At 36.7% G+C, this 144179-nt stretch overlaps 2 protein-coding genes and 5 pseudogenes across 2 annotated transcripts; all 7 read right to left on the bottom strand.

Annotated features, from left to right (window-relative positions):
* Positions 1-626: 626 nt before the first annotated feature.
* Positions 627-3446, bottom strand: LOC149203219 (uncharacterized). The gene is made up of 6 exons (XM_089400152.1): positions 2621-3446; positions 1585-1803; positions 1437-1502; positions 1195-1263; positions 1000-1077; positions 627-884 (listed from the first exon to the last, which is right to left on the bottom strand). The coding sequence occupies exons 1-6, from the start codon at positions 3251-3253 to the stop codon at positions 822-824; spliced, it is 1128 nt and encodes a 375-aa protein (XP_089256278.1). The 5' UTR covers positions 3254-3446; the 3' UTR covers positions 627-821.
* An 83688-nt stretch (positions 3447-87134) lies between these two features.
* LOC149203218 (uncharacterized) lies at positions 87135-89426 on the bottom strand (annotated as a pseudogene).
* A 3371-nt stretch (positions 89427-92797) lies between these two features.
* On the bottom strand, positions 92798-93256 carry LOC149203217 (uncharacterized). The gene has a single exon (XM_089401801.1). The coding sequence runs from the start codon at positions 93254-93256 to the stop codon at positions 92798-92800; it is 459 nt and encodes a 152-aa protein (XP_089257927.1).
* Positions 93257-93478: 222 nt separating this feature from the next.
* Positions 93479-95088, bottom strand: LOC149203216 (uncharacterized; annotated as a pseudogene).
* A 3372-nt stretch (positions 95089-98460) lies between these two features.
* LOC149203215 (uncharacterized) lies at positions 98461-100751 on the bottom strand (annotated as a pseudogene).
* A 3710-nt stretch (positions 100752-104461) lies between these two features.
* LOC149203214 (uncharacterized) lies at positions 104462-106415 on the bottom strand (annotated as a pseudogene).
* Positions 106416-106477: 62 nt separating this feature from the next.
* Positions 106478-112076, bottom strand: LOC149203213 (uncharacterized; annotated as a pseudogene).
* Positions 112077-144179: the final 32103 nt, after the last annotated feature.

The raw sequence follows: 144179 nt of genomic DNA, 5'->3' as shown, positions 1-144179 counted from the left end.
GGAACTCACTCTTGTACATGCCTGCAATCAGTTTTATCATGTCCAAATGAAACAAAATTCTGAACAAAGATAGAACTACTAAGCAGATACATTTAAATACGATAAAACAAATCCTACCGTAAGTTTGGAAGAGAATTCTAAAAACAAAAGAGCAAAATTCTAAACAAATTGTTTTCACATATTGTATAATATGATATATGTAAACCTCACATGACAATGGAAATAATGAAATTTCAATAGATATAACCTCAGGTATCAGAACTTCAATAAAATATCCAGCATATTTATCGAACACAAAAGAATCTGTGTAAGGACTTGGAAAGAGATATTAAAGATCACCTCATAGTGAAAATCATTATAGACATTCCAATTAGAATTTTTTGTTATTCAGATCAATTTTCAATAAGAACAGTCAACAGAAACGTTGGATTGTTACAACGTTTATCATCATAGAATGTAAACATATTCGTTTTATTGAATTGCATAGTAGAAATAAATAATTTGTTACTATCTATATTATTTGTTATATATTTAAAAAATTTGATCCTAGGTTCAGATAAATCTAATTCTAATTAACATATACTGAATCGCATTCTTAAAACGAATCGTAACAACGCTTCAAGGAATGAAGTCAATGAAATGTCCATGAATTAAATTTCCAAAAATAGCATATAATATAATGTTGTGTCAAAACAGTAAGTCAAAGCTGGAACATACTTAGATTAAAATCTTGAACATATTAAACAGAACGCCTTGCAAAGAAGTATTATAGTTCACCTCAAGGTTGAAATCATTAGAGAAATTTCAACTATAATTTTCAGTCACTGGCATCCTTTCAATATATCCTGTTTGTAGTACATCAAGCTGCCATGAATGTCCTCAACCTGCTTTACATTTGACCAGTGTTAGGAATTTCAAAATTGGATGGATCGGTAATACATATTCCAAATATTTACCTTAGAAAAACAAGGCAATCGGGCGTTGATAATTACAGCTCACCTCTTTAGCTGGGTGACCATTGACAGGAAGGTCAAAATGACAGCGAGAAAGAACAGAAGTGAGCTTCCCTGAAAGAATCTGGGGAATACAAGTTTCCATATATTGATATCAGGGTGGAAATAAGTAAATTCTAATCACAGACCTAGAGAATGTTTAATAATTTATTGATGGCCATTGTAACCTGTTATTTCTTACCTCCACTTGATTCTGCAAGGACTGCACATAGTTGATGATTGTCTCCAGCACAAGTGCTTTGCCTGTAACCTGGTAATTCACACACACCAAATGAGTATCGAAGTCAGCAACCCCATTCACCACATTAATTAGTATTTCATAAAGATTGAAACCTTCAAATCAACGAACCAAAGAAAGAATTGTAAACACTAATGTGATTTGAACATTCAATTAAACGAAACCTGGCAAGAAATTTTCTCTACCTTGTTGCAGCCTGGAACAAGGTCCTGTAAAACTCTCATTCGCTCACTTATCTTCTCCCTTCTGACCTGCATTTGATAAAGATTTAATGGAGGAAATCTATTACATTGGTATTGGACTAAGTTATTACCAGTATATCCATGTATTTACCCTTTCTGCGAGGCTATGACTGTCTGTAGCCTGACCTCTTCTTGTTCTAAGGTGGATGTAATCCTTTTGAGGCTCATCCTTTGGTTTGTCCATGACATTATTGGTAAGTAATTCAGGAGGGTCACCTCTAATAACATCTGACTTAGGGTTTGGATTCTGTTCATGATCTTTGGAAATGCCTGATCTTTGCGAAGATTTGTGTTTATGCCCTTTCGATTTCTGAAACCACATATCAAATCACATTAGAATAATATTTATCATTTATCATAAACTGAAAAAGGGATATATTTGTGATTTAGCTGGTTTTGAGTTGTTATTCTTCCCAGTTCAATGCTGTCGAGCAGCATGTTAATATTGTAAAGGAATCCTCTCGGTTTCCCTTTCAAAATTGTAAAATGGACCAATCATATTCCCCAAACCAACCCACAAACCAAAAATTTTACCAACTTAAAAAACTAAGTCACCCCAAATATTAATATGATTACTCAAGACATTGACCTGGCATGTTATATAAAATTAAATACATTATAATAATAATAAAAAATTTAATATATCCAATAATAACTCTTTATAAAAGAGTATAATATGAAAATTAAATCACATTAATTATTAAAAATATTGAGCATCCCTACCTCATTTTAAACGGGAAATGACATCTAATTTGGTTTTGGTACTTTCAAGTACTTTATAAATTTAAAATAAAATAATGGTCCACACATCATAAATTAAGATGAACCTAATTTTAATTAAATTGATATATATGTTTGTGGTTAAAGAAATTTGCAACAAGTTGGTTTTACATCCTCAAATATCTTAATATATAAGATATCATTTTCACAAAAAACTTATCAATTTAGCTACCTTATATAACTATATCATAAAATAAAATAAAATATATTCAACTCACATAAAACTATAAAATAAAATAAAATATATTCCACTCACAAAAAACTATATGATAAAATAAAATAAATAAAATATATTCAACTCACATAAAATGGAAAAATAAATCTTAATCAGACTTAGAGTCACTCACCTTGAGGGGTCCCTTCTGAGCTGAAACCTGAACATATGTCTCCATAACACTTCCATAGGCATATTGATCGGTTTTTCTTTTCTTCATCTTTGCAGGGGCTGTATGCCCTTGGCCTCTATACGTTAAGGGTTTACCAGCACACATATATTTATCTGTCAGTACGTCGTCATTCTCCACATTACCTAGCGTAAGTTTATGCAGATGACTGGCCTCATAATCCTCTCTTTCTTCGCTCACAATGCTTTTAGTCTCAGTATACACCGCCCTTTCGGCAACAGATGAACCATAGAATGCTGGAGCTATGTGCTCCTCGTTGATTATAACGGGATCGATGATCTGCTGCAACCCTATGGACTGGACGCTTGACTCATGCCAATGCAGTAGCCCATTGTAAGCAGCATGAGTAGTATTAAGAAGAGGAGGGTTCAGGTTAGTAGCCTGGGTTGTTATACTTGGGCAATAATCATAGCCGATCAGCCCATCCTCGAGAGAAAACTCGATATATTGCCGATCAGCAAGATACTTACTAATATCGTACTGATGAGATTTTTGATCCTGAAAATCAGAGATCTGGCCTCTAATCCCAACGGAGTCAGTAATAGAAGCCTCATAATGACCAGAAAAGTTTGCCATTGATCTTTAATTTCTCAAAACAAACTAATTGAAGAAAGTGAACAGTGATAAGTCTGATAACAATTTCATCAACTGCTAATAATGCTGAAGAAATCTGAAATCACAGTACTCTGCTTCAGAGTGCAGAGATCAGCGACCTGGCCATGAATGAAAGGTCGCTCCTTCTGGCAAATTCTATATTAAAGCTGAATCCACCACCGGCAACACTGGCTGTATTATTGTAGTGCTCTAAAACGACTTGTTCCTATCATTGTACTTCCGTATTTATCAAAACCTGCAACTTACTGTAACTTACAGAACCATTTGTACTGTGGCCCATTGTTCCCAGACACCAAACATAACTAGTACTAAAGGAAGTCGCTGGGAAACAACTGAAATTAATACGTCTGGTCTTCTCACTCTACCCACGTACAAATCATGACATGGATTCGAGCCCTAGAATACAAATCATGACACGGATTCGAGCCCTAGAATATATTTACTTTATGAAAAAACTAAGGTTTCTGGGCATTGCTGAGGCAATTATTAGCATAATATGCTGATCGCACAGATCTCAGTTAAAGGAAATATTGGAACTGTAAATCTGTCGAAGTACAATGTAGAGTTTACTAAGGAAAAGTAAGAATACCTAACTGGGGTTCCCACGTTTTCCCCATGGATGCTTCTGTCAAAATTTCACCGTTATTAAAAGCTTCTTTTATTCTGTTGTGATCGATCTCGTAAACTTTACTCCACTCAATTCGAAGTCATCAGAAACCTAGCTGTTATTCAAAGCGTATTTTACTCGGGATTCGCATTATCACCATCGATCTCCTCAACTACATTCTTAGGTTAAATTTGATGGATATTTAACATACTTTATTTAGCAGAAATTGTTATTATATAATATTTTTATTTAAATATATATCATTTTTCTATAATTTTAAATTTAGAGTAAGCAAAGAGATGGGAAATGATGGGGAGGATGGTGGGGTACCGTAATCGTTCAAAGCTGTTGAATTGAATTTACGACAGTGAATGATTACAATTTCTAAGTCGTGACATCTCATTTTACGCGAAGTTTCAAAATAAATATTATATTTGTCCTATATTTAAATAAATATATTCATTTCAAAGTAAACAAAGCCATGTGAGATTTCTACGTTCATGTACTTCTTCAATTGAATTGTCCACTTTTGATTATTTATTAATTTTAATAGGAATTATAAATTTTGATGAAATGTATATTGTGCCGTGTGTTTAATGCATTTGTTTTATACATTTATGATTTATAATGGAGTTTAAGTTTTTTTTTTCAAATTAATTATTGAGACTCCTAGAGAGTTATTTTATATGGATGAAGAGAAAGAAAGATACATGAGTAATACACATGTTTTATATATTTATGATTTCTAATGGAGTTTAAGTTATTTTTTATATTTTAATTAATTATTAAAACTTTTAGAGAGTTATGTTTTATGGATGAAAATCATAAAGAGGGATACATGAGTAATTTGAGGAAGCATCTTACTCTGTGACTTATTTATTATCATAATACTTAAAAAAGGCCGGACTTGGTGAATGTATATCATGAAGATCACACTTAAGAATCAATACCATTTTTCTAGAATCAATAATTTGTTAGCTAAGTGTATCATGCCAAGTAATTCACCAAGTTGAACCTCAAACTGGATACCTTAGGTATGTGTTAAGTAAGGAGAACTTCGAAGAGTGTGATGAGGACCTCAAATTAGATAACTTAAGGTATGTGTTAAGTAAGGAGAGCTTGGAAGAGTGTGATGAAGATAAGGCAAGTGCCAAGTAATTCACCAAGTTGGACCTCAAATTGGATATCCTTAGGCATGTGTTAAGTAAGGAGAACTTGGAAGAGCGTGATGTAGATACGACAAGCTATGTATGAATGGTTAGCCATTCCTTTTTGTTTATATAGTTCACAAGCTACATTTATGTGGTCGATGATTAATGTATTGGTGCCCCATTTAGATTCATTTGTAATGGAGTATTTGGATGACATTTTATATTATATATCTAACTTTGAAGAGCACATATATCACATCTCATGGGGATACTTTAAAAAGTGTTACTTGTTGGCTAACGTCATGATTTGTGAGTTTTCTATGTAGTCATTGGTGTGATTGTGATACATAATTGATTGACAAGGACTCATGATAGATCCCCTAAAGATGGAAACCATGCTCAAGTGGCTTAATGTTAGGAGCTTTTGATGTTGGGTAGCTCAGTGCCTACATAAGTACATAGCACCTTATTTAATGATAAGTATACAACTCCATGTCATAACAACTAGTTGTAAGAGTGTTAGAAATATGGTTATAATGCTAGAGGGGGGGTGACTTACTATAATGAATGATTTTAACAATTATTAACAATATACAATATTTCAAACCATTCAACAATCAGTTATGTAAACGACACATAGAAACATCAGATGTAAGTGGAAACCCATAAAGGGAGAAAACCAAAAAATTCATGTACCAATGTTATTGTAGGGTACAACCTACTATTACATTATCTTTTCTGGCTCCAACCAGAAGGAGACACCCATCCCCTAAATTTACAAGAATCCACTTGAAGGAAGCACCAACTCCCTAATCTTTACAGGCCACAACTGGAAGGAAGTACCAACTCCCCAAATTTTCGTAGGCACCAACCTGAAGGAGGAACCAACCCCGTTATGTGCAAGCACCAACCTGATTTACCTAGCAGGTCCCTCTTTCATCCATTTTTAAACGTAGACTCATAGGCACATTCTTTTCGTTTTAAAATTCAAACTTACACTACTCTCATTTCTTCAACTCTCACTTAGCTAGATGTTCAACTGTAATACAAACATGCTCAAACCAAAAACTTAGATATGCTCTTGTCTTTGTAATTCTTCGGCATAGTGTCTCACTGTTATTACCAAATTCTTCTCTTATATGAATAATCCCACATTACTACATTCACGCAAATCACACACATTGGTTCTCCACCTGTCACATCTCACACAATGGCTTTAGATCTATTATTTGTTTGCCTCATAACCCAATGTTTTTGTCCCTAACACCCTCTATTACTTATGTATTGATTTCTCGCCAGGGCATATCCCCATCTTGTGTCATTCTCTTCTTCTTTTATGGATTTGTCCCTTAGGTTACCATGGGTATAAATCCATGCTATTTTCCTTCACAACCTAAGAATATGTTAGCATTGTAGTGCTGGCATATATGTCAATAGGGATTTTGTGTTGTTTGTCATATCAATGATGTCAACATGATAATGGTAGCTCTCATAGTTTGTGGTTTGTATGCAGATCTACTAGACACTGATTTGATGTAGAGGTTAGCTTGATGCAAGGTGTTGGTTCATGGTGAAGTTGTTGGCCAAATAGGCCTCCATGTTCTTGACAAGATGCAGATGTATTTGGCATGATAATCTCCTTATGATTGTGTTCTTGATGATGCAAAGGAGTTGGAGAAGAATATACGGGAGTTGGAGATGTTGGACATGTTCTGGAAAATCTGAGCTACAAGATGGAGGTCACCTAATGTATATCATGTAGTCATGAGTTTGATTACTTGTTCTAAGTTTTGTTGATGTTGTCATGGAGTCAAATGTGTATGGAAGGATTTCATAACTTCTGAAGATTTCTCTTGAAGCTCTGCTCCAAGTGGTGGCCAAATATGAGGGAAAAGCTTGATTTTTTAAGGGCATATGCTATTTTTGCGAAGGAAATTAACATATATATTAGATTATGAGGGAAACATATGTATGCCTCCTAAGAGTGGTATTTTCCTAAATATGCGCATGCTTCAAACATTTAATTAAAAGGCCAGAAAAATGTTAACTAACTTCTAGAAGGTGGTTAAAGTGAAGAATCTTTCTCATTAAGTGAAGTTATTGGCAAGATCAAGTCAAGGAGTAAAAATGTTAGAGTACGAATAGGGGTATTTTTCTCTCAATATCTAAGTGATATTATTGTTTAATCACTTCATATAATTTATTTATTGGAGGAAGTTTTATGATGGACATGTTGTTTCTTTTGTGTGAGAGAGTTACTACAGTGTATTGGGAGCCAATGATGAGAGGAGAGAAATAATTGTGGCTAATTACTGAAGGTAACTAGCTTACTACAAAATTTTGTGTGCATGCTACAACAATTGTTTGATGAAGGTTTATGAAGACATTTATGGAGGAAATTACTTATGTCATGGAGATTTAATGTTAGCATATATTACAGAAGACAATTGTATTGCTAACATGGTGTATGCAGGAGTTTATAGAAGGGAAAATAATATTTTTATTCCTGAATTTTTATATGGTTGTGTTTGTGCATTTAGATTTGTTATGCTATTGATGGAGATGTTTTTGACAATGTGTATGCAGGTGGATTGTTGCATGGTCTTTTAGATCCATATAATGTTGTATTTTATAGTGAAGGTTTGATTTGCTAATATGGTTTTGTGTGAGAGAGACAACTTATTTGTATCATACATATTAATGTTGAGGCTTGAGTCATTGTGTTCATAATATATGTGTTGTTGATGGAGTTGTATTTAGTGCATCCATGCAGGAAGTTTTTTATGAATGGATATTCATATATATGATGATGATTGTATTGCAATAAAATTGATTGATTGTTGAGAGTTTGTTTTGCAAGTTATTGTATTTAGTGGATGAGCTTATTGTATTTTGTGAGTAGAGTGTGAAAACCAAGTGAAACAAGGTTCATTGTTTTTGTTGATTGAGTATATATGGGTCATAGTCCAAAAATATATTAAATTAGGTCCATAAGATTTGTTGAAGGTTGGGGATTTCAATGAGTGAGTAAGTGTTGGCTTGGATATTCAGGGTATAACAACATCCTTCAAGTGGTGGCCTAAGAACTTGGGAGTCATGGCTTCCATCTAGTGGTGGATGGATAGTCGAATAATGGCTGGGTGAGACATATTGGAAGTGGTGGATTCTAATAGCTCATGCCTTGCAAAATCGAGGGAGTGATGGCTTCTTGTAGTTTGTGACCATGAAAGTTCATACAGGTTTTTGTGTGGATTGAGTAGTGGCTAACATGATTAACAGGTTGTGGCTTGCATATTGGTGGTGGATAGTGAATCAAATTTAAAACATTTTTACATAATATAAGAGGCACTGAAAAAGAGTATCTACTAATGGAGGTTTTTACCCTTGCGATTTCCAACTTACATCTAGTTTCCATGTCTGATGTGCTTATTGATGTGTTGTTATTTTGTCTCTTGATGGTTTATGGTTTATGCATTGTTGATCTCATGATACATGTTTAATAATATTGTTTCTCATATGATTGTGGTTATTTGTATGCTATTAGCTACTCATATATAGTGATGTGTTGCAAATTAAGTGTATGATTTAGTTAAAGTTTAATAAAGGGTAAGAATTGTTCATAAGATACACTATTGATTCACCCGCCCTCTCAATAGTGTTCAAGGCTTCTAAAATTTGTATCAAAGTGGCACTCTTGGTTGTAGCTTGATTGCTCGAGAGTAGATTTGTAATGTATTAGCCAAAAACTATTTTTTTTTCATCTGATGTATTTTAGTACGGTGCTCAATTGAGATGGATCATTTATAATATTCTCCATAATGTGGATGTGGAGAAAATAAGCGATTTAAAATATGTTAAGGAAATATGGGACAAATTGGAGATCTTGTTTAGTTGTGGTAGTAGCAGCAACAATGGAGAACTAGATGAGATCAAGAAGAAGAAAAAGAAGAAAGTTCCTCATAAGAAATAAGATCAGCCAAAAGAGTCACATCCTCCTAGTGAAAATAGTTCAACCGATCATGAGAAAAAATAAGAAAATAAAGAATAAAAGGTACTACAACATAATGGATCCAAAGGTATTAATTTTAATGACTTGTGAGTTATAATTTGGATGGTTCTCATTCTAGTATTGTTAAGTTTCTTAGTGATGATGATGATAATAAGTTTTTTAGAGCTAAGTATGAGTTTGACATGAATGTGGTAGAGACATTATTTGATGAGGTTAGTAGATTCACCACTACATGTAGAGATCAAGAAAATCTTTTGTAGATTTTTGACGAAAAGGAGAATGGACATAAAAAGGAGATCCATAGCCTGAAGACATAGTTGTAGGAGAGAAAAACAATAAAGGATGTGTTAAAAAATAAACTAAAGGAGAAAGAAGGTCAAATTGAAGACTTGGAAGGTGAAGCAGTCTCCATGAAGAAACAATAGCTGAAGCAAGATAAGAGCACCAAGCTCTTGGATAGTGTGCTTCAAAGCCAAATATCTCATATGAATAGATCTAGTCTTAGCTTTAAAGAGTCCAGCTCACAACTAGGAAACAAAAACAATGGAATACTAAAGAAACCCATAGCAAAGAAATAAAATAACAAAGAAATTAATGAAGCAGAAAAACAATAGATAAATCAACACTAGCCAAAAGGAGAACCAAGAGGAGCTTTCACATCCGGACGATCATTCACTCATAGAGTTTATAGTGGTAGATTTCAAAGGAAGAGTTAAAACTCCTTTTCCCCCTTAATGGATGAGATCGAGTTCTTTATTTGTTATAATTTTGGACATGTGGCAGTTACATATAGAAGCAAAATGCACACATCTATGCATCAGTTTGATCAGCCGAGAAGAGGACCCACCTTCAGGTACATGAGTCCATTTAATGGTTATTATTATGCTTATAACATGTTTGGTCATAAGACTATTAATTGAATATATAACATGAAGGGATGGAGATCTCGCATGAGCAACAGAATATCAGACCCCTTAGCATCATATCTCGATCATGTAGAATGTTATGTGTGCCAAAAATTTAGGTACATGGCCAAATATTGTATTTTTTCTAGATTCTATAAGGCATTCAGTCAAAAGGAGAAACACAGTTAGAACATACATGGAATAAATATAGAGGAGAATGCTAAAGAAAATTAGTACACAAGGACCATATGGAAGGAGGAGCAACTATGAAAGTGTGTTATTGCTCTATTCTCACAAGATGATGATGTTAAGTCATACATTAATAGTGGATGTTCCCACCATATGTTAGGAGATAGGAGCAATTTTTTATCTTTTAAGATAACCAAGAGTGGCCATGTTGTTTTTGAAGGTAGTGAACTAGCGAGAGTGTTGGGAAGCACTAAGGCCAACCTTGGTGAAAAGAAGACCAATATAGATGTTGTGTGGCTCATTGAGGGTCTAAATCACAATATCTTAAGTGTTAGCCAAATGGTTTATGGACACAAGGAAGTGATCTTCAACTCCAATGGTTGTTTCATCTAGAAAGAAGGGTCAAAGGGAGTGATGGCCAAATGAGTCAACACACTAGATAATGTGTATGTGTTGTAGGGAAGAGTGAGTAGAAAGAAGATATTGAAGAAAAAATTTTCCTCATTAGATTCTAAGTAGGAGAGATCAACCATTATTGCATTTCGTTGTTGCATGACATATCTATTAGAATGTAAAGATATATACGAGGCCTTCGCGGCCTCAGGAGGAGTGCATGGAATAATATGGTAGCATGACGGACATGTGTACGATATGTAGCAGCAACAACATGCTTGATAGTGATTTTCATTGCACAAGTAGGTCCGCAGGATAAACATGTTCATTCGAGGTATAATGAGCTCAAGGGAGTTATTCATGCACTCATTTGTCTTATATCAGATTTAAGTTTTTGTCATAATGAGTTGGAAGTGATAAATCAATCTTTTATGTAACTCCTTATAATAATAGTTTTCATTGGTTGTGTCTCCATAGATTTGGTCATGCATTGGTGTGAGATTTATAGTGTCTTGTAGCATCATGCATAGGATGTAGAGTAGCTTGATTCAACCATGTATTCATTCTAGTATGCACTCATTATGTGGGATGAGTATGAATTAGAGAGGTATTTGGCATGAATTGTATTAGTAAATCTATATCATCCATATATGCTCTCATTTGAGTAAGATTAGCCTTGTAACATTGTTGCATTCATCATTTGGTTAAGCTGCTTCATTGGTCTTGGTGTAAAGCATGCATTGAGGAGAGTCCCAAGAGATGGCTCAACCATATTTGGGCTTATTAATGTCATTGTAGCCATGTAATAGGCCTATGAAGCCTTGTAATTTCGTTTCATATCAGTAGGTCATAGTCCTTACTCCATTTGGAGTAGCCTCTTGTATGTTACAAGGAGGCATTGGTGGTAGGAAATAGCATGTAAAACAACATGGAGAGATGGTAGTAACCCCATTACATGTAAATCTTGCGGTCAAAATGGTGTTGAATATTTCATGGGGGGTACATCCCTCATCCCCTCACATTGGTTTGGTTGGCATTGTTTTTCAGTGTTGGGAGAGAAATTGGAGTGTATGGAGCTCATCATGAGAGATGTGGAGATCAAATTGAGGTTCACATCAATGCCAAAGGGGGAACATGTTCAGATTGTAGTGTTGGAATTGATGTCAATCGGGAATTAGTATTGTTTTTCATATCATTGATGTAAACCTAATGATGGTAGCTCTCATGGTTTGTGGTTTGTATGTAGATCTACGAGACACTAATTTGATGCAGAGATGTTGGTTCATGTTGAAGTGGTTGGCCAAATAAACCTCCATGTTCTTGACTTGATGTAGATGTATTTGGCATGATAATGTCCTTATGATTGTGTTCTTGATGATGCAGAAGAGTTGGAGAAGGATCCATAGCTGTTGGAGATGTTTGAATATTTGTTTGAGATGGTGGAAAAGTTTTGGAAAATCTAAGCTATAAGATGAAGGTCACCTAATGTATGCCATTTAGTCATGAGTTTAATTCCTTTTTCTAAGATCTGTTCATGTTATCATGGATTCAAATGTGTGTGGAAGGTTGTGATAATGTTTGAAGATCACTCCTAAAGCTCTAATCTAAGTAGTGGCCAAATTTGAGTGAAACTATTGAAATTTTAGGGGCATACAATACTAGTGTGAAGGAAACTAGTGTATATGCTAGCCTTGTGAAGGAAGCTTGTGTATCCCTCCTAAAAGTGGTATTTCCTAAATATGTGTGCATTACAAGATTTTTTTGAGTTTTTATGATGGTTTTGCTCATGATTTTTTATTAAAAGGTTCGAAAAAGGTTATCTAATTTCCAAAAGGTGGTTAAAGTGACAAATCTTTCTCATTAAGTGAATTTAGTGGCAAGATCAAGTCAAGGCGAAAAATGGAAGAGTGTGAATATGAGTATTTGTCTCTCCATATCTGAGTGTTATTATTGTTTAATCACTTCATATATTTTAGTTATAGAAGGAAGCTTTGTGATGTAAAGCTTGGTTCTTTTGTGTGATAGAGTTAGTATAGTTTATTTAGAGCCAATGGTGAGATGAGAGAAATAGTTATGAAAGATTGTTGAAGGAGACCAACTTATTGCATAATTTTGTGTGACTACTACAACAATAGTTTGATGCAGGTTTATGAAGACATTGATGGAGGAAAATGCTACTACCATGGAGATTGAATGTTAGCATAAATTACACAACACACTTATATTGTTAACATGGTGTATGTAGGGGTGTATTGCTGGGCATATCATATTTCTATTCTAGAATTTTTATATGGATGTGTTTGTGCATTCATATTTTTTATGTTGTTGATGGAGATGTTTTTGAGAGTGTGTATGCAGGAGGATTATTGTATGATCTTGTAGATCCATATAATTTTGTATTTTGTAGTGAGGTTTTGATTTGCTAATATGGCTATGTGTGTGAGAACCATAACTTATTTGTGTGTTGCAGATTATTATTGAAGGCTCAGTAATTGTGTTCAGAATATATGTGTTACTGATGGAGTTGTGTTTAGTGAATGTATGCAGGAGGTTTGTTGTGACTACAAATTCATACAAATGATGATGATTTTATTGTGATTAGATTGGTTACTATTGAGAGATTGCGATACAAGTGATTGTATTTAGTGGATGAGATTATTATATGTTATGACTCAAGTGTGAAAATGAGATGAAACGAGGCTCACTGTTTTGTTTGATTTGAGTATATATGGGAAATACTCTTAAAATATATGAGAGGAGGTCAATGATATGTGATGAAGGTTCAGGATTTCTATGAGAAAGTGTTGTCTTATGTATTCATGGTGTAGTAGCATCGTTCAGGTGGTGGCTTGAGAACTTGGGAGTAGCGGCTTCCATCCAATGGTGTTTGGATAGTCGACCAATGGTTGGGCAATAATTATTAGGAGTGGTGGCTTTCAGTAGGTGGTTCCCTACAAAGTTGGGGGAGTGTTGGATTCCTGTAGATGGTGGCCTACAAAGTTCATACAGGTTGTTGTTTGAAGTGAGTAGTGACTCACATGATTAGAAAGATGTGGCTTCCATGTTTGTGGTGGCCAGTGAATCTAATGTAAAATCATTTTTACTTAATAGAAGAGATGATGATGAAGAATATATGTTGAGAGTGGTTTTTACCCTTGTATTTTCCACCTTACATTTGTTGTCCTTGTATGATGTGCTTATTGATGTGTTACTATGTTGTCTCTTGATGGTTTATGGTTTATGCATTGCTAATAACATGATACTTATTTATTAGTATTCTTGCTCATATGATCATGGTTATTCATATGATATTAGCTACTGATGTATTGTGATGTGTTGTAAATTAAGTGTGTGATTCAGTTAAAGTTTAATAAAGGGTAAATATTGCTCATAAGACACACTACTAATTCACCCCCCCACCCTCCTCTCAATACTGTTCGAGGCTTATAACAGAACATATACCACTTCATATTCTTTGAGTTCTTATTTTAATTCCCTCATGGCTATTTTCCTATTTTTGGCATCCTAGAAACACCAAATTTCTGACCTCTTAATTTAGTGCTTGAACACCAAATTTTCAAAAGTAGTCCCTAATGTCTAGCTCCCTTTCACAAGATATTATGGGATAGATATGAGGGAATAAGCCCTAATGGAACTTATCCCTTCATCGCTATAGATAGACTCCTTCCTATTATATCTAGTTCCCATAGTTGTTTTCTACTATACTGCACTACCGTAAGGATGGAGGGATAGATTGTTCTCTTGTGTTCATTCCTTAGCCTTTAGACTAGGGTTGTGATCGTTACCTTATTACCACCTCACTATGTTTTTTATTCCTTGAGACTTAGACTATTCTTTACATCCAACAATCTAATTGACCATAACATCACATTTCCATTAGTTCTCACTGTCAGGAAACCCTCTATCTACTAGAATACTTTACTTCTCACCATTTGACTGCTTGACGGAATGGGAGGTTGAGGATGGCCGATGCTTTTCGGGCCCACTCCATTTCCAATTCTCATTACTAGACTACTCTACCACTCATGGCTCATTTTTCACAACACTTATATGATGGGAAGTGAGTGGTGCTCATTGGTTGTTGGGTCCATTACATTTAAAAAATCAAATAACTCGGTAAATATTTGTCAAACAAACTCCTAGTTATAATCTTGAGGCCTACAACATCATTTACCACATCATTGTATGCCATGTAACTACCACCTATCATCTTATCAAGCTACCACATAATCTCTTTGCCACTTATCATACCACCTCACTACCATGTGCCACTCAGAAAAGGGTCACTTAACCACCCAAAAAGGCCAGATCCACCTACCACATGTCCTCACCTTAGATTTCCACATCATCTATTTTTCCACATGCATTCCACTATGGAATCCACATCACGAACCTATGACCTAACACCTCCAAAAATATGCCAAGGCTTTCCTGTTTCCACTCATTTATGTTTTGTGCTCAATGTTTGGGTCAGGTGGTGGAATAAGCACCTAGGCACTAGCTATCAAGATCCTTTTGGAAAAGGGTTGTGATCAAGAGAATTTCCACTGCATTGTTTCTTGCTATTTATTTTGTGTGTAGGTCAAGTATTTATGGTAGTTTGATATGCACTTGGGTGTTAACTGTCGACCCCTTGTGATCAAGCATTGTAACTATAATCTTGCCTCATCATCACTTGTTGGTCATCGTTACATTCCTCCTGAGCTTGCACTTTTAATTTTTTTCATGCCAATCTGATGATGTGGAGCCCTTTCAAAAACATCAGCCTTAGTTACCATGACTGAACTTCAAACCAATATTTCAATTTATTTCTTGGGATTTAGTCAATGTGTCATATATAATTTGAAATCTCTTTGAGAGGGTTATCTAACTAAGTAGTTTTCATTCCCTTTTGATCAAGTCACTTGTAGGAAAAATCCTTTCAAATATAGATTATCCAATTGGAAATATAGATTATATAATTGGTCTACATTTATGACTTCAACACAAACCATATACAACCAGACAACAATAAATGGCACTAGCTAACTTAAGCAACAATGACATTACTAGCATCATGAAAACAAAACAAGCTCCTCAACGGACTCCCCTTGAGCATGACATCATTGAGAACAAGAAACTTCCAACAATCTCCCCCTTTTTCATTGATGGAAACACTTTCAGACATTGTTGGTCACTGATGTTTGTGGACTGAGCTCCCCCTATCAAGTTTTTGATTCTCCCTTAGCTATGAAGATCGAATTTCTTCTCAATCTCTCCTTTTGACATTAATGTAAAAGGTGCATTCTTCTCTGTTGACTTCATTCTCCCCCTTTGACATTTCAACAAAGAGTGATATTTCAACATAATCTTACTACTTAGATGTTTTTTGCAATGTACTCGCCTTGAGACTATATTGGATCCTTCTCTTTGAGATTCTCCCCATGAGATCAATTCTTTTAAAATCTTTCATAGCCACACAATTATACCCCCCCCCCCCCCCCATTAAATATTTTTCCAATTGTTCTTCCATGCACAATTAATATTTCTTCCTTTATGTTTTTGGGGCATGCTCCCCCTATGTCTAGGCTTCATGTATACTATAACACAATCAGAAACATAATTCTTCCTCATCTGACTACTTGCTCTTCTATATGCAACATTCTCAAATTTTTATATGAATGATTTTCATGTGCTTCTTGTATTAACAAGATCTTATGTAGTGACGTGATCTTAAATCTAAGAATTGGTGTCAGGTACCACCCATAATGCACCCTTCTAACATAATCAATGATTCTAACTTGTTAATGTACTCTCGACTTGTATTTGGCTCAGAATCCTATCAAGAATTTATTTTTAACCAACCCTTTAAATTCAAAGAAAAGATAAACCACTTTACCTATCTTGGATTTTTACATAAACTCTTCACACTTCCATATTAATCTCATTCACACAGTGATACACTTGCTTCACACTAGGAAATAAGATTCTTCTTTTAACATTTTACAACTTTTGAAATGATGGGTTATCATTTTAGGATAGATTTTCCCTGTAATGTCAATTTTCCATTTAGCAATCACTTTTTAGAAATAGAATTCACACCTTCACGATTTATTGTTCTACTTGATTTTTCTTTACATGCACCTTAAACCTTTTGAATAAAGTCTCAAAAACTGAAGGGTTGGTTCATTATCCTTCTTGTTTTGGCTACCATCCTTTGTAATCTATACTATTTAGATGATCAATGGACTTTTGTGATTCTTGATTCTTCTGACTTGTTGATTCATTCAAACCATGTGTATCTTAGCTATCCTAGTTTGAATATTGAGTAGCCAATTTGTTATCTCATGTATTTCCTTGCAATTTCCATTTCCCTGATGATTGTTTTCATATGAAGTTGTACATGAATTTACTACTTCATTTACTATATTAGGCATGTATACTAATGTAAATAACTTTCTTGTTTTCTTTATTGCACCTTATGAAATGGTGTGATAGACTACAAATGGATGTTGCTCCTTTTATTGATAATGCAAAGAAAATATTTTCTTCAACCACTTGTTTCCATCCTTGCTTACCTTCAACACATATACATTATCTGGAGTTTTGATCCCTTTTGTTATTAATTCTCCTGAGCCTTCCCTCCTAATTCTATATCCTTTTAATTTGAATGTGACTTCCTGTCCTGTATTAACCCTTTGACATACATTTGAGATGTTATGCTTTAAATATTTACATGTACAACATTGGTAGCATTAGTTGTTTTATTATCAAGGCCAACTTTTCCTTTTTCTATCACTTTGGCTGATGTATCATTCTAAATAATAACTCGTGATTGAATTCCTTTATAGAGAGAAAAATGCTCTTATCTCATGTCATATGATGAGATCATTTGTTGCCTACATACCATTGAACATTTGTATTTGGAGTACACAATACTAAATCACATTTCTCTGTTTATCCTTTATTTCTTTTCCATATATTTCTATTCATATTTTTGTTAATAGCATTTGATTCTAATTTCTTTTTCTTGATCTAAGGTAGTTCTTTATGTTTGGTTTACTCTAAAGGATCAAACAACTTACTTCTACAATCTTTTCCCTTATGCCCAAAATTGTTACATATGTAGCATTTAACAAGATCCAACAAGGGGGAAAAGAAATTCTAATTCTAAAAGCATTTTTTCCATAAGCTCTGTTATTTCTTACATATCCATTTGTTGAGATATTTTCTTGCATAATGTAGACAATCCATTGCCTTGTCTCCAAAAATATTGCAAGAAAGATTGTAGCCATAGAAAAGACTTTGATACCTAGGACCATTTTGCCGTTGAGAAGAGAAAATTATTATTATTTGATGGATTTTCCTTTGAGGGGAATGAGATCTCTACTAATCATTTACTTGATATTTGTGGTTTTTCAAATTGTTGCTATGAATTTTGCATCATTGTTGTTGAGTTGTATTTCTCTATTTTTCCTGTCTTGGTTCTTTCTAATTCTTTACTTGATTATTGTGGTTTCTTTATAATTTTTCATTTCCCGTTGCTCATTTTTATCATTTCCTTTGGTTGCTTCAACATAACTATTTGATTCCTTATATCTAGTTTTCTTGGCATTTCATTCTCCTTCATATCCCAAACCATATTTTGTTTAACTACTAATAATTCCATATTGCATTCTGGTACACTTATCAAACTTCTACTATTTATTTAGCTGATCATTATATTTTCGAGATCATTTCTCAAGGAAACGATATTGGATTCTATTTTTTCACAATGACCTTGTTGTTCATCTAGAAGATTATTCACTACTTCGTTCACTCTTTTTTATTTCTTCTTGTTAGGTCTTCAAGATAATAATTATTTTTCTTATTTCTTCAAAATCTCAATCCTTCTTCTCATAAACCCGCAAGAATTCTTTTTATTTTTGATTGGTTACCATGAGCCTATTAATCTCATTTGTGGCATAGATAAGTTTTCTTCTAAATTATATCTTCTCATCAAGGTCCTCTTCTTTCTCTAAATCCAATGTCTCCATAGGAATGAGCAGAATCTCTTTTTCCATCACTACTAGAAGTGCATCTGTTATCTTATGTGGATTATACCTCATTATCATCTTCATCACTTCGAGCTTCATCCTCTGGACTCAAGTTGTTTTTTTGATGATTAGTGGTGGGCCCCAGTATTGTAGCAATAATGCTACAACTCCTGGAACTTCCTTCTTTAATGCACAAGTACTAGCTCTTGCCGCAGCTGTCACTTGGTCAGCTGGCACAAGTCCTCTAGGGGCTTAAGCAAACCTCTATGAGCTCTTAGAATAAGCTTTTTAACTGATGGATGAAAGCTAACTCAAAGGAGGCTAATCTACTTGCGGAAAGAAACTGAAAGCCAAAAAGAAACGCAAACCCTAGCAAACCCTAATTCTACCAGCTAGTCCTACTGACGCAAAGGAGAGCATGCAAACTACTGAAAGAGATTCCATTACTTCTATGAAGGTAAAATACATGTGTCTAGACTACGTCTATATGAAGAAAACATCTTTTTGTATTTTTGTTCAAGTTGTTGGAATTATCATGCATGTGCTTCTAACTGGCTTTTTACTGTGCAGGGGTAGATCAAGGGGAGAAATGCTTGGGAAAGGTTGGGAATGTTCAAAGAGGGTCTAAGGGGTCCCTAACACCCTTCCAGAGAGTTTCACAAAGTTTGGCTGCCAAGAAACCGCGTTTATGAGCTTCTACAGGAAGTCTGTAGGGGTTCTACAGGATGTTCTGGGATTTCTACAGGATGTTCTGTAATTTTTCTACAGGATGTTTAGTAATGGAATTTTGGAGCATGGATGGAGGGGAAAAGGTGGAGGAATGAGTATGGAGGTGAAATAGGGGTGTAGGGGAAGTCAAGACTTGGAGGATGGAGTTGAGGAGCAGGTGTAGATGGCTGGACTTGTTCCAAGAAGGCTGGAATAATGCTGCACAAAAGGTATGGCTATGAGGGCAGTATGGCAACGTGAGGCAAGAAACCAAGTTAGGAGATGGAGAAGATGGGTTTGAGGGAGTCTGGGTAGACAGGGAAGTGCTACAGGTGCTCTGCAATTTGTGTTTCCAATTGAACCAACAAAGACATGCAAGAAACAAAGATCTAGTTATGCTACCCTAATATGATCTAGCTAACAGTAACAAGAATGGACAACAGCTTTATTTGCAAGGAAACCATGTATATTAACTATGCAATGAAGCATTCAAAGATATGAACATGTAACCAACTTCTGCAAATGAAAACCAAACAATAATGATTGCATGGCAAAGCAATGTCAGTGTTTTTGTGGGCAGCAAAGTCATACTAGTCACAGCTCCTGATCCCACTAAGGGAGAGGTGAAACCATAGATGTTTGTTGGCCCTTTTCTTGAAGCTTTTTCTGTTAACAACCTATCAACTAAATCTGAGCATGAAAAGCCATTTTACTCATAAAAAAAACAAACTAAATAACAAAACAAGATTTAGATCTAAATAGCATATTTTATTCTAAGAATGCAGCAAAAACACATAAAGATAATCAAAGGAGGTATTGGGTGCTTGAGATGAGCCCAACCCCAAGAGATATAGCCTCCTAAGAGAGATTTAGAGCTGGTGAAAAGCTGGATTCATCTTTATTGAGCAAGAAAAGAAGAGTTACATCAAAACTGTCCACAAGGAGAACTTGAAAATGAGCTGAAAGCAAAGCTAATCTATTGCCTAAAAATCAAAATACAAACTAGCTAACTTCTGCCTACAAAATGACTAACCATTGGCTACAAAATGACTAACCACTAGCTAACCAAAATGAGGCCCTAAGCCTTCTTATTTATACAAATTGAGGACCCCAACAGTCCTCCTAAACTTTAGGGACTCGACTGCCCAAAACTTGTAGTTAACAGCAGTCCTACTTGACTTGCTTGGCTGCCCTTGTGTTAATTGATTTGGTGGCCCTTGAACTCCGAGCTGATGGTGGAGAATTCAAGGTAAGGGCCCATAAATGAAGGGGACACCTTCCTACAAATCCTCTCCCTTGTTCTCCCACGAATTTGGCTGCCAAGTGCTCATTAAAACCTTCAATTTTGTCTCCAAATTGACCAAAAAGGCTACACAAAGCACCCATTAGACTTGTTGGCATAATGACTAACCCAATTCACTCTATTAGCATAAATATAATCAAAAACATGCAATAAAGTAATGAGAATGGTGGATTAAGTCGAATTAGGAGGTTGAATGAGCCCAAATAATTATCCATTTTTGGGGCTCATCAATTAGCATAGTATGCGACCAAGCCAACTAAAGTTGATATGAAGTTATCCATATTGTGGAGTCATATATAATAAAATTCCAAATCCATACTATCATATGATACATATCTACCACCCTGAGTCAAAGATAGTATGAAAAAGTTAAAAACATGGCATTGTTACATTACAAATGAACTCCACTCTCAAGCTATTGATTTTTCTTTTCCTCCTACAAAAGGAATTTTTTATTATTGTAATTTTATCATATATAGCCACCATTTTGAATGTGATTTTTCCTTTATGAGAATAAGAACTTCAAATGTAAAAGGAATTCCAATAGACACTTGTGGAATATGGAGAGTCATACAAAAGTTCATAGGTCATAGGAAAGTGAAGAGTCACAAGGAAACTAAAAGGTCGTCCTCATTTTTTATAAATAAGGCCTCATAACTCAAGAAAAGGACTTATGCTTCTCAAGAATTAGCCTTGGCTTCTCTAGTTGTGCATAGGGGCAAAGACCATTCTTTGGAGAAGCAAGTGATAGCTTCATGTTCCACTATTGGGGCCAGTGTTTCATCATTGTAATAGTCTACATGGATATTTCATTTAATCATCAGAAGCTCTTAGAGCTGACACTCTTTCATGCATAAATTGTGAATGTTGTAAGACTATTATTTGAATATTTGCGGTATATGTTTATGTTATACATACAAAAAAGAATGAACTATTTCATTATCTTTGGATATGAATCTTGTTGGGTGGGTGTTGTTATGTCTTTTCATGATTTTTTTTATATTGTGAAATATTTTTCATGTTAATTAATGATTTTTCTTTTATTGGTCTCACGTGTCTCTCCTATGATAGTACTACTAATTTTCTATTAGAGGCCCATGTTTCATTTCTCTCTCATGGATGTTTCCTTTACACTTTACAATCAATGTCTCACAAGGCTTACACACTTTTTTCCTCAAAGATTTTCACATAATCTCTTATGTGTGTTTTGCAGCCAGAGTGCACCTCCAAGATCTTTTGCAATGGATTTCCAAGCCTAATATGGGCTCCTACTACAAATGGTGTGAGGTATGATTGAGACTTCATATCGGGGAGACCCTCTATATGCTGGTCGTATCTAGTACAATCAACGCAAGTCTATTATTAAGCCCCTTAATTTCAAAAACTCTCTAGTTGTGATTAACTGTTAGCTCATGTCCAACATCCTTAATATCCATTTCTTGCAATTGTTCTGCAATCTGTGCTATTAATAAATATGTAAATTGTTGTTGTAGCTTTTAAATCTCATATATAGATATATATATATATATATTAACATATTGTACTAACTTAACAACACTTCTTTTCTTTAATTTAACATCATTCTCTTTAAGTCTTATTTTCCCTTCTATCCATGCTTTTACATCATCATGGGAATCTTCTTGTTATCGATTTAATGTTTGTTACTGAGAATTAAGTTTATGTACATATCTTGGTTGATCATATGATATTTCTTGGGATGTATTCTCTTCATCAATAATTTCTTCTTGTTCAGGTGGTAATAGTTGGATGAGATTAGGTGGAGTGGAGATGTGCATATCATAGCTATCCACCATGCTAGGCTACTAGAGTGCTCGTATATCATGATATTCTAAAGATTTAATTTGGATTTGATAGCAATAGGACATAACAAAATTTCCAGGGGTGAGAGAGTATTGGAGATGATATAAATAAGGAAGATATTGTTGAATAGCAGTAATATTAGAAAACATAAAATAATTTGAAAGAAAAGATTCTTCAGTACTAGTAGATGAAGAAGCTAATATAGCTTTGGATATTTGGTACTAAATTTATTCTACTTTAGTTTCATAGAGATCAGGTTTTGAAAACTATTCTCTATCAAATCCATATTGGGAAACTTCTTCTCATTTAGTAGGTTCATATGTGTTGGACAAGATTTCCACGAGCTTCTATTGACATTTGGAAATGACCTTCCTTCTTACATATATAACATACATAATTCTTTGAAGGAATCTTCCTTTGTTTAAATAAGTCTTTTGGCCTAGTGGATTGTTTTTACCCTCATTGCTTTTGAAATCTGCGGGATTTTTTATAATACTTTGTAGTTTGACATGAGCAATGATGACTATGTTGGATCATATTCTTCTTTGTATTCTTTTTCCAACCAAAATTATATGTTTTTGCATAGATATCATAATTTTTTGGATTAAACCCTAGTTGATTCTTGACATTTTTCAGGATTTTCCTAGATAGACATGCTTTTTGGAGGGCTTGTAGGATAATATCATGCATACTTGCTAGTGACAAATTTTGAGTCTGTAGCTTATTAAAATCAAGATATTCATGAACAAGATCTAGGGTTATTCTAGGAATATAAGCAAGATAGTGCCTGATATATGTGTTGGAAATAATACTGAGAGGGGGGGTGAATCAGTATTATCAGATCAATAAAAAAAAATTCAATGCTCAGAAACATATACGCTACTTTAGTTAAGTGAACCAGCATGTACACACTACTGTGTTTAAAGAAACCAGCGTATAACCATAAATCTTATAATCCAGTTAGTTTATCTTCAGTTAAATGCATCAGGACATTATTCATCATATTAAGAGTAAACAGATGCAGCATAACAGAACAGATCATCACACAAAAGCCACACACATGAACACCATGATATAAGGTGGAAACCCAATGTGGGTGAAAACCACCTGCTGCAAGTCATCTCTATATTTCTTTAATAAGAACTTCAGTTTACAATCTTTTGTATTGGTGCAGCCTTATACCAGTACGCAGGCTACAACTTGCAGAAGGCTTCAACCTTCTCTCGTTCTCCAAACTTCCTTGGAAGGGAGCTCCAACCCCCTTTGCTCTTGTACTAGCTAAGATACTAGTACGTAGGTGCTGGCCTACACTCTTCTTTCCTTCAGGTACCACTTTTCATCAATTTTCAGACTGGATACTCCTGAAGCACAACATTACAATCTGAAGACCACAATTCATTCAACTTTCATAGCAGATTACAAAACAACCAACAATCACTGAACCACTGAAACCCTGTCAAACCCAGTCAGCAGAACACACAACAGACTACAGAACTCTGCAATAACAGTCAGACCCAGCTGCAACCCAAAAATCAAGCTCCAAAAGATATACGCTACTTCAATGAAGGCAACCCGTGTATACACGCGGTTTTACCGAAGACAACCTGCGTACAGATCTAAAAATATTTTTTCATAACTTGCAGCTGTACCATACATCAGTTATACCCAAAACATAACATTGCGTCAGTATGCAGATCTAGAAATATGCATAATCAAAAAGATAGTTCATTTCAAACCATTTGATCCTGATCTCTCCTTGTTGTTGGGAAAAGTATCCAATACAGAATGACCCTATCCCACTCTAAGGGTGATAGTACCTCAGCAACAATCAAGCAAAGCTATTCGAGATTACTTCTTTATGAGATGTAAAAGAGGGGAGAAATAGTGTAGGAATTTACAGGGTAAGTTCCTCAGAAAGAATACCAAGAGGACACCGCTCACAACCAGATCTCAAATCAATACACCAGTATTTTTGACGTGGTTAAAACCCTCAGAGTGCAAGGAGGGAAACAGTCCACGGCCTGTCCCAACGTGGGTACAGACAATTTATTAATCAAAGAATGAAAATTTACATAAGCTTCTCTCATGCACGGATTACCCGAACAATGACCCTCCATGCGCTTTAAATAGAACTCATGGACCAATCGGGTGTCAAGCCACGGATCAAGTGTCGATAATACCGAGGTGAGAGTGAACCGTCGGATCACTACATATCGTGACCGTCGGATTGTAAGTTACAATATGTACAACGGTAAAGAAACACACTTTACCTAACTCTATACCTAACTCTAAACTAGACCAAGTTGAACTTAACTATATCCTATGTGTCGGAATATCCTAACATCCCCCCTTAAGAACAACTTGGGATAGGATTGAAGGATTTACAAATATGACACAATAGGAGAAGGAAGGAGGCACTAGAGCCTATCCCCCCTTAGCGACAACTTCCTGAACTCCAAGCATATATCGAAGTTTAGTGAACTTCGCCTCTGTGAGAGCCTTTGTGAAGATGTCTGCAACCTGATCATCTGTTGGACAATATTGCACTTCAAGAACATGGTCATGAATGAGCTTTCTGATGAAGTGCATGTGTAGTTCGATGTGTTTGCTGCGCTGATGCTGAACTGGATCTTTGCATAGCTGAATGGCACTTTGATTATCACACCAAAGTGTGGTTGGATGCTGCTGCTCAAAGCCAAACTCTGATAGGATCTGACGAAGCCACAAGGCTTCCTTACTAGCTTCCACGGCACCACGATACTCTGCTTCTGCTGACGAAAGAGAAATGGCAGCCTGTTTCTTACAAGCCCATGTAATTGGTCCTGAACCAAGAGTGAAGACATAACCGGCAGTAGACTTCCGATCATCAGGGTCACCAGCCCAATCAGAATCAGTGAAACCAACTAACAGAGGAGCTGCTTTGGCACTGTAATGAATCCCAAACTGTACTGTACCTCGAACATAACGAAGTATTCTTTTGGCTGCTTTCCAATGACTTTCACGGGGGTTTTGCATAAAACGAGCAACAAGGCCAACAGCAAAGGAAAGATCAGGATGAGTATGGGTTAAGTACAAGAGTTTTCCTACAAGTTGACGGTATAAGGTAGCATCAACTTCAGGAGAAGTACAAGAGACTGAAAGTTTGACTCCAGACTGAAAGGGAGAAGGGGCTGGCTTACAGTCTTCCATGTGAAAATGACGAAGAATATCACAAGCATACTTGGACTGGGAAAGGGAAATACCTTCCTTGGATTGCAAGACTTGAAGACCGAGAAAATAGTGTAAGTGTCCTAAGTCTGTCATTTCAAATTTCTTTTTAAGGATAGACTTCACATGGTTTATAAGGTTGGGATCACTGCCAGTAAGGATAAGATCATCAACATAAAGAACGAGGATGATAAGAGAGTCACCCACTTTCTTGGTGTAGACAGTATTGTCAGAATGACACCTAGAAAAGCCAGATTCTAAAAGAAAGCTATCCATTTTGGCATACCAAGCCCGAGGAGCTTGCTTGAGACCATGAAGGGATTTCTTAAGTCGACACACAAGGCTGGAGTCTGTTTGTATGAAGCCAATGGGTTGTTCCATATAGATTTCTTCCTGCAAGTCCCCATGCAAGAAGGCAGATTTAACATCCATCTGATGGACTTCCCATTTTAAAGAGGCAGCAAGGGAAAGAACAAGGCGGATAGAGTTCATTTTGGCAACAGGGGCGAAGGTTTCAGTGTAGTCAATGCCTTCAACCTGTGAAAAGCCCTTAGCAACTAGACGAGCCTTATGTTTATCAACTTTCCCATCTGGTCCATACTTGGTTCTGTAAACCCATTTGCATCTAACAAGTTTGCGTCCCTTTGGTAGAGGAACAAGATCCCATGTATCATTTGTCATCAATGAATGATATTCTTCATTCATAGCTGCTTCCCAATGTGGATGGCCTGAAGCTTCTGCAAAAGTGTCAGGATCATGATTTACTGGAGCTTGAGCCAGTAAAGAAGAGGCTCTTTCAAACTGAGAACGGGTACGTCGCTGATCTGTAGGATCACCGGCAAGATCACCTGCTGCATCCCGAGTAGCACGGACCCATCTTGGAAGTTGAGGATCCTGAGAAGATGGGGGAGGATTATCATCCTCGCTTTCATCATCAGAAGAAGAAATGTTTTCAAAGATAGAAGAGATAGGAATAGGTGGCACATCCGCCGGACTAGGCTCGCAGGCCGATTTATTTTCATCAAATTTTACATCTCTTCTAATGATAACATTTTTGGACTTAAATGGAATAAGTCTATAGCCTTTTACATCTTCAGAATATCCAACAAAAGTACATTTCTCACTCTTAGGTTCTAAGGCTTTATGCTTTTCATCTGGAATATGGGCCCATGCTTCACTTCCAAACACACGAAAGTGACTTACATCTGGTTTAAGGGAACTCCAGGCTTCTTCTGGAGTGATATTCTCTAGAACCTTAGTAGGAGTGCGATTGATTATATAATTTGCACAATTAATTGCTTCGGCCCAAAAACTAAGACTGAGTCCTTTAGATTGCAGCATACAATTAGCCATTTCCTTTAAGGTGCGATTTTTCCTTTCAGCTACACCATTTTGTTGTGGAGTGTATGGAACAGTATGTTGCATTTGAATTCCATTTTCGGTGCAAAAGTTGATGAATGCATTTTTAACATATTCTCCACCATTATCAGTTCTTAGCTTAAGAATTTGATGTCCAGATTGTTTTTCAACGAATGCTTTGAAGGCCAAAAAGGTGGTAAATACTTCGCTCTTGAGTTTTAAGAAGTATACCCAAGTGCGTCTGGAGAAATCATCAATGAAAGTTAAGAAGTATTTGCAGCCAGAGAATGAAGCAACAGGAAGAGGACCACATAAATCACTGTGCACAAGCTGTAAAGGGGCTGAGGCGTGCCAAGAGGCACGTTTGTCAAAACTGTCCCGATGATGTTTTCCGAGTACACATCCGGAACAAACACCATCTTTGCAAGATACCATAGGAAGACCTGTCACCATGTTTTCTTTACATAGATGCTGAAGGGAGCGATAGTTTAAGTGACCATACCGCTCATGCCAAAGTTTGCTCACTTCATCATTATGAGCAACAAATACTGAGGGAAGATGGGATGACCCAAAGTTGTGAAACTTATACAACCTTTTGGAATCATCAGCAAGACCAGTAGCTAGAATCTGTTTAGGATCTTTTAGATCCTTGATTACAACATCATGAGGTGAAAATTCAACAATTTTACCTTCACCTGAATGAGTTATCTGATAGACAGATAGAAGGTTGCAGGATAAGTTTGGAACACATAATACATCATTGAACTGACCATTGTCTAGATGAACAGTTCCCGTCCCTACAACATTAAGAGATCTATCATCACCAACATATATATTTTTGGTGTTACAATCATTTAAAGAAGAAAACATGGCTTGGTTTTTGGCCATGTGACAAGAGGCTCCAGAATCAATGAGCCACTCATGAGAATGAGAAGAAGAAGAAGATACATTTAGTGCATAACCAGACTGAGATGATTGACGATGACATGCAGAAAATGCCGTTCCGGAAGTTGAAGTTGAAGTAGGCTCCAGATGGATGTTATGTTTCTTCATTGCGGCTTCCAAGGCTTCCATCTTCTTAAAGCATTTAGATTCTAAGTGGCCATCTCGATTACAAAAGTTACAATGTCTGTCAGTCTTCTTCCATTTGTTTTTATTGGTCTTGTCATATTGCTGAAATGATCTTTCATCTTGAGGCTGAGTTGGTTTAGGACCATTCCTTTGAGGATAAGACTTCTTAGGATTCTTTGAATTTGGTTGCTGCTGGGCGGCTAACGCTTTCGAGGAAGAGTTTCCAAGATTAAGAAGACCAAGGTGTAAGAGTTTTTCTTGTTCTCTTATTAAGGAATCACAAAAGGAGTCAAAGGAAGGGGGCTTGTAGTCTTTGCCTTGACAAATGAAAGCTTCCCTGGTAGAATGGAAAGTGGAAACAAATACAGAGTAGGCTGGTCCCAACTTAGTAAGGATGGAATAAATAAGGTTACCATCTTCTTTCTTAACTTTAACACCTTCCAAGAGATATCTAAGGGTCTTGAATTTGGACAAGAAATCTTCAATGCAAGAAAAATTATTAGGATCCAAAGTAAGCAACTCATTCTCAAGTTGATGGGCTCTAATTTCATTTTTAATCCCAAAAACTTTAGCAAGTTTTTCTAATGCTTCATGAGGAGTTTCAATTTCTGCAATGTGGAATCTAAGATCAGGAGAAACAGACATTCCTATCAAACCACGTGCTTGATCTTGTCGATTTTCCCATTTTTCGGCCTTGTCTTCATCTTTGGGTTTCTTCTCTTGGTCTGTGGCTATTCTGAAGAGACCTTTACTTCTAAGTAAATCTCCCATGTAGGCTACCCATTGGAAGTAGTTAGTGCTGTCAAGAATGACTTGGCATGGACTTTCCATTTTTTGAAAAACAACTGAAGCTGAAGATGCTGAAAGTAAGTGGTCCAATGGATAGATCTCGAAAAAATAGGCGGTTTTAAAAAAAACGGCTCTGAAAAAGGCTTCCGGATTAAGAAGTTATGGCTTTTTGAAAAAAAATTGTTGACGTTGCCGGCAAAGTGCGCGAATGTGCGGGAATGAAAAAATCCGCCCCCACAAAATGGAGACTTGAACCCAAGACCTCTACTCTCTTAAAAGGTCTTTGAACCAATTGATCTATACAAAATATTTGAGAGAGAGAGAGAGAGAGAGAGAGAGAGAGAGGGGGGGGGGGGGCCTCGATTTGCGTGCTTGCCTTGGGAAGACTCTTTTTCCCTACAAAACACAAAACACAAAACACAAAACCCAACACGAATATCCAAAGAAAAACGAACCTTACGGCTCGAAGTTAGCTTTAGCCAAAAAACTAGAAATTTAAAAAAAATCTCAAAGTTAGCTTTTAGCCGAAAAACTAAATATTTTTCTCAATGTTTCTGATTTTCCGAGATCACACTAAGGTGCAGGGAAAAGAGCATACGCATGAGAAAAATCCTTTCTTTCTGTTTCTGATTTGCCCAGATCGCACAGAGTCGCAGGGCAAAGAGCATACGCAGAAATGAAAGGTATAGATCTGGAAAAAAAAAAAAAGGCTAAATAAACCGAAACCGAAATAAGAAGAGAGAAAATGACAGTGAACTGCAAAAAAAAACATTGTATACCTCCCGATCTGAAAAATGACGCAGCTAGGGCTACCGGAAACCTTTTCGCGTGAAACGAAAGGGGTTCCTCACTGAAACAGATGCTCCGAACGCAACAGAGCAGTCCTCTCGGCCCGAAAGCAGTCAGAAACAGCAGATCTAGGAAACGACAGCCGCATGCAGTTCTACCGGCTTCAGATTTGGATTACCAACGGACGCGGCCCTCAAATAGCTCTGATACCATGTAGGAATTTACAGGGTAAGTTCCTCAGAAAGAATACCAAGAGGACACCGCTCACAACCAGATCTCAAATCAATACACCAGTATTTTTGACGTGGTTAAAACCCTCAGAGTGCAAGGAGGGAAACAGTCCACGGCCTGTCCCAACGTGGGTACAGACAATTTATTAATCAAAGAATGAAAATTTACATAAGCTTCTCTCATGCACGGATTACCCGAACAATGACCCTCCATGCGCTTTAAATAGAACTCATGGACCAATCGGGTGTCAAGCCACGGATCAAGTGTCGATAATACCGAGGTGAGAGTGAACCGTCGGATCACTACATATCGTGACCGTCGGATTGTAAGTTACAATATGTACAACGGTAAAGAAACACACTTTACCTAACTCTATACCTAACTCTAAACTAGACCAAGTTGAACTTAACTATATCCTATGTGTCGGAATATCCTAACAAATAGATCCACTAACCGATGTCTTCCGCTAATGATTGATCCAATCTTCTCTCCTTGCTGCTTGCACCCAGCTCCTTGCTCTTTCACTGGCCCAGCTACACCAAGATCCTGCAGAATGGCAAGAGAGGGAAACTACAAGAAGCATACATTCATAATTGATTCAAGGATTAGAATAAATCAAATACACAAGCATAACAATACACCATTGAGACACATGCATATAGAAGAACCTCAAATGCTTTATTAATGGAAGAAGTAAAGTTCAGGAAGTGATACAGCCATAAAAGGCCCAATCCAACATCACCTCCCAGCAGAAAGAAATCTCATCTTCACCTCCTTCAAAGCAAATCACCCAATAGTTCTATACTCAAACCAACAGCACTTCCTTACATTCACAAGATTCCAGCCTCCCTAGACCTCATGAGAGAGCTCTATATATAGGAGTTTTGGAGAAAGGATGAGTCAGCTTGAGGCTGGCATGAAGCTGACTAGTGTCCTCTCCCACTTCAGTTATTCTTCAGTTCTTGAGTCCACTTGGATGTTCTTGCTTCCACTTGGAGATCTAGACCCTCTTACTCATCACCAGTCGAATTCCTTCATCCAAGTGTCATTTTGGAAGCTTCCTGGGCATTGACACCTTGAGGAATGACTGTGCCACTTGGACAAACTCGCCCAGCGCAGGTAGCCTTCTTTGCAGTTGACATTCAGCGCATGTACACAGTGGAGCAGTTGACATTCAGCGCAGATGCTCAGTGGAGCAGTTGACATGATCCAGAATTAGCTTGTTTTTGAGTGTTTTCAGGTGGAGAACTGATATTCACTGTTGTGGTTTGCTGACCTTGTTCCTCTAGGGGTAGGAACAACATGTTTAGGGACTTTGGATCCCTTAGATTATTGACATTTCATGCTTCATGCTGTAAGGCACAAAAATGTCTATAACAGTTGCCCCCTAAAGTATGAGGTCGTTTATCGGGTGAAATGCTTTATCAGGAGGATCCGAAGTTCATTCGATCGCTGAGAGGTGACCTGTAATAAAATACAATACAATACATTATTTTTCATTCTGCTTTCATGATCTAGCTGAGGCGGGCATCCCCATGCTCAGCTTTATAAATTCATTTTGGTACATAGAACAGACGATCGTCTGATGGTAGACTGATAATTATCTGCTGAAATTATCATCCTTTGAGTAGGATGATCATCTGCTGCAATGATGTACATGTCAAATGTCTTTATATTTCCTGAATATATATTGCAGCCCGGATGGATGAAACTAGATCCGGGGTCTTCAAACTCGTTCGATCTTCACTCTAAGTACAAGTCGATCCATGTGAGAATTGCGCTGAAGTCGAACATGGAAAGACATCGCTTGTTTACCGGTCGATGATGTAAACCGTTAACAAGCGCGAGAGGAATCACCGATAATGATAATGACCCTCAAGGTACTGCAGTACAATTCACGTGGTGTGAATAAAGGACTTGGTGTCGAACACCACGCAAAATCTTCTGGTCGAAGGTCATTGATGTATACCTGTCGCCGGAAGTGAGAAACTTACCATTGAGGCATGCAAGCTTCAAAGTACTGAGGGGGGTGTTCCTAGATCAACTTCTTGGATAATGAGCTGAAGTCGACAAGAAGCAATCCGTCAAAGGAGGGCCTTAATGAATCCCACATCAGTGACACGGAACGGAGCTAATGATTTTAGTGGAGGTGGAAACAATCTGTGAAATATGATTCAGGGTGGCGATCATGGATGGATGAAGGATAATGTATGGCAGTGGATGGGACACGGTTGACTCTTTCTGAACAACATCTCTTGAACATATAACGACACTGATGCGATGGATCGGTAGCATTACCCCAAATGTGGATAGTTTGGCGAGACCATGGTGATGAGACCGGTGAATGAAACAACCCAACCCGATGTGATATGGAGGAAAAGTGTCATGTTCAAGAGCGACTTGCTACCATTAAAGCTTTGAGGTTCTCCCAATTTTTCCCCAGTCATTTCTGACCAGTACCTCTTTATTTTTGTCAAGATTGAGGAGGATAACATATGCTTGTTCTATAACCTGCCCTTCGGGCAAGCCCATCGCTACGTTTTAACGAGCCTAGCGATAGGGAAACTTGTTCTCGCCTAAAGACAAGTTTGTCGCTATTTAATCATTTTAACGAGTCTAACGACAAGGAAAACTCGATCCTTTTCATTTTTAGAGAGTCTGAAAAGGTACAGAAAGTTAACTCCCAAAATTCCTTTTTCTTCATCTAATCCCTTAAGTCCGAAAAAGTATAAAACAATACAGAAGGGATGAGTTTTCGATAACTTTAACGAGTCGAATAAGACAAGCGCTCGACCTTTTTGTGCAATAATCCCTCAGGTCCAAAAAGATTAAAATCTAGAGGAGGGATAGCTCTTCCGGTCACTTTAACGAGATGGAAGGCCAAAACTCGGCAAACTTTTCATATTTTACGAGTCAGATGAAAAGAGCTCAAAGAAGACTTGTCTTTTGAGGAACGAGTGATAAACAAGGATAGCAGCAGATTCCAGGTACAGGTTGGAATTTTCCAATCACGGCAGTGTCACAAGGATGGCTAGGTGAAATCACTCTTCGCAGCTGTTCCTCAAAATGGGTAAACAATCATATGGAGGTGAACGATCGGCCAAATGGAATGGAGGTGGCAGGTGCAAAACACGACCAAGGCTTTTTATGGCTAATAAATTTACGATCACAATGGTTATTTACCGGGATAGGTTCATTTTTTATTTAACGATCTTGAATGCACCAAAACACTACTCAATCTTATGTTTATTTTTTAATGAGCATGAACTATGTGCTAAAACTGCTCGGATCTCCCTTTTCTATTTTTTAACGAGCATAAATTCCGTGATAAAACTGCTCGATTATACCAGTCATAAGATAAGAATGTCTCCTGTGAGATAGCTATTTTTTATGGATCTTTATCTCACGAAGCTATGCTCCATATCCTTTCTTTATGCAAGTTCGGAAACAGCTAATCCAAAAAATAGATAAACAACCGCTCTTTTCTTGCACTCCAAAAGGTTTGCATGCCCCCAGGTATAAAATACAATTTCAAGGCTGCCCCTACTTATCCATCAAAACATTTGTTTTAAAGGGTGAGGCTTGCCTCTTTCTGGTTACCCAAAGATTGTTTCGTTAATCTTTCAAACAAAAAATTTCCTCGGCACTGTCTACCGAAATAGACAAGGGTGAATGACTCTTTGTCAAACACGTAACCTTGACAAAAGAATCCTATTCCAGAACAACCCCTCTTCCATCCACGGATGGGGTACGGACTAGTCATATTCTTTCGCGGAAATTCTATCTTATACCCAAGGTTTTCTCTGCCCGAAGCAGACCAGGATGCATGCCCCCTGGGTTCCAGTCCCATCTTTCTGAATCACTCGCACTCACCGGGAAGGAGGACTGGGGGTGGAGACATTTCTTGATTGAATAGACCATTCAGGGTTGGTATGTGACTATTTGCGATGCGTGATCCCGGAAATGAAAGTTGGTCTACGAGCTTGACCATCCTTCCTTCGTGTGGAAAACACATTACTCTAAAGAGTGAGGAGACTATTGCTCCCATGCAATATATATAGTCTCGTCCAAGGAGTAGGTTATAATCCAAGGGTCCTTGAACAACCATCACGTTCATTTGAACGGTCTTCCCTTTCAATGTAACAGGTACATTGGGGAGGATCCCTAATGGTCGACTGGTTCCTTTATCGAAACCCGAGAGATTTCTTATCTCAGGTAAAAGCGCCGGGGAACCCAGTGCTTTCCAAGCAATAGAGGAAAGGATACTCACAGACGCCCCTTCATCAATGATAGTTCCAGCCATTACCATTCTGTATATTTGGACGATGATTCTGAATGGTATACTGGCTGGTAACCGGGGTCTGCCTAGTTGGTTCCAATCAAAGGACACAACCAGGTTGCTTGGTGGTGGGACCGAATACACGGCTGGATACGACCCTGATGATGTTCCTTCCTGCGATAAAGGAATGGGCGCATTGCCCTGATGCTCATCAGAGTCGGTGTTGATGAAAAGAATCTGGATGGTGTCATCCTTATTCTCTTCAGTGAGGGTGTCATTTGAAGATGAATCTTCATTGACGGTGTCATTTGAAGATGAAACCTCTGAAGGCAGAACCGGGTCAACTGCCATATCGAGCTTTGGACTTTCGTCCGGTCTGGATTCAGTAGGTTCATTTTCAATGACTGACACTTCAGCTGACCACTTGAGCGGGCCAGCTGTATTCTCAACCAACGAAGGACTAGGCACGAGTTTTTTGTATCCAGGAGGAAGTCTTAACGGTGAAACCGGACGATCTTCCAAAACTCTCTTCGATTTGTCTAAGAAGGGACAACGGTGGATGGCATGGTCGTCTTCACACAGTCTACAGGGGGATCTTGCTCCCCCTCTTTGTCTTGAACCTTCACTTTCGCTGGTTGACGGTAAGCATTCAACATGGCTATCAGAGGTTGATGCTCCCGAATTGTGCAAACGAGGGGACTAGTCCCTTAGTATCCGGGGAATACAGGGACAATCTCTATGGAAGTGGTCTCCTCTACATATGACACATGGCGATTTAGGCCCGGTCTGCACTGTGTGTGGATTTTTGTCAGATGTCTTTTGCTTGCCCCCAGTTGCCTTAGGCTCCTTCTTCTTCTTCTCTTTCTTCTTCTTCTCCTTCTTCTCCATGGGAGCTTGGCTTTTGCCGGCTCTACCTTGCGAAGATGAAGGATTGGAGGAAGAGTTATAAGAAGTAGAAGGCTGGTGGGCAGCTCTAGACTGATCTAACTGTTGACTCGACTGTTCAGGAACCATGGTGTTCTGAACTACATTGGTTGAGAATAGCCAAATTGGCAGGCCAATTGTCAGTCCTGGAAGCGACAATGTGGCCATGTGGGGCGCACCAACTTCTCCCCAAGAGGAGAAAGGACTAGGATTTCCATTATGTGGAATTCCTTGGTTGGGGCATTCCATGTTCTCAACCTAAAGATCAACGTAGGAATAGGAGGTGATTATGTTCTGTTTAAAATAAATTTTATAACGACGCTTTAGACACAACTTGCTTTTTCACTTTTTAAGAGTCGAGAAAAAGCTAAAGATGACTCTAGTCTCCTTCGATGTTTTAACGAGCCCGAAGTGACAAATGCTCGGATGGACTTTTTCAGTTATAGAGTTTGAAAAAGGCCAAAAGAAACTACTCTGGAGTTCTAGGCAGAGGGTGTGCCAAACTTTTCGCAAAACCACAGAATACGTTTTACGGTACGAGTGGTCGATCTTCGTGAATGTTGTGTTCACTGCATTGCGATCAGTAGGGCGGTCGACACGGCTTCCTATGGATAAAGGCTTTATTCCTATAGGGGTCTCCCAATATATACGCGACAGTACGTGGGAGCACAAGTCCGTATTAGTGCCACCGACTCTCAGGAGGAATCACCCACCTTCTTCGAGATCGACAGTCACTACGTTTAACGACGCCGGAACACGTCTCTAGCTTAGACCTCTATGTGTTTGCATTATGTTTCAAAGCGTTGTTAGGTTCATTCAATATATTTTAAGTTGATCTTTTTAGAGTTTTCCTTTCAAGGTTCACCACGAGATGTATGATACAAATTCCTAAATGCAGTCTAAGATGAGAAGCAAGCTTTTCCAATCTTTTAACTTTGAAAATCCTAACTACTGAGGGAAAAGAAAGACATCATCTTTTCACACAGATCAAAGAGCACACACTAATGCACTTTTTCCTAAATCAACATGCAAACTTATCAAATGCAAAATGTACAATGCAGGTATTTCTTTTCTCTTTCTTAATGTTGATGTAATACAAAAAGAAAGCTGTTGTATAACTTTGAATTCAATTTCAAGTAAAAGCAAACAAGCTTGTCCAAAATCAAAAGACACCTTAAGATTTACTTGTCTCGGCACTAGAAATATATAAATTCAAACCATATGACGAAAGCAAAAGCTCAATCAGCTATGAACAGCAAACAAACTAACTCTTAAGATCAAAACGACACTTAATCACAGGTCTAGATCTAAGAGGCCACAGCAAGACTAGTTCACTTTCGTTATGGGAAACTGCAAATGATGTAAGAAATACACAAAGAACAAATACAGTTTCTTTATACAACCGAGGCGGAATAGTGGTAAGGAAAGGGGGTTTCAGATAGGCACATTGACTGACAGCAGGCTGCAAAAACAAGGATGAAAACAGGGCAATAAACAACAGGGAACCCCAGTAGCACTAGGCAAAAATGGTTCAGCGCAGGTAGTACACTGTCAGTTTGACATTTAGCGCAGGTAGCCCCTTCGGGATCTGCGCTGAAATGCAGACTGCCTTCACAGTGCCTACACTGAAGAGATAAACTTTCGTTTTTCTCAGTTTCCGGGTCACAGATTGCTAAAAAATTCACAGTTTTTGGCCAAATCAGAAGCTATCAATCGAGTACACACTAAGGGATGAAAAGGAGGATGAAAAGCTATCACTAAGAGTTGTTCAGAGTCCTTGTGGATCAGCTCTTCAAATCATAAACATGCCCAGAAACTGAGCTAGAGTAGCTGCCCTCTACTTTGCATTTGAAAGATCCAAATGCAGTTCGATTCGGTACTCCCTGTGTTTATGAAATGAACAACAAAAAACACAAACAACCAACAAGATACGATCCCCAGCAGAGTCGCCAATTTGTTGTTGGGAAAAGTATCCAATACGGAATGACCCTATCCCACTCTAAGGGTAATAGTACCTCAGCAACAATCAAGCAAAGCTATTCGAGATTACTTCTTTATGAGATGTAAAAGAGGGGAGAAAGAGATCCACTAACCGATGTCTTCCGCTAATGATTGATCCAATCTTCTCTCCTTGCTGCTTGCTCCCAGCTCCTTGCTCTTTCACTGGCCCAGCTACACCAAGATCCTGCAAAATGGTAAGAGAGGGAAACTACAAGAAGCATACATTCATAATTGATTCAAGGATTAGAATAAATCAAATACACAAGTATAACAATACACCATTGAGACACATGCATATAGAAGAACCTCAAATGCTTTATTAATGGAAGAAGTAAAGTTCAGGAAGTGATACAACCATAAAAGGCCCAATCCAGCATCACCTCCCATCAGAAAGAAATCTCCTCTTCACCTCCTTCAAAGCAAATCACCCAATAGTTCTATACTCAAACCAACAGCACTTCCTTACATTCACAAGATTCCAGCCTCCCTAGACCTCATGAGAGAGCTCTATATATAGGAGTTTTGGAGAAAGGATGAGTCAGCTTGAGGCTGGCATGAAGCTGACTAGTGTCCTCTCCCACTTCAGTTATTCTTCAGTTCTTGAGTCCACTTGGAGGTTCTTGCATCCACTTGGAGATCTAGACCCTCTTACTCATCACCAGTCGAATTCCCTGATCCAAGTGTCATTTTGGAAGCTTCCTGGGCATTGACACCTTGAGGAATGACTGTGCCACTTGGCCAAACTCGCCCAGTGCAGGTAGCCTTCTTTGCAGTTGACATTTAGCGCAGGTACACAGTGGAGCAGTTGACATTCAGCGCAGATGCTCAGTGGAGCAGTTGACATGATCCAGAATTAGCTTGTTTTTGAGTGTTTTCAGGTGGAGAACTGATATTCAGTGCTGTGGTTTGCTGACCTTGTTCCTCTAGGGGTAGGAACAACATGTTTAGGGACTTTGGATCCCTTAGATTATTGACATTTCATGCCTCATGCTGTAAGGCACAAAAATGTCTATAACACTCCTTAGATCTTGTTCTCCATCAACCGACGAGATCTCTCCTTAGCTTAGATCAAGCAATACATCATCAACCAATAACCTGCATACTGGATCTAATACTTCATCAGATATTCAAGACATTTCAGATACACTTGCCTAATGATTTCCTTCTCCTTATATAGCCTTAGGCCTTGTTCAATACCAAGGGCCAAAACCATAGAAATCCAATACCATCATCTTCAAAACTAGGGATCAACACGTCCGTCGAGACACCAAGGTCCAAAACCATAGGCACAACTTCCAAGGAATAACCGCCGTGGACCAAAGACAAGTTTTCTTCATACACGCGCTTTTACTGAAGCCAACCAGCGTGTACACGCGACTTGGTATATAACGAACCTGCGTATACGCGACTTGGTATATAGTGAACCTGCTTGTATACGCGACTTGGTATATAGTGAACCAGCGTGTATATATTTTTCTTCATACTTGTAGACTGATCATCAATTCCTTGCTGCTATCCTTCTGCACTATGATTTGTTATCAGTGTGATTTGCCATCAAGGAAAATACTTGTCTCATAATGCCAACAATCTCCCCCTTTGGACTTGATGGCAACAACACCAAATCAAATCACTCTCCCCCTTTGTCATCAAGGGCAAAGGGCTGTGCTCCCCCTGAGTACATGCTGATATCTTTGCTTGGCTATGCTGAAACATGCTCCCTCTGACTGTAGGCAAGATCTGCAAAAGATGTTCTTCAAAAGAACCAAGACTTATACACCATAAGGAACCTTCCAATCACCAAAAGACTCAATACATACATCCATACTCCCAACCAAGAGGGGATACATCAGAACCAACCAATTATATTACATCATTCATCCCGGGCATAGTGGGGAAACCAACATAGGCCGTTACATGACCTTGACACCATAAAAGAGATATCACAGAAGAAATACATGACATAGAGACAACAAATCTAGACCAAGACTTATGAAAGTCACAAGCAGCATCTGATACACATCTTTTAGATCAGCAACCAAGATTTCCTTCTGAGCTCCTTCTCCTGAAACCAACAACAGTTGTGTACTAGAACCAAAAGCATCTAAATGCCAACAATGCTTTATGAGACTTTAAGCTGTTCCCCCTGAACTTGTGCCTGCTGCACCCCCTGAACCTGTGCCTGCTGCACCCCCTGAAACTGTGCCTGAAGAATTCTGGCATACCCATCTCAGACCTTCTCCAACCAGAGTCTGCCCTTGCTGTTCAGAACTCCATATACGCGACTTCTCCTGCATAAAACAGTGTATGCACGCGGATATGCTTTCTGCAACACGCGTACACCATACATGTGACTTTCCCATCATAAATCGACGTATATACGCGGATATCCCTTACGTAACTTGCGTATACCAACTTTCCTGTAGAACAGACAAGCTTCAACAGCAGGATGAAGCATCAACTACTCCCAACTTTTGTCTGAGATATTCAAAAGTTTCCCTGGGCAGTGGTTTTGTGACAATATCAACAACTTGTTCCTTAGAAGGAACATACTCCAGCTTGACCTTCTGCTCAAGCACTTGCTCCCGAAGAAAATGGTACTTGATTGGTATGTGCTTGGTCTTTGAGTGCATGACTGTATTCTTTGAAATGCTGATTGCACTTGTATTATCACATAAGATAGAGACTGGTGGAGTGCAAGTGATTTGAAAATCCTGCAAGGTCTGCATCATCCAAAGAAGTTGTGTGCAACAAGATGCCGCAGCCACATATTCTGCTTTAGCTGTAGATAAGGCAATCGAACTCTGTTTCTTGCTGAACCAAGATACTAATATGGAACCCATGAAGAAAGCACCACCACTTGTGCTTTTCCTATCATCCACACTTCCGGCCCAATCTGCATCTGTGTAAGCATGAAGAGTGAGATCTGTATCTCTAGGATACCATAAGCCATAGTTTTGGGTCCCTTGAAGATACTTGAAGATTCTTTTGACTGCCTGAAGATGAGTTTCCTTTGGGTTGGCTTGAAATCTTCCAACAATTCCTACTGCATGCATAATATCTGGTCGGGTACCTGTCAAATAAAGCAAACTCCCAATCATGGATCTATAAGTGGGTTGGTGAACTGCTGCTGATTCGTCATTTGCACTGAGGCTGCATCCTGTAACCATGGGGGTACAAACTGGCTTTGAATCTTCCATGCCATACTTCTTCAAGATCTGCTTGAGGTACTTGGTTTGAGACAAGAAAATACCTCCTTCATTTTGTTGGATTTGCAATCCAAGAAAGTATGTCAATTCTCCAAGTAATGACATTTCAAATTCTTTCTGCATAACCAAGGCAAAGTTTTGACTCATAGTCTCTTCATTGCTGCCAAAGATAATATCATCTACATAAACAACAAGTATTAGCAATTTGTTATTTTCAACTTTTATATAGAGATTGCTATCTGCTGATCCTTTTGAAAAGCCTTGTTGGTGAAGATATTTGTCCAACCGATAGTACCAAGCCCTTGGAGCTTGTTTGAGACCATAGAGAGCCTTTTTCAATCTGCATACAAGGTTTGGATCATTCCCAAGAATGAAACCATCTGGCTGTTCAATATATACTTCTTCTTCTAAGTCTCCATTCAGAAAGGCTGATTTCACGTCCATTTGAAATACCTTGAAGTTTTGAAAGCTTGAGAGAGCAAGGAACATTCGGATGGCCTCAAGTCTTGCTACAGGAGCAAAGGTCTCTTCAAAATCTATCCCTTCTTGCTGCGCATACCCTTTACAAACAAGTCTGGCCTTGTTTCTAATTACTTCTCCATTTTCATTCAATTTATTCTTGAAGACCCATTTTGTCCCTATGACATTCTTATCTTTTGGTCTAGGAACCAGTTCCCAAGTGTTGTTCTTTTCGATCTGCTCAAGTTCTTCATCCATTGCTTTGACCCAACATTCATCTTTGCATGCCTCTTTCACATTTTGTGGTTCAGTGGAAGAGAGTAATGCCAAATAGCTTGAAGCTTCTACAATTCTTCTTCTTGTTTGTATTCCTGCTTCTTTCTGCCCCACAATCTGAGATTCTGGATGATTCTTTTGAACATATCTGGATGGAGTCTTCTCTTCTATTCTTGTCTGCTCCTCTGGTTCTTCTTGAGGTTCTTCTTCTTCTTGAGGTTCTTCTTGAGGTTCTTCTTCTTCATCATTCCGCCTTTGAGGGTAGCCTTCATCTTCTTCAATGTCTTCATGATGAACTTGCCTAGGAATATATCCCTTCTCATCAACCACTACATCAATGCTGTCAACAATTCTGCCAAGTCTTTTGTTGTAGCACTTGTATGCTTTGCTATGTGGAGAATAACCAAGAAGAATGCCTTCATCTGCTCTTGGTTCAAGTTTTCCAAGTTGCTCATCAGTATTCTTAATATAACATTTGCTCCCAAAGATTTTGAAATGCTTCACCGAAGGAGTCTCACCACTCCAGAGCTCATGAGGTGTTTGAGTGATGTTTACTCAGACATTTGTTTTGTAAAGAATAATAACTGTAGCATGTGCAAGCTCACCCCAGAAAGTTGCGGGAGTACCTGATTCATCAAGCATAGCACGAGCCATTTGTTGGATTGTTCTGTTCATTCTTTCCACAACCCCATTTTGCTGAGGATTTCTAGCTGTAGAGAATTCTCTTCTTATCCCATGTTCTTCACAGAAATCAAAAAATTCGTTTGAGGTAAACTCCCCACCTCTGTCAGATCTGAGGCACTTAATTTTTTGTCCTGATTCATTTTCAACCAAGGCTTTGAAGGATTTGAATTTTTCGAATGCTTCATCCTTGTGCTTCATAAGCCCTAACCAGACAAACCTGGAAAAATCGTCAATGAATAATATCATATCAAATATTCTTCTCCTCGAGGTGTCCTTTTCCTTAATGGACCACATACATCTGTATGGACTAGCTCAAGAGGTATGCTGGCTGATCCTTCCTTCTCTGGAAAGTTAGTTCTGGTTTGCTTTCCAAACTGACAAGATTTGCATCTAGTGTTGTCTGGAATTTTGATATCTGGAAGACCACGAACTGCCTGATATTTGCATGCTTTCCTTATTTGTGAAAAGCTTAGATGCCCCAACCTTCGATGCCATAGCCAGTGTTCATCATCCTTGCTCAAATAACATTGTTGTGGTCCTTCTTCAAATATGTATAGATTATTTGGAGTCCTTCTTCCTTTGATCACTGTTTTCCCTGTGTCAAGGTCACGAACACAACATCCATTTGATCTAAATATTACTTCTGTTCCTTGATCGCACATCTGACTGACACTCAGAAGATTATGCTTCAATCCATCAACATACAAAACATTTCCAACTTTGACCTTCTCTTTCAATGGAGCAACACCTTTTCCTTTTATGGCTGCAGAGATATTGTTTCCAAAAGAAACTTTCTTCCCTTTTTCTAATGCGGTATATGACTCAAGCTTTTCTTTGTCCCCTGTCATATGCTTCAAACATCCGCTGTCAATGTACCATAGACTTTCTTGACCTTCTGCATAAAAGGCTATCCCACATCTTTTTGGTTGCGGTTCCTTTAATCTCCATGTTCTGACATTTGAGGTTTGTTCCTTCTGAGTTGTCTTCCGGAACCTGCTCCTGCATTCAGAGTCTTCATGACCAAAGTTATTACAAATAGAGCATTCAACTTCATTTTCAAGAACCGAAAAGTTGTTATAAGTCCTTTTCATGGTTCCAGTCATTCTCCCTTGCTTTTGAGCTTCTCTAGTCATGATTGTCTTGTAGGCAACACATTGAGCTGCTTTGTGACCGAAGTTATGGCAAGAAAAGCATTGGCCATTAAAGAAACTTCTGCGATAATCAGATCTATCGTCCAACCGATTGTAGCTTCTATTCACATTCATTCTTGGAGCAAATTGGGAAGATTTTACCTGAGGCTGATTGTAGCTTTTGTTTGTCCCCGAATTTCTTGATGGTCTTTATTTGTTCTTGAGGTAAACTGTCCCTGATTCACCTGATGACTTTTATTTGGCCTTTGCTCGCTTCTCCTTGCTGCATCAAGATAGCTTTAGAGGTAGAGGCTTGAGATGTTTCTCCATTATATCCAAGACCTGTCTTGATCAAAGGAGATCGCTGCACATTGATAATCTCATCCAAGGTTTCAGATCCTTTAACAAATTTAAGATTAATCGCTTTTGTTTTCTCAATCTCCTTTCTAAGACAAACAATCTCACATTCCAATTTTTCAAGATGTTTTTCCTTTTCAGCTAGTTGACATTGTAGAGAATCAATAATAGCACTCTTCTCTTCTAAGCAAACTTTGAGATCTTTCATTTCTTCACAAAAGCCTTCTACATCTATAGCATACATATAGTCATCATCTTCAAAAGCCATTAAAAGTTTATATCTATTACCTTGTTCATCTTCATCACTATTTGAAAGACCATCACTATCTTCATGAGTGTAATAGCTTTTCTTCTTTTCATTTTGTTTCTTGTTCCATTTAACAGGTTCCTTTCCCTTGTCATTCTTATTTTTGTGAGGACATATGGCAGCATAATGACCTACTCTTCCACAAGTAAAGCATTTAAAAGGTAACTTACCTCTGAACCTTCCAGAACCCCTTTGAAGATTTCTGACAAAATTTGATTCCTCTTCTTCATCTTCTGGCACGTGACTTGCTTCATAATAATCTTCTTTGCCTGAAGCCTTGAAGGCAACTTCTCTTCTGTCAAATGGACCTCCCTTTCTCATTTCATAAGCGGTTAGAATTCCGTGAAGCTGAGACATAGTAAGAATTTGCAGATTTTCCTTCTCTTCTATGGCAGACACTTTAGATTCAAACTTGGGGGACAAAGATCTTAGAACCTTTTCAACCACAATAGCCTCTTTTATTTCTTCACCCAAGTTTTTCATGCAATTAACAATCTCATCTACCCTAAGGAAATAGTTAGCCACACTTTCATCATTATACATTCTGAGAGTCTCATACTTAATCCTGAGAGTTTGAAGTTTAGCACGCTTTACCTGTTCGTCTCCTTCATAGCTCGTGACAATTTTGTCCCATATTTCTTTTGCAGATTTATAGTGCATTACCTTCATGAATTCTGATTGAGATATACATCCCAATAGAGTATTGACTGCTTTCGCATTTGTTTCATATTTCTTTTTCTCGACTGCATCTGTAGGAGTAGCTGAAGGAAAAGTGTAGCCTGTCTCTACGATGTCCCAAACTTCTGTACCAAGAGATTGAAGATAGGAAGTAACTCTTACCTTCCAATAATTGAAGTTTGTCCCATCAAAAACCGGTGGCCTGATTGATGCTTCTCTCTCGTAGTTGCTCATGATGAACGATCTACCTTCAAGCGATCAAGCTTCTCTGAAGGACCTGCTCTGATACCAATTGTTGGAAATAATACTGAGAGGGGGGGTGAATTAGTATTATCATATCAATAAAAAAAATGTCAATGCTCAGAAACATATACGCTACTCCAGTTAAGTGAACCAGCATGTACACGCTACAGTGTCTAAAGAAACCGGCGTATAACCATAAATCTTATAATCCAGTTAGTTTATCTTCAGTTAAATGCATCAGGACATTATTCATCATATTAAGAGTAAACAGATGCAGTATAACAGAACAGATCATCACACAAAAGCCACACACATGAACACCATGATATAAGGTGGAAACCCAATGTGGGTGAAAACCACCTGCTGCAAGTTGTCTCTATCTTTCTTTAATAAGAACTTCAGTTTACAATCTTTTGTACTGGTGCAGCCTTATACCAGTACGCAGACTACAACCTGCAGAAGGCTTCAACCTTCTCTCGTTCTCCAAACTTCCTTGGAAGGGAGCTCCAACCCCCTTTGCTCTTGTACTAGCTAAGATACTAGTACGTAGGTTCTGGCCTACACTCTTCTTTCCTTCAGGTACCACTTTTCATCAATTTTCAGACTGGATACTCCTGAAGCACAACATTACAATCTAAAGACCACAATTCATTCAACTTTCATAGCAGATTACAAAACAACCAACAATCACTGAACCACTGAAACCCTGTCAAACCCAGTCACCAGAACACAGAGCAGACTACAGAACTCTGCAATAACAGTCAGACCCAGCTGCAACCCAAAAATCAAGCTCCAAAAGATATATGCTACTTCAATGAAGGCAACCCGCGTATACACGCGGTTTTACCGAAGACAACCTGCGTACAGATCTAAAAATAATTTTTCATAACTTGCAGCTGTACCAGACATCAGTTATACCCAGAACATAACATTGCGTCAGTATGCAGATCTAGAAATACGCATAATCAAAAAGATAGTTCATTTCAAACCATTTGATCCTGATCTCTCCTTAGATCTTGTTCTCCATCAACCGACGAGATCTCTCCCTAGCTCAGATCAAGCAATACATCATCAACCAATAACCTGCATACTGGATCTAATACTTCATCAGATGTTCAAGACATTTCAGATACACTTGCCTAATGATTTCCTTCTCCTTATATAGCCTTAGGCCTTGTTCAATACCAAGGGCCAAAACCATAGAAATCCAATACCATCATCTTCAAAACTAGGGATCAACACGTCTGTCGAGACACCAAGGTCCAAAACCATAGGCACAACTTCCAAGGAATAACCGCCGTGGACCAAAGATAAGTTTTCTTCATACACGCACTTTTACTGAAGCCAACCAGCGTGTACACACGACTTGGTATATAACGAACCTGCGTATACGCGACTTGGTATATAGTGAACCCGCGTGTATATATTTTTCTTCATACTTGTAGACTGATCATCAATTCCTTGCTGCTATCCTTCTGCACTATGATTTGTTATCAGTGTGATTTGCCATCAAGGACAATACTTGTCTCATAATGTCAACAATATGCAACATATTCTCGGTTAGGGGGTTGATACAAAATATTTTTCATTGTGTAATAAAATTCTAGAATTTTTCTGTGTTACACAAACAATGAGACATATATAGCTGAGCAACATGATCTGTTGGTGGAGGAGTCAAACCATAAAATTCTTTGGATAAAGCTTTAGATAGTTATTCTATAGGCCTATCAGACTCCATTATACCAATTTTATCACCATGTTTTATCTATCCCACCATATTTGGATAACTAATGTAACACCCCAAGTAATTCTAAGAGAAAATTCCTATTAAGATACTTTGTTTTTATACTAAGCCTTTTGAATAATTTCCCAAGCATTCATTCTTTAGATAATCATCAACAATTCATCTTTCAATTTGTAATTAAAATTATGAACGGAGGAGGGTCTTGATTCTCTTTACTCCAAGCAAGGGAATTTTCAGTAATAGAAGGATCATAAGGATCTTTTCCAATAGATGAGTTGTATTTAAAATTGCACCATTTTTGCATGCAAATTCATAAGGCTCTTCTCCTATATCTTTAAATAGGTTCTTAGAATTTTTACATCAAAACCATCATATCATATATTGTTTCATTTCCTACAGTACTCTTCTTCTTCTATATTAGGCTCCATCATATTGATTTTAGGAATCTTGCTTTTAAGAAAATCAAATTTCTCTTGGGTTAAGTGCAAGGAAGTCCTCACTCTATTATATGTTTGTGAATTATGGCTAATTTGTTTAAGAGCCAAACTTCTATTTTGGGAGGATGAGGGATAATGTAGTTTGATATTTTGTTCTTCAAACTCACTAAAATCTAGAGTACTGTGCTCAGATTTGTTAGGTAGATAGGTTCTTATATCTGCCAAAGATTCTAGTATAATATAGATTTTTTGGTATACTTCTTTGATAACTTGTGCCTAACTTCCTTAGATAGAACTAATTATTGGACGTAGTTTTGCCAAGTGTTATTTAGTATTGACCACATCTAGAGCTAATTCATTTAGATTTTGAATTAAACAAACATATTGATTATTAGAATAATTGTGAAGTTTGATTTCCTCTGTTGGTTCTGATTTTGAAGGCTTTCTATAATGGAGAAGTTATAAATATTCTACTACAAAACCATTATTGAATTTGGGCATGTAATTTCCATGATCAAGCTTCGTTTCATCAAATTAGACCCTTTTTTCATTGGAATTTTCTTTGGGGAGATTCGTCATTTTAATATCCTTAATAGGAATAACCATTTTCATACATTCAATGGATTGTAGTTTCATCAAAGAAAGTACTTCTAACTTTAAAATGAGGATATCTAGGTGGTTCTTCATGAGTTACCTCAAGTTCTAATCCTTCACATTCAATTTGGAACTAGAACCATGGTTTTGATTTTGCAGTTTCCTCCATATGTTGGTGCAACACAAATATGAACTCTATACCAAATTATACATGATCTTAGCAAAAACAATATAACAATATAATGAGATAATGGAATGAGCTAATAGATAGAATGATATAGAGAAAACATGCTTGTGGGACACAACAAATATGTTTAATATATATATAGATATATATGGAATATATTTGTTGTGTCCCATAAGCATGTTTTCTCTATATCATTCTATCTATTACAGAACATCAGACATCTCTTGATCCTCAAGATCCCCAAATGAGGAAAGAGAAGAACATAGACTTTTGAATATACAGGGAAACAACTTATACAAGGCTTGGACACACTAAAAGCACACAGACCCTTGAAGACTCTCTAGAATGTGATTCCTAAATTGTGAGTCTTGTCCCTTATTTATACAAACTTGGAGATCTAGTAGAAGAATTATTCTTAGTCATATTTATATTGGATTCTACGGAAAGTTGATTTGGATAGTAATAGAACATCATTCTATAGATTTAAAAAAAAAAATTACATAATTGAGTTTAGGACAACCCACGAAACGAAATATTGTACTAAAGATCTAAAAATATATTATAAAGTGGAGTTTAGGGCAACCCACAAAACTGAATCTTGTACTATAGATCTAAAAAGATATAACTCAGTGGTATTTACGATAACCCATAGAACCAATACAACACTCTTTATTGTAGTGGATGAGTGGCCCCACCATGCTTGCTTAGTCATCCTCATCAGATGAATATAGGAGAAAGTATATTGGATCATTGATATCATCTCTCTAGTGAGAAGCATACATGTTGAAGTTTATGAAAAATGGTGACATGTACATGTTCATAACATATTCATCCAAAGGGACTGTAGTTTAACCAAAAAAATAACTTCTAACTTTAAAATCGGGATACCCAGGTGATTCTTCAAAAGTTACTTCAAGGTATGATCCTTCATATTTTATTTGGAAATGGAACCATGATTCTGATTTTCCATCTTCCTCCATATCTTTGTGCAACAAATATATGTACTTGTTGTAGTACTCAACAACTCCCCATTAAATTTTATAATATTTGAACTAATAAATAATGGGGACGCTTTTGAATTTTGATAAAGTCCCTTGGTTCTAATAAAATAAGGCAATTTCTAGTTTTAGTCACCAAAACACCTTTGAATAAGAAAATATCCCTTATCAAAGCTTTCATATATGATATTAGCCTCATAAATATAATATTCAGAAATAACCTGATAGGATTTTGTTTAAAATGTATTATCGAAAGAGTTATATCAGAACATTTAAATATCGCAACATTACTTATAATAAAGTTGCGATAAAACTTTCCCTTGATTAAAACTTTATGATACTTTAAGTCTAAAGTTATATAAACATGACTTTATGGATATAATAAAGAAAATCTTGGCCCCACAAGACTACCACGTAGTATATCGAAGCTTCCATATATAGAAACTTTAAGAGCAAGTGCCACTTTAAAACCTTCGATATCTAATACCTCTGATGTCCCTCATCCTGCGATCCTCCAATGTCCCTCATCCTTCGACATTATGATATCCTTCATCCTCTAATATTTGACTCCTATCCATATCAAAACTTTTATATCAAGAGACCCTCTTTTAAAATCTTAGATATTTCATCCCCGACATAGAACCTCTAATGCCTCTTCCCACTTACAACTCATAATCGTTATATCTTTGAATAATGCCTATCAGAAGTTGAGGATATCACAAGTTTTAAAGGTGTAACACTAATATTTCCACAATGAAATCTGACGATATGCTGACATGTACGGGGCCCGTGTGAATGCATGTTTATCATTTAATGGACCAAATCAACAAATTTATGGATTTTTCAAAGTTTTAAGCAATTTAATCATTGCAGCTTGATGTCATTGGGATTGCTCATAAAGACATAAATCATTATGAAAATATTTATTTTCCCTAATGAACTCTCTAGTTAAGGAATTTCCGCTTATTATTGTGTTTTCCATTACAAGTTAGTACTGAAAAGAAAAATTCATTACAGATGTCTAGGGCAGCTAAAACAAGGAAGAAACTCACTCTTCAGCTGCAACCAGTTGCTCCACCAGAAACTACCAAAATGCCTACATTATTCTCAGATAGAATCTATTCTCCAGATGCTGGAAGCTCCTCTAGGGAAGCTATTTATAATCTTTTTGAGGATGAAGGGCCAAGAGAAACAAAGAAAGCAACTACGGCCAATGATTCTACCCCGGTCTTTGAAACTACCTACAATGATGTCACTAATTCATTCTTGCATAGGATTGTAGCCCGACCCATGATACCTCCTTATACAAATATGGTTAAATGGGTTATTGATCATATGAATATTTCACAAAGGACTTTCATGACTCATAAACAAACACTCATTGGGTCATTCACCAATAGAGATTTAAGAAAAATGTATCATATATCGCAACCTCAAAAAAATAATATGACAAGCATTTTGTACAAAAGCTCATGAAGGAGAATGAGCATTAATCAGAACCCATCGGAAACTGGAGAAGAGATCCTAACAAACATAAGTAAGAAGACAATGGTATGTATTCTGTTACTTCCCTTGTTGGTCCATACTGTCAAATAGTCGCTATCTTATGTAGAATCTATGGTTACCTTAATACAAAGAAATTATCCGACCAATGGATACCACTCATTGATGCCACCTCTAATGAATATATTATGGATTGCCACTCAAATCATGAATTATAGGAGAAAACATTATTTTTCATAGAACTTTTTCCCCCCTTTTTATATGAGCACCTATATAATGGTTGTCATCTATTTCACCTCTCATTTTACATCTATTGGATGCAGATGGACTATAGAAGACCCTACTCCTATCCATATTTATCATGATATACTATGGGAATTAAAATTTCATGCTCATTTCTATAAAATTTTCCATGGAGTAATGGTACCCATCCACCAAAGTGTTTTTGATAAGAAGGCCCCTAGGGTTTCACCTGGAGCTAACAATGAATTTCTATCAATTGGGAATTGGTTTGGAGAATAATCATTCACTTACATCTGGATCTTTGGTAATCTTGCAAATCCCCATTCTTTTCCCCTATACATCCTTGATAAAATTCTTCCCTTAGAAATAACTTACCAGACCGTAGGACATGGTCTTTTAAAGGTCCTGTGTCATGCTAAAAAAACATTGTGGCCTACTTTTCCTATTCAATGTGGTGTCTATGCTCTAGATAATTATAAACATGTTGGTATTGATATTGAAGAGATTTGGAGTTTAAACTTCCCAACTATTCTAAATAGGCAATATGATCCTAGGGAAACTGCCAAGAAGGTCATTACACAATCACGTATCAGGAAATTTATGCATGAGCCCGATAAGTTTGATGAATTATGAATAAACATATGCCTATTCAATGGTTATGAAACTGGAAGAAACATAGTTAACTCCAGAGGATATAACTCAATTTAATTAGTACAGAGATAAAAGCATAGCTCACTTGCCTATGGATTTATTGAAGTTCCCTCAAAAAAACATAGAACGGGGTAAATTCTTAGCTATTTCAACATAGGTTACTAATGTATCCCATAGAAAAGAGACAGGTACTTCCTCTTCTTCTAAGGCGGAAGAAACTCTATAAGATAAAAAAAATTTGATGCAATATAGGAACAATTTAATCTAGTTATTCAAGAAATAGGGCCTCAAGGTCTAAAGACTCCATTGCAGGAGAGAGTTTTCCGATATTGGGAAATCGAACTTAAACATCAAGAGACAACGATATTCAGTGCGAGGGATATTTCTAGTGACCTCAATGAATCTATCAGTGACAATTTGCTATAGGCCAACCTTATTCCATACTGCTCCAAGCGAACTTTGCCTGATATTAAATTATTAACCAAGACATGGTAGGAATTATCGCAGAAGAAGGCCGAAAGCATAAAAAAACCGTCAAAGTTAACTTAGAATTCCATTGAAATTTCTTAGTTGAACCTCATAGTTAGTGGTTAATGCTAAGGTGTATATCGAGCATGACCACTCATATGCTGCCAGCACTCAAGGATGTGGTATTCATTGGTCAGATGTGAATTGAACCGCGGTCTCCACCCGAATTGAAGCGTATCACAGATATCTACGAACTGCGGCAACGTATGGGAGGCCAATCATCTTCAAAGTCTTAGTTGTGTTGTTGTAACAAAATATAAAATTGTCTTATGGTTTTATTTTAAACGGTATTTGTTAAAACCTCTCTAGAATTTTATTCTTCTCTTCTATATTTGTATTTTGTTTGAAAACTATAAATACCCTTCATTTGAATGGAGAAGGGGTTTTAAATTTTGTGGAGAAAATTTTTGTTTGCACTGTTGTAATTCAAGTGATATTAATAGAAGGCTCGACTAATCTATTAACAAAGTCGTAATAGATCAGGTGCTATTATCTATTTATTTTTCCTGTGTTTTATGAGTTAAGTGGTTATTCGATTTATGTTTACTACATGCAAGAATGAAATCCATATTACATTTTTCATTATTTTCATGTACGATTGAAATCATATACTGTATGTATAAACAACGAAATCATATATATGTGATGAGTTTTATCCACAAAATTTAATTAACTATTTAATTAAATTTTAGATATCATTCACTGTTTTAACTTCATGATCATTTGATAATCTATATTGTCTTATTATTTCCGAAATTATATTTAGATCACATATACAAAATAAGATTTCTTGGGATAGATATATTAATAGCAAATTTATATATTTATTTATACTCAATTTTTTTTAATCAAAAGTTTCATATATACATACTTCATCCACTTTTATCATTTATATTAAGGGAAAATGGTCCCATAATCCCCAGTTGGAGCCACCAATCCAAATGGAAAGGATCTGCTCTAAGGTCTCGACCGTGTGGTTTTCCCCGATGTTGAGGCAAAAATTTCAAGCCTTCAACATTTTTGGTGCTAAAAGGAGGGCATTTAGACTATGAATGGAAAAATTATCCAATCCTAAATCAAAGGGTCATTCTAAGGGTCAGTATCCATTAAAATCACCACCAACTTCCAGATCACATTCTAAATCTTCTAACCTGAGATCTAAAGTTATTCAAACAACCATCAAAATTCCTAACACGCTTCCAAATTCATTTGGCCAAACTTCTATTGATGTACCTACAGAACCCCCTAAATTTTAGACTTTGATTCAAAAATATGAAGAAATTTCCATTTCTAGAGGAAACTTTGTCCCAATTGATATGTCGGAATGAAGTGTTTCTTCATCCTTACAGTCTTTTGGTGTATTAACTAGATACCAAAGTTAAAAAATTGGATTTAAACCTTTTGAATTTCCATTACCCACTCGTCGGAAAAATAAAAGTATCCCAGAGACTTAATCTTCTTCTAGCAAGGTTGCATCATCATCTGCACCTCATACTCCTCCTATTGGTCCTCCCTATTCCTCTACCCCTTTACCTTCCTCTTGTCATATTTTCATCCCATTCATCCACATTTGTTAGCTACAATCAACTGGTGCTATTATAATTAGTAGAACTACCAGAGTAGCTCCTTTAACTACCTAATCTCCATTAGCATCCACATATTCTGTAACTTCCTATGTTCCTAATATTCCCAAAATGAAAAATAGACCATGGAAACAACTCTGGGGAAGTACAATGACTCCTCCATTACACCATCTTCCCAAACATCCAAAAAGATGGCTTCCTAAGTTTAGTCTTGATTATGGTCTCCCTGGAGAGGAACATCTTCACAGTTTCATGTTAGCCATTGATCTTAATGGAGTCACAGAAGAAGATTGTGTTGTCATACTTTTCCCCTACAAATTTGAAGCATCTACAGGTTCCTAGTATTTTTCTCTTCCTACTGGGTCAATAAAAAATTAGGATATGTTCGAAGATAATTTTTTGTTAAAATTTGGCGATGACCAAATAATTGCCACTTTGATTAATGAATTGTCAAATCTTAGGGCCAACCCAAATGAAAAAATTAAAGATTTTAATTCTAGATTCAACAAATTGATGAATAAAATCACATACACTTCCAGACCAGGAACTGATGTATAGATTGAATGGTATATTTCAGCTCTTGCTTCAAATATTGCTATATTCGTAGATAGAGCTAATAAAACAATATTTCTTGATAACATGAAGGAAGCTCTATCTGTGGAAAAAATAATCCTAGCACTTAAGGAGAAAACTGCCCTTGAGAAATGAAAATAGACCAAGAAGGTCTCTTTTAAAGATTAGCGAAATAAGAAATCCCCCAAAGATCATTTCAACTTGGAAGCATTACAAAAGGTTCTAAGACACTATCTAATGAAATGGTAGAAATTAAGAAGCAAGTTGTTGAATCTTCAAAAAGTCCTTTCGACCTTTTAAAAGGAACCATCCATCACAGTCACCACCACCTACCATTATGTCAAATGAGGAATCTAATCAAGATGATGAAGAGGAAGAATCAACCTTATTTTTTGAAGAATCCCAAGAAGAAGAATTAGCAGAAGCTGATGGCTTATAGGATTGCATTCTAACCACCTCAAAAAATGGAGAAGAAGAAGAAGCCTCACTAGTAAGTACTAGAAGTAAAGGACTTGCTAATACCTCTCCAACAAATAAAAAATAGAATTCCCCTACTCCTCCTACTAAAGACAAAAGTATAGTTAAGAATTATTCTACTCCTTTTTCAGATTCTCTTCCAACTACTTCCAAACCTCCTTCTTCATCTAAGACTTTGATAATCTCTAATACTATGGAGTATAATACTGCGGGAGACATGAAAATGGTTAAAGGCAACATTTCCCTTTATGAGGTTAGTAAATTAAAACAATATTAGAAGCTTTTACTTAAAGAGTTGAATGTAGTTCTTGGATATCCATTTCCCTTTGTTGTCACTACAAAGGCCTCAAAAGGGAAAGGAAAACCTCCTAATGTCTCTTTAGATAAAATTGACCCATCAGATGCTATTCTAATTGGAGATAGATCAAATTCCCATACTCCTCCCTTTTTATTTACTTTTGAGATTTTTAACAAGAATGTTCACAACTGTCTAGTAAATTCTGGTGCATCATTAAATGTCATGCCTTATGTGGTGTGTCTTAAATTAAATATTTCACCATAGAAATATTTTGTTCATATTGTTCAACTAGACCACACCAAAGTCAAAGTTTTGGGAGAAATGAATTATGTTTTAATTAGGTTATCTTCCAATTCAAAGGTTTGTCAAATAATAGATATATTAGTTGTAGACATTGCCGAATTCTATGGTCTTATTCTAAGTATAGAATGGGCTGAAAAACTACATGGTTACTTAGCAACTCATTGGTCACACATGTGGCTTCCCTACAATGGAAAACTCAATCAAATTCATGTTGATAGGGAGAGACATATGAAATATTCAGTGACTGATCTTGATGGGGAAAATGAACCAATAGTATTTACAAACAACATTATTGGAAGTTACTCTTTTGAATCTTTCTTTGGAAAATTTCAAGCACAAAAATCTCCACTTTTAGTTGATTCTATTTCATCTCAAATTGAAAACTTTTTGTTATAGACATTTTTGTGCCTTACAGCATGAAACATGAAATGTCCATAATCTAAGGGATCCAAAGTCCCTAAACATGTTGTTCCTACCCCTAGAGGAACAAGGTCAGCAAACCACAACACTAAATATCAGTTCTCCACCTGAAAACACTCAAAAACAAGCTAATTCTAGATCATGTCAACTGCTCCACTGAGCATCTGCGCTGAATGTCAACTGCTCTACTGTGTACCTGCGCTGAATGTCAACTGCAAAGAAGGCTACCTGCGCTGGGCGAGTTTGGCCAAGTGGCACAATCATTCCTCAAGGTGTCAATGCCCAGGAAGCTTCCAAAATGACACTTGGATCAGGGAATTCGATTGGTGATGAGTAAGAGGGTCTAGATCTCCAAGTGGAAGCAAGAACCTCCAAGTGGACTCAAGAACTGAAGAATAACTGAAGTGGGAGAGGACACTAGTCAGCTTCATGCCAGCCTCAAGCTGACTCATCCTTTCTCCAAAACTCCTATATATAGAGCTCTCTCATGAGGTCTAGGGAGGCTGGAATCTTGTGAATGTAAGGAAGTGCTGTTGGTTTGAGTATAGAACTATTGGGTGATTTGCTTTGAAGGAGGTGAAGAGGAGATTTCTTTTTGCTGGGAGGTGATGCTGGATTGGGCCTTTTATGGTTGTATCACTTCCTGAACTTTACTTCTTCCATTAATAAAGCATTTGAGGTTCTTCTATATGCATGTGTCTCAATGGTGTATTGTTATACTTGTGTATTTGATTTATTCTAATCCTTGAATCAATTATGAATGTATGTTGCTTGTAGTTTCCCTCTCTTGCCATTTTGCAGGATCTTGGTGTAGCTGGGCCAGTGAAAGAGCGAGGAGTTGGGAGCAAGCAGCAAGGAGAGAAGATTGGATCAACCATTAGTGAAAGACATCGGTTAGTGGATCTCTTTCTCCCCTTTTTTACTTTCATAAAGAAGAAATCTTAGATAGCTTTGCTTCGATTGTTGCTGAGGTACTATCACCCTTAGAGTGGGATAGGGTCATTCCGTATTGGATACTTTTCCCAACAACAAATTGGCGACCATACTGGGGAGCTTATCTTTTTGGTTGTTTGTGTTTTTTGCTATTCATTTCCTAAACACAGGGAGTACCGAATCGAACTGCATTTGGATCTTTCAAATGCAAAGTAGAGGGCAGCTACTCTAGCTCAGTTTCTGGGCATGTTTATGATTTGAAGAGCTGATCCACAAGGACTCTGAACAGCTCTTAGTGATAGCTTTTCATCCTCCTTTTCATCCCTTAGTGTGTACTTGATTGATAGCTTCTGATTTGGCCAAAAACTGTGAATTTTTGAGCAATCTGTGACCCGGAAACTGAGAAAAATGAAAGTTTATCTCTTCAGTGCAGGCACTGTGAAGGCAGTCTACATTTCAGCGCAGATCCCGAAGGGGCTACCTGCGCTGAATGTCAAACTGACAGTGTACCACCTGCGCTGAACCAGTTTTGCCTAGTGCTACTGGGGTTCCCTGCTGTTTATTGCCCTGTTTTCATCCTTGTTTTTGCAGCCTGTTATCAGTCAATGTGCCTATCTGAAACCACCTTTCCTTGCCACTATTCCGCCTCGGTTGTATAAAGAAACTGTATTTGTTCTTTGTGTATTTCTTATGCCATTTGCAGTTTCCCATAACGAAAGTGAACTAGTCTTGATGTGGCCTCTTAGATCTAGACCTGTGATAAGTGTCGTTTTGATCTTAAGAGTTAGTTTGTTTGTTGTTCATAGCTGATTGAGCTTTTGCTTTCGTCATATGGTTTGAATTTATACATTTCTAAGTGTCGAAACAAGTAAATCTTAAGGTGTCTTTTTATTTTGGACAAGCTTGTTTGCTTTCACTTGAAATTGAATTCAAAGTTATACAACAGCTTTCTTTTTGTATTACATCAACATTAAGAAAGAGAAAAGAAATACCTGCATTGTGCATGTGCATTTTGACAGCTTGCATGTTGATTTAGGAAAAAGTGCATTAGTGTGTGCTCTATGATCTGTGTGAAAAGATGATGTCTTTCTTTTCCCTCAGTAGTTAAGATTTTCAAAGTTGAAAGATTGAAAAGCTTGCTTATCATCTTAGACTGCATTTAGGAGTGTTACCATACATCTCGTGGTGATCCATAAAGGCAAACTGCTAAACAAGATCAACATTAAAATAAATTGAATTTACATAACAACGCATTGAAACATAACGCAAACACATAGAGGTCTAAGCTAGAGACGTGTTCCGGCGTCATTAAACGTGATATCTTAGCGTTGAGTGGTTGGGTGATTCCTCCACGGTGAAGCGATAAGTATCAATACGGACTTGTGCTCCCACGTACCATCGCGTATATATTGGGAGACCCCTATAGGAACAAAGCCTTTATCCATAGGAAGCCGTGTCGACCGCCCTACTGATCGCAATGCAGTGAACACAGCATTCACGAAGATCGACCACTCGTACCGTAAAACGTATTCTATGGTTTTGCGAAAAGTTTGGCACACCCTCTGCCTAGAACTCCAGAGTAGTTTCTTTTGCCCTTTTTCAAACTCTATAACTGAAAAAGTCCATCCCAGCATTTGTCACTTCGGGCTCGTTAAAACATCGAAGGAGACTAGAGTCATCTTTAGCTTTTTCTCGACTCTTAAAAAGTGAAAAAGAAAGTTGTGTCTAAAGCTTCGTTATAAAATTTATTTTAAACGGAACATAATCACCTCCTATTCCTGCGTTGATCTGTAGGTTGAGAACATGGAACGCCCCAACCAAGGAATTCCACATGATGGAAATCCTAGTCCTTTCTCCTCTTGGGGAGAAGTTGGTGCGCCCCACATGGCCACATTGTCGCTTCCAGTACTGACAATTGGCCTGCCAATTTGGCTATTCTCAACCAATGTAGTTCAGAACACCATGGTTCCTGAACAGTCGAGTCAACAGTTAGATCAGTCTAGAGCTGCCCACCAGCCTTCTACTTCTTATAACTCTTCCTCCAATCCTTCATCTTCGCAAGGTAGAGCCGGCAAAAGCCAAGCTCCCATGGAGAAGAAGGAGAAGAAGAAGAAAGAGAAGAAGAAGAAGGAGCCTAAGGCGACTGGGGGCAAGCAAAAGACATCTGACAAAAATCCACACACAGCACAGACCGGGCCTAAATCGCCATGTGTCATATGTAGAGGAGACCACTTCCATAGAGATTGTCCCTGTATTCCCCGGATACTAAGAGACTGGTCCCCTCGTTTGCACAATTCGGGAGCGTCAACCTATGATAGCCATGTTGAATGCTTACCGTCAACCAGCGAAAGTGAAGGTTCAAGACAAAGAGGGGGAGCAAGATCCCCCTGCAGACTATGTGAAGGCGATCACGCCATCCACCGTTGTCCCTTCTTAGACGAAGCGAAGAGAGTTTTGGAAGATCGTCCGGTTTCACCGTTGAGACTTCCTCCTGGATACAAAAAACTCGTGCCAAGTCCTTCGTTGGTTGAAAATATAGCTGGCCCGCTCAAGTGGTCAGCTGAGGCATCAGTCATTGAAAATGAACCTATTGAATCCAGACCGGACGAAAGTCCAAAGGTCGAAACGACAGTTGACCCGGTTCCGCCTTTAGAGGTTTCATCTTCAAATGACACCATCATTGAAGATTCATCTTCAAATGACACCCTCACTGAAGAGAATAAGGATGACACCATCCAGATTCTTTTCATCAACACAGATTCTGACGAGCATCAGGGCAATGCGCCCATTCCTTTATCGCAGGAAGGAACATCATCAGGGTCATATCCGGCCGTATATTCGGTCCCACCACCAAGCGACCTGGTTGTGTCCTTTGATTGGAACCAACTAGGCAGACCCCGGTTGCCAGCCAGTATACCATTCAGAATCATCGTCCAAATATACAGAATGGTAATGGCTGGAACTATCATTGATGAAGGGGCGTCTGTGAGTATCCTTTCCTCTATTGCTTGGAAAGCACTGGGTTCCCCGGCGCTTTTACCTGAGATAAGAAATCTCTCGGGTTTTGATAAAGGAACCAGTCGACCATTAGGGATCCTCCCCAATGTGCCTGTTACATTGAAAGGGAAGACCGTTCAAATGAATGTGATGGTCATTCAAGGACCCTTGGATTATAACCTACTCCTTGGACAAGACTATATATATTGCATGGGAGCTGTAGTCTCCTCACTCTTTAGAGTAATGCGTTTTCCACACGAAGGAAGAATGGTCAAGCTCGTAGACCAACTTTCATTTCCGGGATCACGCATCGCAAATAGTCACATACCAACCCTCAATGGTCTATTCAATCAAGAAATGTCTCCACCCCCAGTCCTCCTTCCCGATGAGTGCGAGTGATTTGGAAAGATGGGACTGGAACCCAGGGGGCATGCATCCTGGTCTGCTTCGGGCAGAAGAAACCTTGGGTATAAGGTAGAATTTCCGCGAGAGAATATGACTAGTCCGTACCCCGTCCGTGGATGGAAGAGGGGTTGTTCTAGAATAGGATTCTTTTGTCAAGGTTACGTGTTTGACAAAGAGTCATTCACCCTTGTCTATTTCGGTAGACAGTGCCGAGGAAATGTTTTGTTTGAAAGATTAACGAAACAATCTTTGGGTAACCAGAAAGAGGCAAGCCTCCCTCAATAACACCAATGTTTTATCTTTGAGTAGTGTTCTTCTCTTGTCGCAAGTAGCTGCTCTCTTGTCGCAAGTAGCTGTTCTCTTGCGATCTTGCAAAAGATCTGTTAAAAGTTGGGCTGACGGGAAGACAAGTACCGCATAAGACCCGTTAAAAATAACGAGAAGACAAGTATCGTTAGCATTAGACTGGCAAGACGACAAGTAGCTGTGAACACCCAAAGAAAGCAGAGGTGGGGGAGAGGAGGGGCAGCCTTGAAATTGTACTTTATACCTGGGGGCATGCAAACCTTTTGGAGTGCAAGCAAAGAGCAGTTATTTATCTGTTTTTTGGATTAGTCGTTTCCTAACTTGCATAAAGAAAGGATGTGGGGCAAAGGTCAAAATTTGCCAAATTAGGAGCATAGCTTCGTGAGATAAAGCTCCATAAAAAATAACTATCTCACAGGAGACATTCTTATCTTATGACTGGTAGAATCAAGCAGTTTTACCACGGAATTTATGCTCGTTAAAAAATAGAAAGGCGAGATCCGAGCAGTTTTAGCACATAGTTCATGCTTGTTAAAAAATAAACATAAGATTGAGCAGTGTTTTGGCGCATTCAAGCTCGTTAAATAAAAAATGAACCTATCCCGGTAAATAACCATTGTGATCGTAAATTTATTAGCCATAAAAAGCCTTGGTTATGTTTTGCACCTACCACCTCCATTCCATTTGGCCGATCGTTCACCTCCATATGATTGTTTACCCATTTTGAGGAACAACTGCGAAGAGTGATTTCACCTAGCCATCCTTGTGACACTGCCGTGATTGGAAAATTCCAACCTGTACCTGGAATCTGCTGCTATCCCTGTTTATCACTCGTTCCTCAAAAGACGAGTCTTCTTTGAGCTCTTTTCATCTCACTCGTAAAATATGAAAAGTTTGCCGAGTTTTGGCCTTCCAGCTCATTAAAGTGACCGGAAGAACTATCCCTCCTCTAGATTTTAATCTTTTTGGACCTGAGGGATTATTGCACAAAAAGGTCGAGCGCTTGTCTTATTCGGCTCGTTAAAGTTATCGAAAACTCATCCCTTCTGTATTGTTTTATACTTTTTCGGACTTAAGGGATTAGATGACGAAAAAGGAATTTTGGGAGTTAACTTTCTGTACCTTTTCAGACTCTCTAAAAATGAAAAGGACCGAGTTTTCCTTGTCGTTAGACTCGTTAAAATGATTAAATAGCAACAAACTTGTCTTTAGGCGAGAACGAGTTTCCCTATCGCTAGGCTCGTTAAAACGTAGCGATGGGCTTGCCCGAAGGGCAGGTTATAGAACAAGCATATGTTATCCTCCTCAAGCTTGACAAAAATAAAGAGGTACTGGTCAGAAATGACTGGGGAAAAATTGGGAGAACCTCAAAGCTTTAATGGTAGCAAGTCGCTCTTGAACATGACACTTTTCCTCCGTATCACATCGGGTTGGGTTGTTTCATTCACCGGTCTCATCACCATGGTCTCGCCAAACCATCCACATTTGGGGTAATGCTACCGATCCATCGCATCAGTGTCATTATATGTTCAAGAGATGTTGTTCAGAAAGAGTCAACCGTGTCCCATCCACTGCCATACATTATCCTTCATCCATCCATGATCGCCACCCTGAATCATATTTCACAGATTGTTTCCACCTCCACTAAAATCATTAGCTCCGTTCCGTGTCACTGATGTGGGATTCATTAAGGCCCTCCTTTGATGGATCGCTTCTTGTCGACTTCATCTCATTATCCAAGAAGTTGATCTAGGAACACCCCCCTCAGTACTTTGAAGCTTGCATGCCTCAATGGCAAGTTTCTCACTTCCGGCGACAGGTATACATCAATGACCTTCGACCAGAAGATTTTGCGTGGTGTTCGACACCAAGTCCTTTATTCACACCACGTGAATTGTACTGCAGTACCTTGAGGGTCATTATCATTATCGGTGATTCCTCTCGTGCTTGTTAACGGTTTACATCATTGACCGGTAATCAAGCGAGGTCTTTCCATGTTCGACTTCAGCGCAATTCTCACATGGATCGACTTGTACTTAGAGTGAAGATCGAACGAGTTTGAAGACCCCGGATCTAGTTTCATCCATCCGGGCTGCGATATATATTCAGGAAATATAAAGACATTTGACATGTACATCATTGCAGCAGATGATCATCCTACTCAAAGGATGATAATTTCAGCAGAGAATTATCAGTCTACCATCAGACGATCGTCTGTTCTATGTACCAAAATGAATTTATAAAGCTGAGCATGGGAATGCCCGCCTCAGCTAGATCATGAAAGCAGAATGAAAAATAATGTATTGTATTGTATTTTATTACAGGTCACCTCTCAGCGATTGAATGAACTTCGGATCCTCCTGATAAAGCATTTCACCCGATAAACGACCTCATACTTTAGGGGGCAACTGTTATAGACATTTTTGTGCCTTACAGCATGAAACATGAAATGTCCATAATCTAAGGGATCCAAAGTCCCTAAACATGTTGTTCCTACCCCTAGAGGAACAAGGTCAGCAAACCACAACACTAAATATCAGTTCTCCACCTGAAAACACTCAAAAACAAGCTAATTCTGGATCATGTCAACTGCTCCACTGAGCATCTGCGCTGAATGTCAACTGCTCCACTGTGTACCTGCGCTGAATGTCAACTGCAAAGAAGGCTACCTGCGTTGGGCGAGTTTGGCCAAGTGGCACAGTCATTCCTCAAGGTGTCAATGCCCAGGAAGCTTCCAAAATGACACTTGGATCAGGGAATTCGACTGGTGATGAGTAAGAGGGTCTAGATCTCCAAGTGGAAGCAAGAACCTCCAAGTGGACTCAAGAACTGAAGAATAACTGAAGTGGGAGAGGACACTAGTCAGCTTCATGCCAGCCTCAAGCTGACTCATCCTTTCTCCAAAACTCCTATATATAGAGCTCTCTCATGAGGTCTAGGGAGGTTGGAATCTTGTGAATGTAAGGAAGTGCTGTTGGTTTGAGTATAGAACTATTGGGTGATTTGCTTTGAAGGAGGTGAAGAGGAGATTTCTTTCTGCTGGGAGGTGATGCTGGATTGGGCCTTTTATGGTTGTATCACTTCCTGAACTTTACTTCTTCCATTAATAAAGCATTTGAGGTTCTTCTATATGCATGTGTCTCAATGGTGTATTGTTATACTTGTGTATTTGATTTATTCTAATCCTTGAATCAATTATGAATGTATGTTGCTTGTAGTTTCCCTCTCTTGCCATTTTGCAGGATCTTGGTGTAGCTGGGCCAGTGAAAGAGCGAGGATCTGGGAGCAAGCAGCAAGGAGAGAAGATTGGATCAACCATTAGCGAAAGACATCGGTTAGTGGATCTCTTTCTCCCCTATTTTACTTTCATAAAGAAGAAATCTTAGATAGCTTTGCTTCGATTGTTGCTGAGGTACTATCACCCTTAGAGTGGGATAGGGTCATTCCGTATTGGATACTTTTCCCAACAACACTTTTCCCAAACTGATTCATCTAAGTGTATTAATATTATAGAAAACCTTGTAAATAAGCATGCTAGTTTATTTTGGACTCTTTATTTTGATGGATCAAAATCTTATGAGGGTGGAGGAGCTGGCTGCATATTAATAAACCTTGATGGAGAAAAAACTATGTTGGCTTGCATATTGGAATTTGACTATACCACTAACCTTGTTGAATATGAAGCATTGGTACAAGGCTTATAGAAAGCCATTAGTCCTGATATCAAATACCTTAAAGTTTTTTGTGACTGAGAGATTGTAATCAAAAAAATTAGAAACAACATCCATTGTGTCTCTGTAGGTTTTAACCTCATACAGAAATTACCTGCTTGCGAATTCTAAAACACAGAAAATAAACGATGCGAGAGAATAACACATAAAACACATATATATAGAGATTTTCCCTGGATCCTAAAACCGGGACCACTAGCTTTATTTTTCATTATGTTCCTTTCAATGTTACAAAACATATTGATACATGCCGAAGCATCCAATACCATGGATCGAAAAACCATTGCGTCCAAAAAACATGTGCGAAAATCATGCACAAAACCATAGGTGTGTCTGCCCAGCCTAAGATAGGTTCTAAAACCAAAATTTTCTGGGGCCCCATAAAGTGGGGTTACGGGTATGCCTCAAACCCCATGTGACCCCCCCTCTAACCCCCTGGTTAACTACGTGGGCTAGTCGTGGAAAGAATATAACACAACCCAACATTCTCCCACTTGTTATTTTCTTTCCACAGGGGGCCACAAGAGAGCTTAGTCATTTTTCCAGCCTTGAAACACCCATTGTCTCTCTACACCAAGAGAACTTCTCAGAGCTCACAGATTTTGTCAATGCATCTGCAGTATTCTTCAAAGTGTCCACCTTTACCAGCAACACCTTTTTGTCTTCTATCATATCCCTCACAAAGTGATACTAAACATCAATTTTCTTTGTCTTTGAATGATATGCGGGGTTCTTTGCTAAGAAAATCGCACTTTGGCTATTACAGTCTATCCTTATAGCTTCCTATACTAACCCCATACTTGGACACAATCTCTGCAACCAAACTGCTTCCTTGCTTGCATGAGTGGTTGCCATGTACTCTGCCTCTGTAGTTGATAGTGCCACTACATATTGTTTCTTACTCATCTAACTCATTGCACCTCCAAATAGGTTAAACACATACCCACTTGTAGATCTTCTCTGATCCAGATCTCCAGCCTAGTCTGCATCAACAAAGCCACGAATATCCAACACTCTGTCCAATCCTGGTCTTCCTTGGTAGCACAAACCATAATCACTAGTGCCATGCAAATACCTGAAAACTCGCTTCAATGTTGTCTAATGATCCTTCCTTGGTTTTGACTAAACCTATTCAATACTCCCACTGCATGTGCAATGTCTGGTCTAGCACAGACCATTGCATACATCAGGCTATTGACTACACTTTCATATGGAACACGAGACATGTCCTCTTCCTATTTTTGTGTGTTGGGACACTGTTCAACAGATAACCTCACACCTACAGGAATAGGAACCTTCACCGGTTCACTATCCTGCATATTAAACCTCTACAACATTGTCTCAACATACTTCCTCCAGTTTAACTAGAGCTTCCTCTTTTCCCGATCTCTTTTAATTTCCATGCCCAAAATATAGTTTGCAACACCAAGATTTTTCATGTCGTATTTGGAGGAAAATTGGATCTTCAAATCCTGGATAATTTCTTTGTCATTTCCAACCAGCAACATATCATCCACATACAAGACCAGATAAATAACACGGTCACCAATTAATTTAAAATACACACAATGATCTGCTTTGCTTTTGGTGAAGCCAAGTCCCCGTATAAATGTATCAAATTTCTGATACCACATCCTTGGTGACTATTTTAACCCATACAAAGGCTTCTTTAACTTGCATACTAGTTCTTTCTTACCATTCACCACAAAGCCTTCAGGTTGCTTCATGTAGATCTCCTCTTCTAGATCCCTGTGAAGAAATGTTGTCTTCACATCCATCTGTTCTACCTCAAAATCAAAAGCAGTAGCAATAGATAAAAGTAATCTAATAGAAGTTACCTTGGCAATAGGAGAAAAAATATCACAAAAATCAATTCCCAACACCTAGGAATAACCTTTTGCTACCAACCGAGATTTGTATTTCTCCACTTTTCCTTTTGCATTTGTCTTCTTCTTGAACACCCATTTGCTACCAATGGGTTTCCTTCCAGCCGGCAACTCCACTAGATCCCAAGCCTCATTTTTGTGAAAATATGATATTTCATCATCCATGGCCTCTTTCCAGAGTTTTCCATCCTCTAAATCTACTGATTCCTCCTCTACTGTAGAGTCTAATTCTTCCTCCTTTAGCTCAAACTCCATCTTCTCAGGTTCCTTTGGTTGGACTTCATGTTTAATAACATATTTCACCTCTCTCAACACCACATCTCAACTATAAACAACCGTCCTTGTTACTGGGTTCCAAATCTTATAACCCTTTAAACCATCCTTATACCCAATAAAGATGCATTTTTCAGATTTACTATCCAACTTGGTTCATTTCTTCTTTTGAACATGTACATATGCATCACATCCAAATACCCTCATATGTGAAAGAGAGGGTTTCTTACCAGTCCATACCTCTTGTGGATTCTTATCCTCCAATGCTGATGAAGGTTACCTATTGATCAGGTAACATGCAGTATCCACCGCCTCTGCGCAGAATTCCTGTCCTAACCTGAAACCACTGAGCATGCTTCTTTCCCTTTCCATCAACATCTTGTTCATTCTTTCTACAACTCCATTTTGCTGAGGTGTATATGGAGTAGTCTTTTGCCGTGCTATACCACGCTTTTGACAGAATTCTTCAAATTCCTTGCTGCAAAACTCTCCACCATTACCTGTCCTCAGCACCTTTATCTTCTTCTCTGTTTGATTTTCCACGAGAGCCTTAAATTCTTTAAACTTGTCAAAGACTTCAGATTTCTTCTTAAGGAAATATATCCATGTATTCCTTGAGAAGTAATCTATAAATGATACATAGTACACAAACTTACCCAGTGATGGAACCTTCACAGGTCCAAACACATCACTATGCACAAGCTCTAATATTTGTTTCGCCCTCTTACCACCATAGGGGAAACTGACCCTATTCTGCTTCCCATATACACAATTTTCACAAAAATAAAAATCAAGAGAGCTATTACTCATACCTTCTACCATACCTTTACCATGAAGTATTCGAAGGCCTTTCTCTCCAATATGTCCAAGCCTTTGATGCCACAACATGGTATTCTCTCCAGAGACCGCTAGATTTTCTGCTCCACTTTTAGGAACCACAGAACTGTTGCACCCATCAACAACCGTGCCACCTTACAGCTTGTATAGAGTTCCAATCCGAAATCCCCGCATAAATACCAGTGCTTCCTGAACCATCTTGCAGGTATCCTTCTCGAACACTCTTTTTACACCTGCATCATCTAGCTTGCTTACAGAAATTAGATTTTTGGCCAATGCAGGAATATGTAGAACACCCAGAAGTGTTCTAACTCTTCCACCTTGCAACTTCAACTTTACCTTTCTGCGACCAATGATTTTAACCTTCCTGTCATCCCCAAGAAGACATCACCACCATCATATTTCTCATACTCGCAGAACAACTCTCTATGGGGAGTGAAGTGAAAGGATGCACCTGAGTCAATCAACCATGCCATATGATCTACATGTGTACTTGAAGAAGCCAAGTACACATCCCCACCTTCATCTGAGGTGGTTTTCGCATGTGCAGAAGGAGCCTCATAAGATCCCTTTCCTTTGTCAGGAGCTTTAGATTTACAGTCCCTTTTGAAGTGGCCTTCATTTCCACATTTCCAGCACACCACCTTTACAGGTTTTCCTCGAGATTTAGATCTCCCTCTAGATTTAGATCTCCCACTCGATGACTTATTTTTCTTTCTGTTCTGGGACTATCCTCGTACAAACAAGGCATCACCATTCTGGCTCTCCATATTTTTCCATCTCATCTCCTCCGTTAGTAAGGCTGAGACTATTTCATCAAACTGCAAGGTAGTTGCATTGCGACCTATTGCAATAACCAGACTATCCCACAAATCTGGTAGACAACACAACAAACTGATGCACTTATCTTCATCTGAAATTTTAATATCAACAGATGCTAACTGAATTACCACAGTATTAAATGCATTCAGATGCTCTGTCACTGAGTCTCCATCTTTCATCCTCAGGTTATACAACTTTTTCCGTAGGAAAAGTTTGTTCACCAGAGACTTAGATTGGTACAAAGTCCCTAACTTGTCCCACAAAGCCTTCGCCATAGCTTCCCTTGATACATTCAGCAATACTGAATTTGAGACACACAATCGTATTGTGCTCTTTGCCATCTGATCCAACTTCTTCCATTCTTCATCGGACACTTTCGTTGGTTTAGTACCTGGATCTACCACGATCCAATGATCTTTATCCACCAAAAATTCCTCCATCTTGAGTTTCCACAGCTCAAAACTCTGACCATTAAATTTCTCGATCCCTATCTTTCCACTGCTCGCCATCTTCTTTCACCACCAGAATTGATCTCGCAGATCTCCCACTGAACAGGGTCTACCATAGGCCCGAGCAAAACCTCTTAGCAACAAAGGCATCCTTTTGAAGCCAAAACAGCTCTGGTACCAAGTGTAGGTTTTAACCTCGTACAGAAATTACCTGCATGCAAATTCTAAAACACTAAAAATAAACAATGCTAGAGAATAACACATAAAACACATATATACAAAGATTTTCTATGGACCCCAAAACTGGGACTACCAGCTTTATTTTTCATTATGTTCCTTTCAATGTTACAATACATATTTTTATATGCCAAAGAATACAATACCATGGACTGAAAACCATCGCGTCCAATACCATGGACCGAAAAACCATCGGGTCGAAAAAACATGTGCAAAAATCATGCACAAAACCATAGGTGGGTTTGCCCAACCTAACATAGGTTCCAAAACCAAAATTTTCTGGGGCGCTGCCCTGGACCCCATAAAGTGGGGTTACGGGTAGGCCTCAAACCCCATGTGACCCCCCCTCTAACCCCTTGGTTTACTACGTGTGCTACTCGTGGAAAGAATATAACACAACCCGACAGTTTCTGGTCACCTTAAACATTACCAATCTTCTATCTAAGACCTCATTTCTCATTTCACTGCATTCATTATAACCCCTATTCCAATAATACAAATTTCTAGTCTTGACCTCCCAGCAATTGCTGCTTCTAAACTCATTCCACCTGAGAATTTCAATCTTGATAGATTTTCAATTGAATTGATTTTTTTCCCCTCCATTCCAAAGAACGTAACTAATTGGCATGTGTTTAATGATGATAGTGTGTTTAATGATGATCGTGACATCCTGAGTTTTCTAACATTAGAAGGGTCTTACTCTGACTAGGTCATTGATGAAGATGATCACGACAAGATGAAAAACAAATCTTCTAAGGAAAATAACTTGCTTAAAACTGTAGTAAAATTGGAGGACTTATATGATCTAAAAGATAGATTCAAAAGGGCTAGCAATTGCAAAATACAAAGCTCTACTTTAATGTTTGAGTATGTTAATTTACGATCTAATGATAACCCTCAGAACATTAATTTCGGCGTTTGGAATTTCACCAGATGAGAACTCTTCTTTCATTCATTTGTTGAAGATATACAAGGATGTATTTGCATGGAATTATGATTATCTAAAATCTTATGACACATCCATCATTTAACACACCATTCCTATGCTACCAGATGTTAAGTCAATTCAACAACAACTTAGGAAGATTCACCCTAACTTCGAAGCCCAATTTAAGACTGAATTGAATAAGCTTCTCAATATTAGGTCCCTATAATACTAGTGATTACCCCATTACTATTGTAGTTGTATCCCTTATTAATATTTTTGTGCCCTATTATCCCCATATTATTATTACTATGCCCCATAGAATCCCTCTATTGTTATTTTTGTGCCTTTATATTATTATTGTTAGGTTGGCTTGGTTATATTGTCACCTCTTAGACTCCTATATATAGAAAGGAGGTTTTGTCATTTGAATCATCGAAGAATCATTCATTTGTGTAATGTAAAGGAGGTAGCCCCCTCGAAGAGGTTGAATTCTAAGGCGTTGATCTATCTTTTCTATCTTTTGTGAGCTAGTTTCATAACATTTGGTATTAGAGCTTTGAATTCTAGGGTTTTGCTCCTCCAAACAAGTCATCGTGGCATTTGCACTATAACGTTTTTTCTGCGATGTTTCAAATGCTAAAAAACCCATTTGGGCCAAAATTGTTCTGAACTGCAGGACCAAATTTCCAAGCTTTTCGCACTATATTTGTGGAGATATGATCTAAGGAAGTTGGCATTTTTGTAGACTCCCGAATTACATTCCAAAAAGGTGACCTGGGGAAAATAGTCATAAATTTTGTTTTGAGCATCAGATTGAAATTTCGTAAGAAGTTACAAAAATATAACGGATTGTAGTTTCATGTGTATATGTTTTAGATCCTAAGGTCAAAACAATGACATGTGGCACTTCATACAAGTTCACTCTTCTGAAAAGGTATATAATCAGTTCATCTTGGGAGATTGTGCATAACTCTTTCTTAGAGAATCTAAATTCGATCAGACTAGTGGCATTGGAAAGAGGATGCAGAGGGCTACTGCAGTTCATGATGTCAGAACTAGAAGATTCAAAATTACATAGATACATCAGATGTAATATCGAGCTCCTACAAAGTGAAAAAAGGTGTGTAGATTTTTTTAAATTTTTGCTTAAGCTTGGTTTGAAAAATTATTTTGAAGGAATTCAAAGGGCATGGTAAAGCATTATTATCAGTAACTAATTCCCTAAGGAAAGAAAATGCAAACACCTAGTAAGCAACCTAAAAGCTCTAGCATGACTCATGAAGAAGAGGAAGAAATGCAACATGATATATCAAAATTACGAGACCAAGTGCAACAAATGTCACTCACACAAAAAGTAACAGAACCTAAGATGGATGGTTTAAAGAAAGATGTAGAAGATAAGATATATGGCATAGAAGCTAAGATGAATGACGTGGAAACTAAGATGGACAATTTGAAGATAGATTTGAAGACAGATTTGACAAATTTTCTACAAGAAATACTTACTAATGGTAAAAGGGTAGTAAAGGAAACTCGTGATGAGAAAAAAATAAATGTTAATCATGATTTCATAAACTCTAATGTTGGATCTAAGAACCACCATATTCCAAAAATCGATATTACAGATCCCGCAGCATGGATATTATAGATGGAGCAATTTTTCGATCTCAATAATGTGCAAAACACACAAAAGGTACATATTGCCACTTTATATTTGGAAGCAAATCAGTTTGTATGGTATCAATGGATTTGCTCTCGTAAACAAATTGTCACTTGGGCAATTTTTACAGAAGAAATTACAGCACATTATGAGGATACAAAAATCAACACCCTTTTTAGCCAATTGATAAGTCTCAAACAAAAGGGTTCAATGATGGATCACATTGAGGACTTCCAAAAATTGAACATAAGGGTAAAAGATATTCTAGAGGAGCATAGGATTGATATGTTCATAGGAACTTTAAAGGATAATATCCAACATGAGGTTCGCCTTTGGGAACCTGATTCATTGGAGAAGGCATTCAAGTTAGCAAGAAAAATGGAAAGCAAAATTATGGCAACCAGGGAGCCTAGCACTCACAACTATAAATATGTAAGTGTTGTTTCCCCTAGCCTTCCACAACCTATAAGGTTGACACCACAAAAATTGGAAGAAAAAATAGCAAAAGGGCTTTGTTACAGTTGTGATAACAAATACACTAAGGGTCATAAGTGTGCCGAGAAGAAATTATTCTACATAGATTGTGAAGAGGAGGAAGAAAAGGAACAAGAAATGTCAAAAGAAGAGGATATACTCCAGGAACAAACCCTAGATAAAGAAGTAATGAATCCAACCATATCTTGTAATGCATTGGCTGGAATTACCACTCCTCAAACTATCAAGGTAGAAGGACATATCAAGAAGAAAAAGGTAATAGTGTTGATTGATTCAGGAAGTACCCACAATTTTATTCATTGTAAGATAGCAAAAGAATTGAATTGCTTCCTATATCCAACACTAGAGTGTCAAGTGATGGCTGCAAGTGGAGGAATGATAAATTGCTCTAGAAAGTGCCATAATATCAAGCTATCCATGGGAGAATATGTATTGAATAGCCCAATGCTTTCCATTCCAATGGGAGGTGCTGATGTTGTACTAGGAGTCCAATGGCTACAATCCTTGGGTACAATAGATTTTAATTTTCAAGAACTTTTCATGAAATTTTTTGCGGAAGGAAAGGAAGTTGAATTAAGGGGCATTGTAGGGAAACCAGGAAAGATAATCAGCTCTAACGATATGACAAAGCTTCTAAAAAAGGAACAATGAGGTGTAATTGTACAATTATGTTTGCTAGATGTTTCCACATCGAAATCATCTATTTCTTTAGATCTCCAAAAAGTCTTGGACAATCATTCCAAGGTATTTGAGACTCCCAAAGGTCTCCCACCTATTTGTGATCATGATCATGCTATTCATTTGATTCCAGGAAATGTTCCTCCAAACATCAAGTCGTACAGATATCCCTATGCCCAAAAGAGTGAAATTGAAGGTGTGGTTGTAGAAATGCTAGAGGCTGGTATAATTCAACCTAGTTAAAATTATTTCTCTGCTCCAGTAGTATTGGTGCACAAGAAAGATGGATCATGGCACATGTCTGGATTATAGGGAGCTCAACAAGCTCACTATTAAAGATAAGTTTCCCATTCCTGTCATTGATGAATTACTGGATGAACTACATGGATCAATTTACTTCACCAAGTTGGATCTTCGTTCAGGATATCATCAAATCAGAATGAAGACTGAAGACATTCCAAAAACAACATTTAGAACTCATGAGGGTCATTATGAATTTTTGGTCATGCCTTTTGGCCTTACCAATGCACCTTATACATTTCAAGGATTGATGAATTCCATTTTCAAACCCTTCCTTAGAAAATTTGTGTTAGTAATTTTTGATGATATACTAATCTAAAACAAGTCTTGGAAGGATCATGTTGAACATTTTGACAGGGTGCTACAACTATTGGAGGAGAAACAATTATATGCAAAAATATCCAAATGTTTCTTTGGAGTACAAGAGGTGGAATATCTGGGTCATATTGTATCTCATGAAGGAGTTAAGCTAGACCCTAGCAAAATTAAATCCATTAAGTAATGGAAAATCCCCACATCCATAAAGCATATGCAAGGATTTCTTGGGTTGACAAGGTATTATCGCAAGTTTGTTAAGAATTATGGGAGAATAGCAGCACCCCTAACAACATTATTTAATAAAGATGCTTTTTCATGGATTCCAGAAGCAACAAAGGACTTCGAACATCTTAAAGAGGCAATGTGCCAGTTACCAGTCTTAGCTACTCCAGACTTCACAAAAACCTTTATTGTGGAATGTGATGCTTTAGGAAATGGAATTGGTGTTGTTTTAATGCAAGATGAAAGACCCATTGCTTTTGAAAGTCATCCAATCAAGGGAAAGTTTTTACACAAAGCTATTTATAACAAGGAAATGTTGGCAATACTACATGCACTTAAGAAATGGCGTCCCTACCTAATGGAAAGACACTTCAAGGTAAAAACGGATCACGATAGCCTTAAATACTTTTTAGAACAAAGATTATCCTCTAAAGAGCAACAAAAGTGGGTCACAAAGATGTTGGGGTATGACTTTGCAGTCATCTACTAAAAAGGGAAGCAAAATGTGGTGGCAGATGCACTCTCAAGAAAGGATGAGGTGTGGAAGCATTTTTGTGTGTGATTTCTATTATCCAACCCGATTGGATAAACAAAGCAAGGGAGGAATGAAAGAATGACGAATAAGTGTGGGCACTTATTCAAAAGTTACAACAAGATTTGAGTACATATGATACATTTAGCTGGAAAAATGATTCGTTATGGTACAAAGATTGCTTATACCTCTGTAAGAATTCCCAACTCAAACAAAATATTCTTATGGAATTGCACACTTCTCCCTTAGGAGGGCACTCAGGATTTTTAAAAACATACCACAAGGTTAAGAAGGAATTTTTTTGGGATGGCCTTAAATCGGATATTCAAAAGTTTGTGGTGGAATGTTTGGTTTTCCAACAAAATAAAGTTGAAACAATTAAGACCCTGGGTCTATTACAACCTTTATCCATTCCAAGACAACATTGGAAGGAGGTTTCAATGGATTTTATCACTGGTTTACCCAAGTTTGAGGGAAAGAGTGTCATCATGGTGGTAGTTGACAGAATTACCAAGTACGTAGACTTTTGTGCATTATCACATCCATTTAAAGCCAGTACAGTTTCTACTGCGTTTATGGAAACAATTCAAAAGCTACATGGAAACCCAAAGATTATTGTAAGTGACAGAGATCCCATTTTCACTGGAAATTTTTGGACAGAAATATTTTCTTGTCTTGGTACTCAGTTAGTTCATAGCTCATCTTATCATCCTCAATCTGATAGGCAAACTGAGATAGTAAAAAAATGTTTGGAAGGATATATTCATTGATTTGTATCTGATAAACAAACACAATGGGTCAAATGGTTGCCTCTAGCTGAATGGTGGTATAACACTTCCTTCCATACAACAACAAAAATGACCCCATTTATGACACTTCATGGATATCAACCACCATCCATCACATCATATTTAAGAGAAAATTCTAAGGTTCAAGCAGTGGAACATCACATCGAGCATGAACAACAAGTCCTCCAACTCTTAAAGGATAACCTCGTGTTGGTGTAGAATAGAATGAAACAACAGGCAGATCAACATCGTAGCAAAATAAGTTTTGATGTAGGTGACTGGGTATTCCTACAGCTACAACCATATAAAAAAATGTCCCTCAAGCAAGCTAAGAAGGATAATAAATTATCACCAACGTATTATGGTCCGTACATGGTGTTGCAAAATATTAGTACTATGGCATACAAATTGGAGCTTCCTGTAGCTTCTCGAGTGCACCTAGTTTTCCATGTTTCATGTTTAAAGAAGGTTATAGGTGACAGACTCTCAGTTCAAACAATATTGCCCGAACTTGATGAGGAAGAAATAATTATGTTGGAACCAGAAGCAGTCACATAAACAAGAACTCGACAGCTATGAAATCGATCAATTTCAGAGTATCTCATCAAGTGGAAGAACTTATCCGCTGAAGATTCCACATGGGAGGATGAGAATTTTATACAAAAGAATCCAAAACTACTCAAGCATTGAGGACAACACTTTTTTGAAGGAGAGGGGCATGTTAGGTCCCTATAATACTAGTGATTACCCTATTACTATTGTAGTTGTATCCCTTATTAATATTGTTGTGCCCCTATTGTCCCCATATTGTTATTACTGTGCCCCATAAAATCCGTCTATTGTTATTTTTGTGCCTTTATATTATTATTTTTAGGTCGGATTGGTTATATTGTCACCCCTTAGACTCCTATATATAGAAAGGACGTTTTTTCATTTGAATCATCGAAGAATCATTCATTTGTGTAATGTAAAGGAGGTTGCCCCCTCGAAGAGGCTGGATTCTAAGGCGTTGATTTATCTTTTCTATCTTTTTGTGAGATGGTTTCATAACACTCAAGGCCAAATAATTTTCTCAGTTAAACATTCCAAGTAGCTATCAAATCTTCTGCCAGTTATAAAGAAGAATTGAGATATTCATATTTGTATAGTTTTTAGAAATTTAAACAAATCTTGTGAAAAAGATAACTTTCCTTTGCCTCCAATGGAACAAATTTTAAAATTTGTTGTTGGTTCTGAGCTAATGTCTTTCTTAGATGGCTTTTCATGTTAGAATAAGATTCTTGTACATCAATACGATAGAGTTAAAACAACATTTAGAGCCAAGTGGAGAACATATGCTTATCAAAAAATACCTTTTGGACCAATTAATGTTGCAACTTCTTTCTAAATAGCCATGGACATTGCTTTCAGAGGTTTGGTCAATAAGACAATTGTAGTGTATTTAGTGACATTACAATTTGTTCAAAATAGAAAATTAATCATTTACATGATTTAAAGAAATCTTTGAAAGATGTTAAAAAATTGGAATCTCCTTAAATCCTAAAATGTAATTTTTTTCTCTTATCAAAGGTAAGCTTCTAGGCTTTATTGTGTCTAAAGAAGGAATCTGAATAGATCTAGATAGAATCAAGGAAATATCTGAAATCCCATTACCGCACAAAAAAAAATCCATGCAATCCTTTCTTTGGAAGATTAATTTTGTTAAACGATTTGTCCCAAATTTCTCTCAAATTATATTACCCTTACAAACTATGATAAAAGTGGAGTCAATTTTCAAATGGGGAGTGATCGAAAGAAAATAATTTGATTCAATAAAACAAGCAATCATAGATTCTCCTTCATTATCAACTAATATTTTTTCTAAGAAATTTTTTCTTTATACTTTTTCTTCCGAACAATCCTATGCAGCAATATTGACACAACCTAAAAAACAAAAATTTGACGCTCCAATTTCCTTCTTTAGTTCCAATTTACAAGGAGTTGAGCTAAATTATTCAGATGTTGAGAAGCAAGCCTTTGCATTTTTTAAGTCCATAAAACATTTCAGGCCTTTCCTCTTAAAAACACATACAAAGGTAATTGTTCCTTTCCTTATAGTCAAACAATTTCTTATCCATAAGGAATTAGGATAGAAAAGGGAAAATTAGGTTACTACCCTGCAAGAATATGACCTAGAAATTAAACCAGCTAAAATAGTAAGGGGTGAAGGTTTTTGTAGATTAATTAATGGAGCTTATGAAACTTCAGATGATGAAGATTTAGGTAATAATATTCAAATTACAGAGGTATGCCCCATTGAAACCGAATCTCAATATGATTATTTAATAATTTATTTAAAAAATGGTTATGCTCCATTGGAACTCAATTACAAAAAGAAAAGAGCTCTCAGACTTAAAGCTAATCAATATTATCTTGTTAATGATGTCTTTTTTGGAGAAATTATGATTCTATTTTGTTAATATGTCTACAAAAATCTAAAGTAGAAAACGTTTTGCAAGAGATACATGATGGACTAGTTGGTGGACACTATGGTGGGGACACCACGGCTCATAAGATTGTGTATGTTGGATACTATTGGACAACTCTATTCAAGGAAACCCATGACTATTGCAAAAAATGAAAAGTTTGCCAGACTGATTTAGGAAGACAAAAGAAACCAGCCTTACCTTTGCAACTAGTTAACATTGAGCAACCTTTTGAGAAATGGGGACCAAACATAATAGGTGAGATTGTTCCTAAATATTCTAAGAATCATAAATACATCTTGACTTTTATGGATTATTTCACCAAATGGGTGGAAGAAATACCTCTAAAGGTGGTCAATTATGAAAACATTATTGAATTTATCGATTAATTTATTATTACCAAGTTTAGTCTTCCTTATGCCCTTATGTTGAATAATACATATTATTTTTCCAAAAATACCGTAACTGAATTTGCTCTTAAAAGAGGTTTTAAGCTAAAATATTATGTGAATTATTACCCTCAAGGAAATGTCTTAGCAGAGTCTACTAATAAAAACCTCATTAGGATAATCAAGCGAACAGTTGACCAAAATCAAAGAAATTGGCACAAAGCTCTAGTTTTTGCTTTATGGGTTGACAAAATCACTCAGAAGGTCTCTATAGAAACTTCTCCTTTTCAATTAGTGTATGGAAAAGAGGTTATCCTACCTCCTAATCTAGCTCTTCCTTCACTAGCCCTTATATAATCTATTGAAGAAAAACCTTCTTCTGCTTTATAATTAAGGATATCTCTAAATTAGAAGAAGAAGAGAGAGAAAGCCAAACAAGTTCTTTCTCACCATAAGCAATTGGTCAAATCCTCGTTTTATGCAAGTTCAATTAATAACAAAATTTTGAAATCAGCGACTTAGTTATGAAATGGAACAAATCCCATGAAGAAAAATGAAAACACACAAAGTTCGAAAAGTTCTGGCTAGGCCCATTTCAGATCATTAAGAAACTAGGCCCATCAACCTTTATCCTCCAAGATTTACAAGGAAAGAGGGATGTTCTTCCCATTAATGGGTTAGTTTTGAAAATATATTTTTCTTAAGGATATCTATCCTCCTATAAATATGTAAATAATCACATGTATATACAAGTGTCTTTAACCTTAATAATGATTAGGCAATGCACCTCTGACTTCATATTGGGGTCTCTCATCATTTACATGAAACATGACTAATTAAAGGAGAATTGTTAAAAAGTGAATTATAACATTGAAGTTTAGTATTGCATCTATTACAAATCTTTGAAATCTTTATATTCATTAAGATGTAAATATTTCATAAATTGAAACTTAAAAAAATCAAGTTGTCCTATGATTGGTCATGAAAATTTTTCTTTAAAATGTGAAGACTATTTTAAATTTTTAGCATCTTTTGGCTTCAATTCTCATCCATGACTCTTAAGGAGTGAATATACCTCCCCATCTACTAATTTTAATTTTTTGTAGAGTGTAATTCAAAAATATATAAAACTTGAAAGATAGGAGGTCTCATCATGAGGCAACTTACCATGATCATAGAAAATAAATGATATTGACATTATCATGACTACTCACCAAACCAAGATAATGACTTGAGGTTGCACAACTATAAGAAAAGAGGTCTCATCATGAACCAACTTATTCAATGTCATTATAACCTGTGAGTGACATTGTCATCATCTAGTTACTAAGCTAGGACAATGGCTTTCAAGTAAGATTTAAAACAAAAAAATTAAAGAAAAGTTAATACCTCTAAAATGTTACTATAAGTGGATGGGATACTGGTACATTTTGGTTAAATGGTAACCTTGGCGAGGCTATGGATGCTTGTTGGCAACAATGGCTCGACCAGTGACAAAAAAATGTGTCCTAAAAGCTAAGCTTCTACAGTCCTTAACTTTAAGTTTATAACTGACTAAATGATTGACAAAGACAATTAAGATTTTCATCAATAACAAGTAGTGAGGTAATTTGACAAATAATAAGTTCTTTCCTTCAGAGAAATCTTTACCAATCAAAACTTCAATTATTTTTACCTTTCTAAGTATTTTTCTTTAGTAGTTAAAATTTAATTTATGTTTACGGAGATAACTATTTCGCATAGTATGTTTCTAGTTGTTGTAGTACTCAACAACTCCCCATTAATTTTCATAATAGTTGAACTAATAAATAATTGGGACCCTTTTGAATTTGGATAAAGTCCCTTGGTTCTAATAACATAAGGCAATTTCTAGTTTTTGTCACCAAAATTCCTTTGAATAAGAAATATCCCTTATCAGAGCTTTCATATAGGAGAGCCTCATAAATATAATATTCACAAATAATCTGATAGGATTTTGTTTTAAATGTATTATCAGAAGAGTTCTATTAGAACATTTAAATATCGCAACACTTATAATAAAATTGTGATAAAAATTTCCCCCGATTAAAACATTCTGATACTTTAAGTCTAAATTTATATAAACATGAATTTATGGATATAATAAAGAAAATCTTAGCCACATAAGACTGCCACGTAGTATATTAGAGATTCCATATATAACAACTTTAAGAGCAATCACCACTTTAAAACCTATGATATATAATACCTCCAATGTCCCTCATCCTTTGCTATTCTGATATCCCTCATCCTTTGATATTCACCTCCTATCCATATAGGAACTTTTATATTGGGAGGCAATCTTTTGAAATCTCTAGTATTGCATCCTCAATACAGAACCTTCGATGCCTTTTCCCTCTTACAACTCATAACCGTTATATCTTTCAATACCGCCTATTGAAGGTGAGGATATTGCAAGTTTCAAAGGTCCAACCCTAATATTTCCTCGATAAGATCTGTCGATATGCTGACATGTACAGGGACCATGTGAATGAAAGTTTATCATTTAATAGAAAAAATTAGCAAATTTATGGGTTTTTCGAAGTTTTAAATGATTTAATCATTGCAACATGATGTCATCGGGAATTTCTCATAAAGACATAAATCGTTATGGAAAATAGTTATTTTCCCTAAAGAAATCTTTGGTTAAGGAATTTCCACTTATTATTATGTTTTCCATTATAGGTCAGTCCTGATAAGAAAAATTCATTACAGATGTCTAGGGAAGCTAAAAAAAGGAAGAAACCCACTGTTCAACAACAATCAGTTGTGCCTCCACTTGAAACTACCAAAATGTCTGCATTATTCTCAAATATAACCTATTCCTCAGATGCTGGAAGATCCTCTTAAGAAGCTATTTATAAGATTTTCGAAGATGAAGGACCCAGGGAAACAAAGAAAACATCTACGACCGATGATTTTACCCTCGTCTCTAAAACTACATATAGTGATGTCACCAATTCATTCTTACATTGGATTGCAGCCTGACCCAAGATCCTTCCTTACACAGATATGGTTAAATGGGTTATTGATCATATAAAAATTACACAAAGGAATTTCATGACTCATAAGCAAAAATTCATTGAGTCATTTACCAATAGCAATTTAAGCAAAATGTATCATCTGTCGCAACCTCAGCAAAAATATGACAAGAATTTTGTACATAAGTTCATGAAGGAGAATGAGCATCAATCAGAGCCCATCAGAAACTGGAGAAGAGATCCTAACAAACATAAGTGAGAAGATAAGGGTATGTATTATGTTGCTTCCTTTGTTGGTCTATACTGTCAAATAGTCACTATGCTATGTAGAATCTATGGTTACCCTAATACACAAAAATTCTCTGACTAATGGGTACCACTTATTGATGCTTACTCTAATGGATATTACGGATTGGGGAAACATATTGTCTGACAATATAGTGGCTCAAGTCATGAATTATAGGAGAAAATGTAATCTCATAGAATGTTGTGCCCCTTTTATATGAGTGCCTATATAACAGATTCCATCAGTTTCACCTCTACTTTTACTTCTATGGGATGGATATGGACTATACAAGACCCTAATCCTATCCATATTTATCATGACATACTCTGGGAATCAACATTTCACCCTTATTTCTATAAAATTTGCCATGGAGTAATGTTTCCCATGCACCAAACTGTCTTTGATAAGAAGGCCCCTAGGGTTTCACCTGAAGCTAACAATCAATTGCTATCAATTGGGAACTGGTATGGAGAATAATCATTCAATTATGTCAGAATCTTTGGTATTGTTGCAGATCCCCATGTTTTTCCCCTATAAATCCTTGATAAACTTCTTGCCCAAGAAATAGCTTACTAGACCATAGGACATGGTATTTGAAAGGTCCTGAGTCATACTAGAAAGACAATGTGGCCTACTTTTTCTATTCAATGTGATGTGTATTCTCTAGATAATTATAAACATGCTAGTCTTGAGATTGAAGATACTAAGAGTTTAAACTTCCCAACTATTCCGAATAGGAAATATGATCCTAAGGACAATTCCAACAAGTTCACTACTCAATCAAGTATCACACAATTTATGCATGATATAGATAAGTTTTATGACTTATTTAAATTATCCTCTACCTATTCAATGGTTGTGAAACTAGCAACAACATAGTTAGCTCCAGAGGAGATAACTCAATTTAATCAATACAAAGATAAAAGGATAGCTCACTTGCCTATGGATTTATTGAAGTTCCCTCAACAAAACATAGAACATGGTAAAGTCTTGGCTATTTTAGCACAAGTTACTGATGTATCCCAGACAAAAGAGACATGTACTTCCTCTTCTTCTCAGGTGGAAGAAACTCTAATAGATAAAAAACTTGATGCAATATGGGAACAATTTAATCAAGTTATTCAAGAAACAAGGCCTCAGGATCTAAAGATTCCATTTCAAGAGAAAGTTTCACATACTTCTGAAATTATAGAACATACCCCACTTACTATTGGGATTTCCGACAGGCCTTTAGACATTGATGACATAAAAATTATCCTGGAATTCCCAACCTCCGAGGTCATTCTGAGAGTTGAAGAAATTCCTCCTCTCGACATATTTTACAGTCCACAACATAAAATTGTTGTAAAAAGACAAAGAAAAAGAAGGAATATTGATCAAACCCAAGCCTTAGTCCCTGAAAATACTCCATTTGAAGTAGTATGGAAAGGCTCTCAATCTACTCCTATAGAGTATCTCGAGAGGCTCTCACAATTTTTAGGAGCATATGTTTATGCCACCATAGATAAGGCCACCGAGGTACAACAACTTCTGAAAGAAAAGGATGAAATAATTATGTAGTTGGAACAAGGTATGGAGAATGAGAAGCAAATGATTACTCAACAATGGAAAGCACAACTTGCAAAACTTCAAAAGAATTTTGATGCCTTGAAGCTTCAACATGAATCTGATTTGAAAATTCGGGATACTCAAATCCAAGAGTTACAACACAGTATTGAACAATTGAAGATTAATCCTGAATTGGCTAAATTTAAAAAGGAAGTAGGAGAATTAAATACTCTCCTTGTTCAACAACATATTACTTTCTATCAAAAATTAGCCATTATTCATGATTTATGTCAAACAACCAATACATTGGTGAATCAGTTGTCTGATCTGAGGACATACTTTGAAGAAATTGAGGAGAAAATCTCAGATTATATAACATGGCAAGAAAGTGTTGAAGGGATATTAGCCAATCTCCCTACAATTGAAGATTCACAAAAGGAGATTGTCTTCGAATATTGGGAAATTAGACTAAATTATGTAGAGACAATGATATTAAGTGCCATGATATTTCTAATGAACTCATTGCATTTGCCAGTGGTAATTTACTATACGCCAACCTTATTCTAGATTTCCTCGAGGGAACTTGACTTGATATTAATTTATTGACCAAGACATGGCAGCAATGATCAAAGAAGAAGGTAGAAAGAATCGAAAAATTGTCAAAGGTTAACTTAGAAAGCCATGGCATTTCTTAGGTAAACCTCATAGTTAGTGGTTAATGTTGAGGTGTCTATCTAACATGAGCACTCCTATGCTGCCAACACTTAGGGATGCAGTATTCACTGGTTAGATGTGCATTCGACCATGGTCTCCACTTAAATTGAAGCTTATGACAGATATCTATGAATTGCGAAAATGTATGGGAGGACAATCGTCTTGAAAGTCTTAGTTGGGTTGTTGTAACAAAATTAAAATTTTCTTATGGTTTTATTTTTATCGGTGTTTGTTAAAATCGTTGCAGACTTTTATTTTTCTTTTCAATATTTGTATTTTGACATTTGAAAACTATAAATCCCTTTCATTTGAATCAAGAAGGGATTCTGAATTTTGTGGATAAATCTTTTGTTTTCACTATTGTAACTCAATAGATCTTTATAGAACGTTGGACCAATACTGTTTTTCTCATGAATAGAGTCATAATAGATTGGGTACTATTATCTTTTAATTTTGCCTATGTTTTATGAGTTAAGTGGTTATTCAATTTATGTTTACTACATGCATGAATGAAAGCAATCTTATATTTTTCACGATTGTCATGTACGATTGAAATCATATACTGTATGTATAAACAACAAAATCATATATATGTGATAATTTTTATTAGAAAAATTTAATGAAATATTTAATTAAATTTTAGCTATCATTATTTGTTTTAACGTCATGATCATTTGATAATCTATATTGTCTTATTGTTTACAAAATTCTATTTAGGTCACATATACAAAATAATCTTTCCTGAGATAGATAGATTAACAACTAATTTATATATTTCTTTATTCTAAAGTTTAATTAATAATAAGTTTCATACATACGTACTTCATCCACTTTCATCATCCATATTAAGGGAAATTAGTCCCATAATCCCTAGTCAGAGCCACTGTTTAGTTAATTCAATATTCTTGTATTGCTTACATAAGTTATCGATCGAAGTTGGTAAAATTGTGAAGTGAAATTGAAATATATATGCTAGAAGCCTTTTGAGTTTATTAAGATAATTATTGTGAATGGTTTATTTTTAAGGATTTACTTTGTTCCTATGTTCCTAATGAAAAACTAAAGATTTACAATACAATTAATTCTTAAAAAGGAAAGTAAGGTAAGCTATCATGATCTTCTTTAACTGACTATTGTTAGTTACTATGTAAATGATAAAAAACAAAGATATCTCACCTAATGTTCTAGAAATATAATTACTTCCACTCTAAAAATAATTACTTCTATTCAAAGATAAAATTTATAAAGAAATTTACATTAAGATCTACATGTTGCAGTTATCAATCTTAACCAAAATAATAAAACGAAAGCATAAACAATGTGATCTAAGAAAATATAACTATTTATTAAAGGAATATGATTTATATATACAATCCTATTTTAGAAAGCATGTAAATGAATTGGAATTGACAGAAAAAAAATGGAAAATTATAACAAAATAATTACAAAGAAATGAAACTACGATAATGCAATTATGGAAAAATAAGGAAATGAACTGCACTGAATACTAAGCAAATGAATGAACCTCGACTTTCTGCAAGGGACATCGAAAAAACAACAAATTTATAACTCTAACTCAACAGCTAACTGTGCATGATATTCATGAAAATACTTCTTCAATTAAAAAGGAACAGAGTCATGGAACTTGAAACTATCAATTACAAATTACATATATGTCTACGTGTCTCTGATTTCTATTTATAGAGACATATATATATATATATATATATATATATATATATAGCATTCCTTCCCAACAGTTTTGAGATTTTCATGCCTTAAAAACTTGAATACAATCCTAATATAAATGCTAATCTGATAATGGAAATTATAATGCTTCTTGATGATTTTCTATTTGGAAAGCAAATGGGAGAGTCGTGATTGATTTGAACTCTTGCTGCTCAGGTCATCCACGCATTGACCTGCTTCCTTGATTGCGCCACTAGGCGATTTCCTTGATGATTTGGCTCAGACGAATAGGAGGGGATCCATGAGGAGATCAATTCCTATCTGCCCATGTGCTTCCTTGCTTGGATGGTGCACTAGAATCCAAAAAACCATGGAGGCAGCTGTGGAATCATAGAACAACTGCAGATTGGTGTTAATTCCATTACTATTACAATATTTAACTAAATAATAAGGCACATTAACAAGTACAAAAAATAATACATTTTAGTACCTTACCATGTCAAAATATCTTATTTTACTGTTTATTGGAGTTGATAGTAGTGGGGAGAAGAGGAAACATGGATGGAAAATGATGTAAAAAATAGAACAATCATGAGATTCTACATTCCCCCATGCTGAGGTCTTTGCATGCCCTCATGAAAAACACAAAAATGATGTCTCCTATTTAATTATTGCATTTCTTTTGAAACTTATGCAAGTACATCCAAATTCCTCTTTTTCCCTTTCTTTCCACCCACTGCCATCCTTGGATTTTTCATGAGAATCTTGTACTTTAGGTTTATGACTTGCCTTTGTAGAGCTCTGTTTTTATGTTTCAGCTTCTTGTTCTTCTTGCACCACAGACTTAGGTGTAAAATGAGATTTTCACTCTTAGCCACATAGATTACACTCTGCGCCTTTAGAGTTTGATTCTCCTTCTAAGTTTACCTATTTAGTGTCTCTAGCTCAAAAATTTATTGTTTTAAAACAGTTACTACTAGAGGTTCTTGTGGTTCACTAAACTACACTTCTTGATTTGAAGCTGATGTTTTTTTTGCATCTTTTTTCTCTAGAGACTTAATATAATCATAGATTTCATGTTGTACTGGATAAATTTCAGGTGTTTTCCGGCTTGTACTCTAAGGAGGTGTGATGAAAGTTGGTGGAGAAACCCTTGAATCTTCCTTTTCTTCTAGGTCAACATGCTCCATACTTTTTGTAGGTCATTCTTTTGTTGTTGGATTGAGTCTAGTACTTCTTCTTAAGTTTTTCACAGGAGGATTTTGAATTTTTTTCCTTCTTCCTTTCGATCTTAGGTTTCTCTATTTTGGGTGTGCTCTCTATCTTTTGGTTGGATTTATTTCTTCTAATATCCTTCTTGTTCATATTCCCCAAAATTTTTGCAAGAGGAATGACATCCTATGATTGCTCTCGTGACTGTTGTTGTCCTTGTTCTGTTGGTCCTTCAATTTTTCTTTTTCTTCCTATCTTAGCATTGTTGTTTCTTGGTTGTTCTTGTTCTACTGGTTCTTCAATTTTTGTTTTTCTCCCTCTCTTAGCCTTACTACTTCTTGGTTGTTCTTGGTTATATTTTTTAAAATGGTTCCTCACCAAAAATCTTTCCCAATTATCACCCACTTTCTTAAGATGGAATTCAAAAAGGATTTTAATGAGACCATGGTGATATATGGTGTATTCTATAAACTAAATTTTTCTTTCGACATTCCCCAACATATTTATTAGACTATTGAGAAGGAAATAAGGCATATGCATTTCATTATCCTCAATAAAATTCATCAACAGTCGGATATGACAGAAAAAAATGCATCCAAATCTTCCTTCGCAAGTAACCAATTCTCGAATTATCAAAAGAAAAATTCTCCACTTAATTTTTAATGCTATGCTCGAGATGTCTTTCTTGAAAATGGTAGTGTCTATGCTAGGGTTATTCAGAAGAAATTTCCATTCTTCACTCTCAATACCTCTGTTCTTAAACCATTTTTCTCCAATTCGAGGCAATCCAGTAGCTTTGGCAACAAAGGATTATGTCCCTGTGAATTTTATGTCCCCTATCTCCATTTATACTCCATCAAAGGCTCTGGCGAAGGATTTGGTTACTTCTGTTATCTCAAAATCAAGCCCTGGAAGGCTGCAGACGAGGAAGATTTCAAGTAACTGTTTCAAACCAATCTTTTGACTAAGGCTTAGCCTCCTTAGCCTGAGAGGGCTCTCTCAAAGGGTTATTGATTTTGACTATTAATAAGATGGCTAACTCTTGTGGAATAACATTAACAAATATGAAGGCTGGACAAACATTAAACTAATTTCCATTGGGCCTATGGAGTCAATCATACTTCAGTAAATAATGAGACTGCCTTTTCATAGAATTCAGGGCATTTAGCATTTAGATGTTCAGAACACAAATCATACAAAACCACAGTTCATACATGCATACAGGAAGTCAGAGCATGATCAATGAATTCTGAGTGATTACACATATATGCAACTGTAAAAGACATTAAGGAAGGAATAAAACACACATTCTAAACATGGAAATCCCTCATGAATCTTGAGAAGAAAAACAGTCAACTGATATTACTGAATTCTGTCTTTACATAAGCCAAAACAGTACTCTGTTTTATAAAATATCCAACCCCCATTACATTGTTGTTTCAGCTATATATAGAATCCTTATTCTAACTAATTCGAGCTTCCTCCTCTAGCATGATGGGAGTCGATAACTACCTCTACTGACACCTATCAGCTATTGAACTAACTAATAAATACAACTAAAGTGCTGAATGGAGTTTTTTAAAAAGTTCTAAATTAACTATGACTCTAACTCCATGTTCCATGCATAATGGCCTCTCCTTGTTCTTTGACACCTGGTCCTCTTTCGATTTGGCTGTAATGGATGTTCAACGCTCCATGTTTGATCTTTAATGACACATCCTTTCCAATACCCTGAAATATAGGAAACCGCCTCTGTTTGTCGGTCCTTGGTTTGCCTAGAAATATTCGAATCCAAAGAAGCATGCCTTTATCCTTTAATTACCCAAAATAGATCAGACTGTCACATCCTTGATGTGCTGTCCACCGCTTCATGTACCTGTGTGATGACAAAAACCTTTCAAAAGATTTGCCGCTTTGTTGACCATAATTGATCAACTGAATTGTAACATGCAGCTACAGCAGTTTCGTAGCGCGCTACGAAACTGCTGTGTAATTTCAAAAGCACAGTCTTCCTTTCATAGCTAAATGATCGCCACTGTTCATGGCTTAAGACTGCTCTTCTCTAATTACAAAATTTGGATGTTTGACCTCATTATAGCTGGCATTTCCATAATGCAAAAACAGCAACCATCTTATTCAAGGTTACTCTGTCCAAATCACTAATAATCTCTTCACATTTGATAATGTGATGCATAAAGTTATCAGCGTATAGCTTTGAAGACTTTGATTCAACAATATGAACGATATCCTCATCAATATAAAAGTCAACATCTGCATTTGATATAATTCCTCCATCATGATCAATTGCATGAGTTTTATGCTTGTATGTCATAACTTCTGATAAGAACAGCTTCAACTGATGCCTATATGCATCCTGGTTATTTTTTACAAGAGCTTCATCATAGTTTGGTACTGAAGGAGTAATAAATCTATGACAGGCATATGAAAAAAAATTCGTCATACATAGCCTCATCACTTCTCTGCATTCTTGCCATCTTCTCTCCATACTTCTCTTTCAGCTGATTGTTCACATTTTTCTCAACAAGCCTCATTTGTGGACAGATAGAGAGGCATATAGCCAATAGAGCATACATCTGTTCATTTTTCTTCAGAATTTGGTCAAACTGTGGAGACTTTTGATGGAACTGTTTGGTCCTTATTATATACAACAGAACTTGATTGAAGGCCTGTATTGCCTCAACATACCTTCTCAACACAAGGTTGGCAAATCCATAATAATAAATAGTTGTGATACGGCTTCCAATCACTGAATTGTAGACACCTGTCTGGTTAACATCTATAGGTGCCAAGCACTTGAGTCCACTGTAATAATCCCCAAGAAGGCAATGTACACGAAGTAGGCCAATAATACTAAAGTATCCCAGAACCTTCAGAACATTGCTTCCTCCATTGTAGTCATATCCATCAGTTGCAACCAGATCCCTATAAATCTGAAGTACAAACTTTGAGTTTAGATCCTTCCACTAACTTGTATCATGAATATTGTATGCATTTATTTCAAGCCAGGGATCATGCAATCCTAGGTCGTGAGGTACAGCACCTCGTACCTTTCTAATTCCCCAATTACCTTCAGCTAGAAATTTAACTTTTTTCTTATCTTCAATTAATACAGCTTTTGCAAACTCACGTTGTATATTAAGTTCAATCTTTGGAAAGAGATCAAGTAGTGCAAAAGATGCATAGAAATGTACATCATATGTACACCACATCATATACTCCACACCTTCCGAATACAGAAAGCGACCAACATTTTCTTCATCAGCTAGTAAAGCATAGTAATAGTCATTGGAGGACCCAGAGTTCATTTCTGTTCTTTGTCCACAATTTTCAAAATTCTGATCTTGTACAGCATTAAAATCTGTATCAGCAGCACCATTGTAACCATTCAACCTCTGAACTTCTGCAACATGATTAGTCTGATCATTTTCCACTGAAACTGTTACTCTCACTTCTGCTTTATTTTCCTTTTTCCTAGACCTTTTCTGAGAACATGACATCTTGTCTTTGTCTTCTTCAACTGGGAGTCCACCATCTGTCCAAATTGTTCCTCCTGCAACTAGGTAGTACAGTTCATTGAACAATGTAAACCTGTACCATTCAGGAAGCCTTTCATTGTTAGGATAGGACGTTGCCCATTCTCAATTTCTGTCTCCCACCTCTGATAGTCCATCAGAGCATCATGTACCAAATTTGTAGCTGAATCCACAGAGGTACCATAGAATTTTGTATACCTCCTAAAATAAGTACTTCCTTTCACAATTTTCACTTTAGGAGAGGCCCACGCTAAAGCGAAAACTACTGAGCACGTTCCATGAGACTCCACTACTGCAGGGGATGAGACTACAGCACAGACTCCTTCTCAAGGTAGGGAAGCAATACTGCAATCCTCATTCCAATTTTCTTCATCAAAATGCCCTTGCTCTCTCATAGTGACCCACATATCCTTTGCAGATGTATAACTTCTATTTAACAGTCCAAAGCAAGGTAAATCAGTCACATCTACATTGTCAGTTTGGCGAGAGGCAATTGCAAAAGTAACTGGTGGATAACCTTCTGTGGTCTTGTGATGTAGAAGCATGCCACGCACTCCATCATCGCTCATGAAAGGCTTGTTGACATGGCCTCCAGAAAAATGTGATGTTCCACCAATCATGTTCGCCCATGTAAAAAGTAAGCTCACATTTGCCCTTTCTTTACCCATATTTACGAGAGTATATACAAAAGAGCATGTAGGTAAGCTACTGTTCCCCATCATTGTTGTGTTTAACCAATAGTAAAAATCACCATGACGATCATGAAAGTGAACTTTGAAGTCACTGCTTAACTCTGTAAGACCCCTTTCTCCTGGCAAAGCAAATACCATGATTCCTTTCCAAGGAATTGCGTGAGGGCTTCTGCTGTGTTTGCAAAACAATATACTTGCAATTATGTACAGCCAATGAATGCAGGAAAGCGTAACTCACAGAGGACACCGAATCTCCAAAGAAGAGCTTTGAGGAATGATAAACCTCGAACTAGGTAATAACCTGATCCACTGGCTAAGCGACCAAATGGGGATTTCTTACCATCCACAGGCTGTGCAATCTCTGGAGCTGAGGGTTGTGAAAATTTGAAGCTTTTTGCCCATGTTGAAAAATCAGATGGCGAAATATATCTTCTTTTGAAACTTGCAATCTGAGCTTACGATGACACCTAATGACCTAATGATAAGGATAAGCGGTCGAATTGACAGGCAAAGGGTATAAGCTAATCACTGATAATGGATTTTGATGGATATGACAGCTGTGTAAGATTGGCTATGGATTAGGACAAATCCCCAATTTCGTAGCGCAGCGAGTACAAAATATGAATTATGCGCTACGAAATCACTTAAAACATGTTGCGCTGCGAAACTGATAAAAAGGATTTACGTGCTGCGAAACCACTTTAAAATGATTACAGGCGCTACGATATCACCTAGACAATTTCAGCTTTGAAACGAGTTTGGACATATGATATCCATGTGAGATGTGAGACCAATGATAGACTAAGACAGAGAATTGACCCCTTTATACATACCAACAATACTCTTAACAAGACTCCTATTCAAACTATTTAGACTCTAAAACCATATGAAAAGACTAGACCCAAAATTGACACCAACCCTTTGACAAACAATCGAACTGATGTGAAAAATTTAAAAAAATTTCTTGGGTGATAACAGTGGCTCCACTTGGGATAGTGTTCCCCTGTGGTACACTAAGAACTTGCAGGTCCAGTGCTTTATTTTTTTTATTACAAACGGAAATCTGCTTGACAAACATCCCTTTCCAGCGTCTTGGGCCTTCACCTCGGGCTTAACTTGATGATCATTGTGGGAGAAAGAAATCTACATCTACTAAAAATGCTCAGTCAACCTTGAGCTTATTTGCATTGTCCTACCTACCTACCCTATCAATTTCAAACTCCTTTTAGCTCAATCAATGTGAAATTTCCAATGTAGCCAATCATTTGTCTTATCTGATATTTGATTTCTTTGACTGCATCGGAGTTTAGAGCCACTATGATATTGCGATGACCACTGCCACTGAAATTGCCTCTGATCTCCATAGAAAAACTGAAACACTGGAGAGTAAAACTCTTCCATATATTTCGCTATAGGATCCCAGAATACATAATCAGCTTGATGATTCTTGTAACTTTCTGGTTGTGCAAACTGATTTTCAACAACAGTGTACACTTCCTCAATCGTGAAAGAGAAAGGAAGTAACACTCTCTCCTTTTGTTCTGCCATAGAAAACTTCTGAAAATAATGATCATGATTATGAAGACTATATGCCTGAATTTGACCTTGTAAACCTTCAATGTCTTTCTCAATGTCCTTAGCAACTTCATCCAAAAATTTTATCTTATCCTCAGCCTTACACTCAAATGCTTTTAGATAAGAAGACAAGGACAAAGAAAAACTTTCATTTGTATCTCCATTACTATGATCATTATTCCATTGTTTGAAACCTTGAACTAAAGGAGAACTAGCCACCACCTCTGATCTATCTATCCATTCGTCCAAAAACATAAACCAAAAGTCTTCAAATGACTTGATGGATTTGGCAGGAAAGCTTTCAATCCACCGTTTACATTTCCCTTGAAATGAATCATAGAACAACATAATGCAAACATCCTCATGCTTAACTCTAAGAAGCTCTGTAAAATCACAAAAATCTGATATATGCTTCAAAGTTAAACTCAGATCTTCTCCATTGAATTTTGGACCATTCCTTAGAAAATATGCATCCTTGGGAAAATGATTTGGGAAACCATGAATTCCTGAAAAATTTATGCATGCATACCTTGAAATAAGAATGGTAGCATCTGGGTCCTTCATAACTCCAGTGGAATCACCATGAATGTATGAATTTTGAATTCTTCAACAATGGAGTCGCCAAGGTAGATTGCAGCCTCGAAAACCTTCTGAGCTCCTGCTACCTTCAGAAGTTCAGCTTCATAATTTCGGGAATGATTAATCTTCAGGCTCCCGGCAGACGCACCAAAATGTTATCTCAAAATCAAGCCCTGGAAGGCTGCAGACCAGGAAGATTTCAAGTGATTGTTTCAAACCAATATTTTGACTAAGGCTTAGCCTCCTTAGCCTGAGAGGGCTCTCTCAAAGGGTTATTGATTTTGACTATTAATAAGATGGCTAACTCTTGTGGAATAACATTAAAAAATATGAAGGCTGGACAAACATTAAACTAATTTCTATTGGGCCTATGGAGTCAATCATACTTCAGTAAATAATGAGACTGCCTTTTCATAGAAGTCAGGGCATTTAGCATTTAGATGTTCGGAACACAAATCATACAAAACCACAGTTCATACATGCATACAGGAAGTCAGAGCATGATCAATGAATTCTGAGTGATTACACATATATGCAACTGTAAAAGACATTAAGGAAGGAATAAAACACACATTCTAAACATGGAAATCCCTCATGAATCTTGAGAAGAAAAACAGTCAACTGATATTACTGAATTCTGTCTTTACATAAGCCAAAACAGTACTCTGTTTTAAAATATCCAACCCCCATTACATTGTTGTTTCAGCTATATATAGAATCCTTATTCTAACTAATTCGAGCTTCCTCCTCCAGCATGAGGGGAGTCGATAACTACCTCTACTGACACCTATCAGCTATTGAACTAACTAATAAATACAACTAAAGTGCTGACTGGAGTTTTTTAAAAAGTTCTAAATTAACTATGACTCTAACTCCATGTTCCATGCATAATGGCCTCTCCTTGTTCTTTGACACCTGGTCCTCTTTCGATTTGGCTGTAATGGATGTTAAACGCTCCATGTTTGATCTTTAATGACACATCCTTTCCAATACCCTGAAATATAGGAAACCGCCTCTGTTTGTCGGTCCTTGGTTTGCCTCAAAATATTCGAATCCAAAGAAGCATGCCTTTATCCTTTAATTACCCAAAATAGATCAGACTGCCACGTCCTTGATGCGCTGTCCACCGCTTCATGTACCTGTGTGATGACAAAAACCTTTCAAAAGATTTGCCGCTTTGTTGACCATAATTGATCAACTGAATTGTAACATGCAGCTACAGCAATTTCGTAGCGCGCTACGAAACTGCTGTGTAATTTCAAAAGCACAGTCTTCCTTTCGTAGCTAAATGATCGCCACTGTTCATGGCTTAAGACTGCTCTTATCTAATTACAAAATTTGGATGTTTGACCTCATTACAGCTGGCATTTCCATAATGCAAAAACAGCAACCATCTTATTCAAGCTTACTCTGTCCAAATCACTAATAATCACTTCACACTTGATAATGTGATGCATAAAGTTATCAGCGTATAGCTTTGAAGACTTTGATTCAACAATATGAACGATATCCTCATCAATATAAAAGTCAACATCTGCATTTGATATAATTCCTCCATCATGATCAATTGCATGAGTTTTATGCTTGTATGTCATAACTTCTGATAAGAACAGCTTCAACTGATGCCTATATGCATCCTGGTTATTTTTTACAAGAGCTTCATCATAGTTTGGTACTGAAGGAGTAATAAATCTATGACAGGCATATGAAAAAAATTCGTCATACACATCCTCATCACTTCTCTGCATTCTTGCCATCTTCTCTCCATACTTCTCTTTTAGCTGATTGTTCACATTTTTCTCAACAAGCCTCATTTGTGGACAGATAGAGAGGCATATAGCCAATAGAGCATACATCTGTTCATTTTTCTTCAGAATTTGGTCAAACTGTGGAGACTTTTGATGGAACTGTTTGGTCTTTATTATATACAACAGAACTTGATTGAAGGCCCGTATTGCCTCAACATACCTTCTCAACACAAGGTTGGCAAATCCATAATAATAAATAGTTGTGATACGGCTTCCAATCACTGAATTTTAGACACCTGTCTGGTTAACATCTATAGGTGCCAAGCACTTGAGTCCACTATAATAACCCCCAAGAAGGCAATGTACACGAAGTAGACCAATAATACTAAAGTATCCCAGAACCTTCAGAACCTTGCTTCCTCCATTGTAGTCATATCCATCAGTTGCAACCAGATCCCTATAAATCCGAAGTACAAACTTTGAGTTCAGATCCTTCCACTAACTTGTATCATGAATATTGTATGCATTTATTTCAAGCCAGGGATCATGCAATCCTAGGTCGTGAGGTACAACACCTCGTACCTTTCTAATTCCCCAATTACCTTCAGCTAGAAATTTAACTTTTTTCTTATCTTCAATTAATACAGCTTTTGCAAACTCACGTTGTATATTAAGTTCAATCTTTGGAAAGAGATCAAGTAGTGCAAAAGATGCATAGAAATGTACATCATATGTACACCACATCATATACTCCACACCTTCCAAATACAGAAAGCGACCAACATTTTCTTCATCAGCTAGTAAAGCATAGTCATAGTCATTGGAGGACCCAGAGTTCATTTCTGTTCTTTGTCCACAATTTTCAAAATTCTGATCTTGTACAGCATTAAAATCTGTATCAGCAGCACCATTGTAACCATTCAACCTCTGAACTTCTGCAACATGATTAGTGTGATCATTTTCCACTGAAACTGTTACTCTCACTTCTGCTTTATTTTCCTTTTTCCTAGACCTTTTCTGAGAACATGACATCTTGTCTTTGTCTTCTTCAACTGGGAGTCCACCATCTGTCCAAATTGTTCCTCCTGCAACCAGGTAGTACAGTTCATTGAACAATGTAAACCTGTACCATTCAGGAAGCCTTTCATTGTTAGGATAGGACGTTGCCAATTCTCAATTTCTGTCTCCCACCTCTGATAGTCCATCAGAGCATCATGTACCAAATTTGTAGCTGCATCCACAGAGGTACCATAGAATTTTGTATACCTCCTGAAATAAGTACTTCCTTTCACAATTTTCACTTTAGGAGGGGCCCACGCTAAAGCGAAAACTACTGAGCACGTTCCATGAGACTCCACTACTGCAGGGGATGAGACTACAGCACAGACTCCTTCTCAAGGTAGGGAAGCAATACTGCAATCCTCATTCCAATTTTCTTCATCAAAATGCCCTTGCTCTCTCATAGTGACCCACATATCCTTAGCAGATGTATAACTTCTGTTTGACAGTCCAAAGCAAGGTAAAACAGTCACATCTACATTGTCAGTTTGGCGAGAGGCAATTGCAAAAGTAACTGGTGGATAACCTTCTGCGGTCTTGTGATGTAGAAGCATGCCACGCACTCCATCATCGCTCATGAAAGGCTTGTTGACATGGCCTCCAGAAAAATGTGATGTTCCACCAATCATGTTCGCCCATGTAAAAAGTAAGCTCACATTTGCCCTTTCTTTACCCGTATTTACGAGAGTATATACAAAAGAGCATGTAGGTAAACTACTGTTCTCCATCATTGTTGTGTTTAACCAACAGTAAAAATCACCATGACGATCATGAAAGTGAACTTTGAAGTCACTGCTTAACTCTGTAAGACCCCTTTCTCCTGGCAAAGCAAATACCATGATTCCTTTCCAAGGAATTGCGTGAGGGCTTCTGCTGTGTTTGTAGAACAATATACTTGCAATTATGTACAGCCAATGAATGCAGGAAAGCGTAACTCGCAGAGGACACCGAATCTCCAAAGAAGAGCTTTGAGGAATGATAAACCTCGAACTTGGTAATAACCTGATCCACTGGCTAAGCGACCAAATGGGGATTTCTTACCATCCACAGGCTGTGCAATCTCTGGAGCTGAGGGTTGTGAAAATTTGAAGCTTTTTGCCCATGTTGAAAAATCAGATGGTGAAATATATCTTCTTTTGAAACTTGCAATCTGAGCTTACGATGACACCTAATGACCTAATGATAAGGATAAGCGGTCGAATTGACAGGCAAAGGGTATAAGCTGATCACTGATAATGGATTTTGATGGACATGACAGCTGTGTAAGATTGGCTATGGATTAGGACAAATCCCCAATTTCGTAGCGCAGCGAGTACAAAATATGAATTATGCGCTACGAAATCACTTAAAACATGTTGCGCTGCGAAACTGATAAAAAGGATTTACGTGCTGCGAAACCACTTTAAAATGATTACAGGCGCTACGATATCACCTAGACAATTTCAGCTTTGAAACGAGTTTGGACATATGATATCCATGTGAGATGTGAGACCAATGATAGACTAAGACAGAGAATTGACCCCTTTATACATACCAACAATACTCTTAACAAGACTCCTATTCAAACTATTTAGACTCTAAAACCATATGAAAAGACTAGACCCAAAATTGACACCAACCCTTTGACAAACAATCGAACTGATGTGAAAAATTTAAAATTTTTTCTTGGGTGATAACAGTGGCTCCACTTGGGATAGTGTTCCCCTGTGGTACACTAAGAACTTGCAGGTCCAGTGCTTTATTTTTTTTATTACAAACGGAAATCTGCTTGACAAACATCCCTTTCCAGCGTCTTGGGCCTTCACCTCGGGCTTAACTTGATGATCACTGTGGGAGAAAGAAATCTACATCTACTAAAAATGCTCAGTCAACCTTGAGCTTATTTGCATTGTCCTACCTACCTACCCTATCAATTTCAAACTCCTTTCAGCTCAATCAATGTGAAATTTCCAATGTAGCCAATCATTTGTCTTATCTGATATTTGATTTCTTTGACTGCATCGGAGTTCAGAGCCACTATGATATTGCGATGACCACTGCCACTGAAATTGCCTCTGATCTCCATAGAAAAACTGAAACACTGGAGAGTAAAACTCTTCCATATATTTGGCTATAGGATCCCAGAATACATAATCAGCTTGATGATTCTTGTAACTTTCTGGTTGTGCAAACTGATTTTCAACAACAGTGTACACTTCCTCAATCGTGAAAGAGAAAGGAAGTAACACTCTCTCCTTGTGTTCTGCCATAGAAAACTTCTGAAAATAATGATCATGATTATGAAGACTATATGCCTGAATTTGACCTTGTAAACCTTCAATGTCTTTCTCAATGTCCTTAGCAACTTCATCCAAAATTTTATCTTATCCTCAGCCTTACACTCAAATGCTTTTAGATAAGAAGACAAGGAAGAAGAAAAACTTTCATTTGTATCTCCATTACTATGATCATTATTCCATTGTTTGAAACCTTGAACTGAAGGAGAACTAGCCACCACCTCTGATCTATCTATCCATTCGTCCAAAAACATAAACCAAAAGTCTTCAAATGACTTGATGGATTTGGCAGGAAAGCTTTCAATCCACCGTTTACATTTCCCTTGAAATGAATCATAGAACAACATAATGCAAACATCCTCATGCTTAACTCTAAGATGTTCTGTAAAATCACAAAAATCTGATATATGCTTCAAAGTTAAACTCAAATCTTCTCCATTGAATTTTGGACCATTCCTTAGAAAATATGCATCCTTGGGAAAATGATTTGGGAAACCATGAATTCTTGAAAAATTTATGCATGCATACCTTGAAATAAGAATGGTAGCATCTGGGTCCTTCATAACTCCAGTGGAATCACCATGAATGTATGAATTTTGAATTCTTCAACAATGGAGTCGCCAAGGTAGATTGCAGCCTCGAAAACCTTCTGAGCTCCTGCTACCTTCAGAAGTTCAGCTTCATAATTTCGGGAATGATTAATCTTCAGTCTCCCGGCAGATGCACCAAAATGTTATCTCAAAATCAAGCCCTGGAAGGCTGCAGACCAGGAAGATTTCAAGTAACTGTTTCAAACCAATCTTTTGACTAAGGCTTAGCCTCCTTAGCCTGAGAGGTCTCTCTCAAATGGTTATTGATTTTGACTATTAATAAGATGGCTAACTCTTGTGGAATAACATTAAAAAATATGAAGGCTGGACAAACATTAAACTAATTTCCATTGGGCCTATGGAGTCAATCATACTTCAGTAAATAATGAGACTGCCTTTTCATAGAAGTTAGGGCATTTAGCATTTAGATGTTCAGAACACAAATCATACAAAACCACAGTTCATACATGCATATAGGAAGTCAGAGCATGATCAATGAATTCTGAGTGATTACACATATATGCAACTGTAAAAGACATTAAGGAAGGAATAAAACACACATTCTAAACATGGAAATCCCTCATGAATCCTGAGAAGAAAAACAGTCAACTGATATTACTGAATTCTGTCTTTACATAAGCCAAAACAGTACTCTGTTTTATAAAATATCCAACCCCCATTACATTGTTGTTTCAGCTATATATAGAATCCTTATTCTAACTAATTTGAGCTTCCTCCTCCAGCATGAGGGGAGTCGATAACTACCTCTACTGACACCTATCAGCTATTGAACTAACTAATAAATACAACTAAAGTGCTGACTGGAGTTTTTTAAAAAGTTCTAAATTAACTATGACTCTAACTCCATGTTCCATGCATAATGGCCTCTCCTTGTTCTTTGACACCTGGTCCTCCTTCGATTTGGCTATAATGGATGTTCAACGCTCCATGTTTGATCTTTAATGACACATCCTTTCCAATACCCTGAAATATAGGAAACCGCCTCTGTTTGTCGGTCCCTGGTTTGCCTCAAAATATTCGAATCCAAAGAAGCATGCCTTTATCCTTTAATTACCCAAAATAGATCAGACTGCCATGTCCTTGATGTGCTGTCCACCGCTTCATGTACCTGTGTGATGACAAAAACCTTTCAAAATATTTGCCGCTTTGTTGACCATAATTGATCAACTGAATTGTAACATGCAGCTACAGCAGTTTCGTAGCGCGCTATGAAACTGCTGTGTAATTTCAAAAGCACAGTCTTCCTTTCGTAGCTAAATGATCGCCACTGTTCATGGCTTAAGACTGCTCTTCTCTAATTACAAAATTTGGATGTTTGACCTCATTACAACTGGCATTTCCATAATGCAAAAACAACAACCATCTTATTCAAGCTTACTCTGTCCAAATCACTAATAATCTCTTCACACTTGATAATGTGATGCATAAAGTTATCAGCGTATAGCTTTGAAGACTTTGATTCAACAATATGAACGATATCCTCATCAATATAAAAGTCAACATCTGCATTTGATATAATTCCTCCATCATGATCAATTGCATGAGTTTTATGCTTGTATGTCATAACTTCTGATAAGAACAGCTTCAACTGATGCCTATATGCATCCTGGTTATTTTTTACAAGAGCTTCATCATAGTTTGGTACTGAAGGAGTAATAAATCTATGACAGGCATATGAAAAAAAATTCGTCATACATAGCCTCATCACTTCTCTGCATTCTTGCCATCTTCTCTCCATACTTCTCTTTCAGCTGATTGTTCACATTTTTCTCAACAAGCCTCATTTGTGGACAGATAGAGAGGCATATAGCCAATAGAGCATACATCTGTTCATTTTTCTTCAGAATTTGGTCAAACTGTGGAGACTTTTGATGGAACTGTTTGGTCTTTATTATATACAACAGAACTTGATTGAAGGCCCGTATTGCCTCAACATACCTTCTCAACACAAGGTTGGCAAATCCATAATAATAAATAGTTGTGATACGGCTTCCAATCACTGAATTGTAGACACCTGTCTGGTTAACATCTATAGGTGCCAAGCACTTGAGTCCACTATAATAATCCCCAAGAAGGCAATGTACACGAAGTAGACCAATAATACTAAAGTATCCCAGAACCTTCAAAACATTGCTTCCTCCATTGTAGTCATATCCATCAGTTGCAACCAGATCCCTATAAATCTGAAGTACAAACTTTGAGTTCAGATCCTTCCACTGACTTGTATCATGAATATTGTATGCATTTATTTCAAGCCAGGGATCATGCAATCCTAGGTCGTGAGGTACATCACCTCGTACCTTTCTAATTCCCCAATTACCTTCAGCTAGAAATTTAACTTTTTTCTTATCTTCAATTAATACAGCTTTTGCAAACTCACGTTGTATATTAAGTTCAATCTTTGGAAAGAGATCAAGTAGTGCAAAAGATGCATAGAAATGTACATCATATGTACACCACATCATATACTCCACACCTTCCAAATACAGAAAGCGACCAACATTTTCTTCATCAGCTAGTAAAGCATAGTCATAGTCATTGGAGGACCCAGAGTTCATTTCTGTTCTTTGTCCACAATTTTCAAAATTCTGATCTTGTACAGCATTAAAATCTGTATCAACAGCACCATTGTAACCATTCAACCTTTGAACTTCTGCAACATGATTAGTGTGATCATTTTCCACTGAAACTGTTACTCTCACTTCTGCTTTATTTTCCTTTTTCCTAGAACTTTTCTGAGAACATGACATCTTGTCTTTGTCTTCTTCAACTGGGAGTCCACCATCTGTCCAAATTGTTCCTCCTGCAACCAGGTAGTAAAGTTCATTGAACAATGTAAACCTGTACCATTCAGGAAGCCTTTCATTGTTAGGATAGGACGTTGCCAATTCTCAATTTTTGTCTCCCACCTCTGATAGTCCATCAGAGCATCATGTACCAAATTTGTAGCTGCATCCATAGAGGTACCATAGAATTTTGTATACCTCCTGAAATAAGTACTTCCTTTCACAATTTTCACTTTAGGAGAGGCCCACGCTAAAGCGAAAACTACTGAGCACGTTCCATGAGACTCCACTACTGCAGGGGATGAGACTACAACACAGACTCCTTCTCAAGGTAGGGAAGCAATATTGCAATCCTCATTCCAATTTTCTTCATCAAAATGCCCTTGCTCTCTCATAGTGACCCACATATCCTTAGCAGATGTATAACTTCTGTTTGACAGTCCAAAGCAAGGTAAAACAGTCACATCTACATTGTCAGTTTGGCGGAGGCAATTGCAAAAGTAACTGGTGGATAACCTTCTGCGGTCTTGTGATGTAGAAGCATGCCACGCACTCCATCATCGCTCATGAAAGGCTTGTTGACATGGCCTCCAGAAAAATGTGATGTTCCACCAATCATGTTCGCCCATGTAAAAAGTAAGCTCACATTTGCCCTTTCTTTATCCGTATTTACGAGAGTATATACAAAAGAGCATGTAGGTAAGCTACTATTCTCCATCATTGTTGTGTTTAACCAACAGTAAAAATCACCATGACGATCATGAAAGTGAACTTTGAAGTCACTGCTTAACTCTGTAAGACCCCTTTCTCCTGGCAAAGCAAATACCATGATTCCTTTCCAAGGAATTGCGTGAGGGCTTCTGTTGTGTTTGTAGAACAATATACTTGCAATTATGTACAACCAATGAATGCAGGAAAGCGTAACTCGCAGAGGACACCGAATCTCCAAAGAAGAGCTTTGAGGAATGATAAACCTCGAACTTGGTAATAACCTGATCCACTGGCTAAGCAACCAAATGGGGATTTCTTACCATCCACAGGCTGTGCAATCTCTGGAGCTGAGGGTTGTGAAAATTTGAAGCTTTTTGCCCATGTTGAAAAATCAGATGGTGAAATATATCTTCTTTTGAAACTTGCAATCTGAGCTTACGATGACACCTAATGACCTAATGATAAGGATAAGCGGTCGAATTGACAGGCAAAGGGTATAAGCTGATCACTGATAATGGATTTTGATGGATATGACAGCTGTGTAAGATTGGCTATGGATTAGGACATATCCCCAATTTCGTAGCGCAACGAGTACAAAATATGAATTATGCGCTACGAAATCACTTAAAACATGTTGCGTTGCGAAACTGATAAAAAGGATTTATGTGCTGCGAAACCACTTTAAAATGATTACAGGCGCTACGATATCACCTAGACAATTTTAGCTTTGAAACGAGTTTGGACATATGATATCCATGTGAGATGTGAGACCAATGATAGACTAAGACAGAGAATTGACCCCTTTATACATACCAACAATACTCTTAATAGGACTCCTATTCAAACTATTTAGACTCTAAAACCATATGAAAAGACTAGACCCAAAATTGACACCAACCCTTTGACAAACAATCGAACTGATGTGAAAAATTTAAAAATTTTTCTTGGGTGATAACAGTGGCTCCACTTGGGATAGTGTTTCCCTGTGGTACACTAAGAACTTGCAGGTCCAGTGCTTTATTTTTTTTATTACAAACGGAAATTTGCTTGACAAACATCCCTTTCCAGCGTCTTGGGCCTTCACCTCGGGCTTAACTTGATGATCACTATGGGAGAAAGAAATCTACATCTACTAAAAATGCTCAGTTACCCTTGAGCTTATTTGCATTGTCCTACCTACCTACCCTATCAATTTCAAACTCCTTTCAGCTCAATCAATGTGAAATTTCCAATGTAGCCAATCATTTGTCTTATCTGATATTTGATTTCTTTGACTGCATCGAAGTTCAGAGCCACTATGATATTGCGATGACCACTGCCACTGAAATTGCCTCTGATCTCCATAGAAAAACTGAAACACTGGAGAGTAAAACTCTTCCATATATTTGGCTATAGGATCCCAGAATACATAATCAGCTTGATGATTCTTGTAACTTTCTGGTTGTGCAAACTGATTTTCAACAACAGTGTACACTTCCTCAATCGTGAAAGAGAAAGGAAGTAACACTCTCTCCTTGTGTTCTGCCATAGAAAACTTCTGAAAATAATGATCATGATTATGAAGACTATATGCCTGAATTTGACCTTGTAAACCTTCAATATCTTTCTCAATGTCCTTAGCAACTTCATCCAAAAATTTTATCTTATCCTCAGCCTTACACTCAAATGCTTTTAGATAAGAAGACAAGGACAAAGAAAAAATTTCATTTGTATCTCCATTACTATGATCATTATTCCATTGTTTGAAACCTTGAACTGAAGGAGAACTAGCCACCACCTCTGATCTATCTATCCATTCGTCCAAAAACATAAACCAAAAGTCTTCAAATGACTTGATGGATTTGGCAGGAAAGCTTTCAATCCACCGTTTACATTTCCCTTGAAATGAATCATAGAACAACATAATGCAAACATCCTCATGCTTAACTCTAAGAAGCTCTGTAAAATCACAAAAATCTGATATATGCTTCAAAGTTAAACTCAGATCTTCTCCATTGAATTTTGGACCATTCCTTAGAAAATATGCATCCTTGGGAAAATGATTTGGGAAACCATGAATTCTTGAAAAATTTATGCATGCATACCTTGAAATAAGAATGGTAGCATCTGGGTCCTTAATAACTCCAGTGGAATCACCATGAATGTATGAATTTTGAATTCTTCAACAATGGAGTCGCCAAGGTAGATTGCAGCCTCCAAAACCTTCTGAGCTCCTGCTACCTTCAGAAGTTCAGCTTCATAATTTCGGGAATGATTAATCTTCAGTCTCCCGGCAGATGCACCAAAATGTTATCTCAAAATCAAGCCCTGGAAGGCTGCAGACCAGGAAGATTTCAAGTAAATGTTTCAAACCAATCTTTTGACTAAGGCTTAGCCTCCTTAGCCTGAGAGGTCTCTCTCAAAGGGTTATTGATTTTGACTATTAATAAGATGGCTAACTCTTGTGGAATAACATTAAAAAATATGAAGGTTGGACAAACATTAAACTAATTTCCATTGGGCCTATGGAGTCAATCATACTTCAGTAAATAATGAGACTGCCTTTTCATAGAAGTCAGGGAATTTAGCATTTAGATGTTCAGAACACAAATCATACAAAACCACAGTTCATACATGCATATAGGAAGTCAGAGCATGATCAATGAATTCTGAGTGATTACACATATATGCAACTGTAAAAGACATTAAGGAAGGAATAAAACACACATTCTAAACATGGAAATCCCTCATGAATCCTGAGAAGAAAAACAATCAACTGATATTACTGAATTCTGTCTTTACATAAGCCAAAACAGTGCTCTGTTTTATAAAATATCCAACCCCCATTACATTGTTGTTTCAGCTATATATAGAATCCTTATTCTAACTAATTCGAGCTTCCTCCTCCAGCATGAGGGGAGTCGATAACTACCTCTACTGACACCTATCAGCTATTGAACTAACTAATAAATACAACTAAAGTGCTGACTGGAGTTTTTTAAAAAGTTCTAAATTAACTATGACTCTAACTCCATGTTCCATGCATAATGGCCTCTCCTTGTTCTTTGACACCTGGTCCTCCTTCGATTTGGCTGTAATGGATGTTCAACGCTCCATGTTTGATCTTTAATGACACATCCTTTGCAATACCCTGAAATATAGGAAACCGCCTCTGTTTGTCGGTCCCTGGTTTGCCTCAAAATATTCGAATCCAAAGAAGCATGCCTTTATCCTTTAATTACCCAAAATAGATCAGACTGCCATGTCCTTGATGTGCTGTCCACCGCTTCATGTACCTGTGTGATGACAAAAACCTTTCAAAATATTTGCCGCTTTGTTGACCATAATTGATCAACTGAATTGTAACATGCAGCTACAGCAGTTTCGTAGCGCGCTACGAAACTGCTGTGTAATTTCAAAAGCACAGTCTTCCTTTCGTAGCTAAATGATCGCCACTGTTCATGGCTTAAGACTGCTCTTCTCTAATTACAAAATGTGGATGTTTGACCTCATTACAACTGGCATTTCCATAATGCAAAAACAGCAACCATCTTATTCAAGCTTACTCTGTCCAAATCACTAATAATCTCTTCACACTTGATAATGTGATGCATAAAGTTATCAGCGTATAGCTTTGAAGACTTTGATTCAACAATATGAACGATATCCTCATCAATATAAAAGTCAACATCTGCATTTGATATAATTCCTCCATCATGATCAATTGCATGAGTTTTATGCTTGTATGTCATAACTTCTGATAAGAACAGCTTCAACTGATGCCTATATGCATCCTGGTTATTTTTTACAAGAGCTTCATCATAGTTTGGTACTGAAGGAGTAATAAATCTATGACAGGCATATGAAAAAAAATTCGTCATACATAGCCTCATCACTTCTCTGCATTCTTGCCATCTTCTCTCCATACTTCTCTTTCAGCTGATTGTTCACATTTTTCTCAAGAAGCCTCATTTGTGGACAGATAGAGAGGCATATAGCCAATAGAGCATACATCTGTTCATTTTTCTTCAGAATTTGGTCAAACTGTGGAGACTTTTGATGGAACTGTTTGGTCTTTATTATATACAACAGAACTTGATTGAAGGCCCGTATTGCCTCAACATACCTTCTCAACACAAGGTTGGCAAATCCATAATAATAAATAGTTGTGATACGGCTTCCAATCACTGAATTGTAGACACCTGTCTGGTTAACATCTATAGGTGCCAAGCACTTGAGTCCACTATAATAATCCCCAAGAAGGCAATGTACACGAAGTAGACCAATAATACTAAAGTATCCCAGAACCTTCAAAACATTGCTTCCTCCATTGTAGTCATATCCATCAGTTGCAACCAGATCCCTATAAATCTGAAGTACAAACTTTGAGTTCAGATCCTTCCACTGACTTGTATCATGAATATTGTATGCATTTATTTCAAGCCAGGGATCATGCAATCATAGGTCGTGAGGTACATCACCTCGTACCTTTCTAATTCCCCAATTACCTTCAGCTAGAAATTTAACTTTTTTCTTATCTTCAATTAATACAGCTTTTGCAAACTCACGTTGTATATTAAGTTCAATCTTTGGAAAGAGATCAAGTAGTGCAAAAGATGCATAGAAATGTACATCATATGTACACCACATCATATACTCCACACCTTCCAAATACAGAAAGCGACCAACATTTTCTTCATCAGCTAGTAAAGCATAGTCATAGTCATTGGAGGACCCAGAGTTCATTTCTGTTCTTTGTCCACAATTTTCAAAATTCTGATCTTGTACAGCATTAAAATCTGTATCAACAGCACCATTGTAACCATTCAACCTCTGAACTTCTGCAACATGATTAGTCTGATCATTTTCCACTGAAACTGTTACTCTCACTTCTGCTTTATTTTCCTTTTTCCTAGACCTTTTCTGAGAACATGACATCTTGTCTTTGTCTTCTTCAACTGGGAGTCCACCATCTGTCCAAATTGTTCCTCCTGCAACCAGGTAGTACAGTTCATTGAACAATGTAAACATGTACCATTCAGGAAGCCTTTCATTGTTAGGATAGGACGTTGCCAATTCTCAATTTTTGTCTCCCACCTCTGATAGTCCATCAGAGCATCATGTACCAAATTTGTAGCTGCATCCATAGAGGTACCATAGAATTTTGTATACCTCCTGAAATAAGTACTTCCTTTCACAATTTTCACTTTAGGAGAGGCCCACGCTAAAGCGAAAACTACTGAGCACGTTCCATGAGACTCCACTACTGCAGGGGATGAGACTACAGCACAGACTCCTTCTCAAGGTAGGGAAGCAATACTGCAATCCTCATTCCAATTTTCTTCATCAAAATGCCCTTGCTCTCTCATAGTGACCCACATATCCTTAGCAGATGTATAACTTCTGTTTGACAGTCCAAAGCAAGGTAAAACAGTCACATCTACATTGTCAGTTTGGCGGAGGCAATTGCAAAAGTAACTGGTGGATAACCTTCTGCGGTCTTGTGATGTAGAAGCATGCCACGCACTCCATCATCGCTCATGAAAGGCTTGTTGACATGGCCTCTAGAAAAATGTGATGTTCCACCAATCATGTTCGCCCATGTAAAAAGTAAGCTCACATTTGCCCTTTCTTTACCCGTATTTACGAGAGTATATACAAAAGAGCATGTAGGTAAGCTACTGTTCTCCATCATTGTTGTGTTTAACCAACAGTTAAAATCACCATGATGATCATGAAAGTGAACTTTGAAGTCACTGCTTAACTCTGTAAGACCCCTTTCTCCTGGCAAAGCAAATACCATGATTCCTTTCCAAGGAATTGCGTGAGGGCTTCTGCTGTGTTTGTAGAACAATATACTTGCAATTATGTACAGCCAATGAATGCAGGAAAGCGTAACTCGCAGAGGACACCGAATCTCCAAAGAAGAGCTTTGAGGAATGATAAACCTCGAACTTGGTAATAACCTGATCCACTAGCTAAGCGACCAAATGGGGATTTCTTACCATCCACAGGCTGTGCAATCTCTGGAGCTGAGGGTTGTGAAAATTTGAAGCTTTTTGCCCATGTTGAAAAATCAGATGGTGAAATATATCTTCTTTTGAAACTTGCAATCTGAGCTTACGATGACACCTAATGACCTAATGATAAGGATAAGCGGTCGAATTGACAGGCAAAGGGTATAAGCTGATCACTGATAATGGATTTTGATGGATATGACAGCTGTGTAAGATTGGCTATGGATTAGGACATATCCCCAATTTCGTAGCACAGCGAGTACAAAATATGAATTATGCGCTACGAAATCACTTAAAACATGTTGCGTTGCGAAACTGATAAAAAGGATTTACGTGCTGCGAAACCACTTTAAAATGATTACAGGCGCTACGATATCACCTAGACAATTTTAGCTTTGAAACGAGTTTGGACAAATGATATCCATGTGAGATGTGAGACCAATGATAGACTAAGACAGAGAATTGACCCCTTTATACATACCAACAATACTCTTAACATGACTCCTATTCAAACTATTTAGACTCTAAAACCATATGAAAAGACTAGACCCAAAATTGACACCAACCCTTTGACAAACAATCGAACTGATGTGAAAAATTTAAAATTTTTTCTTGGGTGATAACAGTGGCTCCACTTGGGATAGTGTTCCCCTGTGGTACACTAAGAACTTGCAGGTCCAGTGCTTTATTTTTTTTATTACAAACGGAAATCTGCTTGACAAACATCCCTTTCCAGCGTCTTGGGCCTTCACCTCGGGCTTAACTTGATGATCACTGTGGGAGAAAGAAATCTACATCTACTAAAAATGCTCAGTCAACCTTGAGCTTATTTGCATTGTCCTACCTACGTACCCTATCAATTTCAAACTCCTTTCAGCTCAATCAATGTGAAATTTCCAATGTAGCCAATCATTTGTCTTATCTGATATTTGATTTCTTTGACTGCATCGGAGTTCAGAGCCACTATGATATTGCGATGACCACTGCCACTGAAATTGCCTCTGATCTCCATAGAAAAACTGAAACACTAGAGAGTAAAACGCTTCCATATATTTGGCTATAGGATCCCAGAATACATAATCAGCTTGATGATTCTTGTAACTTTCTGGTTGTGCAAACTGATTTTCAACAACAGTGTACACTTCCTCAATCGTGAAAGAGAAAGGAAGTAACACTCTCTCCTTGTGTTCTGCCATAGAAAACTTCTGAAAGTAATGATCATGATTATGAAGACTATATGCCTGAATTTGACCTTGTAAACCTTCAATGTCTTTCTCAATGTCCTTAGCAACTTCATCCAAAAATTTTATCTTATCCTCAGCCTTACACTCAAATGCTTTTAGATAAGAAGACAAGGACAAAGAAAAACTTTCATTTGTATCTCCATTACTATGATCATTATTCCATTGTTTGAAACCTTGAACTGAAGGAGAACTAGCCACCACCTCTGATCTATCTATCCATTCGTCCAAAAACATAAACCAAAAGTCTTCAAATGACTTGATGGATTTGGCAGGAAAGCTTTCAATCCACCGTTTACATTTCCCTTGAAATGAATCATAGAACAACATAATGCAAACATCCTCATGCTTAACTCTAAGAAGCTCTGTAAAATCACAAAAATCTGATATATGCTTCAAAGTTAAACTCAGATCTTCTCCATTGAATTTTGGACCATTCCTTAGAAAATATGCATCCTTGGGAAAATGATTTGGGAAACCATGAATTCCTGAAAAATTTATGCATGCATACCTTGAAATAAGAATGGTAGCATCTGGGTCCTTCATAACTCCAGTGGAATCACCATGAATGTATGAATTTTGAATTCTTCAACAATGGAGTCGCCAAGGTAGATTGCAGCCTCGAAAACCTTCTGAGCTCCTGCTACCTTCAAAAGTTCAGCTTCATAATTTTGGGAATGATTAATCTTCAGGCTCCCGGCAGACGCACCAAAATGTTATCTCAAAATCAAGCCCTGGAAGGCTGTAGACCAGGAAGATTTCAAGTAACTGTTTCAAACCAATCTTTTGACTAAGGATTAGCCTCCTTAGCCTGAGAGGGCTCTCTCAAAGGGTTATTGATTTTGACTATTAATAAGATGGCTAACTCTTGTGGAATAACATTAACAAATATGAAGGCTGGACAAACATTAAACTAATTTCCATTGGGCCTATGGAGTCAATCATACTTCAGTAAATAATGAGACTACCTTTTCATAGAAGTCAGGGCATTTAGCATTTAGATGTTCAGAACACAAATCATACAAAACCACAGTTCATACATGCATACAGGAAGTCAGAGCATGATCAATGAATTCTGAGTGATTACACATATATGCAACTGTAAAAGACATTAAGGAAGGAATAAAACACACATTCTAATCATGGAAATCCCTCATGAATCCTGAGAAGAAAAACAGTCAACTGATATTACTGAATTCTGTCTTTACATAAGCCAAAACAGTACTCTGTTTTATAAAATATCCAACCCCCATTACATTGCTGTTTCAGCTATATATAGAATCCTTATTCTAACTAATTCGAGCTTCCTCCTCCAGCATGAGGGGAGTCGATAACTACCTCTACTGACACCTATCAGCTATTGAACTAACTAATAAATACAACTAAAGTGCTGACTGAAGTTTTTTAAAAAGTTCTAAATTAACTATGACTCTAACTCCATGTTCCATGCATAATGGCCTCTCCTTGTTCTTTGACACCTGGTCCTCTTTCGATTTGGCTGTAATGGATGTTCAATGCTCCATGTTTGATCTTTAATGGCACATCCTTTCCAATACCCTGAAATATAGGAAACCGCCTCTGTTTGTCGGTCCTTGGTTTGCCTCAAAATATTCGAATCCAAAGAAGCATGCCTTTATCCTTTAATTACCCAAAATAGATCAGACTGCCATGTCCTTGATGTGCTGTCCACCGCTTCATGTACCTGTGTGATGACAAAAACCTTTCAAAAGATTTGCCGCTTTGTTGACCATAATTGATCAACTGAATTGTAACATGCAGCTACAGCAGTTTCGTAGCGCGCTACGAAACTGCTGTGTAATTTCAAAAGCACAGTCTTCCTTTCATAGCTAAATGATCACCACTATTCATGGCTTAAGACTACTCTTCTCTAATTACAAAATTTGGATGTTTGACCTCATTACAGCTGGCATTTCCATAATGCAAAAACAGCAACCATCTTATTCAAGCTTACTCTGTCCAAATCACTAATAATCTCTTCACACTTGATAATGTGATGCATAAAGTTATCAGCGTATAGCTTTGAAGACTTTGATTCAACAATATGAACGATATCCTCATCAATATAAAAGTCAACATCTACATTTGATATAATTCCTCCATCATGATCAATTGCATGAGTTTTATGCTTGTATGTCATAACTTCTGATAAGAACAGCTTCAACTGATGCCTATATGCATCCTGGTTATTTTTTACAAGAGCTTCATCATAGTTTGGTACTGAAGGAGTAATAAATCTATGACAGGCATATGAAAAAAAATTTGTCATACATAGCCTCATCACTTCTCTGCATTCTTGCCATCTTCTCTCCATACTTCTCTTTCAGCTGATTGTTCACATTTTTCTCAACAAGCCTCATTTGTGGACAGATAGAGAGGCATATAGCCAATAGAGCATACATCTGTTCATTTTTCTTCAGAATTTGGTCAAACTGTGGAGACTTTTGATGGAACTGTTTGGTCTTTATTATATACAACAGAACTTGATTGATATCCCGTATTGCCTCAACATACCTTCTCAACACAAGGTTGGCAAATCCATAATAATAAATAGTTGTGATACGGCTTCCAATCACTGAATTGTAGACACCTGTCTGGTTAACATCTATAGGTGCCAAGCACTTGAGTCCACTGTAATAATCCCCAAGAAGGCAATGTACACGAAGTAGAACAATAATACTAAAGTATCCCAGAACCTTCAGAACATTGCTTCCTCCATTGTAGTCATATCCATCAGTTGCAACCAGATCCCTATAAATCTGATGTACAAACTTTGAGTTCAGATCCTTCCACTGAATTGTATCATGAATATTGTATGCATTTATTTCAAGCCAGGGATCATGCAATCCTAGGTCGTGAGGTACAGCACCTCGTACCTTTCTAATTCCCCAATTACCTTCAGCTAGAAATTTAACTTTTTTCTTATCTTCAATTAATACAGCTTTTGCAAACTCACGTTGTATATTAAGTTCAATCTTTGGAAAGAGATCAAGTAGTGCAAAAGATGCATAGAAATGTACATCATATGTACACCACATCATATACTCCACACCTTCCAAATACAGAAAGCGACCAACATTTTCTTCATCAGCTAGTAAAGCATAGTCATAGTCATTGGATGACCCAGAGTTCATTTATGTTCTTTGTCCACAATTTTCAAAATTCTGATCTTGTACAGCATTAAAATCTGTATCAGCAGCACCATTGTAACCATTCAACCTCTGAACTTCTGCAACATGATTAGTCTGATCATTTTCCACTGAAACTGTTACTCTCACTTCTGCTTTATTTTCCTTTTTCCTAGACCTTTTTTGAGAACATGACATCTTGTCTTTGTCTTCTTCAACTGGGAGTCCACCATCTGTCCAAATTGTTCCTCCTACAACCAGGTAGTATAGTTCATTGAACAATGTAAACCTGTACCATTCAGGAAGCCTTTCATTGTTAGGATAGGACGTTGCCAATTCTCAATTTCTGTCTCCCACCTCTAATAGTCCATCAGAGCATCATGTACCAAATTTGTAGCTGCATCCACAGAGGTACCATAGAATTTTGTATACCTCCTGAAATAAGTACTTCCTTTCACAATTTTCACTTTAGGAGAGGCCCACGCTAAAGCAAAAACTACTGAGCACGTTCCATGAGACTCCACTACTGCAGGGGATGAGACTACAGCACAGACTCCTTCTCAAGGTAGGGAAGCAATACTGCAATCCTCATTCCAATTTTCTTCATCAAAATGCCCTTGCTCTCTCATAGTGACCCACATATCCTTAGCAGATGTATAACTTCTGTTTGACAGTCCAAAGCAAGGTAAAACAGTCACATCTACATTGTCAGTTTGGTGAGAGGCAATTGCAAAAGTAACTGGTGGATAACCTTCTGCGGTCTTGTGATGTAGAAGCATGCCACGCACTCCATCATCGCTCATGAAAGGCTTGTTGACATGGCCTCCAGAAAAATGTGATGTTCCACCCATGTTCGCCGATGTAAAAGTAAGCTCACATTTGCCCTTTCTTTACCCGTTTTTACGAGAGTATATACAAAAGAGCATGTAGGTAAGCTATTGTTCTCCATAATTTTTGCGTTTACCCAACAGTAAAAATCACCATGACGATCATGAAAGTGAACTTTGAAGTCACTGCTTAAATCTGTAAGACCCCTTTCTCCTGGCAAAGCAAATACCATGATTCCTTTCCAAGGAATTGCGTGAGGGCTTCTGCTGTGTTTGCAGGACAATATACTTGCAATTATGTACAGCCAATGAATGCAGGAAAACGTAACTCGTAGAGGACACCGAATCTCCAAAGAAGAGCTTTGAGGAATGATAAACCTCGAACTTGGTAATAACCTGATCCACTGGCTAAGCGACCAAATGGGGATTTCTTACCATCCACAGGCTGTGCAATCTCTGGAGCTGAGGGTTGTGAAAATTTGAAGCTTTTTTCCCATGTTGAAAAATCAGATGGCGAAATATATCTTCTTTTGAAACTTGCAATCTGAGCTTACGATGACACCTAATGACCTAATGATAAGGATAAGCGGTCGAATTGACAGGCAAAGGGTATAAGCTGATCACTGATAATGGATTTTGATGGATATGACAGTTGTGTAAGATTGGCTATGGATTAGGACAAATCCCCAATTTCGTAGCGCAGCGAGTACAAAATATGAATTATGCGCTACGAAATCACTTAAAACATGTTGCGCTGCGAAACTGATAAAAAGGATTTACGTGCTGCGAAACCACTTTAAAATGGTTACAGGCGCTACGATATCACCTAGACAATTTCAGCTTTGAAACGAGTTTGGACATATGATATCCATGTGAGATGTTAGACCAATGATAGACTAAGACAAAGAATTGACCCCTTTATACATACCAACAATACTCTTAACAAGACTCCTATTCAAACTATTTAGACTCTAAAACCATATGAAAAGACTAGACCCAAAATTGACACCAACCCTTTGACAAACAATCGAACTGATGTGAAAAATTTAAAATTTTTTCTTGGGTGATAACAACTTCCTTATGGAATCTATCAAATTTCTCTACAAATTCCAACCACTGTGCTTTCTGAAACATTTCCCTTGTCTGTGGATATCCTTCCAAAAATTTATTTCCTATTGGTTTTGTTCTGACTATAACTCCCATGGTGGGGAAGCTTCATCTCAAGACTCTTTGTTTGATAGGGTATGAGCTTTTAGGAGGGTTTCATAGTAATGAAGATGAGAGTGTGAATGAAAAGTGTGTGAGTGGTAAGGATATGAAGAAGTGCGATATAATCTAACCGTTGAGAGAATGAATGAGAATGATTTTGGTGATCGGATTAATAAAAATAGGGATGTGGGTTGGAGCATAGGTATAATGATGAGGAGTGAATGATGGATTGGATCTGATTTGACATGATACTATCAATGTTTAGTAATGATTATTTTGAATCTGGTAGTACGATGTTTATATAATTCATACGATTAATGTTTTGATCCCTATTATCAAATAAAATGATTGCATACATTTGAATTATTGCTTCTAACCTTTGGTTTTTGTTCTTTGTATTGTCTTCAGGTGCCTTACAGTGGAGGGAGTGAATCACTTCTTTCAATTATTCCATCATAATTCTCTATGAAATTGGCTGTAGAAATCTAACAAAGTTGGAGAAACTCAACAATTTCGTAGCTATTTTATTATGAGAAAGAAAAGAGGTGGACATAAAGAAAATGGGTTTAGAAAATATGTAAGAAACTTTAAGGTGTCAAAAATTGATTTTCACCTTAGATTTTCTGTATAAATATGCCAACCATTGTTGGTTTCCAAGTTTATATATATATATATATATATATAAAGAAAATGATTTTTGAATATCAAGTTGGAGAAGAAGGAAAAACCTTCTTTGCCAACTTTAAATCAGCATTATCTTGCATTATTTTGATAAATTATTCCTTGGTCAATGGATTATGCTAGATTCTTAATCGATGACCATTCATAAGAAAAGCGATCCTTTCTTCATCAAGGGTTCTGATTTTGACTACTGCATTGTCAAAGACTGTTTCAATCTCTTTGAACTTTGAATCAAACAGTAATGACCAATCTCCTGGTTGGAATTTTCTCTCTTTGATATATTTTTCATGCCATCTAGATCTCTATTGTTGAACTAAATTAGTTCTTTGGATTGCATCTTGTCTTATCTCATCAAGTTCATTTAGTTACTCCATTCTTTGTTTTTTTTCTTCTGAAAGATCAACGCCTAATTTGATTGTTGTCTTGAAAGTTTTGACTTGAAAGTCAATAAGAAATAGGACTTGTTTTCCATAGACAAGCTCATAAGGAGTATGTCCCGTAGTATTTATCCATGTGTTATGATATGCCCATAAAGCTTTGGGATGCTTTTCTGCCCATTCTCTTTTATCCAAGTGCACAATTTTGGTGAGAATTGCTTCAATGACTTTATTAGTGTACTCCACTTGTCCATTTTTTGAGGATGATATGGAGTATACTTTCGATGTCTAATTCTGTATTCCTCCATTATCTTCTGTACCAACTTGGATGTAAATTGAGTACCTTGATCTGTTAAAATTCCTCTTGGAACACCAAAACAAGTAAATATATCCTCAAAAAGAAATGAAGCTACAACATTTTCAGTAGCAAAGAGAAGTGCTTTAGCTTCTACCCATTTTGTAACATAATTAGTGAAAACAATAATGTACTTTTTTTGCCTCGAAGGTGGATTGATTGGACCAACAAAATCCATAGCCCATTTTTCAAAATTTTCAATAAGTACCTGAGGTTGTAGAGGCATCTCATAAGAAGGAACATGTTTCCCCATCCTTTGACAACTATCACATCTCTTAACTTACTCTCTAGCATCCTTAAAAAGGGAAGGACGGTAGTATCCTAAGAGAAGGACTTTATAAGAAATTCTTTTGTCAACGAAGTGTCCTCCACATGGTTCATCATGACAAGATTTCAATATCTCTTATACTTCATCTTCTCTCACACACCTTTAGATGATTAGACCTGGATCTGTTTTATACAATTCTTTGTTTATCCGTGAATAATATGCACTAATTTGAATTACCTTCTTTTTCTCCTCGAGGAGACAAGTATGATGGTAATTTTCCCGTAGACAAATAGTTAGCAATATCTATAAACCATGGAGATTTAGTAGATACTGCAAAAAGATATTCAGGAGGAAAAATATCTTCTACATGCATATCATTGTTATCATTTTGAATTCTTGATAAAAATTCAACAACTATGTTTTGTTTTCCAGGTCGATCTAAAATAGTAATATTAAACTCTTGTAGCAATAATAACCATCTAGTGGTTTTTCCATTAGTGGTTTATTTATTCAGTAAGTATCTAATTGTAGAATAAATAGTATGTACAAAAGTTTCATAGCCAGTAATATAATGTCTGAATTTATTGATGGAATGAACAACAGATAAAAAATCCTTTTCTGTGACAGTATGATTTAAATCTGCCGGAGTCAAATTTTTGCTCGTGTAATAAATGGCATATGGAGTTAAGTCCTCTTTTCCTAGTACAACTCCTAAATTTGTATCTGAAGCATCAATTGAGATATGAAAAGGTAATTTCCAATTTTGTCCTCTAAGGATGGGTGCTTCAAAGATTTTGTCTTTTAATGTCTCAAAGGCCTTTTGGAAATAATAATCCCAATTGAATTCATAGTCTTTTATGAGTAGCTTGAAAAGAGGAGATGCAATTTTTGTAAAGAGTTCTATAAATATTCTATAATAACCAGTGAAACCAAGAAAACTTTTAACATCTTGTTGAAACGTTGGAATTGATAATTTATAAATAACTTCTACTTTAGATGTGTCCATTCTAATTCCATTTCATGAAATATGGTGTCCTAGAACAATTCCCTCAGTAAACATCATAAAACATTTTTCATGGCTTAATGAGAGATTCGCCTCTTTACATCTAGTGAGAATGTTTTCTAAATTTTCAAGAGCTTCCTTCAAAAAAATTCCATAGACTGTAAAATCATCCATATACACTTCCACACAATGATGAATAAGATTAGAAAGAATGCCTAATAGTGCTCTTTGGAATGTTGCATGAGAATTACATAATTCAAAGGGAAGTACTCGGTAAGCATATGTTTCGTATGGATAGGTAAATGTAATTTTATCTTGGTCTTCCAGGGCTACTTGGATTTGGTTATACCCACTAAAACCATCTAAAAATGAAAAATATTTCTTTCCTGCCAATGTATCTAAAAGTTGATCTATGAAAGGAATGGAAAGTGATATTTTAAATTGGATTTATTCAGTTCTCTATAGTCAATACCCACTATCCATTTTCCATTATTTTTAGGGACAATTACTAAGGGTGAAACCCATTCACTGTTTGATATTGGATAGAAGAAATTGAAATTCAACAGTTTTTGTAGTTTTTCCTTAACAATCTCCCTTAAATTTGGATTCATTCTTCTTTGAGGTTGTTGAACCGGTTTGGCATTTTCTTCAATGTAGATATGATGTTTACAAGTATTAGGATCAATTCCTTTCAAGTCAGTATATTCCCATGCATAAGTAGATGCATGTTCTTGTAACATCTTGATTAATTCTTTCTTTTGAAAATCTTCCAAATTATTATTGATATTCAAGGTTTTTTCTAGGAATATTTCAATTGTATAATTGCCAAAGTTTTCCATAGAGTGCAAGGATAGTTGACGAGATGATAAATATTCAATATTGTATTGTTCTTGAAAATTTTGACTAGATTCACAATATAATGAAGATTCATTATTTTCCATTAAATTTAAAATTTTGTCTTCTTCATCTAATTGTGAAGTAGAAAATATTGGTCTTATATCGAAGTCATCATCTATCCATTCTTCATTTTCAACCTCTACTGTTGTTTTTGCTGGTGGATATATTGTGAATCTCTTTGTTGTACTTCCATCAGAAATGAGCATATCACCATATCTATAACTTATGAAAGCATCGGTTGTAGCTAGCCATGGTCTTCCTAGAATCAATGGATGCCCTCCTAAGGTATTCTTGGGTGTTAAAATCATAAAATCAATAGGATATTCCCAAGAATCTAAGGATACATATAAGTCTTCTAATACACCATCAGGTTTGATTACAGATCTATCTGCCAATGGTAATAGTGTAGGTGTATATTGAAGATTAGAATGTTTTAATTGATTCATAGTTTATTTTCTCATGATATTTATGGCTGCTCCTAGATCAATCAATGTATTTGGGATCTCTATACCATTGATGTGTGTTTTCAAAATGGGGCTTCCTCGATCAAGATAATTTTGAATTGTTGTTTTACCCATCATGATATCTGCAATTTTTCCAACAAGTTGGATTCTTTTGATTTCTTTTGTCTTTCTTGTAGGTTTTTTATTCTCAAGTCCCTATTGTATTTGTGAAAATTGGTATCTCCTTAATAGCTTGAAGAAAAGTAATCCTTATGCAAACATTCTTCATTTCATCTAACATGTCATAATTAGGCAATAAAATTTGTTTCTCCACCCCTCCATCAATTTTCAATCTTTCTGGGAAGGGTCGTTTTGAAATAAATATTGAAGGTTGTTCCATAATAGGGATTGAGTTATTTGGATGTGTTGAAATAACTTGTTTTTTTAGTTTCTTCTTTTTTATTATCAAGAGACTTTTCTTCTTCGGAGATCTTTTCTTTTTCACTTTTGTGAATAACAATAGAGGGGGATTTTTTTTCTAATATTCTACCAGATCTAAGTTGAACATTATTTAGATCTAGTGGAGTTATCATGTAGGTCTGAAAATTTTGTCCTTCCATATTGTAAAGTTGTGAATTTTTATTATTATTTGGATTTGGAAGTGGTTGGGCAGGAAATTGATTTGGACTTTGAGGAAATGGTAATGAGAGTTGTGGATTCACATTGTGAGGTTGAGTTTGTTGAACTAGATGAGGATAATATTGTGGAGGAAATGTACAATATGATTGTTGAAATTGTGGATATTGAGGATATTGATGGAATTTTCCATAAGGATTTCTCCATCCTTGTGACCAAGGTTGTGGCCAAGATTGCCAAGGCATTAGAGCATTCCAATTACTTTGTGAAGATTGTGTAAATAGTTGAGGATTAAAACCTTGAGCTGCATTTGGATATGGATTCTACCAAGGTATTTTAGCAATAAAATAGAGAGGGTCTATCTAATTTGGTACTCCTTCTTCTTGATAAACAACTTTAAGACTTGGTATTGAGGGACATTCTTTTGTATCATTATTTTCTGCACAAATAACACAAGTTTCTATACTTTTTAAATCAAGAGGATATTCTCTCAAGGCATGTTTTTTTATGCTCTTAGGACAGAAAATGGACAATGCAACATTTTTAGCTTTTTGCTAAGGAAAACTTTAAGGATGGAAAATTATCTTGAACTTTAAAAACATTGGCAAATCTCACTAGTTTGCAATATGCAAACAATAAAATGTTTATTGATGTATTTGTAAAATTATTCAAATTTATAATGATTTTATATATACACTCTATATAATGTTGGGAATTTTTAAGGTAAAATAATTTTATATTGTAAGATTTTGGCAAATCATCTTTCTAAAATATGGAAATAGGCGAATCTTTTTTTGGAAAAATCATGTAAAACTAGCGCACCTGCGAATATTAGGCCCTAAAATTTTCCATGCTTTTTGCTTGTTTTGTATTTTAAGGGTGTTAATTTGTTCACTAAGACTGCCTAAAATATTTGTTTTAAAGTTATCAAGAAAATTTCCTAATTCTTCTATACTTATTGTCAAAGTTGCAGATTTATTAATCCTTGATAGAAGAGGATCTCTTGGATTTTTCCCAGTTCTTGCTTTGTCTCTTGAAATGTGTATGCACAAATCACAAATTTCTCCTAGTGATAACTAATAAATGTCTCCCTTACCCATTAGATTGAAAATATCAGTCCATTCATCTCTAATTGATTTTAATAAGAGAGCTTTCAAAGTTTCTTCATCTAGATTATTCATTTTTGCCCTTTTTACATTGTAAGCAAAGCTTTCAAACAAAATCTTCAAGATTTTAATATTCTTTTTGTATCATTTTAAAGACTTCATATTTAATTTTATGGGGCATGTACAATAATCCCTATATTTCTCTAAGAATGCAGTTTTCATTTGTTCCCATGTTCTTATGGAGTTTATTCCTAAACCCATAAACCATTTTAATGCTACATCTTTAAGGGTTGCATGGAATAATTTCAACTTTTGAGCATCATGTAGATAATCATATGAGCTACAAAATACCTCAAATTCAAAGAGAAAAGTCTCAAGGTATTCGCCCCTTAATCCATGAAAGTTTAGAAGGATAGAGAGTGAGATATTTTTCATTGTGACAGATGTATCTTCATTGAGGATTGGAAATCGAAAAGGTTCTGGATTTATATTATCTCCTCTTCCTCTTCCTCCGTCTCTTCCACCTCCTCTTCCTCCTCCAATTCTAGGTTGTTCACCATTCAAATTATATACATCTCCTTCCCCTTCTCCAGCGATTGTAGATTCGTTAGAACTAATATAGGGTTTTGATTCTGGTTCTAAGATTGGGTTTTCAATCTCCTCTAGTTCCTTTGGTTCTTCTATCAATGGTTTGAAGTAGGTTTCTTCTTCCTCTTCTTTAATAGGAACTTCCAACACTCGAGCTAGAAGTTGTTCTCCAGTTGAAGATAGGAAAAGTATTCATGTTGTTGGGTATGTGGAATCTTATTCAACTACAACTTTGTTGATGAAGTTGGTGAATCTTTAGATTGGATTTCGGACCTTAATACCTCATGAAGTCTATGTTGGCCTGTTATGGATGAAATTCTAGTCTGTGTGGGTGGTGTGGCACTACAAATTCGTGGCGGAGTGAGTTATGTTTTTGGATTAGGCTCTTTCCTCTACCTACAAATCTACCCCTAGAGTATCTTTCCCTATGCATATCATGTTTTTTTTTTGTTAAAGAAATGAGGACTTCTATTTACACTTCCCCGGAAATGGCACCAAAATGTTTAGTCAATTCAATGTTCTTGTATTACTTAGATAAATTATTGACCGGAGTTGGTGAACTTGTGAAGTGAAAGTGCACTATATATGCTAGAAGCCTTTTGAGTTTATGAAGATAATGATTGTGAATAGTTTAATTTTAAGGATTTTCTTTGTTCCTATGTTCCTAATGAAAAATTAAATATTTACAATACAATCAATTCTTAAAAAGGAAAGTAAGGTAAGCTATCATGATCTTCTTTAACTAACTATTGTTAGTTACTATGTAAACGATAAAAAACAGAGCTATCTAAACTAATATTCTAGAAAGATAATTACTTCTATCCTAAAAATAATTACTTCTATTCAAAGATAAAATTTATAAAGCAATCTAGATCAATATTTACACACTGCAATTATCAACCTTAATTGAAATAATAAAACAAAAGTAGAAAGAATGTGATCTAAAAAGATATAACTATCTATGAAAGGAAGGAGATATATATATACAGTCCTATTTTAGAAAGCATGTAAATGAATTGGAATAAAAAAAAAACAAATGGAAAACTGTAAACAAATAATTACAAAGAAATGAAACTACGATAAAGCAATTCTGAAAAAATAATGAAATAAATTGCACTGAATACTAGAAAATGAATGAACCTTGAATGTCTGCAGGGGCCCTCCACAAAAAAACATGTTTATAACTCTATCTAAATAACTAATTGTGCAAGATATTCATGAAAATACTTCTTCAATTAAAAAGGAATAGAGTCATGGAACTTCAAACTGTCAATTACAAATTACATATATGTTTGCGTGTCTCTGGTTTCTATTTACAGAGGAATATATTTATATAGCATTCGTGCCCAACAGTTTTGTGATTTTCATGCCTTAAAAAATTAAAGACAATCCTAATATAAATGCTAATATGATAATGGAAATTATAATGCTTCTCGATGATTTGCTATTTTGGAAAGCAAATCAGAGAGTCGTGATTGATTTGAACTCTTGCTGCTTGGTTCATCCACGCATCGACTTGCTTCCTTGACTGCGCCACTGTGCAATTTCCTTGATGATTTGCCTTGGATGAATAGGAGGAGATCAATTCCTATCTACTCATATGCTTCTTTGCTTGGTTGGCACACTAGAATCTGGCAAACCATGGAGGTAGCTACGGAATCATAAAACAGCTACAAATTTTAATTCCATAGCTAATACAATATTTAACTAAATGATAAGGCACATTAACAAGTATGAAAACTAAGACATATGAGTACCTTACTAGGTCAAAATATCTTATTTTAATATTTATTGGAGTTGATAGTAGTGGAGAAAAGGGGAAAAATGGATGGAAAATGATGTAAAAAATAGAACAATCATGAGACTCTACAACCACCAATCTAAATGGAAAAAGGATATTCTCTAAAGTCCCAACTGGGTGGTTCTTGCCAATGTGGAGGCAGAAATTGCAAGCCTTCAACATAATTGTGGTGGAGTTAAAGATAGAGTTGACTCATCCCATTGATAATATCTATACGTTACTATTTGGAACCAAGCACTTTAAAGGGATAAGGGACTTGATATTTCCCCACACGACATATACAAAGTGACATACCTATACCTTTTACATACCTAAACAAAGTGTAGTAATCCATATAACTGATATATGCATAAAAATAAAATGCATACCTAGTCTAATGGTCATGTTTATGAATACATGTTAATCTAATTGAGCTATAGTAGGGATAATTCAGACTCTTATTAACCCAATATTTTAGAATTTTATGGAGCACTAAAGATGGTGAACAATACCATGCCTAACCAAAACATGATCAACACAACCAATATTCTCATATATTTCATATTAAAACTAAACACCAACTATATGGAGCATGAAGAGAAGGATGTGTGACCAAATCTTCTTGAGGCAAAACCTTAATATTTGAGAAATTTTTTCCTTCCATTGTTAGTAGATCAACAACACAATTTTCTCACCCAGCTTTATATTCAATAGTAAAGTCATATCCATCTAACCAAAGACTCCATCTAGGAACTTTGTGATTTCCCTATTCAAGAATATTTTATTGACAAACATAACCTTCATGTGGTTCAAGTCTCTCCTTATTGTAAAATGAATTGGTTTAAGGAACAATCTAAATCTTTTTATCCCATTCTTTACAGCAAGGATTTCCTTGTGGGAGGAGGGATAATTTACAACTGCATTCTTTGATTTTTTTGACACATACATACAAATTTCTTCTCTCTTTGGATGTTTTTTTAAAATAAATCTAGCCCAAACTTCATCAGATGCATCAAATTATAATATAAATGGAAAATCAATATCGAGAATATGAAAGCTTGGGAGGTTAAGAATCTTTTGTTTTATTGTCTGGACAACCTTTTCCATCTGATTAGTCCACTGTATTCTTGGCTTTAATTGTTGTTGGAGACTCTTGACATCTATAGCTTGATTTTCATAGAGTTTCTTGATATAATTTAGGAGATCAAAAAATATTTGTAATTGCTTTCTATACATTATTTCATCTGGAAATTCTTGAAGAGATTTCAAAACATGTTCTTGCAACTCAATTCTTCCTTGGGTAAGAATCAAGCCAAGATATTCAATCTTGATTTTACCAATAAAAAAGTTAGAGGGAGAGTTGGAAAATAATAAACCATGATCATAAACCTTTTTATGGGCAATGTTGAATTGATGTTTATGTTCTATAACATCTTTTGAATAGACAAGTAAGTCATCAATATAAAAAATAACAAATTCAAGACCTCAAAAGATATCTTACATCCTCTTTTGGAATTGAGAAGGTGAATTACTCATTCCAAAAGGCATGTGACACCATTGATATTTTCCAAAGGGCACTACAAAATAAGTTTTGAACCAATCTTTAGGAACTATTCCTATTTTCTAGAATCCAATTTTTAAATCAAACTTGCTAAAAATATTATTCTAGCCTATTTTTGCAAACATAATTTATTTGATAGTGATGGGTTACCTGATAAGCCATAATTCTTCATTTAATGCTTTATAATTTACAACAATCCTTTTCTCTCCTCTCTTTTTCTCTGAGTGTTTATATACATAAAATGTTGGGCAAGCCAAAGGGCTTTGGCTTGGCTCTGTTAACCTTCGTTGCAATAACTCTTCGATTTCTTGTTTACATAATTTCACTTCTTGTAGTGACATCGAATTTGTCGATTCTTTTTGAGTTCATTCACTAAATATTTCTTTATAAGGAAGATCCACAAAACATTGTTCCCATGACCAAAAGTCATCTAAATATTCCGGTGTGTTGTCTTTTCTAAGCTTCTCAATTATTTCTTCTAATACTTCTATCCCATGTAGATTTGCATTCCTGGAAATATTCTTTATCGTAGACAAATTTTCTATAGATTCATCAATGGGGTTAGGTAGCTTATCAAATATTCTTATAATAAAGTCACTTTTGTAGGCTACCTTAAGAAATTTTCCTTGAATATGAAAAAAAGTAGCATCACTATAAAAGTAAGTGACTTATTTCTTCTTACAAAATCATGACAAAGGAGGATATCACAACCAACATCAAAACAATGTACATAAGTTTACACTAGTATTTTAGCTAATTATAACTATAACCATTTGGAAATTAGGAGAAAATTCTTTGATTTTCATAATAGTTTCATTAACTGATCTGAAATGAACCTGGGTCGACTTCTAATAATAAGATGGAATAGCGTTAAATTTTGCACAATGATTCATTTCTCCTTTGTCTACTTGAGCATATAATGAATATTTCTTAATACCATTGACTTTTATATAAACTGAAATAAAAATTCTATCATGAGGCTCCTTAATTTTAGGAACTTATTAGTTGTGATTGAATGTTTGCTCATCCTCATCCTCATTAAGATTTATATCTTGCACTTGATCTTCAATCTATTCTGTTAGTAAATCTGTAAATTGTTGGCATGGCTATGAAAGCTCATATATATCTTTTTTAACATATTGTACTAACTCAACAATTATTTTTTTCTTTAATTTAACATCATTCTCCTTAAGTCTAATATGCTCCTACAACCACACTTCTATATCATCATGGGAAGCTTCTTGTTTTCCATTTATTTTTTGTTGCTAAGAATCAAGAGGATGCACATACCTGGGTTGATCATCTTGGGTTTCTTGAGATGTATTCTCTTCATTAGTAATTTATTCTTCTTTAGGTGGCAGTAGTTGGATGAGATTAGATGGAGGGTAGATGTACATATCATAGATAAGCACCACGCTAGGTTGTTTGAGCGCTCATAGTTGGTCATCTAAAGATCGAATTTGGACTTGGTGGTGACAACGCATAATGAAATATCTAGGGGTGAGAGATCATTGTAGACGATATAAATAACAAGAGACTATTGAATAGAACTAATATTAAAAAACATAAAACAATATGAAAGAAAATATTATTCAATATGAATAGATGAAGTAGATAATGTAGATTGGGATATTTTATTCATAAGTTCTTTTGCTTCAATTTCGTAGAGATTAGTTACTAAAAGATATTCTCCATCAGATTCTAATTGGGAAACTTCTTACCATTCAACACGTTTATATCATTGGTGAAAATTTCCACAAGCTTCTGCTGATATCTAGATTTTGTATTTTTTGGGAATTTTTATCCTAATGACCTTTCTTCTTATAGATATAGAAAACGTAATTCTTTGAAGGAATGTTACCTTGTTTAAATAAGGCTTTTGGCCTGGTGGATTATTTATGCCCTCATTGCTTCAGGAATTCGTGGGATTTATACTTTGGATCTTGGCATGAACAATGATCATTGCACTAGAACATATTCTTATTTTTCTTCTTTTTGTAGCCAAAATGATATGTTTATATGTATATATCACAAATTTTTGGATTAAACCCTACTTTCTTCTTGACATTTTTCAGGATTTTCCTGGATAGGGAGTGTAACAACCCTGGTAAAAAATTCATGTAAAAAGAATATAAGACTTTGTACATGGGACATGTATTCCAAGATGAATGGTGGGAAAGACATTCTAGTGGGGTGTCACTTCGGTTTATAATGGCTAAGGAAATTGGCAAAGGAAATGGAAAAGGATTTGGAAAGGAAAATGGCATTTTTGGCACATTTTTTTTATGAAAATAATGGAAATTAGGAGAAAAGGAATGTGAAGGTCACGTGTTGCATGTGAGGAGTAAAATGAAGGAAAATAATGAAAAATGAAGAAAATAGAGACCTCATTGATAAAAGGCTTCTGAGGATCAATTGGAAATATTTTGGCTCAAGATTTTTACAATTGTTTGTTGGAGCTCTCTTTTATTCTCTCTCTCTCTCTCTCACTCTTGGAGGTAAAGACGAAGTAGAGATCAAGAAAGCAAGAGCAGGATCAGAGGCTATAGTAGGATTCTTGTTAGGTGTCTATTTATGTGTGGTTTCCTTGCTATATTTGGCATGCATGGTATTTCATGTGGTTCTTTGTTCTCATGTCATGGGTTTTTCCAGGTGTGACAGTGTTCTGAGCCTAGCCTTGCCATTTTTGGATAGCCATGGTGTGATGGGGTTCTCGTGTTTTGGTTAAGTTATATTATTGGATGGATTTGAAGTTGAGTGAAGTGGATCTCCGAAAGAAGGAACATGTGGCCTAGTGATCTACGAACCGAACTGTGGATTGCGGTAAAGCCACTAGCCTTGTGACCCCTAAACTAGACTGTAGGTGTCTGTAAATCAAGGTATTATGTGCCTCGGTGGACCTAGGAATCCTTGATCGGTTAATGGAATGATATACGGTAAAGCCTAGAGGTCATTTCCTTTGATTAGGCTTAGGAATCCTTGCCAATGAATGATGACATATAAGGTAAGGCCTAGAGGGTGGAGTCTTGGTTTAGGGCTTAGTGATCCCTAGATTGGACTATGGATTGTGGTAAAATGTGAGAGACTATGAGAGAGGAAAATTCTTCACGGTGTAGGTGGATAAATCTGGTGGCATCCATGCTTATTTTAGCCTAGTGATCCATTGTGGATTGAGCTAAATCATGACTTTATTGATGAGGCTGAGGTGGTTTAGCCTCAGGATGCCCTGGTTGGTTCTTTTGGTGTGATTCCCACAGTCATGCTTGGATTATGGCATGGGGTTGATTGGTTGAAGAGAGATTTGGCTCAGCCAATCTATGGTTGGGTGGAACGTGGTAGTCCCATACTAGGTTGGACTTTTCATTCATTGATAAGAGGTTATTTCCTTGGTATCTTATGTGTAAATGTATTGGTTTATATTTGGATTCTATGGCTGATGTATCCTTGGTATTTATGTTGTTATTATGTTGGTTATGAATATGTATTATGACAGTGATGATGTATGGCTCTCCTTATGTTTTTATTTGTGAATAAATTAACAATGTAGCTATGACCTAATAGATTAAAATATGTCTAATGATGTAAGGGAACAATGCTTCTTAGTGGTTCTCAGATAAGTATGAGACCCCTATGCTCAGATATGTTATTTAAACCTATAGATTCCATATTTGTGTCATGTTTGATGAAATGCCTCTCATGGCTAGTAGGGGTCTAGTCAAGTCAGTGTTGATGTTTTCACAAATGTATCTTTGTTCCACTATGAAATTTCATTCCTGAAGGTGTTTTTGAGTTATGGGTAGTGACTTGGGCTTTAGGCCTGAAAAGCTTGCAAAAATCTCGAAGAAAAAAGTACAACACTGGGAAAAAAATTACCGACATGCATCCATGCCCTTGTTGTGGGAGCGTTTAGAGCCTCCCAGATGCACCCTTGTCCATATCAAGGGAGCATCCAGGGGTTTGATGCACTAAAACCTCATTTGGTCTTAGGGTTTGGTTACATGAGTGGCTGGAATGGCTCCTGGGAGTTCTATTGCTGATGTGTAAGGTTTGTGTGATGTCTTTGGCCAGTTCCACTTCCTTAACTATCACATACGGAGTCGAATCATATCATAGTAACATCTCATCACATGTTTACCTTGCTTGGTCGGTTACTTGAGTAGATGTGGGAGGAGGGTGTTACAGAGTGGTCTCAGAGTGGGTTTCATTCTCTTTGGGTGATGTATGATTTCTATTCTCTTCGGGTCATATTTGATAACACAGAGTGGTATCAGAGCATGGTTCACCCATCGGACTAGATGGGCAGTGTGTTGGACATGCATTAATGTTCCTTATGCTTGTAGTCCATGTGATTGTTACATTTGCATGGGGTATATCATGGTTGTAGTGATGTTGCCATGTGAATTTGATGACGTTGTTGTGTTTGTCATGAATGCATGTCAGTTGTATATGCATTTGTTATGCATCTCAGTTTCCGTATGTTATTATGCATGCATTTTCATGGTTATAGTTAAGCATGTATAGTAGGTAAAACAAGAATTGTCTGCTCATTATATTCATTTTAGGTCATCATGATGTTATTGGTTGTTATGATGATGATTTGTTGGCTATTATAGAGTAGGATATGCAAGTCAATTGACCGATATTGGAGCAATAAAATTAGGGGTAAGAGCGGATCTTCATACATGTTTGTATGGTGGCCATGTAGCTATGTGGTTAATGGTTGTTATAAGAATTAGGGTTACTTATATACTTTTAATTTTATTGTTGTTATGGTTACATGTATGATAAATACTAGTTGATTAATGTAGTCATATACACATGTGTCATAGAGTCATGAATGATAGTAACCTGTTCTTGTATGCATTATGGTCATATGCATGATGGTTATGTTCATTGCATTGAAAATATTGATGTTACATGTATCATGCTAACCTAGATTGGTCTATGCAGATGATTAAGGTTAAGGTATTCAATTATGAATCGATTTATTTGTGATAGTGTTTTGTACTAATATAGACTAACTGTGCATATGTGATTGCTATGCAAGAATGACAATTGTTTATGAGCTTATGTTGTGAACATGTTAGTTAGTTAATATTATGGATATCATGACCTTATTTGTGTTTGAGTTGATGTGTTGTGAAGTTATATCATGCTAACTAGATTGATTGTGCAGAGAAGATAGTATCCCCTGAGTTACATCAAGGTATGAGTTTTCTTACGTCATCTATTTGGTGTTTGAATGTTTGACTATGTTGCTTATTTGGTGTTTGAGTGTTTGGTTTCTATTATATTGTCTATCTTATGTCTGAATGTTTGATTGCTTAAATGATATGATTATGTGTCAAAAGATTTCTTGCCGAAATGATATTGTTTTAAGATGGTTGTACTGATACATATGTGTTGAGACAGTTGATATGTACCTGAGTTAAGTATGTTATAGTTGTAGAATTATGTATTGTGATTGGTGAATGTGAGTTGATTGTTAAGTATGAAATGGTTGTTAGACTTGGTAAAGGTTTATTTCAAATTAATATACATGATGTCTTGATCTTTGGAACGTGAGACTGACATGTGTGAGTAGTTGTAGAGCAAAATGCTTGGTATTAGCTTGGCAAGGTAATAGTTGATGTGTTTATATAACTAACAGTTGGGTGATGTGATAATGCATAGTAAGACTCAATTGCAACAAGGAAAAGGTAAAAGAAAGGAATTGGGGGAAAATTCCTTTGGTTTTGTTTGGAAAGCGCAATTCCAAGTGAATGAGTGCCTTTTATATAGGAAGTATTCTTAACCTTGAATTTTTCTCACATTACGAGGATATGTGTTATATTAATAAATATGTATTTGACAGGTATAATAGTTGGCTTCGAGTTATAGTTGGATTCATCGGGGAATTGGAGTCCCTTGAGACATGGCACATATGTGATTAACTAGAAGGACACATTCTTGGCATTAGTATGACAAGGTAAGGTAACTAGTGTATTGTTATGTTTATTTATGGACTGACAGTTATGTGTTTACGGAAATATGATGTAGGGGATTGCATGGCAAAGAGACTACCATGAAATTTTGAAGAAGAGTCAGGTTGAGCATTCCTTTGGAAGAACTGGGAACCATGGGGATTGAGTCATGGTGTATATTGAGAGTCTTGTGATTTCAATTATTTTTTATTTGTCTGTGCTTGATTTGTAGCTTTATTTATGTCTAGTGTATGGCCTATGAATTTGTTTGCGTTGTCGTATTGTTATTGGTTTTCATGGTTTTCTTCTTGTTTGCAATTTTTCTTGCCTTTTATGTCTTGAGGGTCTTGGGAATTGGTTGGGAAAGAGGAAATTTAATGGAACTTAGGGAGAGATGAATGAAACCTAGCAGGTAATGTAAGAACTTAATGAATCTCGGTGCATGAGTAAGGGAAGTTGAAGGTAAGAATATGACAATCGGTTGGATTGGTTCGGTCCATTGGTGTAATTGGAAAATGGCAGTACAGTCATAATAAAGGTAATAGGAAAGGTGAAGTAAACGTATCTGAGGCATCAGATGCCTTGGCTATGTTGGGAACGATTGTTCTCAATGATGTGCATAGTGTGCACAGATAAAGGGAGGACTCTTAACCTTGACCTTATGCTAACTATTAATTATATTATGATCATGCGAAAATGTGCATATGTGTATATGTGTATATCATTGTAAACACTGTATTGAGCTAGATTTATAAAGCTCCATAGATAGTATGGTTATTTTTTTGTTGAAGGAAATGTGTATGTGTGTATATGTGGTTATTATTGCAAACATTGTAATGAGTTGTGTTATAAATCTCTAATAAATGATATGTTTGTCACGTTTTTAGCAGATGGTAATTTTAAATACTAAATTGAGCTATGTTATAAAGCTTCATGGGTAGAATGTTTTGTTTTAAACAGTCTTGCTGGTTATAGGTTCCATTGAACACCGAGGACGGTGTTCCCCCATGGGGGAGGGTTTTGTAATATAACTGGTTAAAAATTCATGTAAAAAAAATATAAGACCACGGTCAAGACATCCTAGTGGGATGTCACTTCAGTTTATTATGGCTAAGGAAATTGGAAGATGGAGTGGCAAAGACTTTAGAAAGGAAAAATGGAATTTTTGGCACATTTATTTATAAAATTATTGGAAATTAGGAGAAAAGGAAGGTGAAGGTCATAAGTTACATGTGAGGAGGAAAATGAAGGAAATAATGGAAAATGAAGAAAATAGAGGCCTCATTGATAGAAAAGGCTTCTAAGGATCAACTAGAAAGCTTTTGGCTCAAGGTTACGATAGGTTTTTAGTGGAGCTCTATTCTATTCTCTCTCTCCTACACTCTTGGACACTTAGAGTTTTCTTGGAGCACTTTGGAATTGGATGAAGAAAGGAAAATGAGGCAAGGAGGAATCATAGATCAATCAAGGAAGAGAAGGATCAAGAAACTACAATAGGATTCTTTGCACGTATCGATTTTCATGTGTGGTTTCCTTGCTATATTTGGCATGCATGGTATTGCATGTGGTTCTTTGTTGTCATGACATGGGTTTTGTTAGGTGTGATAGTGTTTTAAGCCTATCCTTGTCATTTCCAAATAACCATTGTATGATGGGGTTCTCATTTTTTGGTTGAGCTGGATTTCCAGATGGATTTGAATTTGAGTGAGGTGGATCTCCGAAAGAAAGAAAATGTGGCCTAGTGATCCCTGAACTGCACTATGGATTGCGTTAAAGCCACTGGCCTAGTGACCCCTAAACTAGAGTGTGGGTTACAGTAAAGCTAGGTCTTGTGTACCTCGATGAGCCTAAGAATCCTCAACCGGTTAATGGCAGGATATATGGTAAATCCTAGAGGTTGTTTCCCTTGATTAGGCCAAGGAATCCTTGTCAGTGGATGGAGGGAGAGTGTGGAGTCTCAGTTTAGGGCCTAGTGATCCTTGGATTAGACTATGGTTTTTGGTAAAGCATGAGAGATTAGGATATAGGAAAATTCCTCATGGTGTAGGTGGATAAAAATAGTGGAATCCATGCTTCTTTTAGCCTAGTGATCCAGTGTGGATTGCAGTAAATCTTGGTTTCTATTAATGACAGTGAGGCGGTCTAGCCTCGGGATTCCTTGGTTGGTTCTTTTTGTTTGATTCTCACATTCATGCTTTGAATATGGCTCGGGATTGATTGGCTGAAGAGAGATTTGGCTCAGTCAATCTATGGCTGGGTGGAATGTGGTAGTCCCATATCGGGTTGGATTTTGCATTCATTAATAGGAGGTTCTTTCCTAGATATCTTATGTGTAAATGTATTGTTTTCTATGTGGATTCTATGGATGATGTATCCTTGGTATTTCTATTGTTATTATGTTGGTTATGAATATGTATTAGAAAAATGATGATGTATGGCGCTCCTCATGTTTTTATTTGTGAATGAATGAATAATGTCTCTATGACCTAATAGATGATAATGCAACTAATTATATAAGGGAACAATGATTCTTAGTGATTCTCAGATAAGTATGAGACCCTTATTCTCATGGAATTGTGTTTTAATATTGATGTAAATATTGTATGTGTTGGTCATGTTTTGGGTAGGCATTGTATTGTTTACCAATGTTAGTTCTCCACAAAATTATAACATATTGGGTTAATAAGAGTTTGATCGATCCATACTATAAGTCAATTAGATTAATTTGTAATTATACACATGACCCTTGTACCAGTTATGCATTTTCTTTTTATCCATATATCAATTATATGGATTACTGTACTTTGTTTAGGTATCTAAAAAGTATAGGTATGTCACTTTGTATATGTCATCTGGAGAAATATCAAGTCCCTTATCCATTTGGAGTCCCTGGTTCCAAATAGTAATGTACTAATATTGTCCTAGGGATGAGTTTATTCTATATTTAACTCGACCACAAATCACATATTTACTCAATTATATATATCTCAATGTTTGTGCAACATAGAAAAACTTCTAGAATTCTACTACACAATGCAAGATCTTTTCTAGCCTTTCACTGAGGAGTTGGAAGTTTGAAGGCTAGAAGAGTCGTGTTTAGTATTTGACTCATGATTGGAAGGAACCCATCTACTTCCTTGCTCTTATAGATATTTTTCGCTTGTTTTGTAAAACAGAGTAGAAAGGTTTAGTAGAAAAAAGTGACCATGAAAATGAATTTCTCGAAAGCTCAAATTATAATAAAGTTTCTTCATAGATTCCTCACATATTGAATAATCTAAGTGATGAAAATATTTCTGATACTGAATTTGTTACTTAATAATTTGAATGAAACCGCAATTGAACAGTCCCTCCAATTTCTATTAAAAAAAAATTGAACTTCATTTTCTTAAGTTTCACACTACTAGTCTTTTTTGTTTCACATATGTCAACATTCCCATTTCCCTTAAACAACCAATGTATCAAATTCCTTTCATCAATAAAGAATACATTAACCTGAGACTCTCTCATGGTTATCATTATGTACATATTTCCCCCCTTAATCTGAAGGGATGCTGGTGATTCCAAGCATCATTCTGAATCGTTAAAGCTTTTCTCTTCCAAGCACTTTGGTGAAGATGTCTGCAATTTTCTCATTAGTGGAACAATGATGGAGATGGATTGTCTTGGCCTCAACATGATGTCGAATCAGATGATATTTAGTATTCATGTGCTTCATTCGATCATGGAACTTTGGGTTCTTGGCCAACTTTATTGCAGAGGTATTGTCAATCATGAGTGGAGTTGATTGTACTTGTTTTACATGCAAATCTTTAAGAATTTTCCTGAGCCACACAATTTCTTTTATTACCTCAGTTGCTGCCACGCATTCTGCTTCTATTGTGGAATTTGTTGGAACTGACTGTTTGTGTGATCTCCATGAGACAGCTCCTGATCCAAGACTCATAGCATATCATAAAGTAGATACTCTAGTTTCTTTGTCTCCATCGAAGCCTGAATCAGAGTATCCAATCAAACTGAAGTCGTCCACTTATGTATACTTGATTCCAAAGTCTTGAGTTCCCTTCAAGTACCTTAGAAATCTTTTTGCAGCAGACCAATGTCCCTCACAAGGCTTTTACATAAAGCTAGGGAGGATTCCAACAGCAAAATAAATGTTTGGTCTGGTAGTTGTTAGGTAGTTGAGGCTTCCTACAAGCTGTCTATACTTTGTTGCATCCTCAAATTCTTTTCCTTCAATAGACGTGAGCTTTAAGTTTTGTTCCATTGGAGTAGTAAGAGGATTACATTCTGTCATGCCAAACCTGTTCAACAGATCTCCAATGTACTTCTTTTGAGAAAGAAATATGGACTTCAGATGTTGAGTTACTTGAACACCATGATAGTGTTGGAAATAATACTGAGAGGGGGGGGGGGGGGGGGGGGTGAATCAGTATTATCAAATCAATAAAAAATTTTGATTTCCATACTTAGATACATATACGCTACTTCAGTTAATGGAACCCATGTGTATATGCAACTGTGTCTAATGCAACTAGCATATATCCAGAATACTTATGATTCAGTTAATCCATTAAAGGTTGATCTTTAGTTATTGCATTAGAACTTCATTAACCACATGAACAGTAAGCAAGTGTAGTAAATCGGAATAGATCATCACACACAAGAAGCACACATGAACACCATGATATAAGGTGGAAACCCAATGTGGGTGAAAACCACTTGCTGCAAGTCTTCTCTATCTTCCGTTAATAAGAAACTTCATTTTACAATATTTTTGTACTGGTGCAGTCTTATACCAGTACATAGGCTTCTACCTGCAGAAGGCTACAACCTTCTCTCGTTCTCTAGACTCTCCTGGAAGGGAGCTACAACCCCCTTAGCTCTTGTACTAGCTGATGTACTAGTACGTATGTGCCGACCTACAGAAGGCTACCACCTTCCCTTTCTTCGTCCAGGTACCACGTTTCATACATTTTCAGACTGGATACTCTTGAATCATAACACAATAATACGAAGGCCATGTTTCATCCAATTTTCATACTGGACCCATCAATATCATTGAAGCACAAAATCAATCAATACTAGCATCATTAATCTCTGAATCACTAAAACACTGAAACCCTGTCAAAATCACAGTCACCAGAACAAAGAGCAGACAACAGAACTCTGCAATAACAATCAGACCCAACTGCAACTTCAAATATCATACTTCATAATGTATACACTACTACGATGAACCAAACCCGTGTACATACTCAGGTACTCCCCATGAGTACCTACTGAAATCTCTGAATGTGCTCCCCCTTTGTATATGCCAAGGTGTCCCAATCTATCCATGCTCCTTCTGAGTACATGCTGAAAGCTCTGCTCTTGCTGAAGTGTGTTGTTCATGCTCCCCTTGACTGTAAGCAAGGTCTGCAAAAAAAAGATTTTCTACAAGATAGAACATGACTCTATACATCATAAGTGACCTTCCTAGCACCAAAGACTCATACATCCATCCATCTCCCAACCAAGTGGGGATATAAAAGAATTGACTCATCTACCCAACCAAGTGGGGATACATCAGAAGTTTACATATGACAAATAAGTACATTACATTATTCATCCCATGCATAGTGGGGAAACCAACATAGGCCGTTATGTGACCTTGATAAGAAAATATATACATGACATAGAGACGAAATATTGAAGATTGAAGATATTCCAAAAAAACATTTGGAACTCATGAGGGTCATTATGAATTTTTGGTCATGCCTTCTGGCCTTACCAATGCACCTTCAACATTTCATGGTTTGATGAATTCAATTTTCAAACCATTCCTTAGAAAATTTGTGTTAGTATTTTTTGATGATATACTAATCTACAACAAGTCTTGGAAGGATCATGTTGAACATGTTGACAGGGTGCTACAACTATTGGAGGAGAAACAATTATATGCAAAAAGATCCAAATTTTCTTTGGAGTACAGGAGGTGGAATATTTGGGTCATATTGTATCTCATGAAGGAGTTAAGGTAGACCCTAGCAAAATTAAAGCCATTAAGGAATGGAAAATCCCCACATCCATAAAGCATCTGCAAGGATTTCTTGGGTTGACAGGGTATTATCGCAAGTTTTTTAAGAATTATGTGAGAATAGCAGCACCTCTAACAACATTATTGAAGAAAGATGCATTTTCATGGACTCCGGAAGCAACAAAGGCCTTTGAACATCTTAAAGAGGCAATGTGCAAAGCACTAGTCTTAGCTACACCGGACTTCACAAAAACCTTTATTGTGGAATGTGATGCTTCAAGAAATGGAATTGGTGTTGTTCTAATGCAAGATGAAAGACCCATTGCTTTTGAAAGTCGTCCAATCAAGGGAAAGTTTTTAAGCAAAGCTATTTATGAGAAGGAAATGTTGGCAATACTCCATGCACTTAAGAAATGGCGACCCTACCTAATGGAAAGACACTTCAAGGTAAAAACAGATCATGATAGCCTTAAATACTTTTTAGAACAAAGATTATCCTCTGAAGAGCAACAAAAGTGGGTCACAAAGATGTTGGATTATAACTTTGAAATCATCTACAAAAAAGGGAAGCAAAATGTGGTGGCAGATGCACCTTCAAGAAAGGATGAGGATGTGGAAGCATTGTTGTGCGCCATTTCTATTATCCAACCAGATTGGATAAATGAAGCAAGGGAGGAATGGAAGAATGACGAAGAAGTTTGGGCACTTATTCGAAAGCTACAACAAGATTCCAGTATGTCTGATACATTTAGCTAGCAAAATGATTCATTATGGTACAAAGATCGCTTATACCTCTGTAAGAATTCCCAGCTAAAACAAAAGATTCTTATGGAATTGCACACTTCTCCCTTAGGAGGGCACTCAGGATTTTTAAAAACTTACCACAGGGTTAAGAAGGAATTTTTTTGGGATGGCCTTAAAGCAGATATTCAAAAGTTTGTGGCGAAATGTTTGGTTTGCCAATAAAATAAAGTTGAAACAATTAAGACACCGGGTCTACTACAACCTTTATCCATTCCAAGCCAATGTTGGAAGGAGGTTTCAATGGATTTTATCATAGGTTTACCCAAGTTTGAGGGAAAAAGTGTCAACATGGTGGTAGTTGATAGACTTACCAAGTATGCACACTTTTGTGCATTATCACATCCATTTAAAGCCAGTACAGTTTCTACTGCATTTATGGAAACAATTCAAAAGCTACATGGAAACCCAAAGATTATTGTAAGTGACAGAGATCCCATTTTCACTGGAAATTTTTGGACAAAATTATTTTCTTGTCTTGGTACTCAGTTAGCTCATAGCTCGTCTTATCATCCTCAATCTGATGGGCAAACTGAGAGAGTAAACAAATGTTTGGAAAGATATCTTCGTTGCTTTGTATCTGATAAACAAACACAATGGGTCAAATGGTTGCCTCTGGCTGAATGGTGGTATAACACTTCCTTCCATACAGCAACAAAAAAGACCCCATTTATGGCACTTTATGGGTATCAACCACCATCCATCACATCATATTTAAGAGAAAATTCTAAGGTTCAGGCAATGGAACATCACATCGAACATCAACAACAAGTCCTCCAACTCTTAAAGGATAACCTCGTGTTGGCACAAAATAGAATGAAACAACAGGCAGATCAACATCGTAGTGAAAGAAGTTTTGATGTAGGTGATTGGGTATTCCTATGGCTACAACCATATAAGCAAATGTCCCTAAAACAAGCTAATAAGGATAATAATTTATCACCAAAGTATTATCGCCCGTACAAGGTGTTGCAAAAGATTGGTACTATGGCATACAAATTGGAGCTTCCTGCAGCTTCTCGATTGCACCCAGTTTTCCATGTTTCATGTTTAAAGAAGGTTATAGGCGACAAGCTCCTAGTTCAAACAATATTGCTAGAACTTGACGAGGAAGGAAAAATTATATTGGAACCAGAAGTAGTCACAGAAACAAGAACTCGACAGCTACGAAATCGATCAATTTCAGAGTATCTTATCAAGTGGAAGAACTTATCCATTGAAGATTCCACATGGGAGGACGAGAATTTTATGCGGAAATATGCAGAACTACTCAAGCATTGAGGACAACACTTTTTTGAAGGAGAGGGGCATGTTGGGTCCCTATAATACTAGTGATTACCCCATTACTATTGTATTTATACCCCTTATTTATATTGTTGTGCCCCTACCCCCATATTGTTATTTTTGTGCCCCATAGAATCCCTCTATTGTTATTTTTGTGGCTTTATATTATTATTGTTAGGTCGGCTAGATTATATTGTGACTCCTTAGACTCCTATATATAGAAAGGAGGTTTTGTCATTTGAATCATCCAAGAATTGTTCATTTATGGAATATTAAGGAGGTTGCCCCCTCGAAGAGGCTGAATTCTAAGGCGTTGATCTATCTTTTCTATCTTTTCTTGAGCTGGTTTCATAACAAGACCCATCAATATCATTGGAGCACAAAATCAATCAATACTAGCATCATCAATATCTGAATCACTGAAACACTGAAACCCTGTGAACAACACAGTCACCAGAACATAGAGCAGACAACAGAACTCTGCAATAACAATCAGACCCAACTACAACTTCAAATATCATACTTCATAATGTATACACTACTACGATGAACCAAACCCGCGTACATACATGTACTCCCCCTGAGTACCTGCTGAAATCTCTGAATGTTCTCCCCCTTTGTATATGCCAAGGTGTCCCAATCTGTCCATGCTCCTTTTGAGTACATGCTGAAAGCTCTGCTCTTGCTGAAGTGTGTTGTTCATGCTCCCCCTAACTGTAAGCAAGGTCTGTAAAAAAAATATTTTCTACAAGATAGAACATGACTCTATACATCATAAGTGACCTTCCTAGCACCAAAGACATATACATACATCCATCTCCCAACCAAGTGGGGATATACCAGAATTGACTCATCTACCCAACCAAGTGGGGATACACCAGAAGTTTACATATGACAAATAAGTACATTACATTATTCATCCCATGCATAGTGGGGAAACCAACATAGGTCATTATGTGACCTTGATAAGAAAATATATACATGACATAGAGACGAAATATTTAAAATAATTCTATGAGAGTCATCATCAACATCTGTCAATCATCATTCAGATCAGCTACCATGTTCTCCTTCTGCACCTGTTCCACCTGAAATCAAACTGACATATACGTGACTGTATCCACAGAAACAAGCGTATATACGTGAATGTTCTTCATAAAACTCGCGTACAACCACTTCCAGATCAACAACATGTAAGTGTCCTGTAACAAGGTATGTCTGCATATCGATATCAACTCATCCTTTTGAACATCATCATCATATGAGTAAAACACCATAGTCATCTCATCATCAAGATTTGCATGACCATCCGTGTAACATTACACGGGAATATCCCCTATCTGATAATAATCAATCAACATATGTGAGTATCAACCTATCATCATATCATATCTCCAACAATGCAACTCCATGTATCCAACATATTGTATATAGCACTATGTATCTAGAGCTCAAGACAAGACTTCTTGATATCATCAACAGCAACAATCCTCATCCACATGAGCGCCAAGAATTATAGGAAACCTGCATCATAACTGTATTATATGATCTTTATGCATATGATGATAGCAGCATATGAGTAACTCATCATCAAGTAAAGAAGATGAGTATTCAAGCTTTGTACTTCTCCTTATCCTTATGAAGATCACCATGTAAACACCATATATGCAGCATTAGAGAATCAACCACAAATCTGATCTGAACATCAACTATGTAACCCCAAGAATCATATGAGATTTTTTCATGGATAACTCATAATCATAGCAAGATATATCATTTAGCCATATAAGTATCATCACCAAGGACTACTAACCATAATACCAACAATGCATTATTCAAAACATAAACTACCCCTGAACCTGTGCCATTCGTTTATTGTCAGATCTGATCATGCATATATCAGCAGGAAGTATCACGACATCATCATCATCAAGTTAGGATGAAAAACACTTCTAAACATCTTATGAGTATCAAGACATTTCCACACATCATTAGCAGATTGTAACCATTATCAAATAGAGCAAATAATAGACTGAATCATATCAGACCCTTTTTCTGAGCCTGTCCATTCTGCTTTTCCTCAGACTGACATATATGCGACTGTGCAGTGTCTAACTCACATATATACAAGACTTCCCTTTATGAAACTTGCATATGAGATTTAGGACACTGAAGTTTTACACTTTCAGCTCCCCCTGAGTCTGTTATGTCTGTATATGGTGTTGTGCTACATCTTTCTGACTGTACTTCCTTCTTCTTCCATATCTTCAAGTGTGACGATGTTTTCTCCTTTTGGTGTTGTGCCCATACCTTGTTCCTGCATTCCTTTACTATATGCCCAAGCTTGTTACATGCATAACATCTCATATGTTTCATATTCCTTCTGTAGCAATCAACAGCTTTGTGACCAAACATATTGCAAGAAAAACAATATCCCTTAAAGTACCTAGAACGTGATGTTCTTTCTGTGTGATGGTCTTGAAGCATTCTACTTCTGCATCTGGCTGCAACATGTCCAAGATTATGACATGCGTAACATTCAACATTATTCATTGGAGGAGTAGAAGATTTTCTTTGAAGAATTTATTTCCTTAGCTATTGATGGGGTTGTCCTCTCATCTCCTTGTTCATTATTTTAGATTTTACATTAGAGTTCCTTGCCTCTCCTTGTGAGCTAGATTCACCTTCAACAGATTCATAAAAACCAAGGCCAGTTTTGATAGTAGGAGACCTTTGACTACTAAGAATATCATCCAAGATCTTAGTACTATCTTGAAATCGTAAGTGCTTATCCTTTTCTTCTAAGTTATATTTAAGAATATTTACCTCAACCTGATGTTGCTCCTCCTTTTCATGATACTACTTCTTCATGTTTTCTTTATCTTTTCTTCCTTCTTCCAACTGATGTCTTAGTTCAAGAACTTCATTTTCTTGTTTTTCAAGAGCTTGGAGTAGATCTTTATTCTGCTTCTTTGATTCTTCAAGATCTTCCTTTAGTGAGAGGATCGTAGCTTCAAGCCTTTCATAATAACTGGATCTATCTCTGAGTTTCTTGATTGTTGTGCTCCTTTCATTGACTTCATTTCTTAATGAGGTCACTTCATCCTGCAACTTTTGATATTGAATTACCTTGTCCTTGAATACCTTCCTTACCTTGTTTCCTTCCTCTAGTTGAGCTTTTAGTTTGGTAGATTCTTCTTTGAAGGCACATTCCCTTTTGTTCAACAGATCTTGTTGATCTCTAATTTTTTCTGTAAGCCTTTTAAATTCTGCCTCTATTTGATATCTTTCTTGCTCACCCACAAGAACAAATTCAGTTGTTTCACTATCACTTTCATCATCTTCACATGGATGGATAAATGTATCACCAGAGGATAACAAATTCATACCTGATAGATCTTGTTCATCTTCATTCTGAAGTGATTCTGAATTTGAAGTGCTTCTTCCACATAATCCCCAATCGATGCTCCCACTGTCATAGTTCTTCTGAGATGTCTTCTTCTTCTTTGGCGCCTTCTTCTTAAGCTTCTTTCCCATTGATCTACGGATCTCCTTCAAGCGATCAAGCTTCTACCAAAGGACCTGCTCCGATACCAATTGTTGGAAATAATACTGAGGGGGGGGGGGTGAATTAGTATTATCAAATCAATAAAACTTTTTCATTTCCATACTTAGATACATATACACTACTTCAGTTAATGGAACCCGCGTGTATACGCAACTGTGTCTAATGCAACTACCGTATATCCAGAATACTTCTGATTCAGTTAATCCATTAAAGGTTTATCTTTAGCTAGTGCATTAGAACTTCATTAACCACATGAACAGTAAGCAAGTGCAGTAAATCAGAATAGATCATCACGCACAAGAAGCACACATGAACACTATGATATAAGGTGAAAACCCAATGTGGGTGAAAACCACCTGCTGCAAGTCGTCTCTATCTTCATTTAATAAGAAACTTCATTTTACAATATTTTTGTACTAGTGCAGTCTTATACTAGTACACAAGCTCCTACCTGCAGAAGGCTACAACCTTCTCTCATTCTCCAGACTCTCCTGGAAGGGAGCTACAACCCCCTTAGCTCTTGTACTATCTAATGTACTAGTACGTAGGTGCCGACCTACAGAAGGCTACCACCTTCCCTTTCTTCCTCTAGGTAACACGTTTCATACATTTTCAGACTGGATACTCTTGAATCACAACATAATAATACGAAGGCCATGTTTCATCCAATTTTCATACTGGACCCATCAATATCATTGAAGCACAAAATCAATCAATACTAGCATCATCAATCTTTGAATCACTGAAACACTAAAACCGTGTCAAAAGCACAGTCACTAGAACACAGAGCAGACAACAGAATGCTGTAATAACAATCAGACCCAATTGCAACTTCAAATATCATACTTCATAATGTATACGCTACTACGATGAACCAAACTCGCGTACATACGCGCTTTTACCAAAGCTAACCCGCATACACATCTGTAAATATTAACTCAGAGCTTTCCAGCTATTCCAGACATCAGTCGTACCCAATTCATAACATTTACAGAACATTACATGTGTCAGTATACAGATCTAGACTAAACAAGATCAAATCGTATAGAGATGATTCATTCCAAGCCATTAGATCACGATCTATCCTTAGATCTTGTTCTCCATCAACCATTGAGATTCCTCCTTAGATTAGATCAAGCAATGGATCATAAACCCATAACCTACATACTGGATCTCATACTTCATTAGATATTCAATACTTTTTCCATGCCTTTGCCTAATGATCTTATTCTCCTTTTATAGTCTTAGGCCTTACTCAATACCATGGTCCAAAACCATAACAAATCAATACCATGGACCCAATACTTAGGATCAACACTTCTGATGAGATACCATGGTCCAAAATCATAGGTCCAAATACCAAGGACTTAATACCATGGAAGAAAATCCAATGTACGCACCTTCCCTTGCATGAAAGTGCGTGTATATGTATACGTGCCTTTTGATTGATTATCCCGCATGTATACACGACTTTGATAAGAGGAACCTGTGTATACCTTATTTTCTTCATTCTTTGTAGTCTGATCATCAACTCTTTGCTACTGATCTGCTGCACTATGATCTGTCATCTGTGTGATTTTCCATCAAGGACAACACTTGTCTCACAATGCCAACAATATCCCCCTTTGGACTTGATGGCAAAGCTAACTTGTCATTACTGAGAACTGTCATCTGATTCCTTTGAGTTGTCTTGCATCCCATGCATTCAATCACATCTGATATCTCTTCTATAGATTCATCTAGTTATAAATAAGCGAGATGTTCTTCTACGAGTGGGTTGCCATCAAGTACAACACATGCATCATAATGCCAACAGATAGTAATGAACATAGCCCAAATTAGTGATTTCAAAACTTTTCCCCAATTCCTTCTTTATGGATGCAATGTAGCTTTCATTGTTCCTTGTCATCAAAAGATCATCTACATATACCACAAGATATACAACTATTTTTCCAACTTTCTTGACAAATAAAGTTGCATCATCAAGATCATAATGTTTGAAATTGAGTTTCAGAAGATGCTCAGTTAGTTTTTCATACCAGGTTCGCGCTGCTTGTTTGAGGCCATACAAGGACTTCACAAGTTTGCATACTTTAAGTTCATTTCCTTTCACAACAAATCCTTCAGGCTGGGACATAAAAACATTCTCTTTTAAATCTCCATTCAAGAAAGCAGTTTTTACATCCATTTGATGGAGTTTCCAACTGTTCTGAGATGCTAGGGTAAAGAGTGTCCAGATGGTAGCCCATTTTTCTATGGGGGCAAAAGTCTCCTCATAATTGACCCCTTCCTTCTGTGAAAAATCTTTTGCCACAACCCTAGCTTTCTGCTTGTCAAGTGAGCCATCAGCTTTATACTTGTTCTTGTAGACCCACTTGCAACCAATTGGTTTGGTTCCTAATGGAGGATCAACTACCTTCCAAGTGTCGTTCTTTATCCCCTCTTCAAGGTGTGGAATCTAATTATCAAATTCTTGAAATGATTTTTCTTTTGCGAATCTATCCAAGCGATCAAGTTTCCGCTCAACAACATTGTCAGTTTTGGATGATTCAAGAAAAATTACATCTCTAGATACAACAAACTTTTTTATTTACTTCATCATAGAGACGATATGCTTTTGAGGTGTTTGAATACCCTAGGAAGATACACTTATGACTTCTTGCACCAAGTTTGTTTCTATGTACCTTTGGTATCAAGGCATAATAGGTGGAACCAAAGACCCTGAGATGCTTTACCGAAGGAACATGTCCATACCACGTTTCATATGGAGTCCTGTTTCTAATAGCATTAGATGGACATCTATTCTTTATATATGTAGCACATAGAAAAACATTAGCCCAAAACATTATCTTTACATTTTTGAAGAAGAGAATGGATCATACCATATTTAAGTTTGTCCCATTCATTCTTTCAGCTACACCATTCTGTTGGGGATTATAAGGTACAGTTGTTTGATGTTTGATCCCATGTTGGCGAAGATAGTTTTCAAATTCATTTGATGTGTATTATTTTCCATTATCAGTGCGAATAGACCTAATATGAGTTTGTGCATCATTTTCAATCCGTTTATGAAAGTTCTTGAAAGTTTGAAAAGCATCAGATTTGTTCTTCAATAAATAAACCCAACACATTCCAGTGTAGTCATCAATAAATGTCATCATATATTTGTTTCCATTTGCAGAAGTAACATGGATTGGACCACATAAATCTAAATGAATGAGTTCAATTTTTCTATGTTCTCTTAAATGTGAATCATGAAAGGACTATTTGTTATGCTTTCCTAGAGTGCAAGCATCACATTGCTTAAGTTTTCTAGGAATTGTAGGAAAACCAACAACAACATTTTTCTTCAACAAGCGGAGGCTATCATAGTTCAAATGTCCAAATCTAGCATGCCATAATAAACTTGATGGAAGTGTACCTTCTTCATAATGAGAATAGTATGAGAAATGTTGTGCATGAGTAGAGGTGCCTTGCAGCTTGAGAAGCCTTTCTTCTTCTATTCCCCTCATGACAAGTGAGTGGTCATATGCTTTTCTCACCTCAAGCTTGCCATCAAACATATGAATGGAGTGACCTTGTTGGTAGATGTGGACCAAGGATAGCAAGTTTCTCTTCAGCTGTGGGAGATATAAAACATGATGCAGAAGAAATTCTGGAAGACCAGGCAATTTAAGCTTGATTGTGCCAAGCCCTGATGGCTTGATTTTTGATTGGTCTGCAAAGTATACTACTCCATCAACATTGTCAGTAAGTTCTTCAAAAAAATATTTTCTATGAGTCATGTGGAAAGTTGC

Source organism: Pinus tabuliformis, chromosome 2_1 (assembly GCF_031772625.1).
Source record: "Pinus tabuliformis cultivar Carrire ecotype Pingquan chromosome 2_1, CPIR1, whole genome shotgun sequence".
NCBI classification, from domain to species: Eukaryota; Viridiplantae; Streptophyta; class Pinopsida; order Pinales; family Pinaceae; genus Pinus; species Pinus tabuliformis.
The sequence above is the reverse complement of the archived record's forward strand: the minus strand, read 5'-3'. Positions and strand labels throughout refer to the sequence as shown.

Coding starts and splice junctions, on each gene's coding strand:
- LOC149203217 (XM_089401801.1), bottom strand. CDS start 93,256: ATGAGGCTTGTTGAGAAAAATGTGAACAATCAGCTAAAAGAGAAGTAT.
- LOC149203219 (XM_089400152.1), bottom strand. CDS start 3,253: ATGGCAAACTTTTCTGGTCATTATGAGGCTTCTATTACTGACTCCGTT. Junction 1,804..2,620: donor CTCAGAAGGGACCCCTCAAG/GTGAGTGACTCT, acceptor ATGTGGTTTCAG/AAATCGAAAGGGCATAAACA. Junction 885..999: donor ATGGTCACCCAGCTAAAGAG/GTGAGCTGTAAT, acceptor AATGTAAAGCAG/GTTGAGGACATTCATGGCAG.